At 56.5% G+C, this 138,016-nt stretch overlaps 2 protein-coding genes and 3 long non-coding RNA genes across 23 annotated transcripts; all 5 read left to right on the top strand.

Annotated features, from left to right (window-relative positions):
- Positions 1 to 17,638: 17,638 nt before the first annotated feature.
- LOC110360632 (uncharacterized) lies at positions 17,639 to 21,417 on the top strand. Its single transcript, XR_010472654.1, has 4 exons — positions 17,639 to 17,797; positions 18,300 to 18,371; positions 18,999 to 19,239; positions 19,973 to 21,417. It is a non-coding gene; the product is annotated as an uncharacterized LOC110360632 (long non-coding RNA).
- A 5,063-nt stretch (positions 21,418 to 26,480) lies between these two features.
- Positions 26,481 to 38,188, top strand: LOC110360603 (uncharacterized). Of its 5 annotated transcripts, XR_010472652.1 has the most exons (5): positions 26,481 to 32,538; positions 33,991 to 34,210; positions 36,714 to 36,809; positions 36,995 to 37,637; positions 37,893 to 38,188. It is a non-coding gene; the product is annotated as an uncharacterized LOC110360603 (long non-coding RNA). The 5 variants fall into 5 exon arrangements; XR_010472650.1 differs by having other exon boundaries at positions 36,714 to 37,637; XR_010472653.1 differs by lacking the exons at positions 26,481 to 32,538; positions 33,991 to 34,210 and having other exon boundaries at positions 35,001 to 36,809; positions 36,995 to 37,040; positions 37,316 to 37,637.
- A 2,406-nt stretch (positions 38,189 to 40,594) lies between these two features.
- Positions 40,595 to 46,572, top strand: LOC135579495 (uncharacterized). Of its 2 annotated transcripts, XR_010472648.1 has the most exons (3): positions 40,595 to 41,211; positions 42,345 to 42,430; positions 42,642 to 46,572. It is a non-coding gene; the product is annotated as an uncharacterized LOC135579495 (long non-coding RNA). The 2 variants fall into 2 exon arrangements; XR_010472647.1 differs by having other exon boundaries at positions 40,595 to 42,430.
- Positions 46,573 to 47,389: 817 nt separating this feature from the next.
- On the top strand, positions 47,390 to 115,921 carry LOC135579494 (collagen alpha-2(I) chain-like). 8 transcript variants are annotated; one of them, XR_010472642.1, is made up of 9 exons: positions 47,392 to 47,589; positions 49,753 to 61,403; positions 61,710 to 69,550; positions 71,803 to 78,733; positions 79,532 to 80,833; positions 84,404 to 84,581; positions 84,888 to 84,999; positions 106,783 to 111,698; positions 112,323 to 115,921. XR_010472642.1 is itself a non-coding variant. In XM_065062989.1 (4 exons), exon 4 carries the CDS (start codon positions 70,621 to 70,623, stop codon positions 71,749 to 71,751), a length of 1,131 nt encoding a protein of 376 aa, XP_064919061.1. In that variant the 5' UTR covers positions 47,390 to 47,589; positions 49,753 to 61,403; positions 61,710 to 69,550; positions 69,966 to 70,620; the 3' UTR covers positions 71,752 to 71,796. The 8 variants fall into 8 exon arrangements, 2 of the variants coding, with proteins under 2 accessions (XP_064919061.1, XP_064919062.1); XR_010472643.1 differs by lacking the exon at positions 47,392 to 47,589 and having other exon boundaries at positions 55,008 to 61,403; positions 106,863 to 111,698; XR_010472641.1 differs by lacking the exon at positions 47,392 to 47,589 and having other exon boundaries at positions 55,008 to 61,403.
- On the top strand, positions 88,382 to 100,321 carry LOC135579493 (uncharacterized). 7 transcript variants are annotated; one of them, XM_065062982.1, is made up of 16 exons: positions 88,382 to 88,558; positions 92,316 to 94,700; positions 94,885 to 95,127; positions 95,832 to 96,453; positions 96,590 to 96,684; positions 96,813 to 96,904; positions 97,038 to 97,176; positions 97,341 to 97,532; positions 97,770 to 97,901; positions 98,103 to 98,180; positions 98,465 to 98,629; positions 98,783 to 98,904; positions 99,220 to 99,285; positions 99,396 to 99,534; positions 99,685 to 99,823; positions 100,108 to 100,321. In XM_065062982.1, exons 2-16 carry the CDS (start codon positions 94,326 to 94,328, stop codon positions 100,230 to 100,232), a joined length of 2,724 nt encoding a protein of 907 aa, XP_064919054.1. In that variant the 5' UTR covers positions 88,382 to 88,558; positions 92,316 to 94,325; the 3' UTR covers positions 100,233 to 100,321. The 7 variants fall into 7 exon arrangements, with proteins under 7 accessions (XP_064919054.1, XP_064919053.1, XP_064919055.1 ...); XM_065062981.1 differs by lacking the exon at positions 88,382 to 88,558 and adding an exon at positions 91,591 to 91,746; XM_065062983.1 differs by lacking the exon at positions 88,382 to 88,558 and adding an exon at positions 91,610 to 91,746 and having other exon boundaries at positions 97,344 to 97,532.
- Positions 115,922 to 138,016: the final 22,095 nt, after the last annotated feature.

The raw sequence follows: 138,016 nt of genomic DNA, 5'->3' as shown, positions 1-138,016 counted from the left end.
GTCTGCAGGGTTTGCGGGGCCCAGCCCGCGGCCGCGCGGCCCGCTGTGCCCGAGCAGGACACCCGCCAGCGACGGACGGGTCACCGCGGGCAGGACGGCTGCGCGCTGCCCAGCGCGTAACGGCTGCGGCACGGCTGCAATCCTGCTCTCTATAGGTACACACAGAAGTAAATACACACAGTATTTGTTTGGGTATGTGTGTACGTTTTTCCAGTATATGCTAAGCTACAGGAATCCAAATAAGTCACATACAGAAACATATCCTGTATCTGATATATTTTGTATAACACTAAATGTGATGATGCGAATGAGGGCAAGGAAATAGTTTCAAATGTAAAGAACCATGAAGTAAACATAAGGTTGTAAATATGTGTCTCCCATTTGTCACTGTGCAGAAGTCCTGAAGAAGTGATCGTGGGCCATTCACAATGGCATCGTCACTAAGCGAAGTTCTAGTTCTGACGGGCATAGGGAGTGCACACACTGACACCAGTTTTAATCAAGTTAAAATTCAGTCATTTCACTTGGTATTATTTCATTAGAAGAGCTGTGCTGTGAAAAATAATTTTCTTTAATTAACATTTTGCTCAATTAATTATTTCTCTCAGAGGAGATCTGAACTTTATTAAATTTTTTGAAAGCAAGAAAACACATCTCAGTATGCATATTGCATTAATTCAACACAAGCCATAAGCTTCCATTTCAATAATGGTTGTCATTTGTATTGATCTTTGCAAACTTCTCAAATCAATAATCTTTCCCAGAGGTTAAATTTTGCCTAAAGACAGAGACCACATGAAGAGAAATGTCATGTTTCAGCCTCCTGGAATGTCTTGCAAGCATAAAATGAGACATGAAACAGAGGCAGAGAAGCAGCAATGCTGTGTTTGCCTGGAGGAACAGAATTCTGTTGATTTTATTAGCTGTGCAGATACTGTAAAACTCCAGCTCTCCATTTAAGCTAGCCTGGCCCACTTGGCAGCTGGAGCCTCCTCTGGACCCTTCAGCCCCTGTTCCGCTGGAACATCTATTTCCCCCCCACCAGACATCGTTCAGAAAGCCATCCATCCATCCGTCCATCCATCCGTCCATCCATCCATCCGTCACCTCTTCACGGCAGGCTGGGTGTCCCTCTGTGCTGAAAGCTGGGTGGGAGGGTGACAGCCCCAGTGGGTCCTGGAGCAGAGCCCTGCCAGGTGTGCCCTGTCCCCGTGTCACCGCAGCAGAGCCCTGCCAGGTGTGCCCTGTCCCCGTGTCACTGCAGCAGAGCCCTGCCAGGTGTGCCCTGTCCCCGTGTCACCGCAGCAGAGCCCTGCCAGGTGTGCCCTGTCCCCGTGTCACTGCAGCAGAGCCCTGCCAGCTGCCCCCTGTCCCCGTGTCACCGCAGCAGAGCCCTGCCAGGTGTGCCCTGTCCCCGTGTCACTGCAGCAGAGCCCTGCCAGCTGCCCCCTGTCCCCGTGTCACCGCAGCAGAGCCCTGCCAGGTGCGCCCTGTCCCTGTGTCACCGCAGCAGAGCCCTGCCAGCTGCCCCCTGTCCCCGTGTCACCGCAGCAGAGCCCTGCCAGCCGTGCCCTGTCCCCCTGTCACCGCAGCAGAGCCCTGCCAGCCGTGCCCTGTCCCCGTGTCACCGCAGCAGAGCCCTGCCAGCCGTGCCCTGTCCCCCTGTCACCGCAGCAGAGCCCTGCCAGCCGTGCCCTGTCCCCCTGTCACTGCAGCAGAGCCCTGCCAGCCGTGCCCTGTCCCCCTGTCACTGCAGCAGAGCCCTGCCAGCCGTGCCCTGTCCCCGTGTCACTGCAGCAGAGCCCTGCCAGGTGTGCCCTGTCCCCGTGTCACCGCAGCAGAGCCCTGCCAGCCGTGCCCTGTCCCCGTGTCACCGCAGCAGAGCCCTGCCAGGTGTGCCCTGTCCCCGTGTCACTGCAGCAGAGCCCTGCCAGCCGTGCCCTGTCCCCGTGTCACTGCAGCAGAGCCCTGCCAGGTGTGCCCTGTCCCCGTGTCACCGCAGCAGAGCCCTGCCAGCCGTGCCCTGTCCCCGTGTCACTGCAGCAGAGCCCTGCCAGGTGTGCCCTGTCCCCGTGTCACTGCAGCAGAGCCCTGCCAGCCGTGCCCTGTCCCCGTGTCACCGCAGCAGAGCCCTGCCAGCCGTGCCCTGTCCCCGTGTCACTGCAGCAGAGCCCTGCCAGCCGTGCCCTGTCCCCGTGTCACTGCAGCAGAGCCCTGCCAGCCGTGCCCTGTCCCCGTGTCACTGCAGCAGAGCCCTGCCAGCCGTGCCCTGTCCCCGTGTCACCGCAGCAGAGCCCTGCCAGGTGTGCCCTGTCCCCGTGTCACCGCAGCAGAGCCCTGCCAGGTGTGCCCTGTCCCCGTGTCACTGCAGCAGAGCCCTGACAGGTGTGCCCTGTCCCCGTGTCACTGCAGCAGAGCCCTGCCAGCCGTGCCCTGTCCCCGTGTCACTGCAGCAGAGCCCTGCCAGGTGTGCCCTGTCCCCGTGTCACCGCAGCAGAGCCCTGCCAGCCGTGCCCTGTCCCCGTGTCACCGCAGCAGAGCCCTGCCAGCCGTGCCCTGTCCCCGTGTCACTGCAGCAGAGCCCTGCCAGGTGTGCCCTGTCCCCCTGTCACCGCAGCAGAGCCCTGCCAGCCGTGCCCTGTCCCCCTGTCACCGCAGCAGAGCCCTGCCAGCTGCGCCCTGTCCCCGTGTCACCGCAGCAGAGCCCTGCCAGCCGCCCCCTGTTCCCCACCTTGCCGGGCTGGGAACTCACCAGCTCCCTCCAAGAAACCCCAGCTATCCAACAGAGGCATTTAGAGGGATTAGTATTCACATAAAGTACCTCTGAAGTCACTACACTCCATAATTATGCTTGAATCCAGTAGCAACAATATTAGAACGATAATTAAGTTCCAAGACTTGTGCGAGCTCCAGACAAAACCAGAGCTTCTTACGAAGGGCGGCTGGTGGAGTCGCCAGCACCGAGGAGCCGAAGTTACACCCGCAGCAGTGCAAATGTGCTGCTTAACAGACATTAAATCACATTTTTACTTTGGTTTCTTTTGCAACATTGTAGTATAAACTGTAATTTTTATATCTATTCTATACCTTTTTCTTTCTGTCATTGAATTTAAAAAAATCACAGAAATGCTACCTTACTAAGTTACTTAAAATTACTCTATGTTTATACCCTAATGAAGTCTGGTAAGCATCCTACAGGATTCAAAACCATAATTTCAAAGTAGATAACTAGATACAAAATACCTTTTAAACAATAATTAGCCGCTGACCAGATGTTCCAGTAGTCATGGTTTTCTCTTGGTGAGTTCCTCAGTGCAGGTTGGATGCTTCCAAGGACTGTCTCCATATAGTACCTGAGAGTCTGGGACAGGAGCAACCCAAAGGAAACATCCCAGGCATTGCACACCAGGGCGTTAGACCACTCTAAGCTTGAAAGTACATGGGGCGAGCAGGCTCCCATCTTCCCTCGCTCTCAGCAGCTGGCACAGCAGCATGGCGAGCGCGAGGGACAGCTCTCCCGAGGGACACAAAACCTGCCCGTTCGGAGCCCGTCAGCTGGCACGGGTGGCACCGCTCCAGTGGAGCTGGTTTCCAGGCATCCACCCCGTAAACGCACAAATGTTTTAGAGGAGAGGAGATAGATGGATGTGTGACATTCCATTCCAGACACTTACCTGAAAAAGCCTCAAACAAGGATGAGATAAGACTCTCAACTCGCAGGAATTGTTCTCACCTTTGCAGCAACAAACCACAGGTATGACATCTGTGGCGCAGGAGTGCGATCCTGCCTTTTATTTTAAAGCAGAAACAGAGAAGTCTCAGAGGGGAGCCTCAAGGACTATTAGAAGTTAATTGTTTTCTGTTCTTTTCTGATAATGGCAAATGGGTAGAAAAATATATTCCACATAAAACCTCAGATAAGAAAACCTTCTGTTACAGTACACATGCCCATAATTTTCTTGGAGAACAATCTGGAATTTGTATGCTTTTCTTTAATTGAGTCGTAAGAGTGTTTCATATATGGATGCTTTATCTGTTTCACATTCTGTTCTTCTCAAATATATATGTGAGAATAAAAATAAGGTGCTCCACGGAGTCTGAAAGAGTAAGAATTGTACAGTGCCCTGCAGAGATAACTCGTTATCCTCATCAACTGTTATCTAAATGGAGGGCAATAAATATTAATCTTTTTTCAGGGGGCCACACACTGCACAATTTTTACAACAGTTGCGAGACTGATCTGATTCAGTGACACCATTATTAATGAGAGTAGGACATAGCAGCAAATGTGTCTCTCGTTGGTCCTCTGACAGTGCTATCTCACAACTGTTGTCAGATCACACGACGGAGGCATGTTCCCCAGAGATGATTTTTTCAGCAAGAAACAAAATGAAATGAAAAATGGGATATCATCATTATGGGCTCTGAGCTGGAGAACAGGTACAGACGAGCCACAGCGCTGCTGAAGGCCCCGCGAGACGAGCTGTCAGAGGCGACCCAGCCCGTCCCGTGCTCCGTGCGCAGGGATGCAGGAGCTCTGCTGGGATGTGTCGCTGCCCAAGCTGCACGGGGCGTGCGCAGCTCCCGGAGTGCTTGCGCGATCACAGAGCTGCGTCCCACAGGCCCAGGGAAGGGCTGAACTGGGTGTTTCTCAGTCCCCAAGGTCAGCGTTGCGGTCACCGTGTCGCCTGCCCCGCGGTACCCAGCTGCCTGTGGGGAAGGCTGGCGCGGGCGCCGTGCCCCGCGTTGCTCATGCGGTTCCTGCCCCAGCCTTGCGGAGCCCACCAGCACATCGTGCCTCCTGGGGCTGCTCACCCGACCTCCCTGCTGGCCGCCTGCCGCCTGCCCAGCACTGGCATGGACGTTTCCTTGATCCACACCCAGGGTGTGTGAGAGGGGTTGGTCACCGTGGCCTTGCTCATTCCAGTTAACTTTGTGTTCAGGAACCAGGGCTGTGCTGGGTCAAACGGGGGGAAGAAGGAGAGCAGGGTCCTCACTGATTTTGGTGGCATTTCCAGATCAGCACTGCAACATCTGACTGATGCCAGTGACAAGCTACTCCAAACAAGACTATGGAAAGTTTTGGTGACACAACAGGGAACTGTGACAGGAAGCAGAGCAGAATTTAGACTTTTCCTCCTTCTTCTCTAACCCTCTGGGTTTTTCTGTTCAGTCTTAACTACAAGTGCAAATTAACCATTGAGAACGGAGGGAAGTATTAGGAATGCAGAGCACTCCCTAAGCTATGGTATAAGCAGAAGTCATATACAAAAGCACACCTTTAACCTGAGAAAGCAGGTTCACAGTCAGGTCCCTGGAATTTGATGGGATGGCTTTTGCTGAACATTCATTAATTTAATGCTACCGTATATCTGAACTTCACCCGGGTGCATCCCTTTCTGCACCCCAAGGCTTTGTCCTTGTGAGTCGTACCGTGCTGAGATGTTCTGGTAGCCGGTGCTGGGTCCAGAGCAGCGCCAGCTCGTGGCCGGGTGCCCAGTAAAGCGCCTCGTGCTCCGTGCCTGTGAGCCGTGCCTGGCTGCCAGGGCTGGTGTCACTCCCTGGGACACGGCACGGCGCAGCCTGTGTGCAGGGCAGGCCACGCGTGCACAGCAGCTCACACACACCTCCAGCTGGTCCTCAGGGCTCGAGACAGAGAGTAATGGAGTGATGCAGGGAGGGAGAACGTGCATTTGCAATGGCTGTGTGGCATCAGTTTGAATACAGACTTCTGCCATCTGCATTTTCCTTCTAATGACCTCTAAAGCACACCTAACTCCTCCTTAGGGGAAACATACAAAACACCAGAGTGCAAACAGCCCTGCAGCCTGTACGCAGAACAACTCCTCTGGTCCCTGTCTGGTTATACTCTTCACGGAGTATTTCTCCAAGCCAAGCATCTGCCCACTTTGTCCAGGCCACTAGTACACATTTTTGTAATCTTTGTTTAATTTGGGGTTTGGGTATAGACAAATGATGCATTCTCAGTAGGTGATAGTTTCAATTAAATGCACAAGAAAGCCTGTGCAATGCAGAGCCCTAGGGTGGGAGTCCCGGTGTTCTGATGGTCGCTCGTGACCAAGCCCTGGGCATTGCCCCGTGGTGTGCAGTGCGCACACAGCCAGGATTGCACCAAACCTGGGCAGGCCATGTTGGGAAGGAAGAGTGAATAAAAACATGTGGCCATCAGAATATTGCACAATTTGTCTTAAGTGAACAGATGGCTTCTAGAAAAGATGTTCATCCGTCGGTGCTTTTTACCCATGATTTCTCCAGAAGAGTGGAGGACTGACTGCTGTGAGCACAGTCCCATGAGGTTCTGCACCTTCTGCTTCTTCTGCTTCTTCTGCTGCAGGAGCATCAGGTCGGATGCTGCTGTTGTTCCTGGGGCTCTCCTGGCCCCTGAAAATGTCCCTTCCCCACCACTGTCTCCATGACCTTCATGGATGGGTCATCAAACGCTCTGGCAGGGCCAAGTGAGAGGCTTTCTTCTGTTCTATTATTTGTGGTTCATATATCTAGTATTTGTTCTGAAAGTCTCTGCTTACATACACATAGTATATTTGATATATAAACCCACATAAATACCCCTGGCGTATAATGAGGCAGTGAAATTAATACAGACTGTGTGCTTAGTCCTGCTGAATCATATTTAATCAAAACTCCAATTTTACTGGTGACAAGGAAGAAATCTTTATTGATGGAGATATAAAATATGAAAAACTGCTTCTCATAAGGAGGCATTAAAAACTAATTCATAGAAAAAAATAACTTAGGAAATGCATTGCAATAAGAAAAGGGGGAGAGGAGACAGAGACAGAGAGAAAAGGAGAGAGAAAGAGAGAGAGTGCCAGAGGTGGAAACGTGCATAGATTTACAATGTACTGCAGAAAAAACATTCTCCGCTCCCTCTGCAGAGCCAAGTTGTACAGTGTTTGCTCCTGAAGCAGGTCTTCAGTGGTGAGGAGAGCTGAATGGGCAAGTCACAATGAGTAATTCATTCAGTGTCCTGCGTGCCTCTCTGTTGACCGGCTGTTTGCAGCCCGGCGGTGCCCTTGGCCCGGGCTGGGCAGAGCCGCGTGGGGACGGGAGCGCCCGGCGTGCCAGGCGGGGTGCGGGCAGCCCTGGCACACCCAGGTGCCGTACGGTCCTGTGGAGCTTGTTTAGTTGCATTGTTATCGCTCCAGCAGGAGACACACGACAGCTCAGGCCATCACTTCCCAGCCCGGTGACTGCTGTCATCTCCTGTACGGCTGTGCCGGGGAGGGTGTTTCACAGGAACGCAAAGGAGCTGGGAACACTCCAGTGTAACTGAATTACCTCCACGCCCACTGCAACACCATCTGGTGCTTGGGAGAAGATTCGGGGGCTGGGAAAGCCTCAGGCAAATGCTGTGGACAGAAAATTATCATCGGAAATAACTTGCTGTGCTGAAAGTGGGGTTGTGCAGTGGCATCACAAAGTGTAATGTTTCACCAGGCAGACAGGTGCCGATTTTCCACCTGAAGGCAGCTAACAACATCACTCCGAAATTTCATTGGCACCCATTTTCATTATCTGTTCCCTTCTCTCTACTGAAGGGTTTTGACTTTGCAGGCACAGGGCAGCAGTGGCGCTCAGCTGGGAACTGAACATAACGAAACGGGGAGATGGAGGGGAAGGGTCAGCGCAGAGCTGTGCAAAACATACAGAGCTGAGACGATGGTGAGAGAGGCAGTTTGATTATCCCTGCAGTCTGACTTCGGAGAGCTGGCAGCAGCCAGCCCTGGTGCACACGCTCGCTCAAGGGCCTCGTCCCCATCAGCCCCACGGCTGCCGAGGTCGGGCGCCGCGACACTGGGGCTGCAGTGGGACCGCTGTGCCAGAGCACCCAGCTCTTTCCTCCACAGCCCAGTGCTTGAGCTGGGATGGACTGGAGAAGAACAGCGAGGGCAGGGGGCCTCTGAGCCCCCGTCACCTCCTGCGCCCCACAAGCTCAGACCCGGGCCAGGCGAGCTGTGGCAGCCAAGCTGCAGCGGTGTCCCTGCTGTCCGGCCGCTTGGGCAGGCGGGAATTCTGGTAACCCTGTGCACGAGCAGGCAAGGGAGTCCTTGCGGTGTCGGGAGAGGGGACCAGGTCTGGCCGAGGCTGTCTGGAAGGCAACGCCAGCAAGCCTCTAGAGTTGTTCAGGATCTAAATGAGGTTGCAGCCAATTACCGACTGCATGGCGGAGACCTTGGTGCTGCAGAATGGCTGGATGTTCTTTGCGTCAAGATTTCCCTAAACCCTTCATATTTAAGAGGGATTCTTTACAATGCGAAGCTGCAGAAAGCAAATACCTTAATTGGAGACCGACACATCAAGCAACAGCCGAGTTTGAGTTTGATAGCATAAGGAGCTGAGAATTTACTTGGTGAAGATAAAGGAATACACACAGTAAAACTGCATTTGTGTGTGGTTATTGTAATACGTGGAGTTATACAGGAAGGCAGCAATAAGGACACTGTTGTACAATAAGAAAAGAAACAGACTATATCCAGATGAAGACATGGCAGAAACTGGCTTTAGGGCAAATGGATAAACAAAGAGAGACCTGAATGGATTTGCAGGAAGGTTATAGTCAAAGGAACTGTTGATGACTGTTAAAGACCGCGCTGATTTTCGGGGTTCTTGTGGCTCTTAGAGATAAGAACTGCTGCTGAGCACATCAGACTGGCAGAAATAAGAGAAAACAAACAACAAAAAGCACTTTGAAGGTTTCTAACTAATATTTTTAAAATTATTTTTAACTTTCTTTTCAGTAGCTCAAATTTGGAAAGACGTGTGTGTTTCACACAGCACGCTGAGAGCCGGCGGGCCCGGCGCTGTCCCCCAGGCTGCACCCCCAGGCTGCACCCCCAGGCTGCACCCCCAGGCTGCACTGGCCGCCCGCCGCAGCTCAGAGCCCGTGTGGAAAACCAGGCACAAATAATAGCGCTTCTTGCCCTTCTTAACCCTCCGTCCTCACCTGGGCGTGTCTAAGTGGCAAAAGCCTGAATTTGACATCTCAGCTTTGGGGTCGGGATTTTTTCAGGGCAGTAATTTCCAGAGCAATAAAAAACCCTCATTGTCTTAAGAAAAACAAGTCTGAGTCTATGTTAATACTACACGCTTTATGTGTAATCATTTTTACCTGTCTCCCTGATTAAAAAAAAAAAAAAAGGATTTATCTGAAAATCCTGAAGGCACTAAAAGCTCTTGTGACTAGGGATGCTGAGCACTCTGGTCAGTGAGATAAATGAACCTAGTCAGGATACATAAAACACCAGGATGATGTTATTAGATTAATATTCAGGGAATGCATAGGAGAAAGCAGGCTTCTGCTTAGTATTCTTTTTTATTGTTATTTTTCCTTTTCTAATTTCCCTGCCATCAGACCCAAACAGAGATATTTGCCAGTGTCTTCCTGCAATTTTATCTTAAAAATGAATGGTGCTTTACTTTGGAGGCAATAAAATGTCATGGGATATTGTACGTTGCATATTGGTTGGGGGTGCCTACATGCATTGTAATCAAGGAAACAAACAGAAAGCCCACAAACCCCCTGATTTATTTTGTCTGGTTTCTCCCCATGCCCTTGGACTCAGGGAAATACAGTCCTGGAAACGGTGACTTTCTGGAGAAGACATTCAGCCACTGTCTGCCTGGAATTGTTTCAGCAACTCTTCTTGGTTTTACTTCCATTTTATATGATGCATTTCAGAAGTCGTATTTTTATGTCTTCTCAGAAATCTAGTTCTCCTGCAATAGAAAATCTTTCACGAAACCATTTGTTTCAGCCAGCTGTTTTATTATCCGTTCCCATCCATTTTTTTCTCTTTATACAAATGGAAGCAATAAGTTAAATAAAAACTGTAAAGCTGACAAACACCAGCCATCCTGGCGCATATTAAGAGCATCACAACAGCTTATTTTTTACAATGAGTGCTGAGGCAATGGAGAGTAAATTTAAGCCAGCGGGTGGGCAAAGCGCTCCTGCGCGTTCCCCCGTCGGAGCCGGGCGCCGTCAGCGGCGCGGTGCCCACCTCCCTTCACCAGACGGGAACCGCAGGTGCTTCTCTGGGCTGACGCTCTGGCCACAGCCGCCGTCCGAGGGGACTCAAACACCACGTTCCCTGCACAGACAGCGACCACCCTCCCGGAGCCTCCACATCCCAACGGCTGTCCTTGCCGCGCCACCGAGAACCACGCAGGGCACCCTGCGGCCTCCGGAAACTGTCACCGGTGCCTGCGGGGTCCCGGTTCTCTGCACAGCCAGCCCGACGCCCTTGTTCACCCTGAAATACCCACATCTTCCTTGCTTCTAATGGGGTTTGGGTTGGTTGGCTACGGTTTGTTAACTCGCGAGAATGATACGTATTTTAACCGCCACGGCTGTGAGTGGGTTACAGGAATCGTCCCTCCGTGAACCTGAGAAGCCAAAGATCACAGAGCTGGTGAAGAGCTGGTGGGAGAGCGGGCTGGCAGCAGCTCCGAAATGCAAACACATTTATACACCAGGGATGTTTTGCTGTAACTCAAAGCAGACAGAGAGGGGCTGCGTCCTGGCTTTGTGTAAAGCTGTATCTCCTACGAAATCAAGTCATGTTCTCGATTTTTTCCATCAGTATATTGGGTCACAACAAAAATTATTGAAAGGAAAGCAGAGTTTGACTAACTGAGGGAGAGATAAGCCATGGCTTTTAAATCTGTTCAGACCAGAGAACAGTAGATGAAATCTACTTTAAACTGATGTATTAAAGCCCAGTGAAAGCCCTTATACCTCCATCAAGATGTGCTTATACTAACAACATGGATTCAGAACAAAAGGCTAATAGTCTCCAGCTGTTTATAGTTGCTTCTGAGCATATCTTTCAAATGAAAACAACTGCTCAAACAAACCTTGAGGAGAAACCAAGTGAACAGCTGAATGAATAATTAATGACACCACACTGAGTATTACAGGTCTTCTGAATAGAGTAGCTTGTTCTTGGAGCCCATGAATTTGTGCTTCTAATGTGAGTAACTATATTCCTGCAACTAGAGCTAATACTAAATGTATTTGTGCATGTGTTAGTACATTTTCCTTCCAGCTTCTTTTAACTACTGTGTTTATATGACAGCTTTCATGCTAGGATACAAAGCAGGGAAGTTACTCGGTCCTGTTCATGGGACCATGGAGCACCGGGTGTGACAGAGAGTGATGCAAAGGTAAAAAGATTTTGTCCTTCTTTTGCAGAGAAAATATTTCTGTCTCGTTACTAGATGATTATTCATCTTTTCAGCATGAAAGATGTGGTCATGCAAAGACTGCTCTTGTCTTAAATACATTTCTGTCAAAGTTTCCAAACAGCCTGGTCTGAGTGAATGATGCTCCTTCCTTTCCAAGTACCACAGGAGTGCTGAAATGTGATTTATTATTCTGTCTTTGGGGGCTGAGGAGACAGTAACACACGCTCCTGTGTTACAAGAGATCACACACTAATTAACAGCATTATACATTTACAAACCAATTATCATATTTACACAGGACAAGTGCATCCTACATTTAATTATATTTTGAGGTCTCACTTGAGTAAGCCTGTGATTGAAGCAAAGCCCAGTGCACCTTATTAGCATTTTGCAACTATAAGTCAAGACATTTGACCAAGTGTGCTTTGCAGCTTCCTTTTCCAGCGCTGTCTATAATGCCAGGAGGATTAAGTCCTGGCCCATGTAGCAAAGGGAGGACTCGCCCTGACTCAGTAAATACTTCTCATTCCCCGGGACAAGCTCCCCCGGCCTCCTCAGTGCTGCTGGAAACCCCGTCGGGCTGGCCTGGGACAGGTGACAGCGCCAGCTGTGCCCTCCACAGGACACAGAACACAAACACCGGGTGCCATAAAACTGCTCATTTCAAAATAGCAGCTGTTTGTTAAAAGCGTGGTCTCTCTCTTGTGCCTGACAGCTATACATAGGTAGGAGGAAAATGAAAGAAATGATTAACCTTAACTTTCTTTAACTCTGAGGCTGATGACACTGTTCTCATTGATTAATGAATAGAAGAGCTGAGTAGACAGATGTTATTTGCATTATATTTTCACCTCTCAAGACTCACAGCATCTCTCAAAGCAGAAGTGTGTATGTCATGCATTACTGCAAGGGCCTGTTTGGAACAGACGTTGCTATAAACCAAGGGTGAAGATGCTTCTGCTTGGGCCAGTTGTAATGTGTGCCCCGTATTCCCTCAGTATCATTCTTCATGGACGTATCTTTATTTAGCTTAATCAAATAATTCCATTCATACCTAATTAGAAATTCACAAAAAAATAACTTTTTCAGATCATGGGCTGGTCAGCATAAGTGGAGACAGATGTTCTATGGGTAGTCCTTGATAAATGAGTACTAAAAAGTGCACCTGACTGTGTGGAACAAGAAGTGGGGAGCTGTGCTTCAGTGCTGTCTGTCATGCCTGAAAGCACTCTCTCGGCCCGTATGTTTGTCATAGTGTCAATATTAAGGATTTACAAAATCACATGCATAACCGCAGTGGGAAGTGGTTCTGCTGCCTTAGGTCAGCACACCTCTGTTCGCATCAGGGGCGTCTTTGCTTTTATAACATCTGTTGTGTGGAAGGAAAATGTCACTTCTCAGTGCACGGGGGACCGGGTGTGTAAGTTCCCTGTGCCAGGTGGGGTGAGCGCCAACCCAACCTCCCGGCGCGGGCGCCGCTGCCGCCGCGGCCTCCCAGCCGCTCCTCATCCTCACACCTGTCCGACCAAGACACACCGCGGTGTCAGCCTCTGCTTCCGGCTCCTCTCATCAACACGCCAGGCCGAAATACTGTCCCTTCCCATACAGGTGGTGTTCTGCCTGTGTAAACTCCACAGCCATGTTCACTTCCCAGCTACAAGGGATACAGATGAAAAATTATTTTTAAAAGTCTTTTAAAACAGCCATAAATGAGTAACTCAAGTAATAGTGTCATGGGGCAGCCAGGTGCACACATCGTTTGGAAAATTCATGGCTACCTCAGAACAGAAAATCATAATGTTTGGCTCTGAAATTAACAACATTTTCTTCTCCTGCGACTCCTTTTACTGAAATATATTCCATTACAATTTTGGCAATTCCTGGATAAGGAATGAAGCAACACTAATTTTCTCTAAGGCAGACTGTATATTTTAAAAGCTCTATAAACATGAGTTTTCCAAAGCACAGTCATTGTTCCTGTAGGCATTAATGTTGCAAACCAAGTAATAAGACTTCAAGCACTAATCAAAAAATTCAGAATTGCAAGTTGATAACAAACAACCTGAAGCCCAAATAGCTCTTAGCACTAAAAATAAATCCAGGCTTGTCTGGGATCTCCATGGAGCTTTGTACTTCCCACAGCATAAATATTCTTCCATTTCAGCTTTCAAATTAGTTGCTTCGACATCTGTGGCTGGACCGTCCCTGGTGGAGGGAGCTAATGGGTTTGCAGAGCTCCTGGATGGTGAGGTCTGGTGACTCCTGCAGAGCAAACGCTGCTTCCAAAAGCCAGACAGTAAGTTTTCCAATTTATTCCTATAAAGTGTTTTTAATTGAATTCACTGAAAAAATATAAGTAGAAGAGCAGAACATGAAAAATACAGCTTGTTTAAAGCCTGGTCCAGCCTGGCCCTGAGCACTCCAGGGATGGGGCATCCACAGCTTCTCTGGGCAGCCTGTGCCAGGGCCTCAACCCCTCATGGGGAAGAGTTCCTTCCTTATACCTAACCTAAATCTCCCCTCTTCCAGCTTAAAAACACCACCCCTTGTCCTGTCACTACATGCCCTTGTGAAAAGTCCCTCTCCAGCTTTCCTGTGGGTCCCTTTAGGCCAGGCCCTGCTGAGCCAGCACTGAGCCCTTGCTCCTCTCAGCAGACCTTCCTGGAGCGTGCCACGTCTGACGTCCCATGACATCTCTCGTTAAGCTCTTTCTTTCGGCAAGTTGAAGGGGTGTTAGAGCTATGGAGCTAACTTTTCTAACAGGGAGCTTTGGTCCAGAGCCTGGGAAAAGGTTACAGAGTTGAATCAGAAGTATTCGAGAGAGTGAAAGAGTCTCCGGACTGCCTCACCCCCAGGGAGAACCCTGCCGGCAGCCCAGCTCGGTCCCGGCCCCGGGCACAGCCGTGGGCCGCGCTCTGGCCCCAAACCTCGGTTCTTGAAAAGCACTTTTGCCGGAATTTCCCGAAGAACAAAACTTCTACTTGTAGCTGTATTTTAATTTACTAAGAGACATCAGCTATTCTCTTGTAAGAGTTTTTTTGCTCTGTGATTGAATCCCAAGAAACAACAGCTGAGCTGGGGGTTTTTCAGATAGGAATGAGACAGTCTCTCTCTTTCCCCTTGACACCTCTTTCCCCTTGACACCTCTTTCCCCTAATAATTGACACCTTAGTAATTTAATAATCAACACCCTAATAATTTGACACTTTTGCCTTTCCACACTACTGCCCTAATAATCATGCCATGCCACAACGATGAGTAAAAATACCATATAGTTTCATTAAAATAAGATCTAACCAATTATTCTCTGCCTCTTGCCTTGCCATTGTCTTTTGAACTGCACTTCAACAGTTCCTCCAAGTATACTGAATGATCTGCAAGAACATGGCTTGTCACAAGCTGCGCAGTGCTCTTCTCACCTGGGCAGCAGACTGTGCTACTCTAATGTTCACCGACAAGCCAAAATGCATCCTGGCAAAAAACACCATTCTTTCCTTCATAAACAAAAGCAGGGATCCCTAAAGGCATAGACGTTCTCTGAAACGCCTATTTAAACTAACCTGTAGACAGGATTACTTTCCTCTAGTTTTAGGCAGTAGAATGTTTAAAGGCATGTGGTCTAAACACCTGACCGCCTGACCCGGGACAGGGCACCCGTAAGGAAGGTGTCTGTGCCCAGCGCCCTGCCACTGTCCCAGGCTGTCACACGTGCCTGCCGTGCTGGATGTGTCCAGAGCCCTCCGAGCTCCCTGTCCCTGCTGCTGACAGACAGACCCCGGAGGGGCTGGGAAGCCGTGTCCTTCCCTCGACCTGCCTTCAGCATCAAGACCTCTCTTCTGAAATGCCACAAACGGCCATCCGCTGTTCCTGTGGGGCCCAAACCGGAGCCCACAGCGTGGTCAGGACGAGTTGGGTCCCACGGCTTGCCTGGCATCTCTGCAGCCGAGGTCTGACGCTGAATGCAGCGCCTGGTCCTGCCGGAGGCTCTGCTGGACACAGGGACACCCCGGCAACCTGCACCTCGCTCTGCACGTTCGGCATCGCTGGCGTGTGCCCTGGGAGTGACCTGCAGCTGCACCTCGTGGGGATGCAGGCGGGGTCACTCAGCAGCTCATTCGACATGTTCGCACATCATCTTGGATCTGCTGTCTTGCACAGCTCAGCACGCAGCAAGGAAAGCATCTGGCCCCAGAGCAACAGTTCAGAAGCAAGGACAAGATCGGCTGCGATTGAGTGACTTACATTGTTATTTTCCAGTTCAGTTCAGTACCAGAAAAGTCGTTCAGATTTCTGTTTTCATTCCAGCTGGGATCAATATGATGAAACTGAAACAAATTAGAAAATATGCACAACTAAAGTGGGAAGGAATTTATTCATGACACTGACAAAACAGAATTATAAGAAACACTTAAGGAGAATTTTCAAATCTATTTTATTCCCCTTCTTTATGTGAAAGTCAAGGAATTTGAGATACCAGTTTGAATTCAATTGGAGTCAACTCACATGCAGGAAATGTTCTTTGGCTTTGCTCAAGTGCAGAAAGTTAATGAATCCAAGTCCATAGTTACATATAATAGTATTAGGTACATAGCAAAATAATCTTAGACCAGTAACCCTTAACCATTTATCAGTTAAAACACTGCGTGAAGCAAATCAATAGCTATCATCAAGTGTATAAGCTACTATCTCTTGCAGTGTTCACCCATCTCTGTTGTGCTGCTGACAGGATGCTCAGGGCTCCCTCCCCGCTGCTCCCGCGTGGTACCAGCGCTGTACCCGCAGACACCAGCTCCGCTTTTCTATGGTCTTTGTACTGCTCACTGTACTTAATTCCACTGTCCGGTTGGGTTCACTTTTCCCAGCAGTGGCTCCAGATTCACTCTGAGTCTTGGATGTAGTTTTACTTAGCTCTCTGAGCAAAAGCTATAGGTTTTAACCACTTCAGGTATTTTGCCCATTAGAAAAAACATTTTATTCCACTTCTCACTGTTTCTACTCAGCTCAGGTCAATACTTCCCTTTGGTTAACTACAGAACTTCGTATTGGATTTCTCATTTCACTTTGTCAAAGAATCACGTAGTATGACAAGTTAAAAACGTTTTCATTTGTGATTTTGTTCTCCTTAGCCCTGTTCCAGCTATCCACAAATTTTCAGTAGGCTTTCTGAGGAAGCATTTTATTGTTGACAGTGGTTTTGTTCATCTACATATCTTTTATTTTATTGATTGTACTGATAACTTTAGCTTCTGTGGTCTTCTGCAATACCACCACATGAGATTTGGACTCTTTTGTGCAACTCCATTGTTATCATTAGTCTACTTTTCCGGTCCCCTGGACAAACTTCAGTTTGTGTCAGGGAACTATAAACACAGAAAAGTGTGATTTTCTCAAAGAAAAGCGGTAGGTGCCTATGGATATTGGTAGGAGTCTCTCTCCAGTGCCCAGGTAGTACCATCCAAAACCGCTGATTTCCAGGAAATGCACCAGAGCTGTTGTTTTACTGTCTCGGGGGAGATGCACGCCCAGGCACACCCGGCCGTGCAGAACGCGTCCTCGTGCCCCGCGCTCCGCACAGCGATCAGAGCAGCGGGTCTGTGGAGCGACCCCCGCTGCCGCAGCCCCGCGTCTGGCGCACGGAGGACAACGTGGGGGCTGCCCCATGGGCACCGGTGAAACACCCACACTGGAACCCCGGGGCAGAGCTGAGAAAAGTGCGGCAGAGAGTTCCACAAACAAAGTAAATTACCTGCCAGGAAGGAAATCCCTCAACAGCAGATATTTCAAATACATAAAATAGGAAAAAAAAACAAAAGAAATGGTAAATGTGTTGCTTTTGAACATAACTGCATTCACATGCATAATCAGGCTGAAGAGACATCAGACTAGACACTCTGCTTTATGGTATCTCTATTTCTTTCCTGCCATAGATATAAAGATTTCACAGCTCTTTTCAGCAGAGGAAATGTGAGCTGGATGCTCTCAGTAATTCAATTGCTTGCTCATATAATCACATTGTAAAGGTAACAGTAATGCTGTACAGGGAGGGGAAAAAAAAGACCAGCTTCTTCCACTCTCCTATTCAAAGTGTAAATGTCATGCTTTTTATGCATGAAAATCAATGAAGGAATGAATCTTGCATATTTTTTAGGAGATAATTCATACGTGCATCAGGAATGACACACTTCTATCAGCAGAAGCGTGTTACACGACTTGAAGCAGGCGCTGCAGGGATTTCCATTGATACCAGAGCCCAGAGCCCACTGAGCGGTGACGCGACGCAGCTGTGAGAGCACACGGGGCTGCGGGCGCGGGGCGCTGAGCCCGCCCCGCCGCGTCCCCGCGTCCCCAGCCCGCCCCGCCGCGTCCCCGCGTCCCCAGCCCGCCCCGCCGCGTCCCCGCGGCACCAGCCGCTGCCCGCCGGGGCCGCGCTGAGAGACGCGCCAACAGGGCGCTCTGCGGAGACGCGTGCAGCCGTGGGAACACGCGAGCCCACGAGTCATTCCAGAGTCTGATTTACTAGAGACAGTGCTCATTCTGCTAAACTTCTGCGTGCTGCAAAACCGCTTTGGTACCGCATGTGCCTTATTTTGCACAATTTCTGTACTGTCTGAGATGAGGAACCTCCCTTGCTTTCCCATACATTCTCACAGCGCTCAGGGAACAGGTGGTCTGTGCTACAGCAGATTGTAACAGCAGTAGTGCCTGTTATAATCAGGAGGGCAGCTCTGTTTCTCTTCTTCAGTTAGCCCTGTGGAAGATGACAGTCAGGTCTATGTGTGATTTCCTAAATTTTAGCCAGATTTTAAAAGACTGTTCTAAGAAACACTGAGAAAGAAACCTGTGGATTTATCTCATTCTGTTCGCTGTTTTTCTGGTGTACAAAATAGAAAAGAGATGAGAGCAAATAGGAAGCTATTTGAATTCAAGGTTCAGAAGATATATGTGAAAACTTGGAGCCTCTGAGAACAGCTCTGGCTCTTTGGTTTAACTCTGCACTCTGCACATACTCTTCGACAAGGAGAACTATCCTTTATTGGTTGTCACAATGCATTTTTTCTTCTTCTTGCAAGTGGCAGATCAATGCTGGAGGCTTAGAAACAAGAGGAGAGTGTCACCAGGAAACAAATATCTCCAAGGAAAAGGTGAGTGGTGCAATTTCAAATTCAGAGTACATCTTCGAGCACTTGGTACTGAAGGTTTTTGTTGGCTGGTGGTTTTGGTTTTTCTGATTTTTGAACTCTTTGAACTGTATTCTACTTGACTGGATTGCAATAGTGTATTGGCTCTCAAAATGAGCAATGTATGAGAAGGGAATATATTGGTATTAAAGTCTTATTCAGAAAACTTGTGGGTAGTGAATGGTTTCCTGGAAAAGTGAGTTATAAGTATGAACGGAGTATCCAAAAGTAAAAGTGTGTTCACTTTTAACTTGCCTTTTATGTTGTTATTCATATGACATCCATCCTTGACCTTTAAACAGGCTTTTTGTGACAGCACTATTTCACATCTAAGTCCTTGACAAGTATAAATGCCTAAGAGAGCAGTCAGATTAATAGTTTGCATTGCATATACGTAAGAAAAGATGGTAAGTCACAGGGTCTTATTTTCTATCACTGTGAATATCAAGAGCTGCTAATTATAAGCAGTTTAGGAATCCCATCGGTTGTGTTAATTTTAGTACATAGGCTCGTGGGTTTGGAAGTTCGAATCTGAGTTAGCTTGTTTGTCTTTCACTATGCAACAGTATTATTCTCACCAAACATTTTCAGTCAGTTAATCAAGGAAAAGCAACCACGTTGTTGTTTGTTTGGAGAGGAATCCATGAAATTCCTTGACCACCACTGTTCTTGATGGTTCCCTGAACAAACTGTGGCCTGTGTCCTCACTCTGACCCTCCCCCTCACGTGGTGCTGGGGGAGCAGTGCCCATCGCCAGCAGAACTGCTCCTGCTCTCCTTGGTGCCCTGTGACCTGCCACGCGTCGGTGGGACAACAAACAGCCCTTCTCTAGGTACGTGGTTGGAAAATTCAGTGGAGTCCTACTCTTATATACATATATATTTATAAATTAATACATCATTTCTGTATCCAGATATGATTTGCAAACTGCACTTTCCACACTCACATATCCAGGCTTTGTTCTTGATGCTTGTAAGATAAGACACAATGATAACTAATTGCTTTATGATGAAAAAGGACAGAGGACCCTGACTTCTTCCATCTGCAGGCGTGCCTTTGGCTCGTGGTTCTGCACGTGGGCTCCATACTTGTGAGCAGATACCTCTTTCACAAAAGCTGAACTAGACCAAAGAAACGCGGGAGGACAGGCGCGTGACAGCCACGGATGTACCAGAGGTTTCAATGTCTTTGTCATGCTGCCGGGGCAGAGGGCTGGAACTTCTCCTACCAGCCCCGCCAGAGCTGATGCTGCCTCCTCTTCCTCATCTTCTGGGCAAGTGGGATGTGCCTGCACCTCCCCAGATAGTCCTGTGGTCCAGACTGGCAGCGGGTGACGCTGTGTTGACTGCCGGGGTTTTGGGTTCTCTGGGGCTCACCTCTCTGGAGCGTGTACGGGTGGAAATCGAGGCCCTGAGAGCTCTGTACTAGCAGAAATGTGCATATCTGCAGATTTTAGTTGCCTCCAAACTAAAGTGACAACATAGATGATGTTGCACGGAGCTTCACCACGGCTGGATGGTGGTTTATCTCAGTACATGACACTTAGAGCTGATCTTCCTCTGCAGTTAGAGCACGCACCAGGACGGCAGAGGCCAGAATCACCCTGCGGAGTCACTGCTCTTCCACGCGCTTCACCTGCTGCGGAAGGACAGACGGCTGTTCTCCTGCCACAGCGCGGGGGCTGCCCCGGGACGTGCTCAGCAAGACCGGCCGCCCTGCAGCTCGTGGGACTCACAGGCAAGCGCAGCACGGTGAGGTGGCGGGTTGACGTCGCGGGTGGCAGGGCACATGCTGGGGCACATGCTGGAAACCCCACACGGCATTGCTGCGGGGTCAGGGCTCCTCCTGGCAGCACTGATGCCCCCCCACTCTGCTTTGTCAGCATCGCGGATCGGGGGTTATGGACAGAGAAGTAGGAAGTAGAAAGTGAGTTTCGAACAACTCCTGTAAGTTGTTGTGAAAGCCAACTGAATTCTCATTGTCACGGGAAGATCGGGAGTACCAGTACTAGTGCCATCCATTGTTTTCTTCCTGTCCTCTGGGAACTTACCCTTTTTGTGTCTCTGTTCTGCTGTTAAGTCATTATGCCAGCACTTCTCTGCACTCTTAGAGCTATTTTAATTAACTTCAAAAAATCTGTACCCAAAATGTGCTTTAATAATACCTGAACGTAATATGATTTTTTTTCCCCTGGCAAAAAAATAAGGTATATTTTCACAATGTTAGACCCCATTCTCTTGCCACATACCAAGGCCAACACAAAACCCAGCATCCCTTTCTCAGTAGCTGCCTGTCCTGGTACAATAGACATTACCTGGTTGACTGTCTCCTCCTCCCCTCACCCATAATGAAATTTCTGGAGGACAGAAACATATTGACAAACAATATGTTGGTAATAGTGATGTTCACCTGGAGTGCTGGCCAGATTCACAGTACTCCAGTTCCCTGACCACCACGTCCCAAACCGTGACAGTAGGAATGGTCCATCTGTGAGACACTGGATGGAAACCTGGAGTCACTTCAGAGCCTTTTGGACGCCAGACCCACCCAGGAGTGATTAGTCAGTAACCGCAGGCACCGCCAGGCTCGATGGCAGAGCACCCTTCTCCAAGGACAGATAGCTTCAAAAGCGTGGTGGCCACCAGCAGCTCCCAGCAGGTAGAAGAGACACAGCAGATGGCAGAGGAAAGAGGCTGGACCCTGCTCCTGTTAATAACCCATCCTCCTCGACATCACAGTGCATCGAGCGAGATTAATCCAAACTGCATTATCTCCTGGAATTCATATTCCTCCGATAGAAGTGATGATGGAATCAGTTGCCTGGCTGAGCTGAACATTATTTATCTGCACTTGATCTTTCCAAGGCCACTGACAGATAGATAGATGGAAAAACGTTTATTCTCTCTGTGGTTTGTGTCATTTTCATGTAATGTCATCTGATCCCCCAGATGTCTCTCACATTTAAATGAGATTTATGCAAGAGTAGAATAAAGCTGATGAAAATCACAAACTTTGCAGAAGTAATTTGTGTTTGCCAGTTCCACAAACCTCACCCACACTGTTATCTTTCACCAGTAATATTGTTCCCTGACACCTGGATTATGCTGCGTTGTCCATTCCGTGTTTGTCAGGACTGGATTGTTGATATACTTCCAGCATCCATACACACAAACTAACATGCCCTGTCAAAACACTCGGTCTCACTCAAATGACAGCTGCTCCTTTAATCAGTCCCAGGTTAAGTGGATGATGATGTGATTGAAATTCATTAATAAAGCATGTGGAAGAGGATGTCTCTGTGGCACAGAAAGGGATCTGTCTGCTGTGGTGCCTGCTGCGGTGACAGAGGGTCCCAGGAGAGCGCACGTGCTGGGCAGACCCTGCAGGTGAGCGCTGGTGGGTGCGGGAGCTGCTGTCCCCTTGCTCCTGGTGCTCCTGCCCGGCACACCGGCCTTGGTGGCCCTGCCGTGCTGGCGGCTGGGCTGCCTGCCTTGGAAAGCAGTGCTGGAGCTCCCCGGCACGCCCAGGGCGAGTCCGTGTGAACCCGGCCCCTCTGCACAAATCCAGCACAGGGAGATGCGCTCAAGGGGCTCTGGAGGCGCAGCTGCCGTTGTGCTAGCCCTGTCACAGGAGGCTGGGCTGTCCACAGGCCATTTAAGCCTCTGTGCAGGGTTAGGTAAGTCAAGACTGCTCCCAGCCTGGGAAAACAGCCCTGCTCATGGCAAAAATCACTCCCCATGAAATGGGGCGTACGGTCAGCCTCTGGGTGGGATGCGGGATAGGAGCACGGGGTGCAGGGACGCTCCCCGTCTGAGTTTGCAGCTCTAAGCCAGATGTTTTTTCTCCTCATCCTATAACGCCTTCATGCTGTGGCCAGGGAGTCTCTGTGCATGCTGAACCCCTGAGCGTTTCTCCCTTTCAGATGCGGTACCTGACTGTCTCATGGCCCCAGCATGGCTGTGAAAGTCCAGAAGTTTTGCCTCATTACAGTTTTTGAAATAAGGCACTGAAAACAAGCAAACATTGTACGCTTTGGTCAGCTGGAGAAAATAGGAATCTAAAAAGTGTTACTGCCATTTGTGACATGAAAGGAGGATTATTAGAAGATATTGAAATGTACTGCCTCAAAAAAATGTCAACCTCTTTAGATTATTTTTTTGAAAATATGCCATATTCAGCTAATTTATAGTGTCTAAAAATAGCCTTCCTAGTAGCCAAAACGTGGTAGGGTATGTGCCCGCAGTGGAAATGCGATAAACCTCCAAAGTCACGCAGGTTCTTTTCCCAGCACGTTGCCAACAACCGCCACGGGTGCCGGGGAGTGTCCTGCACCGACGCGGTGAGCTGGCACCCGCCGCCACGGCTGCCCACAGCAGTCTGTCGCTGCAGGAGGAGGCGGCGTGTCGCTTTGTCCCTCGCTTGCTAATGTGAGCCGACTGCCGGCAAAAGCCGTGAGCCAAAGCATTTTGCCTGACCGAGCCTGTTAGAAATGGAGTTTTGACAGTCCAGTGGTGGGGTCAGGCCAATAGTCTGACGCTGGCAACACATTTGCGCTCCCTGCCGGGCAGTGGTATCTTTGAGGCTGCAGGCAAAGCGGCTGGCAGAGTGTCCCCCCGCAAAGGGACGTGGCACGTCCTGCATCTCGGCGTGTGCCAGACACCGAGGCCACCACCACGCGTTGCCTGGGTAGGAATGTTTCACGCGGTTTCTCGGATCAGCAGCCTCGACACAGACAGACAGCACCTGTCCTGCTGTCTGATCACAGTGCAAGCTATGGAGCACGGGTACCCAGACTGACTGGGTCTTTTAAGGCACTCGGCTTTTGGTAAATCAAAGCAGAAAGGGTGACAGTAACCATTTCCTGAAAATGGTCCTTTGCAGACTTCTCAAATGGATATTTGGAAACAGACACCCAAAAGAAGGGTTCCCAATATTTCTGGGCATTAAAGCAAGTTAGGAGGAGATTTCTCAGGTGGAAAAGACACGCTTTTAAAGAGAGCTTGAATGGAGATCATTCGGCACCTGGGATGCCCTCGGAACGCTCCCACACCAAGGCAGGCTTGGTGCCCCACCTGGCCGGGTCTCCGGTGGTAAATTGCAAAGGGCACACACTTCCTCCACGTTCCTCAAATATTCTCTATCTGAAACCAGAGTATTATGATTCCTGATTTTTTTTCTGTTCTCTGCAGGCTGAGGGTGGCCTGGCAAAACCCAATGCTTGGTTAGATTGTTGTTGCAGAGGGAGTGCGTGTGTACACACCTGTGTGTATGTACATGCATCCACATGTGCGCACACAGCAGTGATACTAACATAATCAGTGAAAATTGCCCAATTTCTCATGCTCGGGAGTAAATTAAGGTGTTTCCCAAATCTGAATGTGGTGATGCTGTGTGGTTTAGGCTGCCATGGTCTGTATGTTTGTGGACACACCTTGACTACGAAGTGTGGTGGAATAGTGGGGGCAAACAAGGAAGATATGAACAGATAGATGTGGAATTTGAAATGTTCAAACTGCCATTTATGGAAAAAGTGACCAGTAGCTCCCGAACCTTAATTGTGAGCAATCAGTTCCATTATGCAGGTTTTGTCAGTTCTGTGCTCTGTGAAGCAGGTGTTACCATTTATGTGTTAAAAATATCTACCTCAATGTTGCTTAACTCAGTTGTTTTCCGTATTTCAGTCTCATCCTGCTTTTCAGGATGAAGGTGAAGAGAACGATGAGAAATCTAGGGTGGCTCTAGAGGCCATCTGTGGCAGAATGCAACCCCCCCTCTCTCCCCGTGCCTCCTTCAGTATGGAAGGAGTGGGCACATCTCCCTCTCTCTCTGCTACTCGAGGCCAACAGCTTCTTTTGTTTGCCCCAGAGCCCCCTGGCCAGGGCCATTAGGAGAAGGGAGTGCCGAGGCGCCAGTGAGCCGCTGGGCACCTGCGGCCAGTGTGGGGAATGTTTGGAGGCTCCAGGGGAACCCACAGCCAGGGTGAGGGTGCAGAGAAGCTTCTGGAATGCCTACAGTCAGATCTGATCAGCCAGTGTAAAAACGGGACTCTCGTTGAGACTCCGCCCGTCGTCGCGGGTCTCCGGGAGCACGAGCGCGGTGCTGCCGCCGAGAGCCGCCCCGGGATGGGGACTGCGCCTGCCTCGCCGCCGCGGTGTGAGTCAAACTCCTCGCGGGATTGCGAGTGTATTTATACTTCCCGTGCACATTTGCACGTGTAACTTTCCATGCTCAATATGAGCATGTGTAAAATTAACCCTCACATAATCGCGGGTGTATTTTCCTTCCGTGCACATTTGCACGTGTACGTTCCGTGCACATTTGCACGTGTAACTTTCCGTGCTCAATACGAGCACGTGTATAAAATATTTCCTCACACAATCACGAGTGTATTTTCCTCCCGTGCTTCCACATAAGCACGTGTAGTATTCCGTGCACATTTGCACGTGTAAGTAAATTAACTCTCGCAGGATTGCGAGTGTATTATAAATTCACCCTCGCAGAATCGCGAGTGCACACTTTCCGTACTCACTACGAGTACGTGTATGTCTTTAAAAATAACCCCACACCGTGCTCAGGCAAGCGTGTGCTCCTCGGGGACTCAGGACTGGCTCCAGCATTGTTTTGGTGAAGCCACGTGCATGCGCTCTGTGGACCGCCTGTTGTATTAGTTGATGCCCCTTCTTAATTTTCCTCAACTGATATCCGAATCCGTATTTAAGTCACTTTTAGAGTGCTAAAACCCTGTTTCTCACCGGTTTAATAAAAGTTGTTCTGGACCGTGTTGTCCCTTAAACTAATCTCAGGGTGCATCCGTGACACCATCTGCACACATCCAGGTTCATGAAATGTTAGCCAAAACACAAATGCTGTTACCAGAGCTTCACACCTCTGACTTGTTAACTGGTTTGTTAACTAATTTTTCCTCGGGGTCAAAAAGAGGAATCACTGTAGCATTTACTAGTATCAAAGCAACTGATTAAAAATATTTTCCCTATTAAAGATGACATTTAATTAGCTTAGCTCTGGTGAGCCTGCAATGCCTGAAAAAGAAATCCCTCGAAAGGCTGTATAAAGCCTCTTCATTAATGCTTTTCTGTGACTTCATAATATGTATCTGTAACTATCCTATATTACTTGAGTAGCAGTTATGTCAAAATGACACTTATTGAGATGACAGTATAACTGTAATGTAAAAGTGCCAATATAACTGTTCCAATAAGTCAAATAATATATTTAGCTTGTTAAAAAATACCCCGTCTTATCCCTATTTTATTAAACCAGGAAGACGCAATGCCGCCCGTGAAGGCTGTAACGTGTGAATCCCGAGAGAGCCAAACAGGAGCTGTTTGCCCCAGCGCAGGCCCAGGTTTGCTGCCAGAGCCCCCGGGAACGCGCGCTGCCGGGGAGGGGGCGCGGGGACGTGCCACCCACGCTGCCGGGGAGGGGGCGCGGGGACGTGCCACCCACGCTGCCGGGGAGGGGGCGCGGGGACGTGCCACCCACGCTGCCGGGGAGGGGGCGCGGGGACACCGCAGCCGCGCTGCCGGGGAGGGGACGAGGTGACGTGTCACCCGCGCTGCGCTGGCGGGGAGGGGACGCGGGGACGCTGCTGCCGCGCTGGCGGGGAGGGGACGCGGGGACGTGTCACCCGCGCTGGCGGGGAGGGGACGCGGAGCCCCTGCAGCCGCGCTGGCGGGGAGGGGACGCGGGGACGTGTCACCCGCGCTGGCGGGGAGGGGACGCGGAGCCCCTGCTGCCGCGCTGGCGGGGAGGGGACGCGGGGACGTGTCACCCGCGCTGGCGGGGAGGGGACGCGGGGACGTGTCACCCGCGCTGGCGGGGAGGGGACGCGGAGCCCCTGCAGCCGCGCTGCCGGGGAGGGGACGCGGGGACGTGTCACCCGCGCTGGCGGGGAGGGGACGCGGGGACGCTGCCGCCGCGCCGGCGGGGAGGGGACGCGGAGCCCCTGCAGCCGCGCTGGCGGGGAGGGGACGCGGGGACGTGTCACCCACGCTGCCGGGGAGGGGACGCGGGGGCGCTGCCGCCGCGCCGGCGGGGAGGGGCGCCCCGGGGAAGGGGCCGCTGCTCAGCGCTGTCTGGACAGAGCCAGGGGGGCGGCGCTGGCTGTTACCTCGACCGTGATCAGTAACTCCCTCAGACATTCCGCAGTGATTTCAGTGGAAAAACAAAGGCACTTGGCAAAATCAGCGGGGGTGAAATTTCTTGTTCCATTTCACACAGCTCTGAGGAACAGCACCTTCGACACTTAGAGGTGCTTCTTGAATTCTAGCTCACATCCACACATTCTGCAAGTCCTTCTGATCAGCTGAAAGCGACAGACTGCAAACTGCCACTTGTGCATGAATGAGCCAGTATAACTGTTTTAATGGACCTAGTCATACATTCACTTTTCTTAAGTAAAAAGTGACAGAACAAGAGGAAAGAGCCTCAAGTTCTGCCAGGGGAGGCGTAGACTGGATATTTGGAGAAATTTCTTCACCCAAAAAGGTTGTCAAGTGTTGGAACAGGCTGCCCAGGGCAGTGGAGTCCCCATCCCTGGGGGTTGAAAAGGCCTGTAGGCAATGGCTCGTAGGGACATGGGCTAGTGGTGGACTTGACAGTGTTGGGTTAAAGGTTGGACTTGATGATCTTAATGGTCTTCTCCAAACTAAATTATTTCGTGATTCTATGATTTTACTCTTAAAAACATGCTGTTTCATAACTGCAAGCCTGTGGTCTGCAGGGCTGAACAGTAGGTAACAGATCAGACTAGTTCAAAATCCCCCAGATGTGTGGAAGAACACAACTACAGCCTATCTAACAGTCACCTGCAACCAAACAGCTGGGGAGGAAAAAAAAGTAAAGAAGATACCAAAATACGGATTTGCTTGCACACCAAAATAAGAGACATTTTTTGTTCCTTTATAGGGAAGCAAATACCTCTGAGATCAGAAATGGGCTCTTAGGCTAAAATACAGAACAGTAAGGCAGTCTGGAAAAACCAACCAGCCAGAGAGAAAAAAGCTGTGAACACACAGGAACCAAACCTCGCAGCTTTGGCAACAGCCGAAAACCGTTCAGGGAACATTTCCTTGGTTATCCTCAGCTCTCCCTGCTGCACGTTCCGCTGCCTCTGGGCAGGTGCGGGTCTTATCAATAACCTTCTGGGAACAAAAGGGACCTCTGAAATAAATGTGCAAGCTTTTGTGGTACTTTTTGCATTTTCCCACTGGTAGCACTTGTTTTATTCTATGCGGTTGAGGACAGTCAGACTTTTTGCTATTTCATCACTTTTATTACTTTTAATTTTTCATTTGAAGTTCCTTTGCTTCTGACTGTAAGTCAGTCATCCTGAATACTGGGGATGGATGTGGAAAACCATCAGCGTTAGTTGAAAATGCAACCAGGGGAGGTTGTATCTATAGAGCTTTATCTCTGTATTCAGGCAGAAGGCTGTTGGTGTCATCGTACAGTAAATTGCAGTACATTTTAGTGATTTTCATCCAAAAATTTAAAATATTCTAAGCCAATAAATAAGGAAAAGATTATACTATTTTTTATACTCTTCTTACATGTGTATTTTCCTAATTCATTGAACAATTTGGAATCTTTAGAGTTGTTTGCCAGGCCCACTGAATTCCCTTTCCACCATTACATTTAACAGTCTTCTCAGTGGTTTCCATATATCAATACTGCAAACGTGTGGCATAGAGAAGGCTACGGAATTAATAGCACATGAAATTCTGTCACTTGCAGTGCTGCAAATGTTAAGTAGTGCCACTGAAATTGCATTTTAAGCAGTTTGAGATTAATGCAATTTGTTGTAAATGTCCTGTATTTTAAATGTTATGTAAAATGTGTTTTCCAGGCATGCAGAGAAGCAAGGCTGGGAATAGAGGCTGCTTTACTAGGCTATTGCTAGTTAGATTATGCAGAAGGATTGCGTTTTTCTTTCCTTTACAGCAAAAATACCTTTGAATGTACAAGATTTCTATAGATGACTCTTAATCAAAAAAATACACACACATACATTGTACACGGAGGATATATTTCTTATATATGTAAGGGAAAATATACATTATATATAATATATATTATATATTATACAATATTACATAAATATGTAATATATACATGTAGTGTTCATTTTATATGCATGTAAATATATATAATGAATATTTTGCTTTTTGCATATCATTAAGATCAGGAAATCTCCTCATGTTCCTTTCTGTTTCTCTCTCTCTTCCTCTCTCTGTTTCAGTATCTATCTCAATATCTATCTCTTCCTTTAACTTTCTAATTTTAAATTATCTACAGCATATAAAAATTAGAGACAGAGATAGAAGGGGGTGTGAGGAAGAGTCCTGATCTATTTTTCTTAATAGGACATAAATACTTGATAGCCTAGAAAGTACATGAAAACCCCACACTTACCAGACCTGTTACTTTGTCAATACGTACCTGAAGGCATCACAAGCTAAAACTCTGCAGTGTAACAACGAGCAGAAAATAGGACGATGCTCATTGGAGCAGAATAGACATGCGTGTGAGCATAGCGGCTGTGACAATTTGGAAAATTTAACCCTAGAGATTCCATGACAGGGTTTTCTGTAATTTGATTTCTGTGGCTATTTTTCTAAGGAGAAAATACTCAGCTTGGTTTATTCAGTTACTTTTACAAAAGTTTTGTGGCTTCCTATTTTTGAGGGGTAAACTTGCCTTTTGATGAAATGAATGATGAGTTAATGTATCTTCTGCAGGAACACGGCTGGCTGTAATTTTGCTTGGCTGAATCAACACCCGGCCAGACCCAGGTGAATGCCCAAATCCGTTTCAGGAATCCGCCCTTTTCACATGCCGTGGTGTTGGCCACCGGAGCTGCTGGCAGGACGCGCTGTGCCTGCGCTGCCCGGCGCGGCGGGCGCGGGGACGAGTCTGGGGGTGGCAGGTGCCTCCGGAACCCCGTCCCCGGCGGTGGGGACACAACCCGCCCGCACGAGCGAGCTCAGAAATGAATCTACACGTTTCCTTAACTGGGTCAGGCGCGTTTTATCTAATGACTTTGCGCAGTGTTCACTAGCATGACAGTAGACGGTCAAGTGAGTTGCTTTCCATGGCTGAGGCCAAACCACAGTGAAGCTCCTGAGAAACCAGCACCCTGCAGGTGACTTGGGGTGGTGGTTGCCGGGAGCCAGGGGAGCTGTGACAGGCCCACAGCCTTAGTCTCCGTCAGGAAGCGGATGTGGTGTGGGTCTGACCCAGGGCCCTGCGGGGCGGCAGCCCCAGCGCGGTGCTCCTGTGCGCTCAGCGCCCGGCAGGCGGGCGGGGGCGGGGGCAGGCCGGACAGCGCCCTCGGTGGCCCTGTCCCGAGGCACCAGCTCCTCGCGCCCCTGCAGCGGAGCGGGGCGCGGGCGTCGCGCTGTCCCCGCCGCAGCGCACGCTGCCGCAGCGCGGCCCGCTCGCCTTCCCGCGCTGCGCTGAGCCAGCCGTGGCGCCGCGGTGGGATGTTTGACTGCGCAGAGCTGTCAGTGTTCGTTAACTAAGTACCTAGATGTCCCCAAAAGGTGGGTCATATTGGGAGAATAAACATGTTTGAAATACTAATAGCTACCAGCTAGGAAGCCATTAAAAGCTAATTAGAGGAGAGGATCAAAACTACCTATTTTTAATAATAATTACTGTCATGCAAAACAGTGAAAGGGGTGCTTCTGCATTGATACAATCACAAATTGCTTTTCGGAGCTTAAATATTCTAGCAGTTAATTTGTCCAAAGGCACACTGCAAGGACACAGGGGTTTTCAGAAAACACATTCCAGTCATGTTTCTTAAACCAGGCAGTGGTAACACTTGCTTTAAGGGAAGTTAGCAACCCAAATTAATTATCCAAAATTAACACCAGCCTTTAGGACAGATATTATCTCCTCAGCATTCATTGTCACAGCTCCAGACTAAAAGAGGAAATGAAATAAGGAGGTATTAGCAGGATAACTAAAAACTGAGCAAAGAAAAGAGATGTGCATTGATCTTTCTTACATGAGTTTCTTTTCTCTGTTGGAGTGAAATTTTTTCACTTACAGATAATCAGCGTGAATTCCATATAAGTGGCACTGAATTTTACACGCTGCCTTACTAGCGTGGGCAGAGGAGAAACAGCTGCCATGCGGATAGCTCAGTAGAGACATTTCTGATAATTCGGCACTGTTGGTGATGGCTTTGTAGGTGTATCACATGCAATATTGCCCTTTCACACACCTCCATTTGGCACTCGAACTGACCTCAACAGAAAAACTGCCGCAGGTCGGGAGCCGTCCCCGTGACAGCGCTGACGCAGCCTGTGGGCTCGGGGAGGCCCAGGGCGCCCTGTGTCCAGCACAGACACAGCCTGAGCTCTCACAGGTGTCACTGCTGGCACCGTGTGCCCCCGTTCGCAGCGTTTCAGGGCCCAGACCCTCCCCAAGGGATGGCTTGGGCTGCACTGGCTCTGCCCGCGCCGCGTCCCCAGCCGAGGATCTGACCCGTGTCCTCCAACAGCCTCTGCCAGCATCGCCACGCAGATACCCACCATCAATTTCTAATGAATTGCCATATAAAACCTTTCACAGCAGGAAAACTGACATTACCATGCAAACAACGAGTTCGAAACAATGAAAGTACAATCAAATATTTGTGTAATGACCTAAAACAGAACAATATGATAATTTGTAACACAATAAACTACAGATAAAGATAAGTGAATAACGCACCAAATTATGGATCTGTTAATTTTGAAAGAGCTGTTACTATACAGCCCCACACTGCTACAAGGAATTGGGTCCTGTCTGTTTTTATCTCATGAGCTATCTTTTCATGGGAAATTGAATTTTAAAGTGATTGTACAGAAGGCTAAAATTGGGAGACGAGTTTCTAAAAAAAGTCTCTGGTGACATGGTGTCTCTCTCCTCCGTGTACTTGTCTGCTGGTCCAAGCTGGATTTTCTGGACTTAGTTCCTGTTTGCTGTGACTTCAAGATTTCTTGCATGTAGCCCTCAAAAATGTTTGCTGCATCTAATCCTTGTGTTGTGAGACAATCACGATTTCAATGTATGGTTAGTTACCCTCAGACATGTAGCATGGGTTTTGTTTTCCCCTTAGAAGCTTTATGAGATGTATCTTTTGGCATGTGGTTTGTGTAGAAAAGCCCCGCGCCCCAGGACTTTCCACACCAGTGCACGCGTGGTGCATCCCGAGCGTGGCTTCCCCAGCCGCATCTCATCCACAGACTTTTATAAAGCGTCTGCACAGCAAAACACTGACTGCAAACAGGGTAAAAATGTTTGATGGGGCTTTTTATGCTGAAAGTCCAGACACAACCAACTCGCGTTGCTTTCACAGAAAGTTTCTTCCTACAGTGCATTGGGCAAAAGAGAAAGTTTAAACACTTCCAACTTCCACCTGTCCCTAAAAAGCAAATGGCTTAGCTGAAGTAATTGTATGAAAACATAAACAGTTACAGTCCCTCAAGAAGCCCTTAAATATGGCATGTTGAGTCAGTAATTTGCATGTGGCTGCTTGTTTAATAACAAACTGTCTCCTGAGAGGTAATTTAATCTTTTACACCTAATTAGTCGTTCTGGGAATAATACTAGACGTTGCAAGTAGGTATGAGTCATGACACAAATGTCTTTGAAATTTAGGATTAAACATGGCAATGAACAAAACTTTAAATGTGTTTTTTAACTTCGGGAGCTTCGTATGGTTTAGTAAAAGATTAATTTTTTTACTTCAAAATTAAAGTCTTTAGTAGTGTTTCTATTAGGCAGCATTATTTAAAAATCTGAATTAAACTCAAGAGTGGGATCCATCTACAGGATGTTGCATCTGTCAATTATTGCAATATTGAAAATATAAAAGGAGATCTACATTTAGATGTACATTACTGACTATACAGGGACTAGACTTTTATTTCTACTTTATTTTGTTATTATTAGCAGCACGGCTCCAAGCCGACTGAGACTGACCCTGCTCACGAGGGCCGGCGGGGCGTGCGCGCAGGCCCTGCGCCACCAGCGTCCCTGCACTCTCCCACACACGTCAACAGCGTCATGGCACCCGTGGTCCTGAGTCCAGAATCTCCCACGTGATTCAGACGAGGTAAACCTGATAACCGCTTTTAGCCCAGGCCGAGACCAAGGTCATTTGATCTGGTTTTTTGGGAACGGTGCAGACAGCCCCTTCGTCTCGCAGAGGGCGCATCTGGGCCGTGTCCTGCGCACGGGCCAGCCCGCGCCGCCCTCGCACCCCGCTGGGCCCAGCAGGCAGGCTCTGCTGAGCTCGGACTGAGCTCTGCTGAGCTCGGACTGAGCTCTGTTCAGCACAGGGGCAGGCGGGGTGCCAGCCCGGCTCCGCCGCGCCGCTCGAGGAGTGCGGCCTCCTCCCTGCTTTACTGTGCGGTACAAGAACCTAAAAGGAAGGGGTTCTGCAGACAGGATTCCGCTGGACCTAGAGTCACGGGTGGTATTTGGCAAAATAACATGGTGTCTCGCCAGACTGTTTGTCAGTCTCTTTCCCTGGGTCAGTTATTTTCGGTGATAAGCTGTCAAAGGAGAAAATAAGGTAGATTATGTTTCTCATTCACTTATTTCAGCCATGCAGAACCTACCTGTCTCACTGGCTTTATTGTGACGTTACCCTGTGAGAGCTCCTCCTTTTTTAGAGGAGTGCTCTGAATGTCTGTGGGTCCCAGGCTGTGCCTGGTGCAGATGGAGGGGAGCACCCCTGCCCAGCCGGGCGCCGCTGGGCTCCAGCTCTGCCTAGTGGGGCTGCTGCAGGCAAACAGACAAACATTTTATTGTTTAATAAAGTAGCAGGAGAAGAGCTGGATAGCCTTCTTTTATCACGTTGGGTTTAGTAGCTATTGATTTCCGCCACATGTTTGTTTGCTTCTGCTTCCCAGAGGCAAAGTGCATGGTGACTTGAGGAATTTGCAAAGGGAAAGATATGACAAAAGTATCAACTACTGTAATCCACACTCTTCAGGCAGCTAGAAAAGTCCTTAAGGTACCACAGGAAGATTACTATTGATAAAGAAATAGCTGACAGCTGGGGACAGCTGCTGTGATTTTCTGTCATTTCCTAACTGACGTCACTGGGACTATTTGCATGAACTGAGTTTCCCGGTTTCCTTTCCAGAATGAATGATAGCAGTAATAGTAATAACAGCAACAACGGTTTTTGCCATGGAGTAATCTGATTTTTCTAATGTGGACATGAATCAGAATACTGCCAGAAGACCTCCAGTTTAGGTGTAAGGAAGTTTATATGTAATAATAGCTCAAAGGTGAGACCATATTTCTAAAGTGAAGGGCGAGACTGTGCCTTGCCAGCATTCTGCAAAGAGTAACTGAGAGCAAAGCACTGCAGGGCACGTGGGTCTGGGGAGGCACCTGGATGAGCTGGCAGCCAGAGACACATCTGGCCAGCTGTGTGTGTGAGATGTGTGTGCGTGAAATGGGGTGTAGGTGTGTGTGAGATGGGGTGAGATGATGTGTAGCACTAAACCAAACACTAAACCAAAAGCAATAATCACCAATTTTTGTCTTGTAGAAAAGTGCCAAAACTCCTCAAAATTAGATATTTTTGGAAAAGAAAAAAAAATTATTATGATGGACAAGAAAACCATACTGCCCACCCCTCCCCTCCCAGTTGGAGCAAATACGGAGTGAAACGCCAGCAGTTGCAGGGGCATTGCCGGGGATGATCCGGTGTGGGTTCTCTGTCGTGGGTCGGTTCTTCAGAGCGGATTCTCCGTTGCGGGTTGTCCCAGGTGAGCCCTCTGCTGCGGGTGGTCCCGGGTGGACCCCCCGGTGCAGGTCACCCCCGCACACGTCCCATCCCCCCCGTGCACCTTTCTACTTGCACAGCCTTCCTCGGCTCTTTGCCCCTCCCCAAACGGTTTCTCTCCAAACGTGTTCTGCGTGGGTTTTTTTTTCCCCGTGAGACGCCCCCCCAGCCTTTGCCATCCGCTCTCGTGTGCCCACTCCCTCCTCTCTCCCCTCCAGCCCCCCCATTCCGCGCTGCCCGCCGCATAGCCCCTCTGCCTGCGGACCCCCGGGGCGCCTGCACCCCCCCAGGCTGCTCATTGTCTCCCCAGCCACTCGCTGCTCTGCAGCCCAGCCCCACGGCAGCTGTTTTCCCTGGGAATTCGTGGGCTGCAAGTGTCCTCGTTTCGGTGCAGCTCGCTGCCGCCCGCCCGGCCCGGCCCGGGCGCCGCGGGCTCCGTGCGGCGCTGCCGCTGGGGAAGGGGCCGCCGCCGCGCGCCCGAACGGGACCCGCAGCGCCAGCGCCGCCCGGGGTCGTTGCTGCTGCCGCCCCGTGGCCGCAGCCGGTACTGCAGCCCGGGGGGAGCCGGCTCTGGCCCCCGGGAGTGGCATCATCGCTGTTGCTAAAAAGCCCTTTTTATGTTACGAAAGGCAATTAAATAAACCCTCAGGCTCCCCTCTCTTTTTTTTTTTTTTTTTTTCGGGGGGGCGGTGAACATTGAGGGATTTAGGTGGGGGAGAAGCATCCTGCTCAGCTTTGTTTTGGGGAGAAAAAGCATCTTTTCAGAGAGAGGGAAGTTATGAAATGGAAGAAATGAAATGATCAAATTTTATCCCAACAAATTGGGATAAAAAGAGGGAAAAAGGCTGGTCGGGAAGGGAACTAGGCAGGCTGGTAACACAGATTGCTGCCCTCCCCTGCCTCGAAGGATTTCAGTTAAATCCGTGTGGGTTTAGGGATTGTTTCAGAGCGGTTTCCTCTGCAACTCCACTGCTGATGCTAAAAACACAAAATATTTTGATTTTCGTTTAAAAGGGGAAAAGTCCAAAGAAAAAAGGGGGAGTGGGTTTTTTTCAGCGCTTTTGCCTCAAGGCAGTGGAACGGAGCCCTTTTATTAAGCAATTCCTCCCCAGTTTGGGGGTTTCTAACCTGTGGGCACTGTTTTGAGGCGGAAAATCCCCATTTCCCAGTGCGCTGGGGAAAATGCCCCACACGGGACAAACCTCCAGAAGACCGGGGGATTAGAAGCCCCGACAAACCCCGCCCCGGCTTTGCGCTAGAGCTGTATTTTGAGACAAAATGTGCCCAGATTGGTGTCTCTTCGGTATACCAAGCTGGCGATTTAAAAAAGAGCCTTTTGAGCCCGTAGTTACAAACGGCCGCGACGACTTCCCGCAGAACTGCAAACCCGCCTCCGGCTCCGCCCACCGCCAAGCAGGGCAGGTTGAGTGGCCACGCCCCCTCCCGCGAGCCGCGGGCTTCACTCAGGTCCGCTCGCAGGAGGGTCCGGGGGCGGGGTGGGGGAAGGAGCAGCCAATGGGGCGGCGCGGTGGAGCGGAAAGCAGCCAGATGAGGGCGCGCCGCCCCCCGCTGTCTGCAGCCGCGTCTCTCTGAGCTGCGTGTGTCTCGGTGGTACCGGGCATTAAGGGAATGAGGGGGCGGGCGGACCAAGGGGCTAAGGGCGGGAGGCTGCGGAGCGCTCGCTACGGCCGGCTCCCGGTGGTCTGGCGGCAGGCGGCTCAGGGCAGCCCCCGGGGCCGGCGGAGGAGCAGGAGGCGACAGCCGGCCGGGGGCAGCTGCCGGGTGCGTCCCCAGCTCGCCGGAGCTCTCCCTGAGCCTCCTCCCGCGGCCCGCTCGCCCCGTGCAGCCGCTCCCGAGCCCCATGGCGAAGGCGGCAAGCCGGCCTGTAGTCTAAAAGTAGCCAGCCTCCAGCAGAGGTTATCAGCTTGAGTGTATTGCAAAAATGAGATATTCTTACTGTTTTTTTGTCAGAGGCAGCGCTACACAGTTGTGTGACAGTGCATTTTGAAGCAGTGAGAGCACTGGTGTGTGTTTGATACTGAGTATACAGGTCAGCTATGGAAACTGTGGAGTTATCTTGTACCATTTTACATGCTGTGTCTCAACAGGTGCACTAGCACTGAAACAGGGTGTAGATTGTCACTGACAAACACTTGCCTGAGACTTTTGAAGTTGCCTGAGGAACTTGTATTCCCAGGGATTTTGATACCACATATATGTAACATTAACCTGCCATCATTGCCTAATGGTAGTCCTGCTTTTTAACTTTTTATTTATAGCTAAAATCTTAACTGTATCAATGCATTTCTCATTATCCTAATTCAGAGGACTCTGTTTTGACGTATTAATAGTGAAGTCAATTCAAAGGATTCAACCCATTCAGTCTGTACAGATTATGGTTTTCTGCATTACAATTTCTAGGAACAGTTTTCATGAAACCCACACTTGCTTAAATATTCTGCTTTCAAAACTGATGTGTTTTACAGACTGTAGAACACGGAGATGATGCTACCAACTGCTGCTGGAAACATATGACATGTAGTGGAAGCTGAAGTAACTCTGCAGTAGCAGTTTGGACTCTAGTAAGTGGGGATGTATATTAAATTTTGCACTGATTTTTGTAAAAAGGGCAAATGGGTAAGGATAATCAGCATCTGGGGTTAAGCTTCGGGATGTAGGATGGAACGAAGGAAACATTGCTAACTTGTTGCAAATTTCTGCAGATAACTGCAACTTTCAAACCACTTTCTCTCTGCCTTGTTTCTAGTTTAACTTTGCAAGAACTCTTCAGGCACATATGGAAGATATTGAAAGTAGGTGCTTCCCCCCGTCCCCTCCCCTCCCATTGGATCAGCTCAAATTAGTACAATCCTCCATGCCAAGGTTCATAATACTGAACTTAATCACTGAAAATATGATTTTGCTCAGCAGTGCTTTTTCCATTATCAGTAGCATTATTGCAAGAGGGAGTTCTTTGTAATTCTCCATGATTAATTGCCCAACATTATTAGAGTTGGACCACAGAAGTGTTTTCTCCAAGTAATAACAAGATTCCTGACTAGTAACGGTTTGGTTATTTTCGTTCTAGCGGTGTGAAGTTTCGCAGTTGGTGGTGACCTTCAGCTTGTAGCCTTTTACATGACTCCTAGTAGAGAAGAAACATTCGAAGTCGAGTTTAACTGCACTGTAATTATCCTGCTTCTCTTGCCGCTTCCTCTTCTCCCCTTTGTTTGTGTGTTTTTTCCCTTTTCTGCCCCCTTTGGTTTTTTCTTGTATCCACACACACTTCTTGGTTTATCACTTGGTCGGACTGATCACTTCAGGAACGCAGTTCTGGCAAAGGACCAGCCTGCTCGTCACCTGATGGTTTCCTCAGTGTGCTCGAATTCAAAAATAAGTGCTGATTTCTGGTACGTGTATCCTGACTCTAAGTCTTATTTCTGAGTGTGATGAACAGGCAGTAGAAGGGTAGTTGATCTACCTTCTTTTTCCTCTAATGTGCATGTGAATGTCAGCATTCAAAGTTTGTATATGAATTTTCAGTGCACAGGATGTATTTGGGGTACAATAACGAATGTTGTGTGTGTGTAAGGTTAAGTTCAAGGAGCAGATGATTATTTCAGTAATTTAATCTATATTTGATTCAGGCTTTATCTAACTTGCAGGTGAGAAATACTGAGGTTTAGATTTATTGAAGATGCTGTTTTATTTACATTTCTCTCTGAAGAACTGAAGAAGTGAGGAGACAGACCTTGCTGCTTTCTGTGTTCAGAGACGGAACGTTACTCGAGTGGAAATACTTTCTTGACCGCAGGGTTTGCTTAAGAGGACAGATTAAACTCCTGTTACAGACAAGCTAACGCTTTGCAAACCTATTGGAGATGTCTGTATTGACTTTATTTAGTTGACAAGTGTGTATTTGTATTTTAATTCACCTTGCAACAATAAAATCCTATGCATATGTGGGCTTTATGTTCCTTTTGCATACGTTGAAAGAATGAGGATAAAGAGAGGAGCTGCTTCCAAGTAGGCCTGACTTTACTGCATTAAGCAACATATATATAAGAATTTAAGAGTCTTTCTGTTATTTAGACTGCTGAACCTTTCTAGATATTTTAGCATCCGAATTGTTAACTTTGTGAGCTGTTTCTTTCCCGTGTGTTGGGTGCTGCTGTCATGGACTGAATATACTCTCCTCTGACTACTGTTGGAATTAGCTGCTGTAAACACTACATAGAAGTTGAATCCCTGGCGTAATTAAGTTTTCTTCCTTTTATGTTGAGGAAGAACAGCAGGAGGACTCTGCACTTTGTATTATTGAGTTTTGATTTGAAAATGCTATATTTTTCAGACATGAGATGCATTTCAAAATAAATTACACAAGGTTTGGACAAGTATTACAGTGTGCTATTTAACATTATAAAATTATTTTTGTTTCTTCCACTGATCTTAAAGTGCTCTAATTTCGGAGATATTTGTCAAGGCTGCCGATGATACAGTTTCTGAGGATGATTCTGAAGGCTGATGCCGGCAGAACTTTGATACTGCAAGAGACAAGTGGAATTGCTGCAGAAATGCTGAACTGGCAAGAACAACATTAAAACACATTTGTTGTTTTCTTCTCCTTAGTAAAAAGTGCATTGATATTACTGTAGTATCTGAAGCATTGTCGAATTCAAAATCAACTGCTGCACAGCGGAACTCAGCGGACTTGAGAACCGCTCAGCTGTGTGAGGATCAGACACGTACAAAGCAGCTTTGCTTTTTAAATTATGAGGATGATGCGCTTTGTTTTGGAAGACATCAGATTTGGGATGTTAAGGAAGCTGTAACTCCCTTGGTGTTTCCTTCTCCCCGCAGTGGCATTTCTGGTTCTGTCTGCAGAGTTGTGCTCCTCTCCCACTCCAGGTGCTGATCGTGGGGTCAGCGTGAGGGGGGGCAGGGAGGGCGGGGGGGGCCGTGGGCTTCAATAAGTTTTGTTTGGGGTTTTTTAAACGCCTCTGTCGACACGTTGTATAAAAACTGATTGCTGCAGTGCTAACAGAACAGAAGGATGAGCAACAGACTGCAGAAACTGTTTGGGTTTTGGTTTATTGAAAAATTATTATTTAACTCAGAAGACCACCGCAAGATCTTATTGCTTTTTAATACTTAGTGATAGCTTTTTAATGTACTGGTTTGGAACCCTGAGATTATATTTGATATTAAGTGGCTGTTCCATAGTGGAATATTGCATTTCAGCATTCCTGGCAGATCTGCAACTTGATAAAGACCTCAGGCTGTTTAGTTTAATCAGACTTTTGTAGATCCCACCTTCACTGTTCAAAGCACCGGCTGTCAATGTGTTTTCTAGCGTTGTCACTTCTTTCTGAACAAAGATGACAGAGGTAGCAGCTCTACTGGTATCATCTGTTTTATTTAAAGATGGATATTTACAGGAACTTTAACTTGAAAGCTCAGAAAGCTGTGGTCGGTGGTATATCTTTGTAATGTTTGTAGATTCTTCTGCAGTTATTCTTATGCCAACGAGCACGGAACGTTTGTGAGTGTGACCTGCTGTGCAGTTAGAAGGAAGAAAGAGCTGCAGCAGCAGGAAGGCTGCGGCCGTGTACGCCGGGGGTGCAAACGGCACGAAACGGGCTGCAGCGGCGGAGCCCTCGGTCCCGGGCCATCCCGGGCAGGCGCAGCCCGAGCGCTCCCGGCCCCGCTGCCGCTGACCCGCCGGGGCCGGGGCCGCGCTGCGGGCGGACAGCGCCGCTCTGCGCCGCCGGCGGCTCCGGGCCGGGAGGGGGGGCGGGACCCGGTGGCGGACGCGGACGGGATTGGCTCCTGCGCGGGATGGGCGGGGCCACGCTGCAGAAGCGCGCGGGCCGAGGAGCGCGTGCCGCCGGTGCGGCGGCGGGAGCAGCGCGGCCGGCGGTGAGCGAGGGGCGGGCGGACAGCGGGGAGACTGGACGGGGCCGCCCCGGTCCCGGCTGAGGGGGGAGGCTGCAGGGGGAGGGACGGGCTGGGTTCGGCAGGAGGAAGGCGAGGGGCAGCCAGCCGCAAGAGCGCGGCCCCGGGCCGGGCCGGGCAAGGGGCGAGGGGGAAACACGCGGGCGGCTGTGAGGGAAGGGAGCCCCGGGCTGAGCGCTGCGCGGGGCTCGGGCGGGGCCGTGGGGCGGAGCGGGGAGCCCGTGGTGCCGCAGGGCAGAGGGAGGAAAGCGAGCGGGAGGGGGCAGCGCCGGGTCGGGAGCGGCGCGGGCGGGGCCGGGGCCGCCGTGGGGGCGCCAGGGGTGGGGGGGCCCTGCCGTGGGGAGGGGCCGGGAACGGGGGGAGCGGCGGAGGAGCCTGAGGGCGGGACGGCGCGGAAGGAGCTTGGGCGGGAAAGGCTGAGGGAGCTCAGGGAGGAGATGGCGTCGGGGAGGCTGCAGTGGGCGATGCTGGGGACGGGATGGCACTCAGGTGTGGTTTCAAAGGGAAATGCTGAGGTACCTTGAGGAATGGACGCTGGGCTGGGAACTATGAACACGTCAGATTGCTTCAGAGAGTGTTCATGACAGAAATTTGTGCAGTGAAGGATTCCAGCAAAGAGAGGGAGAAGAGCCAAACTTAGATCAGGCCTCCTAGGATGCTTGCAGGTTTGGGGACAGGGCTGACGAGGTTGTTAATCTGGTCCTAACGTTTTCTTTCTCTCCCTCTCTTGCAGCACCTGACTGAATGGAGGAGCAAGTGGACGGGAAGCTCCTGCGCCACACACAGATCACATTTATTACTCTCGCCCTCAGAGACCCGGAGATCCAAACCGTTCGCATGGTGCCTTGAAGCAGCCTGTGCTCATGCGCTTCTCCAGGGGGAAGGCGGAATGGCAGTGACTGGCCACGTTGAGCCACAGGGTGCACACTCTGCAGCTGTCAAGCCCAGCTCTGCGTCAGCTCACACCTGCGGTTTTGCACTGCACACGCAAATTTGAGTTGTCGCTGGTTGTCGCAGCGTTTGGCTTTGGTGAGGACAGCGTGTGTTTGTCAGCAGTTGGTGTAGGTGGAATCTTGAGGAGAAAGCGATATTTCCGTGCCAGAACTGGTTGGTGTTTGCATGGTATTGTGGCGGTTGTTCCCGCAGGCGATCAGTGCTGGAGTGTTATTGCAGGAAAGGGGATTTTGGAGCTTGTCTGTGAGATGCACCAGAGGCAGCAGCTGAAAGCGAAAGGCTGAGATTTGGAGGGTTTGTGGGTGGTTTTGGGCGGTTGTCAGCTGAAGAGTTGGCTGATTGCAGGTGAGGTGTAGGGCAGAGGGTGAAGCTGACTTTGCCTGGGCGGCACAACTGGCTGGGTGTGCAGAGCTGGGGAGAGCGGGCTGCTGCGGGTGACCCTAAAGCTGGAGAACCGGCCGGCAGCTCCAGAGGCTCCCGCTGCCGGGCAGGGCCGTGCAGGCCAGTGCCGTGGGGCACAGCGACGTGACCTCCGCAAGGACCAAAGAGCAGGTGAGGGCCGTGGGCATTTGTACTGAGCTGTGACATCCCTGACCCGTGACATTGGGGTCCAGCAAGTACCAAAGAGCAGGTGAGGACTGTGGGCATTTGTACTGAGCTGTGACATCTCTGACCCGTGACATTGGGGTCCAGCAAGTACCAAAGAGCAGGTGAGGACCGTGGGCATTTGTACTGAGCTGTGACATCTCTGACCCGTGACATTGGGGTCCAGCAAGTACCAAAGAGCAGGTGAGGACCGTGGGCATTTGTACTGAGCTGTGACATCTCTAACCCGTGACATTGGGGTCCAGCAAGTACCAAAGAGCAGGTGAGGACTGTGGGCGTTTGTACTGAGCTGTGACATCTCTAACCTGTGACACTGGGGTCCAGCAAGGACCAAAGAACAGGTGAGGGCCGTGGGCATTTGTACTGAGCTGTGACATCTCTAACCCGTGACATTGGGGTCCAGCAAGTACCAAAGAGCAGGTGAGGACTGTGGGCGTTTGTACTGAGCTGTGACATCTCTAAGGCGTGTGCGAGGGGCTGGGGCCAAGGCAAGGTGGGCGCGCTGTGGGGTGTGGGGGGGTGTCAGCCCCCAGACTTGTCCCCTGTCTGACTGTAGTGCCCGTGGGCTGGTGTAGCTCAGTCCTTCGTGTGTTTCTCTTCAGGTGGAGCAGCGTGCGAAGGAAAAAGGAAGCAGAGGAAGACGGTGAGCCTGCGAGGAAGAGTGTAGCGAGTCGGGCATGGACTCACGGTAAGGTGCCGTGAGAGACATTAATTACAAACTCAGGTTTGCGTTTATACTCGCTATGAAGCTCGCTCAAGCATTTGCTGATTAGCTAGGTTAGACATTACATAAGCGATGTATTTTGTGTTCCCACCAAAGTTGCTGCCAGTAACACATCTTTTGTCTATCATAATCTGTCCCTGCTGCTGTAGCTCAGTCCTCTGTGTGTTTCTCTTAGGGGAGCAGCGTGCAAAGGAAAAGCGAGGAAGGAGGCAGAGTGATGGATACAGAGGGTTGGATCGCACCTGCCGGTCAGGAGGGATCAGGGAAGAAGACACCGGTGGTGGAACCGCAGGTCAGGAGAGCTCAAGGAGGGAGAAAGGTGACTGTGGCCATATGGGTTTTTCTAGCTCACACACCAATGAAAACAGTTTGGATAATAAAAGAAATGTATGCAAAACCGATAAGTAAAGGCAGAGAGTGTTTATATGCTATGTATGGGATAGACCTGAAGGTGTATTTATTCCTACAACAAAGGAGAATTCGCAATGGTAATTAACTGAGGATGTGAATTTCCAGATTGCATTGGCAACATACGTGGGGAACATATCAGTTTATTACCCTCAACATAAAGTGTGGGCTGAAACTGGTAATTTACCGTTGTGCAGCAAACGCTGCTGTCAGCAACGACTAGTAAGCGACAAGACTGTAATTACTGATGGCTCTGGTTGCTCACGTGAAGTTGTAATGACGTGGCTGAACTCAGATACCCAGTGCTGCAAACACAAGGTAGAGAAAGAGACCAAGGGTCCAACAAGTTCTGGAGCTGACAGCTGTTGGGATCGCTGTGAGGTGTTCTGTGACAAACCTTGGAATGTTGGAACTGGCTCGTATTATGCAGCTGGCGTACTTAACCACCTGGAAGCTTCTTTTCTTAAGGAAGAGGACAATCCTCTTTCGATGGCTGAATTGAGAATGCTATGGTTTCTAATAAATCACAGACATCATGGTTTTTATGCAATGCACACCCGCTCTCGCACGGCCCTTCCAGGACCTCTTGCGGAAGGCAATAGGAGGGCCGATGCACAAGCTGTGCTGCTCACTGTGCCTGAAGCCTTGCAGCAAGCTAAATGATCACATGAATCCTTTCACCAGAGTGCAAAGGCGTTAAAACGACAATTTCAAATGACAGTGGATCAGGCCAGGAGCGTTCTTATGTCCTGCCCTGATTGCCAGCAGTCGGCACCCGTGCCGTGCACAGAGGGTGTGAATGCAGGAGGGATTGCTGCCAGTGAAGTACGGCCAGCTGGGGTAACGCGTTGTTCTGAATGGGGTAAATACGTACGTGTTTCTGTACGCGCTCATTCCGGATTTCTCGTTGCTGCTGCACGCTGGTGAAAGAGCACGAGACGTCTGTGACGTTGGTTGACATGTTCACTGTTTGAGGAGTTCCACGATATGTAAAACCAGAGGAAAGCAGAACGCACGCTGGATTAGAGGAGCGATCCCCGAGTGCCCAGCGCGCTGTAATAGAAGTGCCTGCTGTTTAACACTTTCAAAACAGTGATAGCGAGTCTGTTTGCCGACTTTCCGGTATCATGTTCTGGCGACGAGGATGGGATGATCTGCCTGACCTGCCGTGGTCCCCAGGGTCTCTGGGACCTTGTGCCGGCACCGGGGAGTTCCCGGAAGGGACCACGGATCCTGGGACCAGCTCGGACGCGGGTGAAGCCCCATCAGTGAGATGAGGCGCTTTCACTGTCTGGTTGGGCTGGCACGCTGCCTGCGCGAGACGTGGGCGACACGGCGCGTGGGGTCTGCGCGTTCGCGTCTGCGTGTTTGGGTAAACCGGGGAACTTCAAAAGAAATAAAAAATTAAAGAGGAAAATGAGAAAACTATAAATAAAAGAAAAAACGAGGGAACAGTAATTTGGTAAAGGTACCTGTAGTGATTTTGCTGTTTTTGCCTTAGCGATTGTAGGATTGTGTCTTCAGTGAAATGTTGTTGTTGTTACTTGTGTCTTGGGTGATTTTATAGTCCAGTACTTACAGTTCTCCAATTGTCTGTTACTGTGATTGTGAAACAGGTGGTGGTACAATCGACAGGAGGGATTTGGAAGAAATTCCCCCCGGTTGTATTTTGTGACATTGGAAAAGGATCGTTTGACTCGCTGGGGAACAGCAACCAGGGGAATCTGATTGAATATTGTAATTAATGGTGGCCACTGTAAATAATATTAACATGCTGCACAGGTCTAGGTGGGTATACTTTGAGATGTGTAGTATAGTACCGCACTACATGTAATATATAATAAGATGTATATTTTAAATCACATATTGCTTATTACATAATGTGTATTACACAATACATAATGTTACATATGCATTGTATTTATCCCCGTCAGATCCATTTGCTTTGAAAAAGGATAATCAGAAGTTGAAACCAGTAAAAGGTTTGTTGAAGAGCAGCTATTGGTGTAGAGTACACAGAGCACACGGGATCAGAACTGTCCCTCGGTCGGTCCAGGGTGGCATCCTGATGTCCTTACATCGGGGACAGGCTGCATTGGTATGGACAGTGCATTTCATACGGGATTAGACACGCTGTGCCTAAAGCTGTAAATACGCCAAAACCTTCTGAGATTAAACAGGATCGTGAGGAGTCTCCCACTGAGTTCTTACACCGTCTTAAACCGACAGCTCAGAAATATATTAATATAGGTCCTGACTTGGAGAACAGAGAAATAGAATTCTTAGTTGACTGGGTGCTCATTATTCAGTGTTAAACACTGTGCAGGGAATATTAAGTAGCGATTCTGTAACAGTTATGGGTGCCACAAAAACTGCAAAACACGGCCCTTTAACCCGCTGCTTAGAATGTTTGTGTGTGGAGCGTGGTACTTATTGATTGTGTGCCGTGTGTCTTCTCTTGTGCACAACGAATGGTTGACAGAAGCTTTAGTGGTGCAGTGGCTGTGCAGTTACACGCTGCTGTGGCTGCAGTTGTTGAACAAAGAAGGGGAGATGTGGCCGGGTTGTGACATCAGTTGTGAGAAACTGCAAGAGTCACAGCGTGAGAACAAGCGCTGGTGGAACAACACAAGCAGCAAAGACTGTGTGGGACATGAACTGTCAGGGACAGAGGGATTGATACGGGATTGGGACATCAGGGACAGGGATTGATACGGGATCGGTACATCAGGGACAGGGATTGATACGGGATTGGTACATCGGGAACAGAGGGATTGATACGGGATCGGTACATCAGGGACAGGGATTGATACGGGATTGGGACATCAGGGACAGGGATTGATATGGGATCGGTACATCAGGGACAGGGATTGATACGGGATCGGTACATCAGGGACAGAGGGATTGATACGGGATTGGGACATCAGGGACAGGGATTGATACGGGATTGGGACATCAGGGACAGGGATTGATATGGGATCGGTACATCAGGGACAGAGGGATTGATACGGGATTGGTACATCGGGAACAGAGGGATTGATACGGGATTGGTACATCAGGGACAGAGGGATTGATACGGGATTGGTACATCAGGGACAGAGGGATTGATACGGGATTGGTACATCAGGGACAGGGGGATTGATACGGGATTGGTACATCGGGAACAGAGGGATTGATACGGGATCGGTACATCAGGGACAGAGGGATTGATACGGGATCGGTACATCGGGAACAGAGGGATTGATACGGGATTGGTACATCAGGGACAGGGATTGATATGGGATCGGTACATCAGGGACAGAGGGATTGATACGGGATTGGTACATCGGGAACAGAGGGATTGATACGGGATTGGTACATCAGGGACAAAGGGATTGATAAACAGGGACAGGGGTTGATACGGGATTGGTACATGAGGGACAGAGGTTCGTGATGTTTCAAATGCAAACCTGAGTTTGTATTAAATGTCTCTTCGCATCTCAAAGAGTGTCTGTGCCTCACTTGCTACACCCCTTTATCTGTTTCCCAAATTGCGATTTAAACTGTATTTACCATTGTAAAAATAAAGCTTTCCCCCCTTAATTTTTGTCACATATTGTAATTAGAATTAATAGAGATATTGAAGCCCGTCCTAGCTGAACTGGAGAAAAGACAGCAGCCATGTGTATTTTTAAATAAAGATTAAATCAAGTCTGCTAGCTCGTTATCTTTAAGCGTTTTACTGTGGTCACGTCCCTCCCCAGGTTTTGTGTCTGTCGTATCAAGGTCTGACACCCACGGCCACAGGGATGAACCACCACGGGCACAGCACCAGGAACCCGCCTGTGCTGTGCTGTGCGGTCCGTTTCCCAGGGAGCCCGCGGGGTGTCCCCACAGCCGCAGACACAGGTGACCCGGCTGGGTGGTGCCCGCAGAGCACAGTTTGTGTGACCCGACCCGCTGGGCTGCCTGGGAAAGCCGGGGACAAAGGGCCGGGCCGGGGCAGCGGGAGGTTGGTTCCAGCTCACGGAGCAGCTCGCAGCGGCTGCGGAAACAGCCCCGAGCCGGGACGTGCCCCCGGCCGTGTGCTCCCGCCCCACCGCGCGGGTGTCCTGGCTCTGGGCATCGTGGCGCAGGATCGTTTGAGAACCGTTCCTGACCGTGGGTGAGGGCTGGGACTGCCCCGTAACTGCCCAGAGCCGAGTTGTTGCTGCAGACAAGACACGGGCACAGGCACAGGCAATATATTTTACTAGACCAGAAGACATCTTGAGGAAAAACAATACTTTATAAATGTCGGGGTTTTATCTGTTATCAGTGTGTCTGCCGTGTGCGCGGCTCCGGGAAAGCGCGTTCAGGGAGCTCCGGCTGCCCCCGGGCCAAGAAAAGGCCCGCGCTGCGGGGCCCGGGGGGCGCTGCGTGACCGCGCCCGGTGCTGCCGCCTGGTGGCCACAGCCCGGTACTGCAGCTGGGGAGCGGCGCGCTGTGCCCGTGCCGGGGGACGAGGGGGCGCTGCCGCTGCGGGCGGGGTCGTGCCGGTCAGAAAGGGGCGGAGGCGGACATACGAACCGCCGGGAGACAAAGAGGCCCCGGCTCTCCCGGGGCAGCCCCGCTGCGAAAAGAACGGGCGAGGCGGCAACAGGAGGCGGCGGCGTCTCCTCGGCCCCGAGCACAGGGGAGAGAAACCTGCCGGACGGAGCTCCTTCGGGCTCTGTCTGTTCACAATGAATTTATGGGTAGGTGACCAGCCGCCCCCCTTTTCCGCGTGAAGCAGAGGAGCGCGGTTCGTTGTCGCCTTTTAAACGCGGCGGCGGCGGCAAGCCGCGCGGCCGGAGGGCGCGGGGTGGGGGGGGGGGGGTCCCGGCAGGGCGGCGAGCCGGCGGGTGAGGATGCAGAGCGGGCCAATCAGATGGCGCGGGAGGGCTGGAGGGCTGGAGGAGCGGAGCGCTGGTTGGCTGCCTAGGCACGTCAGTTGCCTTTCTGTCTGCCAATCAGATTGCCGGGGGGGCGGGCGTCGAGGGCTGGGTACTGCGCATGCCCCAAAGAGCGAGCGCTGATAGGCGGAGAGATGCTGATTGGCGTGCCGCCCGCAGCCAATGATGTTGCCGAAGGGGCGGGCGTTGCGGCGTCCCTAGTGCGCATGCCCCAGCCGCGATCGCTGATAGGCGGCGAGAGAGGTGATTGACGTGTCCCGGGGAGCCAACCGGGATGCGGCAAGGGGCGGGTGCTGCGGTCTCCCTAGTGCGCATGCCCAAACCGCGAGCGCTGATAGGCGGCGAGAGAGGTGATTGACGTGTCCCGGGGAGCCAACCGGGATGCGGCAAGGGGCGGGCGCTGCGGTCTCCCTAGTGCGCATGCCCAAACCGCGAGCGCTGATAGGCGGCGAGAGAGGTGATTGACGTGTCCCAAGGAGCCAACCGGAAAGCGGCAAGGGGCGGGAGCTGCGGTCTCCCTACTGCGCATGCCCCAGCCGCGATCGCTGATAGGCGGCGAGAGGGCTGATTGACGTGTCCCGGGGAGCCAACCGGGATGCGGCAAGGGGCGGGAGCTGCGGTCTCCCTACTGCGCATGCCCCAGCCGCGATCGCTGATAGGCGGCGAGAGGGCTGATTGACGTGTCCCGGGGAGCCAACCGGGATGCGGCAAGGGGCGGGAGCTGCGGTCTCCCTACTGCGCATGCCCCAGCCGCGATCGCTGATAGGCGGCGAGAGGGCTGATTGACGTGTCCCGGGGAGCCAACCGGGATGCGGCAAGGGGCGGGTGCTGCGGTCTCCCTACTGCGCATGCCCAAACCGCTAGCGCTGATAGGTCCGCGGTGTCTCGGTGCCGCGCCGTGGGGGGAGACCGGGAGCGAACGGGAACGGGGGTCGGGGCGGCTGCGGAGCGCTCGCTGCGGCCGGCGCCCGGGTATCGGGAGGCGGGCGGCTCAGGGCCGCCCTTCGTGAGGTTTCCCGGAGGCGGCAGAAGGGCGGAGGGGAAGGAGGGGACAGCCGGGGACCTCCCGCCGCGCGCGTGTCCGGGGCGCGGCGGCTGTCGGTGCCCGCGGAGCCCGGCGGGACGGCGGGGGAGCGCGAGGGGAACGGAGCGGCGAAAGAGGCGGCAGGTGAGTGCGGCAGCGGCGAGGGTGACCGTGCCGTTGGAACGGGGGGAGCGGGAGGGGGCGGCGCGGCGCGGCGCGGAGGCGTTCGGTTCCGGTTCCCCCCCCCCCCCCCCCCGCCCTTACGGCCGCGCTGGCGAAGCTGCTGGGAGGCGTGCGGTCCGGAGCCGCGTCTCCCTCCGGCGCAGCGCCCGTGCCCGGTGCGGCAGCCCCTCCGGGAGCGGCGCAGCCCCCGTCGGTCGCGGGGACGGTTACAAGCAGAGCTAAGGCGCGGTTGCGGGCGGGCTGGGTGGCGTGGCGAGCGGGGCGCCGCTCCGGCGGGAGCTCGGGGCGAGCCCCGGCGGGTTCCGTGTCCTGCGGGCGCGGCTTTCGCGCCGCGGCTCTCTCTGTGCGCTTTTTTGTTTGGTCGCGTTTGTTTTTTGGGGTTTTTTTGGCGGGATTCCCGCGAAACGCGGCACGAGCGCTCGCCCGGGGCTGCCGCGGCGGGTCTCAGTGGCGCCGTCCTGTGGGCAAAGCGCGGTACTGCAGCCGGCCGCCCCAACGCGGTGCCGCGGCGCGCCTCGGTGCTGCCGCCCTGTGGCGAAACTCGGGTACTGCAGCGCACGGCAAGGGGGGGGGCAGAGACGCCGATCGAGCCGCGGGGGTTCGCGGTCGGGTCTGTGCGTGCCGGTGTCCGTCCCCCCCCGACGGGGGTCAGGTCCCCATTGGTGTGCAAACGACATCCCTCCCTCGGGGCCTCCTTAAACGTTTAATGACGTAAATATTGCTCCTGCTAACGTTGTCGGCGCGGCTTCTTTTCTCAGTGGATCCGTCCGGCAGTCGGTGGCCCACGGTTGCTCGGCAACAGCAGAAGCGGATTGAAGGGACCGGCCGCTGGAGGATGCCGAAGCCTCCCGGGTCAGCGATGGGAGCAGCTTTGCGTGAAGCGAGGGGTACGTGAAGCCGGGCATGCGGTGCCGACCGCCCAGCAGGTAAGGGAAGCTAAAGCTTTACCTCCAGGGACTTCTGCCCAGAAAGCTGAAGCAATTGCTCTCGCGTGAGCTGTAGAGTTACGCAAAGAGAAGAAGATTAGTAGCTGCACTGCAGGTTTCTTGAAGGGTGCGGGCCCTTGAAGCCGTTTGAAAAGAATAAAGTGTATTAACGGCACAAGGGAGGCAGATTAAACGTGATGCTCCGGTTGCTGGAAGCTGTGCTGTTGCTAGGAGAGTTGCCGTCACGCGTTGCGACGGGCCTCAGAAGGGAAACGCTGCTCAGGAAACTGGCCATAAATTGGCAGGCTCCGCTGTCAAACCAGCCACCGAGAGGACCGAGACCGGTACGGAAGCCGCGTCTCTGAGCCCAGGTGGCCGTGTCCTCCAGCCAACGTCAGGGAACTGTAACAAAGAGGATAAGCAATTAATAGGAGATTAATAGCCCGATCAGAATTAGGGTCCAAAGGAGCTGTCACCGGCGACGGGAGAGCAGCGGCGCCTCGCGGCGCGAGGAGCTGATGCGCTCTGTCGAGATCGGACGAACAGGTAAGAGCGAATTTAGAAGCCCTGTGCGAGCGAGGCAATGGGAAACGTGCCTAGAAAACCGTCTTGATAGTGCACACGGGGTACAGACAAGAGCAGCCGGACGAGGGAAACGTACCAGGACGACGCTGGCAAAGGGAGTTCTCCGAGCTGCCTGGAAAAGGGGGGTGTCGATACCGGCCGGCACGAACGGCTCCCTTCTCGGGTCGGCCGGAAGCGTTGCCGTGCCGGGGGGCGGCTGCCGGCCTGCGGGCCGGGGCTGCGGCTGTTTGGGGCGCTGCCCCCGCTTTGTTTTCCTCGGGGAGCCCCCCCACGTTCGGGGGCTTGTGGGACGTGCACGTGCGAATGACACGGTGTTCCCAGCTGCTCTGTTCTCTGCCTTGTTTTTTCAGGTGCCTGTCCCTGTTTTCTCTTCCCGCTTTTGAAGAGAAGCTGCCGAGTTAGCGTACGCTGCGGTGAAGTTCTACAAGATGCGGCCCTCAGGAACCGGTTGCTGTGGGGTTGCTCGTGCGGCCAGCTTTTGGTGTCGGTTGTTCCGGCGCTCCGTCGCGGTGTAGAGCCGGCCCCGTACGTAGCGGTGAGGCGTACCGCAGTTCGGTTTGATTCTCGGATAGGCCTCGGCTCTGACTGTGCACTCGAACGCCAAAACCTACAGCGGAAGCTGCGGTGGCTTTAGCGTGCAAGGGGCGCGAGCGCCGTGAAGCCGCCCGTGTGGCCGAGCGTCCCGATCGCGGCGCTGAGCGTTAGGCGGACTTGAGCCGCGTGCCGGAATTGTTTTGTTTTGGAGAGGGCGGGATAAACTTGGAGCACAACTTGTGAGGGCGGTACGTCGTGGGCAGGTTTTAGTATTGCCTGTGGAGTGCCGCTAGAAGCGTTCGTAGTTCTTGCTTGTCTCTGTTACAAGATGAGCCGTGTCGTCCTGCGTGACGCGTAACGGGAGGACGGCGCGGTAGCGGTGCTCTGCACAAGAGCCCGTTGGGGGGTATTTTAGCTCGCGGGAAAGGGATTGGGGAACCACCTGGTGGGAATGCGAGGAGAGCAGCCCTGGCGGAATCTGAGGAGCCGAGGCCGTTGTATAAATTGGACAAGGAAGGAAAGGCTGCGGGCAAAGCGCGGTACTGCACCCGGCCGCCCCAACGCGGTGCCGCGGCGCGCCTCGGTGCTGCCGCCCTGTGGCGAAACCCGGGTACTGCAGCGCACGGCAAGGGGGGGGGGCAGATGCCGCGATTGAGAGACGGGGACGCAACTTGATGCAAGCAAAGTGTCCACTTTATTGCTCTTCACACAATTCTTTTATACTGTTACATGCATAACAACTACTATCGTGGATTATGCTGATTGGCACAACAATTAATTATCTCATACATATTACAAAGGCTGAGCTCATGATAGGTTAGTAAGAGCATGCAAATCTGTCCTAGCTCCTTGTTACTATCGTGTCCTGTGTGCTGGGCAAGCTTTACAGGCTGCTTTCTCACAGCCACAAGGTCCTGTTGCTAAACAGGACATTCCCATCTATCATCACAAGTTTCTGCTCTTTGTGCTTACATCTGCATGTTGTAACTTTTCACGGCCCTTAGTAATTTTCCATGCTAACACAACAGGTCTAGTAGCTAGAACTAGCATATTAACTATAGATATATATTTTTGCTAATATCCTATAAGCCTAGATAACCCACAGGCAGAGACGCCGATCGAGCCGCGGGGGTTCGCGGTCGGGTCTGTGCGTGCCGGTGTCCGTCCCCCCCGACGGGGGTCAGGTCCCCATTGGTGTGCAAACGACACCCCTCCCTCGATGGCTCCTTAGGAGGGTTAATCCCAGTCCTCGTTCTTTTGGCAGCGGCGGGTCTGTGACCTCGCGGGAAGCCCAGGCTGCTGCACAGAGCTCGTCGGGAGCGGGAGCCGCGGAGGCGGGGGGCCTCGACGAGCCAGAGCTGCGTCAGACGGAGGGGGGCGCGCGCGCTGCCCGGGGGCCGCGTCCGGCGGAGCCGAAGTGACCTGCGGCGGCAACGAGCGGGAGCCGCTCGGAGCTGGAGCGGCCGTTGGCCGCGCCTTCCCTGGGGAGGTGAGCGCGGGGAGCCCGGCCTCTCTCTCCCTCGGGGATTAAACCCGCGCCCGTCCGCGCCCTTCCCGGGGGCGGCGGCGAGGCGGGTTCCCCCGGCTCTCCCGGGGCGGCCCCGCTGCCGGGGGGCGCGGGCGAGGCGGCGGCAGCGCCTCCTCGGTGCCGGGGGGCGGAGGGGAGAGAGACCTGCCGGCCGGAGCCGCGGGGCGCGCGGCCCCTCGGGCAGGGCGCTCCCGGTCTCTGGGCCGCAGGCCGGGGGCGGCAGACGGGTTCGGGTGCTCTGGCGTGCTTTTTAGCCAGCGTGGCCTTCTCCGCGCCGTGAAGAAAATCCCGCGCGGTCGATTCCGCTCGCCGCTCGGGAGATGCCGCGTCTCTGGGGCCGTGGACTGGGGAAGAACGTTTGCGAGTTGGAGGGCGCTACAAGATATTCCGCGGGGAAGCCGGAGAAGAGGCAAATTGGCTGCCAGCGGAGTTGCGTTCCTTCGGTTTAGGACGTTCAGCTTGTCCTTCCAGAGAAGGAGCAGTCGTGGGTAGGGCCGAGAGAGGCTTTTAGGCGCGTGATCGGAATTGGAGCCAAATGGCACTCGACGTTGCCGCCGTGGGTCTTGGCTTTCAGTGGTTTCCCCGCGGCTGCCTGGTGTTTGGGAGCTCGGAGCGGGCGTTTTTTTTTTCCCCCAAGGAGAGGCTGTGCTTGAAACAGAACTTGCTTGAAGAAGACGGACGAGGCGGGTGAGGATGCAGAGCGGGCCAATCAGATCGCTCGGGAGGGCTGGAGGGGCGGAGCGCCGATAGGCGGGGAGCATGGCAATTGATGTGCGTAGGCAGCCAATGAGGTTGCCGGGGGGGCGGGCGTTGCGGTGTCCGTACTGCGCATGCCCAACTTGCGCAGTCCTCAGTCAGGTCCGACGCTGAGGCGGGCACCTGGGGGCGGAGCGCGGGAAGGAGCATCCAATAGGAGGACGGCGCGGCGGGGTGGAAAGCAGCCAATCAGAGCGCGCCGTCTCAATCCCGTTTGAACAGCTGCCTCCCTGGCAAACGCGTCCGTGGGGTCCCGGGGCGGGTAGCGGGAGTTAACGGGGAAACGGGGGTCGGGGCGAGGGAGGGGAGGCTGTGGAGCGCTCATTTTGGCCTCTCCGTCCCTTTTGCCTCTCTCTCCCTCTCTCTGTGTCTCCTTGTCTTGCTCCCTGTCCCTGTCTTTCTCTGGTAAGCTGACCTGCTCTTTGCCCTTCTTTTTTTGTGGAATCACAGGCTCCTTCTGCTTGGAAAAGACACGTGCAGTTTTAAATTTGGGTTTGAACTCTAGGGTTTTTTTTCCCCCATTAGCGTAAGTGGACGGCACGTTGTCCTGTGGCTCAATCCCCGTTCTGTTCCGTGGAGCCTTCAGTTTAGGATGTTCAGGTAAGACAGTTTGTCCTTCCAGAACAGGAGCAGTCACCGGTAGGACCGAGAGAGGCTTTTAAGCGCGTGATCGGAACTGAAGCCAAATGGCACTCGACGTTGCCGCTGTGGGTCTTGGCTTTCACTGGTTTCCCCGCGGCTCCCTGGTGTTGGGGAGCTCGGAGCGGGCACGTTTTTTTCCCCGAGGGGAGGCTGTGCTTAAAAAAGAACGTGTTTCCTCAGAGAAGTGCAAGTCCGCGTGCGTAAGACAGACAAAAACCCCAGCCAGCCTAGTCAAGTTCTGAGCGTGCGTCTGTCAGGCGGCTGCTTTACGTTGAGGAGCGCACGGCCGTGCAATGGTAAGGGCGAAGGGCAAGGCAAGACAGAAGGGTTTTTCCTGCTGCGGGTGACCAGCCGCCCCCCTTTTCCGCGTGAAGCAGAGGAGCGCGGTTCGTTGTCGCCTTTTAAACGCGGCGGCGGCGGCGGCAAGCCGAGCGGCCGGAGGGCGCGGGGTCGGGGGGGGGGGGTCCCGGCAGGGCGGCGAGCCGGCGGGTGAGGATGCAGAGCGGGCCAATCAGATGGCGCGGGAGGGCTGGAGGGCTGGAGGAGCGGAGCGCTGGTTGGCTGCCTAGGCACGTCAGTTGCCTTTCTGTCTGCCAATCAGATTGCCGGGGGGGCGGGCGTCGAGGGCTGGGTACTGCGCATGCCCCAAAGAGCGAGCGCTGATAGGCGGAGAGATGCTGATTGGCGTGCCGCCCGCAGCCAATGATGTTGCCGAAGGGGCGGGCGTTGCGGCGTCCCTAGTGCGCATGCCCCAGCCGCGATCGCTGATAGGCGGCGAGAGAGGTGATTGACGTGTCCCGGGGAGCCAACCGGGATGCGGCAAGGGGCGGGTGCTGCGGTCTCCCTAGTGCGCATGCCCAAACCGCGAGCGCTGATAGGCGGCGAGAGAGGTGATTGACGTGTCCCGGGGAGCCAACCGGGATGCGGCAAGGGGCGGGCGCTGCGGTCTCCCTAGTGCGCATGCCCAAACCGCGAGCGCTGATAGGCGGCGAGAGAGGTGATTGACGTGTCCCAAGGAGCCAACCGGGAAGCGGCAAGGGGCGGGAGCTGCGGTCTCCCTACTGCGCATGCCCCAGCCGCGATCGCTGATAGGCGGCGAGAGGGCTGATTGACGTGTCCCGGGGAGCCAACCGGGATGCGGCAAGGGGCGGGAGCTGCGGTCTCCCTACTGCGCATGCCCCAGCCGCGATCGCTGATAGGCGGCGAGAGGGCTGATTGACGTGTCCCGGGGAGCCAACCGGGATGCGGCAAGGGGCGGGTGCTGCGGTCTCCCTACTGCGCATGCCCAAACCGCTAGCGCTGATAGGTCCGCGGTGTCTCGGTGCCGCGCCGTGGGGGGAGACCGGGAGCGAACGGGAACGGGGGTCGGGGCGGCTGCGGAGCGCTCGCTGCGGCCGGCGCCCGGGTATCGGGAGGCGGGCGGCTCAGGGCCGCCCTTCGTGAGGTTTCCCGGAGGCGGCAGAAGGGCGGAGGGGAAGGAGGGGACAGCCGGGGACCTCCCGCCGCGCGCGTGTCCGGGGCGCGGCGGCTGTCGGTGCCCGCGGAGCCCGGCGGGACGGCGGGGGAGCGCGAGGGGAACGGAGCGGCGAAAGAGGCGGCAGGTGAGTGCGGCAGCGGCGAGGGTGACCGTGCCGTTGGAACGGGGGGAGCGGGAGGGGGCGGCGCGGCGCGGCGCGGAGGCGTTCGGTTCCGGTTTCCCCCGCCCCCCCCCGCCCTTACGGCCGCGCTGGCGAAGCTGCTGGGAGGCGTGCGGTCCGGAGCCGCGTCTCCCTCCGGCGCAGCGCCCGTGCCCGGTGCGGCAGCCCCTCCGGGAGCGGCGCAGCCCCCGTCGGTCGCGGGGACGGTTACAAGCAGAGCTAAGGCGCGGTTGCGGGCGGGCTGGGTGGCGTGGCGAGCGGGGCGCCGCTCCGGCGGGAGCTCGGGGCGAGCCCCGGCGGGTTCCGTGTCCTGCGGGCGCGGCTTTCGCGCCGCGGCTCTCTCTGTGCGCTTTTTTGTTTGGTCGCGTTTGTTTTTTGGGGTTTTTTTGGCGGGATTCCCGCGAAACGCGGCACGAGCGCTCGCCCGGGGCTGCCGCGGCGGGTCTCAGTGGCGCCGTCCTGTGGGCAAAGCGCGGTACTGCACCCGGCCGCCCCAACGCGGTGCCGCGGCGCGCCTCGGTGCTGCCGCCCTGTGGCGAAACTCGGGTACTGCAGCGCACGGCAAGGGGGGGGGCAGAGACGCCGATCGAGCCGCGGGGGTTCGCGGTCGGGTCTGTGCGTGCCGGTGTCCGTCCCCCCCCGACGGGGGTCAGGTCCCCATTGGTGTGCAAACGACATCCCTCCCTCGGGGCCTCCTTAAACGTTTAATGACGTAAATATTGCTCCTGCTAACGTTGTCGGCGCGGCTTCTTTTCTCAGTGGATCCGTCCAGCAGTCGGTGGCCCGCGGTTGCTCGGCAACAGCAGAAGCGGATTGAAGGGACCGGCCGCTGGAGGATGCCGAAGCCTCCCGGGTCAGCGATGGGAGCAGCTTTGCGTAAAGCGAGGGGTACGTGAAGCCGGGCGTGCGGTGCCGACCGCCCAGCAGGTAAGGGAAGCTAAAGCTTTACCTCCAGGGACTTCTGCCCAGAAAGCTGAAGCAATTGCTCTCGCGTGAGCTGTAGAGTTACGCAAAGAGAAGAAGATTAGTAGCTGCACTGCAGGTTTCTTGAAGGGTGCGGGCCCTTGAAGCCGTTTGAAAAGAATAAAGTGTATTAACGGCACAAGGGAGGCAGATTAAACGTGATGCTCCGGTTGCTGGAAGCTGTGCTGTTGCTAGGAGAGTTGCCGTCACGCGTTGCAACGGGCCTCAGAAGGGAAACGCTGCTCAGGAAACTGGCCATAAATTGGCAGGCGCCGCTGTCAAACCAGCCGCCGAGAGGACCGAGACCGGTACGGAAGCCGCGTCTCTGAGCCCAGGTGGCCGTGTCCTCCAGCCAACGTCAGGGAACTGTAACAAAGAGGATAAGCAATTAATAGGAGATTAATAGCCCGATCAGAATTAGGGTCCAAAGGAGCCGTCACCGGCGACGGGAGAGCAGCGGCGCCTCGCGGCGCGAGGAGCTGATGCGCTCTGTCGAGATCGGACGAACAGGTAAGAGCGAATTTAGAAGCTCTGTGCGAGCGAGGCAATGGGAAACGTGCCTAGAAAACCGTCTTGATAGTGCACACGGGGTACAGACAAGAGCAGCCGGACGAGGGAAACGTACCAGGACGACGCTGGCAAAGGGAGTTCTCCGAGCTGCCTGGAAAAGGGGGGTGTCGATACCGGCCGGCACGAACGGCTCCCTTCTCGGGTCGGCCGGAAGCGTTGCCGTGCCGGGGGGCGGCTGCCGGCCTGCGGGCCGGGGCTGCGGCTGTTTGGGGCGCCGCCCCCGCTTTGTTTTCCTCGGGGAGCCCCCCCACGCTCGGGGGCTTGTGGGACGTGCACGTGCGAATGACACGGTGTTCCCAGCTGCTCTGTTCTCTGCCTTGTTTTTTCAGGTGCCTGTCCCTGTTTTCTCTTCCCGCTTTTGAAGAGAAGCTGCCGAGTCAGCGTACGCTGCGGTGAAGTTCTACAAGATGCAGCCCTCAGGAACCGGTTGACGTGAGGGAAATGCTTTCTGACCGCCTGCGCGGTGAGGGGACGTTTTTCACCTTTTAGCTCCTTCTGCACGACAAGAGGGAGACGGAAGGTTAAGTAACACGTTGTTTAGGAGCTGAGAGCTTGGTTTGCATTTAACTAATAATTAAGAGACGTGTTGTCAGCGAGAAACTAAACGATTACAACTAACCTCATCAAATGAAGTAAAGACAGGCCAGCCAGGCGTGGTGGTGGAGTTGCTCTCTATGTGAGAGAGCAGCTACAGTGTACTAAATTCTGCCCAGGAGCGGATGAGGAGCGAGTTGAGAGTGTATGGGTCAGGATCAAGGGGCAGGCTGGCAGGGGTGACACTGCTGTGGGCGTCTGTTGCAAGCCACCAGATCAGGCCGAGGAAGCTGATGAGGCCTTCTATGGGCAGCTGAGAGCGGCCTCACGGTCACAGGCCCTGGTTGTTGTGGGGGATTTTAAGTTCCCTGGTGTTTGCTGGAAGGACCGTTCAGCCAGCCAGCCACAGTCCAGGAGGTTCCTGCCGTGCATCGGTGAGAACCGCCTCATGCAGGTGGTGGAGGAGCCGACTGGGAGAGGTGCACTGCTGGATCTCATCCTCGCTAGCAAGGAGGGTCTGGTCGAAGCAGGAAAGGTTGAGGGCTGCCTGGGCTGCAGTGACCACGAGAAGGTGGAGTTCAGCATCTTGGGTGGCAGGAACAGAACAGCAAGTAGAATTGCAGCCCTGGACTTTAGCAGGGCTAACTTTGGCCTTTTCAAGCAATTGCTGGGGGAAATCCCACGGGCAAGACTGCTTGAAGGAAAAGGGGCCCGAGATAGCTGGGTTGCATTCAGAGATTGCTTCTTCCACGCTCAGGATCAGAGCATCCCCACACGAAGGGAGTCAAGGAAGGGAGCCAGGAGGCCTGCGTGGTTGAACAGGGACCTGTTGGGTGTGCTCAAGCAGAAGAGGAGAGTTTGCAGGTCATGGAGGCAGGGGCTGGCCACTTGGGAGGAATATAGGGCTGCTGTTAGAGGATGCAGGAAGGCAGCTAGGATAGCCAAGGCCCCCTAGAATTACAGCTGGCGAGAGGGGTCAAGGACAGCAAAAAGAGCTTTTTCAAATACATAGCAGATAAAACTAACACCAGAGGCAATGTAGGCCCACTGATGAACGGGGTGGGTGCCCTGGTGGCAGAAGATACAGAGGAGGCAGAATTCCTGAATGCCTTCTTTGTCTCTGTCTACTCTGCCGGAGGCCGTCCTGGGGAGCCCTGTACCCCTGAGACCCCGGATGAAGCCAGGTCAGTGGAGGAGTTTGCTTTAGTCGATGAGGACTGGGTTAGGGAGCAATTAAATAGTCTGGACATCCATAAATCCACGGGTCCGGAGGGGATGCACCCGCGGGTGCTGAGGGAGCCGGCTGAAGTCACTGCTGGACCGCTCTCTGTCATCTTTGCCAAGTCTTGGGAAACGGGGGAGGTGCCCGAGGACTGGAGGAAAGCAAATGTCACTGCAGTCTTCAAAAAGGGCAAGAAGGAGGACCCGGGTAATTACAGACCGGTCAGCCTCTCCTCTGTCCCTGGGAAAGTAATGGAACAGCTTCGTCTGGACAACAGAGCAGTGAGGTGGGTTGCAAACTGGCTTAAGGAGAGAAGCCAGAGAGCGGTAGTCAATGGTGCGGAGTCCAGCTGGAGGCCAGTATCCAGTGCAGTGCCTCAGGGGGCAGCGCTGGGGCCAATGTTGTTCAATATATTCATTAACGATTTGGACGAGGGAATAGAGTGCACTATCGGCAAGTTTGCTGATGACACCAAGCTGGGAGGGGTGGCTGACACGCCAGAAGGCTGTGCTGCCATCCAGCGGGACCTGGACAGGCTGGAGAGTTGGGCGGGGAATAACCTGATGAAATTTGACAAGGACAAGTGTAGAGTCCTGCACCTGGGCAGGAACAACCCCAGGTTCCAGTATAGGTTGGGAAATTACATGTTAGAGAGCAGTGTAGGGGAAAGGGACCTGGGGGTCCTGGTGGACAGCAGGATGACCATGAGCCAGCCCTGTGCCCTTGTGGCCAGGAAGGCCAATGGCATCCTGGGGTGTATTAGAAGGGGGGTGGTTAGTAGGTGGAGAGAGGTCCTCCTTCCCCTCTGCTCCGCCCTGGTGAGACCGCATCTGGAATATTGTGTCCAGTTGTGGGCCCCTCAGTTCCAGAAGGACAGGGAACTGCTGGAGAGGGTCCAGCGTAGGGCAACCAAGATGATTAAGGGAGTGGAGCATCTCCCGTGTGAGGAAAGGCTGAGGGAGCTGGGGCTCTTTAGTTTGGAGAAGAGGAGACTAAGGGGGGACCTTATCAATGTTTATAAATACATAAAGGGTGAGTGCCATGAGGATGGAGCCAGGCTCTTCTCGGTGGCAAACAACGATAGGACAAGGGGTAATGGGATCAAGCTGGAACACAAGAGGTTCCGCTTAAATTTGAGAAGAAACTTCTTCTCAGTGAGGGTGGCAGAGCCTGGCCCAGGCTGCCCAGGGAGGTTGCGGAGCCTCCTTCTCTGCAGACATTCAAAACCCGCCTGGACGTGCTCCTGTGCGACCTCACCTGGGCGTTCCTGCTCCATGGGGGGATTGGACTGGATGATCTTTTGAGGTCCCTTCCCGTCCCAAACATACTGTGATACTGTGAAGAATGCGGCTTAGCAGCGCTGCTGACTCTGCCGTCCCGTTCCCTTCCCCGTTTCAGCCGGCGAGGCGGCCGGAGGACCCGCTCTGTGCGGCCGCGGGGCCCGCGGAGTCGAGGGCTCTGTCGGCGCGCCCCGGGGGTTTCTCTGGAGAGACTCCTCGTCTCGGTCGCGTCGCGGCGGGGACGGACGAGGACCTCTGGCGAGGGGTCTTTCTGCGCTGGGAGCCGGGACCGGGCACGCGCTCGCGGGGCGTCCGTAAGTCGCGGTACGGAATTTAGGCAGGATAGCGCGCACGGGCTTGCGAGCGCCTTACAGGCGTGCGGTGGTTGCTCGTGCGGCCAGCTTTTGGTGTCGGTTGTTCCGGCGCTCCGTCGCGGTGTAGAGCCGGCCCCGTACGTAGCGGTGAGGCGTACCGCAGTTCGGTTTGATTCTCGGATAGGCCTCGGCTCTGACTGTGCACTCGAACGCCAAAACCTACAGCGGAAGCTGCGGTGGCTTTAGCGTGCAAGGGGCGCGAGCGCCGTGAAGCCGCCCGTGTGGCCGAGCGTCCCGATCGCGGCGCTGAGCGTTAGACGGACTTGAGCCGCGTGCCGGAATTGTTTTGTTTTGGAGAGGGCGGGATAAACCTGGAGCACAACTTGTGAGGGCGGTACGTCGTGGGCAGGTTTTAGTATTGCCTGTGGAGTGCCGCTAGAAGCGTTCGTAGTTCTTGCTTGTCTCTGTTACAAGATGAGCCGTGTCGTCCTGCGTGACGCGTAACGGGAGGACGGCGCGGTAGCGGTGCTCTGCACAAGAGCCCGTTGGGGGGTATTTTAGCTCGCGGGAAAGGGATTGGGAACCACCTGGTGGGAATGCGAGGAGAGCAGCCCTGGCGGAATCTGAGGAGCCGAGGCCGTTGTATAAATTGGACAAGGAAGGAAAGGCTGCGGGCAAAGCGCGGTGCTGCACCCGGCCGCCCCAACGCGGAACTCTAATGTGGAATTCCTGTGTTTCAGAGGGGGAGCTGTGACCGCCCCGTGCTCAGCAGACCCCCCAGCCCGGGTGGGGGGAGCAGCGCCGGAGCGGGAGACGCGGCTCCGTCCTCCGTCCCCAGCGTGCCGGGGGGCGGCTGCCGGCCTGTGGGACGTGGCTGCGGCTGTTCGGGGCGCTGCCCCCCCATTTTTGGGCGCTCTGGTATGTACATAGGTAAATGGCGTTTTAAAGTAATGTGCTGCCCGCTGGGGCTGTTTTCCTTTTCTACCTTTTTTTTTTTGAGTGAATAAATGGGGGGACTCGGGGGGTGACGATGACGTTACTGGAGGAGCAGGCCAGTGAGAGATGGGGGCATTCAGCCCCAAAACGCCTGAACAGTCATGGGTGGGGTGTTTAGTGGTGCTGTGGGGAGGAGAAATTTCTCCCTGTCCGTTGCAGAGAAAACAGAACAATCCCACATCAAAGCTGTCCTAGAGAAGTACTTGCTGTTTGTCATTCCGGTTCTAGAGCAGCCCGATGTGCTGTTAAAGGTTGTGGTGGTGCGGGTCAGGGATCCCCAGGCTGTGCCGAGACCGCAGGACGGCTGCTGGTGGAACAAAGTCCGGGACAGCTTCTCAGAGTAAGAACCTCTCTATTTGTTCTCCTCGGGACACATCCCTTTGCCTCTGGACCCCGCACAAGCTCACTCGCCACCTTGTTCCCTCAGAAACCCGTTTCCTCCCAGTTCCTCTGCGATTACCCTGCCTGCCTTTGGGTCCCTGCAGGCTCGTTGGTGGCATCACGGTGCCTGTTTGACCTTTTGCCCCGTTAAATTCCCCTCTTTTCTCTCTTCCCCTCAAAACTTCCCCGGTTGCTCTTGTCACACCCCAGAGGCCTCATTTTCCCCTCTTGTCTCCTCTCAGGACCCCCCATCTGTTGGCCCCTGTCGAGGGTTTAGATTGCGGGGTGACAGTAAAACCCTGGCAGATGTATTGTTAACCCCGTCTCCCCCCCACTTCCCCCTTTTGCCCCTCCCTCTCCCCGCTTCCCACTCAGGACAGGCGATCCGGAGGGAAAGAAGGACAGAGAGAAGAGAGTTGGAAAAACTGGCAATGTTTTACTAATGCTATATTAAGAGTAGAGAAAATAATACAAAACCAATCCTGAAAGTCTCAGCAACTGCAGAGCCGGCACCTGAAGTCCTGGACTGGACTCTGCAGCCAACCGGAGCTGGATTCAGTCTCTCAGCAGGCCTCAGTTTGCAGGGACGACTAGCAAGGTCCTCTCCTAATGTCACCATAAGCAGAAGGGACGAAAAGGGGCAAAGAGGACAAGATCCTCATGATCTGCCACTTGTATATGAAGTATTCATGTGAAGGGGATGTTATACACGGTTGGTCAGTTTGTTGGTCACCTGTTTCTTGTTGCTCCTCTTGCAAGATGTGAATCTGTCCTTATCAACAAGTAAGCATTCCATTGCAATGTTTATCAAAACATGTATGTGTCTGGTTCTCCAGGAAAAGGCAGCTAATATGAAGCTTTAGCTGACAGGCAAATTCATGCTGTCTGCCTATCAGATTGCCGGAGGGGCGGGCGTCGAGGGCTGGGTACTGCGTGCCGCCCGCAGCCAATGATGGTGCGGAAGAGGCGGGCGTTGCGGTGTCCCTACTGCGCATGCCCCAGTCGCGAGCGCTGATAGGCGGAGAGGGAGATGATTGACGTGTCCCGGGGAGCGAACCGGGATGCGGCAAGGGGCGGGTGCTGCAGTCTCCCTAGTGCGCATGCCCAAACCGCGAGCGCTGATAGGTCCGCGGTGTCTCGGGGCCGGGGCCGGGGGGGGAGACCGGGAGCGAACGGGAACGGGGGTCGGGGCGGCTGCGGAGCCCTCGCTGCGGCCGGCGCCCGGGCATCGGGAGGCGGGCGGCTCAGGGCCGCCCTTCGTGAGGTTTCCCGGAGGCGGCAGAAGGGCGGAGGGGAAGGAGGGGACAGCCGGGGACCTCCCGCTGCGCGCGTGTCCGGGGCGCGGCGGCTGTCGGTGCCCGCGGAGCCCGGCGGGACGGCGGGGGAGCGCGAGGGGCACGGAGCGGCGAAAGAGGCGGCAGGTGAGTGCGGCAGCGGCGAGGGTGACCGTGCCGTTGGAACGGGGGGAGCGGGAGGGGCCGGCGCGGCGCGGCGCGGAGGCGTTCGGTTCCGGTTCCCTCCCCCGCCCCCCCCGCCCTTACGGCCGCGCTGGCGAAGCTGCTGGGAGGCGTGCGGTCCGGAGCCGCGTCTCCCTCCGGCGCAGCGCCCGTGCCCGGTGCGGCAGCCCCTCCGGGAGCGGCGCAGCCCCCGTCGGTCGCGGGGACGGTTACAAGCAGAGCTAAGGCGCGGTTGCGGGCGGGCTGGGTGGCGTGGCGAGCGGGGCGCCGCTCCGGCGGGAGCTCGGGGCGAGCCCCGGCGGGTTCCGTGTCCTGCGGGCGCGGCTTTCGCGCCGCGGCTCTCTCTGTGCGCTTTTTTGTTTGGTCGCGTTTGTTTTTTGGTTTTTTTTTGGCGGGATTCCCGCGAAACGCGGCACGAGCGCTCGCCCGGGGCTGCCGCGGCGGGTCTCAGTGGCGCCGTCCTGTGGGCAAAGCGCGGTACTGCACCCGGCCGCCCCAACGCGGTGCCGCGGCGCGCCTCGGTGCTGCCGCCCTGTGGCGAAACTCGGGTACTGCAGCGCCCGGCAAGGGGGGGGGGCAGAGACGCCGATCGAGCCGCGGGGGTTCGCGGTCGGGTCTGTGCGTGCCGGTGTCCGCCCCCCCCCGACGGGGGTCAGGTCCCCATTGGTGTGCAAACGACATCCCTCCCTCGGGGCCTCCTTAAACGTTTAATGACGTAAATATTGCTCCTGCTAACGTTGTCGGCGCGGCTTCTTTTCTCAGTGGATCCGTCCGGCAGTCGGTGGCCCACGGTTGCTCGGCAACAGCAGAAGCGGATTGAAGGGACCGGCCGCTGGAGGATGCCGAAGCCTCCCGGGTCAGCGGTGGGAGCAGCTTTGCGTAAAGCGAGGGGTACGTGAAGCCGGGCGTGCGGTGCCGACCGCCCAGCAGGTAAGGGAAGCTAAAGCTTTACCTCCAGGGACTTCTGCCCAGAAAGCTGAAGCAATTGCTCTCGCGTGAGCTGTAGAGTTACGCAAAGAGAAGAAGATTAGTAGCTGCACTGATTCTAAGCAGGTTTCTTGAAGGGTGCGGGCCCTTGAAGCCGTTTGAAAAGAATAAAGTGTATTAACGGCACAAGGGAGGCAGATTAAACGTGATGCTCCGGTTGCTGGAAGCTGTGCTGTTGCTAGGAGAGTTGCCGTCACGCGTTGCAACGGGCCTCAGAAGGGAAACGCTGCTCAGGAAACTGGCCATAAATTGGCAGGCGCCGCTGTCAAACCAGCCACCGAGAGGACAGAGACCGGTACGGAAGCCGCGTCTCTGAGCCCAGGTGGCCGTGTCCTCCAGCCAACGTCAGGGAACTGTAACAAAGAGGATAAGCAATTAATAGGAGATTAATAGCCCGATCAGAATTAGGGTCCAAAGGAGCCGTCACCGGCGACGGGAGAGCAGCGGCGCCTCGCGGCGCAAGGAGCTGACGTGCTCTGTCGAGATCGGACGAACAGGTAAGAGCGAATTTAGAAGCCCTGTGCGAGCGAGGCAATGGGAAACGTGCCTAGAAAACCGTCTTGATAGTGCACACGGGGTACAGACAAGAGCAGCCGGACGAGGGAAACGTACCAGGACGACGCTGGCAAAGGGAGTTCTCCGAGCTGCCTGGAAAAGGGGGGTGTCGATACCGGCCGGCACGAACGGCTCCCTTCTCGGGTCGGCCGGAAGCGTTGCCGTGCCGGGGGGCGGCTGCCGGCCTGCGGGCCGGGGCTGCGGCTGTTTGGGGCGCCGCCCCCGCTTTGTTTTCCTCGGGGAGCCCCCCCACGCTCGGGGGCTTGTGGGACGTGCACGTGCGAATGACACGGTGTTCCCAGCTGCTCTGTTCTCTGCCTTGTTTTTTCAGGTGCCTGTCCCTGTTTTCTCTTCCCGCTTTTGAAGAGAAGCTGCCGAGTCAGCGTACGCTGCGGTGAAGTTCTACAAGATGCGGCCCTCAGGAACCGGTTGACGTGAGGGAAATGCTTTCTGACCGCCTGCGCGGTGAGGGGACGTTTTTCACCTTTTAGCTCCTTCTGCACGACAAGAGGGAGACGGAAGGTTAAGTAACACGTTGTTTAGGAGCTGAGAGCTTGGTTTGCATTTAACTAATAATTAAGAGACGTGTTGTCAGCGAGAAACTAAACGATTACAACTAACCTCATCAAATGAAGTAAAGACAGGCCAGCCAGGCGTGGTGGTGGAGTTGCTCTCTATGTGAGAGAGCAGCTACAGTGTACTAAATTCTGCCCAGGAGCGGATGAGGAGCGAGTTGAGAGTGTACGGGTCAGGATCAAGGGGCAGGCTGGCAGGGGTGACACTGCTGTGGGCGTCTGTTGCAGGCCACCAGATCAGGCTGAGGAAGCTGATGAGGCCTTCTATGGGCAGCTGAGAGCGGCCTCACGGTCACAGGCCCTGGTTGTTGTGGGGGATTTTAAGTTCCCTGCTGTTTGCTGGAAGGACCGTTCAGCCAGCCAGCCACAGTCCAGGAGGTTCCTGCCGTGCATCGGTGAGAACCGCCTCATGCAGGTGGTGGAGGAGCCGACTGGGAGAGGTGCACTGCTGGATCTCATCCTCGCTAGCAAGGAGGGTCTGGTCGAAGCAGGAAAGGTTGAGGGCTGCCTGGGCTGCAGTGACCACGAGAAGGTGGAGTTCAGCATCTTGGGTGGCAGGAACAGAACAGCAAGTAGAATTGCAGCCCTGGACTTTAGCAGGGCTAACTTTGGCCTTTTCAAGCAATTGCTGGGGGAAATCCCACGGGCAAGACTGCTTGAAGGAAAAGGGGCCCGAGATAGCTGGGTTGCATTCAGAGATTGCTTCTTCCACGCTCAGGATCAGAGCATCCCCACACGAAGGGAGTCAAGGAAGGGAGCCAGGAGGCCTGCGTGGTTGAACAGGGATCTGTTGGGTATGCTCAAGCAGAAGAGGAGAGTTTGCAGGTCATGGAGGCAGGGGCTGGCCACTTGGGAGGAATATAGGGCTGCTGTTAGAGGATGCAGGAAGGCAGCTAGGATAGCCAAGGCCCCCTAGAATTACAGCTGGCGAGAGGGGTCAAGGACAGCAAAAAGAGCTTTTTCAAATCCATAGCAGATAAAACTAACACCAGAGGCAATGTAGGCCCACTGATGAACGGGGTGGGTGCCCTGGTGGCAGAAGATACAGAGGAGGCAGAATTCCTGAATGCCTTCTTTGTCTCTGTCTACTCTGCCGGAGGCCGTCCTGGGGAGCCCTGTACCCCTGAGACCCCGGATGAAGCCCGGTCAGTGGAGGAGTTTGCTTTAGTCGATGAGGACTGGGTTAGGGAGCAATTAAATAGTCTGGACATCCATAAATCCACGGGTCCGGAGGGGATGCACCCGCGGGTGCTGAGGGAGCCGGCTGAAGTCACTGCTGGACCGCTCTCTGTCATCTTTGCCAAGTCTTGGGAAACGGGGGAGGTGCCCGAGGACTGGAGGAAAGCAAATGTCACTGCAGTCTTCAAAAAGGGCAAGAAGGAGGACCCGGGTAATTACAGACCGGTCAGCCTCTCCTCTGTCCCTGGGAAAGTAATGGAACAGCTTCGTCTGGACAACAGAGCAGTGAGGTGGGTTGCAAACTGGCTTAAGGAGAGAAGCCAGAGAGCGGTAGCCAATGGTGCGGAGTCCAGCTGGAGGCCAGTATCCAGTGCAGTGCCTCAGGGGTCAGCGCTGGGGCCAATATTATTCAATATATTCATTAACGATTTGGACGAGGGAATAGAGTGCACTATCGGCAAGTTTGCTGATGACACCAAGCTGGGAGGGGTGGCTGACACGCCAGAAGGCTGTGCTGCCATCCAGCGGGACCTGGACAGGCTGGAGAGTTGGGCGGGGAATAACCTGATGAAATTTGACAAGGACAAGTGTAGAGTCCTGCACCTGGGCAGGAACAACCCCAGGTTCCAGTATAGGTTGGGAAATTACATGTTAGAGAGCAGTGTAGGGGAAAGGGACCTGGGGGTCCTGGTGGACAGCAGGATGACCATGAGCCAGCCCTGTGCCCTTGTGGCCAGGAAGGCCAATGGCATCCTGGGGTGTATTAGAAGGGGGGTGGTTAGTAGGTGGAGAGAGGTCCTCCTTCCCCTCTGCTCCGCCCTGGTGAGACCGCATCTGGAATATTGTGTCCAGTTGTGGGCCCCTCAGTTCCAGAAGGACAGGGAACTGCTGGAGAGGGTCCAGCGTAGGGCAACCAAGATGATTAAGGGAGTGGAGCATCTCCCGTGTGAGGAAAGGCTGAGGGAGCTGGGGCTCTTTAGTTTGGAGAAGAGGAGACTAAGGGGGGACCTTATCAATGTTTATAAATACATAAAGGGTGAGTGCCATGAGGATGGAGCCAGGCTCTTCTCGGTGGCAAACAACGATAGGACAAGGGGTAATGGGATCAAGCTGGAACACAAGAGGTTCCGCTTAAATTTGAGAAGAAACTTCTTCTCAGTGAGGGTGGCAGAGCCTGGCCCAGGCTGCCCAGGGAGGTTGCGGAGCCTCCTTCTCTGCAGACATTCAAAACCCGCCTGGACGTGCTCCTGTGCGACCTCACCTGGGCGTTCCTGCTCCATGGGGGGATTGGACTGGATGATCTTTTGAGGTCCCTTCCCGTCCCAAACATACTGTGATACTGTGAAGAATGCGGCTTAGCAGCGCTGCTGACTCTGCCGTCCCGTTCCCTTCCCCGTTTCAGCCGGCGAGGCGGCCGGAGGACCCGCTCTGTGCGGCCGCGGGGCCCGCGGAGTCGAGGGCTCTGTCGGCGCGCCCCGGGGGTTTCTCTGGAGAGACTCCTCGTCTCGGTCGCGTCGCGGCGGGGACGGACGAGGACCTCTGGCGAGGGGTCTTTCTGCGCTGGGAGCCGGGACCGGGCACGCGCTCGCGGGGCGTCCGTAAGTCGCGGTACGGAATTTAGGCAGGATAGCGCGCACGGGCTTGCGAGCGCCTTACAGGCGTGCGGTGGTTGCTCGTGCGGCCAGCTTTTGGTGTCGGTTGTTCCGGCGCTCCGTCGCGGTGTAGAGCCGGCCCCGTACGTAGCGGTGAGGCGTACCGCAGTTCGGTTTGATTCTCGGATAGGCCTCGGCTCTGACTGTGCACTCGAACGCCAAAACCTACAGCGGAAGCTGCGGTGGCTTTAGCGTGCAAGGGGCGCGAGCGCCGTGAAGCCGCCCGTGTGGCCGAGCGTCCCGATCGCGGCGCTGAGCGTTAGACGGACTTGAGCCGCGTGCCGGAATTGTTTTGTTTTGGAGAGGGCGGGATAAACTTGGAGCACAACTTGTGAGGGCGGTACGTCGTGGGCAGGTTTTAGTATTGCCTGTGGAGTGCCGCTAGAAGCGTTCGTAGTTCTTGCTTGTCTCTGTTACAAGATGAGCCGTGTCGTCCTGCGTGACGCGTAACGGGAGGACGGCGCGGTAGCGGTGCTCTGCACAAGAGCCCGTTGGGGGGTATTTTAGCTCGCGGGAAAGGGATTGGGGAACCACCTGGTGGGAATGCGAGGAGAGCAGCCCTGGCGGAATCTGAGGAGCCGAGGCCGTTGTATAAATTGGACAAGGAAGGAAAGGCTGCGGGCACAGCGCGGTGCTGTACCCGGCCGCCCCAACGCGGAACTCTAATGTGGAATTCCTGTGTTTCAGAGGGGGAGCTGTGACCGCCCCGTGCTCAGCAGACCCCCCAGCCCGGGTGGGGGGAGCAGCGCCGGAGCGGGAGACGCGGCTCCGTCCTCCGTCCCCAGCGTGCCGGGGGGCGGCTGCCGGCCTGTGGGACGTGGCTGCGGCTGTTCGGGGCGCTGCCCCCCCATTTTTGGGCGCTCTGGTATGTACATAGGTAAATGGCGTTTTAAAGTAATGTGCTGCCCGCTGGGGCTGTTTTCCTTTTCTACCTTTTTTTTTTTGAGTGAATAAATGGGGGGACTCGGGGGGTGACGATGACGTTGCTGGAGGAGCAGGCCAGTGAGAGATGGGGGCTTTCAGCCCCAAAACGCCTGAACAGTCATGGGTGGGGTGTTTAGTGGTGCTGTGGGGAGGAGAAATTTCTCCCTGTCCGTTGCAGAGAAAACAGAACAATCCCACATCAAAGCTGTCCTAGAGAAGTACTTGCTGTTTGTCATTCCGGTTCTAGAGCAGCCCGATGTGCTGTTAAAGGTTGTGGTGGTGCGGGTCAGGGATCCCCAGGCTGTGCCGAGACCGCAGGACGGCTGCTGGTGGAACAAAGTCAAGGACAACTTCTCAGAGTAAGAACCTCTCTATTTGTTCTCCTCGGGACACATCCCTTTGCCTCTGGACCCCTCACAAGCTCACTCGCCACCTTGTTCCCTCAGAAACCCGTTTCCTCCCAGTTCCTCTGCGATTACCCTGCCTGCCTTTGGGTCCCTGCAGGCTCGTTGGTGGCATCACGGTGCCTGTTTGACCTTTTGCCCCGTTAAATTCCCCTCTTTTCTCTCTTCCCCTCAAAACTTCCCCAGTTGCTCTTGTCACACCCCAGAGGCCTCATTTTCCCCTCTTGTTTCCTCTCAGGACCCCCATCTGTTGGCCCCTGTCGAGGGTTTAGATTGCGGGGTGACAGTAAAACCCTGGCAGATGTATTGTTAACCCCGTCTCCCCCCCACTTCCCCCTTTTGCCCCTCCCTCTCCCCCCTTCCCACTCAGGACAGGCGATCCGGAGGGAAAGAAGGACAGAGAGAAGAGAGTTGGAAAAACTGGCAATGTTTTACTAATGCTATATTAAGAGTAGAGAAAATAATACAAAACCAATCCTGAAAGTCTCAGCAACTGCAGAGCCAGCACCTGAAGTCCTGGACTGGACTCTGCAGCCAACCGGAGCTGGATTCAGTCTCTCAGCAGGCCTCAGTTTGCAGGGACGACTAGCAAGGTCCTCTCCTAATGTCACCATAAGCAGAAGGGACGAAAAGGGGCAAAGAGGACAAGATCCTCATGATCTGCCACTTGTATATGAAGTATTCATGTGAAGGGGATGTTATACACGGTTGGTCAGTTTGTTGGTCACCTGTTTCTTGTTGCTCCTCTTGCAAGATGTGAATCTGTCCTTATCAACAAGTAAGCATTCCATTGCAATGTTTATCAAAACATGTATGTGTCTGGTTCTCCAGGAAAAGGCAGCTAATATGAAGCTTTAGCTGACAGGCAAATTCATGCTGTCTGCCTATCAGATTGCCGGAGGGGCGGGCGTCGAGGGCTGGGTACTGCGTGCCGCCCGCAGCCAATGATGGTGCGGAAGAGGCGGGCGTTGCGGTGTCCCTACTGCGCATGCCCCAGTCGCGAGCGCTGATAGGCGGAGAGGGAGATGATTGACGTGTCCCGGGGAGCGAACCGGGATGCGGCAAGGGGCGGGTGCTGCAGTCTCCCTAGTGCGCATGCCCAAACCGCGAGCGCTGATAGGTCCGCGGTGTCTCGGGGCCGGGGCCGGGGGGGGAGACCGGGAGCGAACGGGAACGGGGGTCGGGGCGGCTGCGGAGCCCTCGCTGCGGCCGGCGCCCGGGCATCGGGAGGCGGGCGGCTCAGGGCCGCCCTTCGTGAGGTTTCCCGGAGGCGGCAGAAGGGCGGAGGGGAAGGAGGGGACAGCCGGGGACCTCCCGCTGCGCGCGTGTCCGGGGCGCGGCGGCTGTCGGTGCCCGCGGAGCCCGGCGGGACGGCGGGGGAGCGCGAGGGGCACGGAGCGGCGAAAGAGGCGGCAGGTGAGTGCGGCAGCGGCGAGGGTGACCGTGCCGTTGGAACGGGGGGAGCGGGAGGGGCCGGCGCGGCGCGGCGCGGAGGCGTTCGGTTCCGGTTCCCGCCCCCCCCGCCCTTACGGCCGCGCTGGCGAAGCTGCTGGGAGGCGTGCGGTCCGGAGCCGCGTCTCCCTCCGGCGCAGCGCCCGTGCCCGGTGCGGCAGCCCCTCCGGGAGCGGCGCAGCCCCCGTCGGTCGCGGGGACGGTTACAAGCAGAGCTAAGGCGCGGTTGCGGGCGGGCTGGGTGGCGTGGCGAGCGGGGCGCCGCTCCGGCGGGAGCTCGGGGCGAGCCCCGGCGGGTTCCGTGTCCTGCGGGCGCGGCTTTCGCGCCGCGGCTCTCTCTGTGCGCTTTTTTGTTTGGTCGCGTTTGTTTTTTGGTTTTTTTTTGGCGGGATTCCCGCGAAACGCGGCACGAGCGCTCGCCCGGGGCTGCCGCGGCGGGTCTCAGTGGCGCCGTCCTGTGGGCAAAGCGCGGTACTGCACCCGGCCGCCCCAACGCGGTGCCGCGGCGCGCCTCGGTGCTGCCGCCCTGTGGCGAAACTCGGGTACTGCAGCGCCCGGCAAGGCGGGGGGCAGAGACGCCGATCGAGCCGCGGGGGTTCGCGGTCGGGTCTGTGCGTGCCGGTGTCCGCCCCCCCCCGACGGGGGTCAGGTCCCCATTGGTGTGCAAACGACATCCCTCCCTCGGGGCCTCCTTAAACGTTTAATGACGTAAATATTGCTCCTGCTAACGTTGTCGGCGCGGCTTCTTTTCTCAGTGGATCCGTCCGGCAGTCGGTGGCCCACGGTTGCTCGGCAACAGCAGAAGCGGATTGAAGGGACCGGCCGCTGGAGGATGCCGAAGCCTCCCGGGTCAGCGATGGGAGCAGCTTTGCGTAAAGCGAGGGGTACGTGAAGCCGGGCGTGCGGTGCCGACCGCCCAGCAGGTAAGGGAAGCTAAAGCTTTACCTCCAGGGACTTCTGCCCAGAAAGCTGAAGCAATTGCTCTCGCGTGAGCTGTAGAGTTACGCAAAGAGAAGAAGATTAGTAGCTGCACTGATTCTAAGCAGGTTTCTTGAAGGGTGCGGGCCCTTGAAGCCGTTTGAAAAGAATAAAGTGTATTAACGGCACAAGGGAGGCAGATTAAACGTGATGCTCCGGTTGCTGGAAGCTGTGCTGTTGCTAGGAGAGTTGCCGTCACGCGTTGCAACGGGCCTCAGAAGGGAAACGCTGCTCAGGAAACTGGCCATAAATTGGCAGGCGCCGCTGTCAAACCAGCCGCCGAGAGGACAGAGACCGGTACGGAAGCCGCGTCTCTGAGCCCAGGTGGCCGTGTCCTCCAGCCAACGTCAGGGAACTGTAACAAAGAGGATAAGCAATTAATAGGAGATTTATAGCCCGATCAGAATTAGGGTCCAAAGGAGCCGTCACCGGCGACGGGAGAGCAGCGGCGCCTCGCGGCGCAAGGAGCTGACGTGCTCTGTCGAGATCGGACGAACAGGTAAGAGCGAATTTAGAAGCCCTGTGCGAGCGAGGCAATGGGAAACGTGCCTAGAAAACCGTCTTGATAGTGCACACGGGGTACAGACAAGAGCAGCCGGACGAGGGAAACGTACCAGGACGACGCTGGCAAAGGGAGTTCTCCGAGCTGCCTGGAAAAGGGGGGTGTCGATACCGGCCGGCACGAACGGCTCCCTTCTCGGGTCGGCCGGAAGCGTTGCCGTGCCGGGGGGCGGCTGCCGGCCTGCGGGCCGGGGCTGCGGCTGTTTGGGGCGCTGCCCCCGCTTTGTTTTCCTCGGGGAGCCCCCCCACGTTCGGGGGCTTGTGGGACGTGCACGTGCGAATGACACGGTGTTCCCAGCTGCTCTGTTCTCTGCCTTGTTTTTTCAGGTGCCTGTCCCTGTTTTCTCTTCCCGCTTTTGAAGAGAAGCTGCCGAGTCAGCGTACGCTGCGGTGAAGTTCTACAAGATGCAGCCCTCAGGAACCGGTTGACGTGAGGGAAATGCTTTCTGACCGCCTGCGCGGTGAGGGGACGTTTTTCACCTTTTAGCTCCTTCTGCACGACAAGAGGGAGACGGAAGGTTAAGTAACACGTTGTTTAGGAGCTGAGAGCTTGGTTTGCATTTAACTAATAATTAAGAGACGTGTTGTCAGCGAGAAACTAAACGATTACAACTAACCTCATCAAATGAAGTAAAGACAGGCCAGCCAGGCGTGGTGGTGGAGTTGCTCTCTATGTGAGAGAGCAGCTACAGTGTACTAAATTCTGCCCAGGAGCGGATGAGGAGCGAGTTGAGAGTGTATGGGTCAGGATCAAGGGGCAGGCTGGCAGGGGTGACACTGCTGTGGGCGTCTGTTGCAGGCCACCAGATCAGGCTGAGGAAGCTGATGAGGCCTTCTATGGGCAGCTGAGAGCGGCCTCACGGTCACAGGCCCTGGTTGTTGTGGGGGATTTTAAGTTCCCTGGTGTTTGCTGGAAGGACCGTTCAGCCAGCCAGCCACAGTCCAGGAGGTTCCTGCCGTGCATCGGTGAGAACCGCCTCATGCAGGTGGTGGAGGAGCCGACTGGGAGAGGTGCACTGCTGGATCTCATCCTCGCTAGCAAGGAGGGTCTGGTCGAAGCAGGAAAGGTTGAGGGCTGCCTGGGCTGCAGTGACCACGAGAAGGTGGAGTTCAGCATCTTGGGTGGCAGGAACAGAACAGCAAGTAGAATTGCAGCCCTGGACTTTAGCAGGGCTAACTTTGGCCTTTTCAAGCAATTGCTGGGGGAAATCCCACGGGCAAGACTGCTTGAAGGAAAAGGGGCCCGAGATAGCTGGGTTGCATTCAGAGATTGCTTCTTCCACGCTCAGGATCAGAGCATCCCCACACGAAGGGAGTCAAGGAAGGGAGCCAGGAGGCCTGCGTGGTTGAACAGGGACCTGTTGGGTATGCTCAAGCAGAAGAGGAGAGTTTGCAGGTCATGGAGGCAGGGGCTGGCCACTTGGGAGGAATATAGGGCTGCTGTTAGAGGATGCAGGAAGGCAGCTAGGATAGCCAAGGCCCCCTAGAATTACAGCTGGCGAGAGGGGTCAAGGACAGCAAAAAGAGCTTTTTCAAATACATAGCAGATAAAACTAACACCAGAGGCAATGTAGGCCCACTGATGAACGGGGTGGGTGCCCTGGTGGCAGAAGATACAGAGGAGGCAGAATTCCTGAATGCCTTCTTTGTCTCTGTCTACTCTGCCGGAGGCCGTCCTGGGGAGCCCTGTACCCCTGAGACCCCGGATGAAGCCAGGTCAGTGGAGGAGTTTGCTTTAGTCGATGAGGACTGGGTTAGGGAGCAATTAAATAGTCTGGACATCCATAAATCCACGGGTCCGGATGGGATGCACCCGCGGGTGCTGAGGGAGCCGGCTGAAGTCACTGCTGGACCGCTCTCTGTCATCTTTGCCAAGTCTTGGGAAACGGGGGAGGTGCCCGAGGACTGGAGGAAAGCAAATGTCACTGCAGTCTTCAAAAAGGGCAAGAAGGAGGACCCGGGTAATTACAGACCGGTCAGCCTCAGCTCTGTCCCTGGGAAAGTAATGGAACAGCTTCGTCTGGACAACAGAGCAGTGAGGTGGGTTGCAAACTGGCTTAAGGAGAGAAGCCAGAGAGCGGTAGTCAATGGTGCGGAGTCCAGCTGGAGGCCAGTATCCAGTGCAGTGCCTCAGGGGTCAGCGCTGGGGCCAATATTATTCAATATATTCATTAACGATTTGGACGAGGGAATAGAGTGCACTATCGGCAAGTTTGCTGATGACACCAAGCTGGGAGGGGTGGCTGACACGCCAGAAGGCTGTGCTGCCATCCAGCGGGACCTGGACAGGCTGGAGAGTTGGGCGGGGAATAACCTGATGAAATTTGACAAGGGCAAGTGTAGAGTCCTGCACCTGGGCAGGAACAACCCCAGGTTCCAGTATAGGTTGGGAAATTACATATTAGAGAGCAGTGTAGGGGAAAGGGACCTGGGGGTCCTGGTGGACAACAGGATGACCATGAGCCAGCCCTGTGCCCTTGTGGCCAGGAAGGCCAATGGCATCCTGGGGTGTATTAGAAGGGGGGTGGTTAGTAGGTGGAGAGAGGTCCTCCTTCCCCTCTGCTCCGCCCTGGTGAGACCGCATCTGGAATATTGTGTCCAGTTGTGGGCCCCTCAGTTCCAGAAGGACAGGGAACTGCTGGAGAGGGTCCAGCGTAGGGCAACCAAGATGATTAAGGGAGTGGAGCATCTCCCGTGTGAGGAAAGGCTGAGGGAGCTGGGGCTCTTTAGTTTGGAGAAGAGGAGACTAAGGGGGGACCTTATCAATGTTTATAAATACATAAAGGGTGAGTGCCATGAGGATGGAGCCAGGCTCTTCTCGGTGGCAAACAACGATAGGACAAGGGGTAATGGGATCAAGCTGGAACACAAGAGGTTCCGCTTAAATTTGAGAAGAAACTTCTTCTCAGTGAGGGTGGCAGAGCCTGGCCCAGGCTGCCCAGGGAGGTTGCGGAGCCTCCTTCTCTGCAGACATTCAAAACCCGCCTGGACGTGCTCCTGTGCGACCTCACCTGGGCGTTCCTGCTCCATGGGGGGATTGGACTGGATGATCTTTTGAGGTCCCTTCCCGTCCCAAACATACTGTGATACTGTGAAGAATGCGGCTTAGCAGCGCTGCTGACTCTGCCGTCCCGTTCCCTTCCCCGTTTCAGCCGGCGAGGCGGCCGGAGGACCCGCTCTGTGCGGCCGCGGGGCCCGCGGAGTCGAGGGCTCTGTCGGCGCGCCCCGGGGGTTTCTCTGGAGAGACTCCTCGTCTCGGTCGCGTCGCGGCGGGGACGGACGAGGACCTCTGGCGAGGGGTCTTTCTGCGCTGGGAGCCGGGACCGGGCACGCGCTCGCGGGGCGTCCGTAAGTCGCGGTACGGAATTTAGGCAGGATAGCGCGCACGGGCTTGCGAGCGCCTTACAGGCGTGCGGTGGTTGCTCGTGCGGCCAGCTTTTGGTGTCGGTTGTTCCGGCGCTCCGTCGCGGTGTAGAGCCGGCCCCGTACGTAGCGGTGAGGCGTACCGCAGTTCGGTTTGATTCTCGGATAGGCCTCGGCTCTGACTGTGCACTCGAACGCCAAAACCTACAGCGGAAGCTGCGGTGGCTTTAGCGTGCAAGGGGCGCGAGCGCCGTGAAGCCGCCCGTGTGGCCGAGCGTCCCGATCGCGGCGCTGAGCGTTAGACGGACTTGAGCCGCGTGCCGGAATTGTTTTGTTTTGGAGAGGGCGGGATAAACCTGGAGCACAACTTGTGAGGGCGGTACGTCGTGGGCAGGTTTTAGTATTGCCTGTGGAGTGCCGCTAGAAGCGTTCGTAGTTCTTGCTTGTCTCTGTTACAAGGTGAGCCGTGTCGTCCTGCGTGACGCGTAACGGGAGGACGGCGCGGTAGCGGTGCTCTGCACAAGAGCCCGTTGGGGGGTATTTTAGCTGGCGGGAAAGAGATTGGGGAACCACCTGGTGGTAATGCGAGGAGAGCAGCCCTGGCGGAATCTGAGGAGCCGAGGCCGTTGTATAAATTGGACAAGGAAGGAAAGGCTGCGGGCACAGCGCGGTGCTGCACCCGGCCGCCCCAACGCGGAACTCTAATGTGGAATTCCTGTGTTTCAGAGGGGGAGCTGTGACCGCCCCGTGCTCAGCAGACCCCCCAGCCCGGGTGGGGGGAGCAGCGCCGGAGCGGGAGACGCGGCTCCGTCCTCCGTCCCCAGCGTGCCGGGGGGCGGCTGCCGGCCTGTGGGACGTGGCTGCGGCTGTTCGGGGCGCTGCCCCCCCATTTTTGGGCGCTCTGGTATGTACATAGGTAAATGGCGTTTTAAAGTAATGTGCTGCCCGCTGGGGCTGTTTTCCTTTTCTACCTTTTTTTTTTTGAGTGAATAAATGGGGGGACTCGGGGGGTGACGATGACGTTGCTGGAGGAGCAGGCCAGTGAGAGATGGGGGCTTTCAGCCCCAAAACGCCTGAACAGTCATGGGTGGGGTGTTTAGTGGTGCTGTGGGGAGGAGAAATTTCTCCCTGTCCGTTGCAGAGAAAACAGAACAATCCCACATCAAAGCTGTCCTAGAGAAGTACTTGCTGTTTGTCATTCCGGTTCTAGAGCAGCCCGATGTGCTGTTAAAGGTTGTGGTGGTGCGGGTCAGGGATCCCCAGGCTGTGCCGAGACCGCAGGACGGCTGCTGGTGGAACAAAGTCCGGGACAGCTTCTCAGAGTAAGAACCTCTCTATTTGTTCTCCTCGGGACACATCCCTTTGCCTCTGGACCCCTCACAAGCTCACTCGCCACCTTGTTCCCTCAGAAACCCGTTTCCTCCCAGTTCCTCTGCGATTACCCTGCCTGCCTTTGGGTCCCTGCAGGCTCGTTGGTGGCATCACGGTGCCTGTTTGACCTTTTGCCCCGTTAAATTCCCCTCTTTTCTCTCTTCCCCTCAAAACTTCCCCGGTTGCTCTTGTCACACCCCAGAGGCCTCATTTTCCCCTCTTGTCTCCTCTCAGGACCCCCCATCTGTTGGCCCCTGTCGAGGGTTTAGATTGCGGGGTGACAGTAAAACCCTGGCAGATGTATTGTTAACCCCGTCTCCCCCCCACTTCCCCCTTTTGCCCCTCCCTCTCCCCCCTTCCCACTCAGGACAGGCGATCCGGAGGGAAAGAAGGACAGAGAGAAGAGAGTTGGAAAAACTGGCAATGTTTTACTAATGCTATATTAAGAGTAGAGAAAATAATACAAAACCAATCCTGAAAGTCTCAGCAACTGCAGAGCCGGCACCTGAAGTCCTGGACTGGACTCTGCAGCCAACCGGAGCTGGATTCAGTCTCTCAGCAGGCCTCAGTTTGCAGGGACGACTAGCAAGGTCCTCTCCTAATGTCACCATAAGCAGAAGGGACGAAAAGGGGCAAAGAGGACAAGATCCTCATGATCTGCCACTTGTATATGAAGTATTCATGTGAAGGGGATGTTATACACAGTTGGTCAGTTTGTTGGTCACCTGTTTCTTGTTGCTCCTCTTGCAAGATGTGAATCTGTCCTTATCAACAAGTAAGCATTCCATTGCAGTGTTTATCAAAACATGTATGTGTCTGGTTCTCCAGGAAAAGGCAGCTAATATGAAGCTTCAGCTGACAGGCAAATTCATGCTGTCTGCCTATCAGATTGCCGGAGGGGCGGGCGTCGAGGGCTGGGTACTGCGTGCCGCCCGCAGCCAATGATGGTGCGGAAGAGGCGGGCGTTGCGGTGTCCCTACTGCGCATGCCCCAGTCGCGAGCGCTGATAGGCGGAGAGGGAGATGATTGACGTGTCCCGGGGAGCGAACCGGGATGCGGCAAGGGGCGGGTGCTGCAGTCTCCCTAGTGCGCATGCCCAAACCGCGAGCGCTGATAGGTCCGCGGTGTCTCGGGGCCGGGGCCGGGGGGGGAGACCGGGAGCGAACGGGAACGGGGGTCGGGGCGGCTGCGGAGCCCTCGCTGCGGCCGGCGCCCGGGCATCGGGAGGCGGGCGGCTCAGGGCCGCCCTTCGTGAGGTTTCCCGGAGGCGGCAGAAGGGCGGAGGGGAAGGAGGGGACAGCCGGGGACCTCCCGCTGCGCGCGTGTCCGGGGCGCGGCGGCTGTCGGTGCCCGCGGAGCCCGGCGGGACGGCGGGGGAGCGCGAGGGGAACGGAGCGGCGAAAGAGGCGGCAGGTGAGTGCGGCAGCGGCGAGGGTGACCGTGCCGTTGGAACGGGGGGAGCGGGAGGGGCCGGCGCGGCGCGGCGCGGAGGCGTTCGGTTCCGGTTCCCTCCCCCGCCCCCCCCCGCCCTTACGGCCGCGCTGGCGAAGCTGCTGGGAGGCGTGCGGTCCGGAGCCGCGTCTCCCTCCGGCGCAGCGCCCGTGCCCGGTGCGGCAGCCCCTCCGGGAGCGGCGCAGCCCCCGTCGGTCGCGGGGACGGTTACAAGCAGAGCTAAGGCGCGGTTGCGGGCGGGCTGGGTGGCGTGGCGAGCGGGGCGCCGCTCCGGCGGGAGCTCGGGGCGAGCCCCGGCGGGTTCCGTGTCCTGCGGGCGCGGCTTTCGCGCCGCGGCTCTCTCTGTGCGCTTTTTTGTTTGGTCGCGTTTGTTTTTTGGTTTTTTTTTGGCGGGATTCCCGCGAAACGCGGCACGAGCGCTCGCCCGGGGCTGCCGCGGCGGGTCTCAGTGGCGCCGTCCTGTGGGCAAAGCGCGGTACTGCACCCGGCCGCCCCAACGCGGTGCCGCGGCGCGCCTCGGTGCTGCCGCCCTGTGGCGAAACTCGGGTACTGCAGCGCCCGGCAAGGGGGGGGGCAGAGACGCCGATCGAGCCGCGGGGGTTCGCGGTCGGGTCTGTGCGTGCCGGTGTCCGCCCCCCCCCGACGGGGGTCAGGTCCCCATTGGTGTGCAAACGACATCCCTCCCTCGGGGCCTCCTTAAACGTTTAATGACGTAAATATTGCTCCTGCTAACGTTGTCGGCGCGGCTTCTTTTCTCAGTGGATCCGTCCGGCAGTCGGTGGCCCACGGTTGCTCGGCAACAGCAGAAGCGGATTGAAGGGACCGGCCGCTGGAGGATGCCGAAGCCTCCCGGGTCAGCGATGGGAGCAGCTTTGCGTAAAGCGAGGGGTACGTGAAGCCGGGCGTGCGGTGCCGACCGCCCAGCAGGTAAGGGAAGCTAAAGCTTTACCTCCAGGGACTTCTGCCCAGAAAGCTGAAGCAATTGCTCTCGCGTGAGCTGTAGAGTTACGCAAAGAGAAGAAGATTAGTAGCTGCACTGATTCTAAGCAGGTTTCTTGAAGGGTGCGGGCCCTTGAAGCCGTTTGAAAAGAATAAAGTGTATTAACGGCACAAGGGAGGCAGATTAAACGTGATGCTCCGGTTGCTGGAAGCTGTGCTGTTGCTAGGAGAGTTGCCGTCACGCGTTGCAACGGGCCTCAGAAGGGAAACGCTGCTCAGGAAACTGGCCATAAATTGGCAGGCGCCGCTGTCAAACCAGCCACCGAGAGGACCGAGACCGGTACGGAAGCCGCGTCTCTGAGCCCAGGTGGCCGTGTCCTCCAGCCAACGTCAGGGAACTGTAACAAAGAGGATAAGCAATTAATAGGAGATTTATAGCCCGATCAGAATTAGGGTCCAAAGGAGCCGTCACCGGCGACGGGAGAGCAGCGGCGCCTCGCGGCGCGAGGAGCTGATGCGCTCTGTCGAGATCGGACGAACAGGTAAGAGCGAATTTAGAAGCTCTGTGCGAACGAGGCAGTGGGAAACGTGCCTAGAAAACCGTCTTGATAGTGCACACGGGGTACAGACAAGAGCAGCCGGACGAGGGAAACGTACCAGGACGACGCTGGCAAAGGGAGTTCTCCGAGCTGCCTGGAAAAGGGGGGTGTCGATACCGGCCGGCACGAACGGCTCCCTTCTCGGGTCGGCCGGAAGCGTTGCCGTGCCGGGGGGCGGCTGCCGGCCTGCGGGCCGGGGCTGCGGCTGTTTGGGGCGCTGCCCCCGCTTTGTTTTCCTCGGGGAGCCCCCCCACGTTCGGGGGCTTGTGGGACGTGCACGTGCGAATGACACGGTGTTCCCAGCTGCTCTGTTCTCTGCCTTGTTTTTTCAGGTGCCTGTCCCTGTTTTCTCTTCCCGCTTTTGAAGAGAAGCTGCCGAGTCAGCGTACGCTGCGGTGAAGTTCTACAAGATGCGGCCCTCAGGAACCGGTTGACGTGAGGGAAATGCTTTCTGACCGCCTGCGCGGTGAGGGGACGTTTTTCACCTTTTAGCTCCTTCTGCACGACAAGAGGGAGACGGAAGGTTAAGTAACACGTTGTTTAGGAGCTGAGAGCTTAGTTTGTATTTAACTAATAATTAAGAGACGTGTTGTCAGCGAGAAACTAAACGATTACAACTAACCTCATCAAATGAAGTAAAGACAGGCCAGCCAGGCGTGGTGGTGGAGTTGCTCTCTATGTGAGAGAGCAGCTACAGTGTACTAAATTCTGCCCAGGAGCGGATGAGGAGCGAGTTGAGAGTGTATGGGTCAGGATCAAGGGACAGGCTGGCAGGGGTGACACTGCTGTGGGCGTCTGTTGCAGGCCACCAGATCAGGCTGAGGAAGCTGATGAGGCCTTCTATGGGCAGCTGAGAGCGGCCTCACAGTCACAGGCCCTGGTTGTTGTGGGGGATTTTAAGTTCCCTGGTGTTTGCTGGAAGGACCGTTCAGCCAGCCAGCCACAGTCCAGGAGGTTCCTGCCGTGCATCGGTGAGAACCGCCTCATGCAGGTGGTGGAGGAGCCGACTGGGAGAGGTGCACTGCTGGATCTCATCCTCGCTAGCAAGGAGGGTCTGGTCGAAGCAGGAAAGGTTGAGGGCTGCCTGGGCTGCAGTGACCACGAGAAGGTGGAGTTCAGCATCTTGGGTGGCAGGAACAGAATAGCAAGTAGAATTGCAACCCTGGACTTTAGCAGGGCTAACTTTGGCCTTTTCAAGCAATTGCTGGGGGAAATCCCACGGGCAAGACTGCTTGAAGGAAAAGGGGCCCGAGATAGCTGGATTGCATTCAGAGATTGCTTCTTCCACGCTCAGGATCAGAGCATTCCCACACGAAGGGAGTCAAGGAAGGGAGCCAGGAGGCCTGCGTGGTTGAACAGGGATCTGTTGGGTATGCTCAAGCAGAAGAGGAGAGTTTGCAGGTCATGGAGGCAGGGGCTGGCCACTTGGGAGGAATATAAGGCTGCTGTTAGAGGATGCAGGAAGGCAGCTAGGATAGCCAAGGCCCCCTAGAATTACAGCTGGCGAGAGGGGTCAAGGACAGCAAAAAGAGCTTTTTCAAATCCATAGCAGATAAAACTAACACCAGAGGCAATGTAGGCCCACTGATGAACGGGGTGGGTGCCCTGGTGGCAGAAGATACAGAGGAGGCAGAATTCCTGAATGCCTTCTTTGTCTCAGTCTACTCTGCCGGAGGCCGTCCTGGGGAGCCCTGTACCCCTGAGACCCCGGATGAAGCCCGGTCAGTGGAGGAGTTTGCTTTAGTCGATGAGGACTGGGTTAGGGAGCAGTTAAATAGTCTGGACATCCATAAATCCACGGGTCCGGATGGGATGCACCCGCGGGTGCTGAGGGAGCCGGCTGAAGTCACTGCTGGACCGCTCTCCGTCATCTTTGCCAAGTCTTGGGAAACGGGGGAGGTGCCCGAGGACTGGAGGAAAGCGAATGTCACTGCAGTCTTCAAAAAGGGCAAGAAGGAGGACCCGGGTAATTACAGACCGGTCAGCCTCACCTCTGTCCCTGGGAAAGTAATGGAACAGCTTCGTCTGGACAACAGAGCAGTGAGGTGGGTTGCAAACTGGCTTAAGGAGAGAAGCCAGAGAGCGGTAGTCAATGGTGCGGAGTCCAGCTGGAGGCCAGTATCCAGTGCAGTGCCTCAGGGGGCAGCGCTGGGGCCAATGTTATTCAATATATTCATTAACGATTTGGACGAGGGAATAGAGTGCACTATCGGCAAGTTTGCTGATGACACCAAGCTGGGAGGGGTGGCTGACACGCCAGAAGGCTGTGCTGCCATCCAGCGGGACCTGGACAGGCTGGAGAGTTGGGCGGGGAATAACCTGATGAAATTTGACAAGGGCAAGTGTAGAGTCCTGCACCTGGGCAGGAACAACCCCAGGTTCCAGTATAGGTTGGGAAATTACATATTAGAGAGCAGTGTAGGGGAAAGGGACCTGGGGGTCCTGGTGGACAACAGGATGACCATGAGCCAGCCCTGTGCCCTTGTGGCCAGGAAGGCCAATGGCATCCTGGGGTGTATTAGAAGGGGGGTGGCTAGTAGATGGAGAGAGGTTCTCCTTCCCCTCTGCTCCGCCCTGGTGAGACCGCATCTGGAATATTGTGTCCAGTTCTGGGCCCCTCAGTTCCAGCAGGACAGGGAACTGCTGGAGAGGGTCCAGTGTAGGGCAACGAAGATGATTAAGGGAGTGGAGCATCTCCCGTGTGAGGAAAGGCTGAGGGAGCTGGGTCACTTTAGTTTGGAGAAGAGGAGACTAAGGGGGGACCTTATCAATGTTTATAAATATATAAAGGGTGAGTGCCATGAGGATGGAGCCAGGCTCTTCTCGGTGGCAAACAACGATAGGACAAGGGGTAATGGGATCAAGCTGGAACACAAGAGGTTCCGCTTAAATTTGAGAAGAAACTTCTTCTCAGTGAGGGTGGCAGAGCCTGGAACAGGCTGCCCAGGGGGTTGTGGAGTCTCTTTCTCTGGAGACATTCAAAACCCACCTGGACGTGCTCCTGTGCGACCTCACCTGGGCGTTCCTGCTCCACGGGGGGATTGGACTGGATGATCTTTTGAGGTCCCTTCCCGTCCCAAACATACTGTGATACTGTGAAGAGTGCGGCTTAGCAGCGCTGCTGACTCTGCCGTCCCGTTCCCTTCCCCGTTTCAGCCGGCGAGGCGGCCGGAGGACCCGCTCTGTGCGGCCGCGGGGCCCGCGGAGTCGAGGGCTCTGTCGGCGCGCCCCGGGGGTTTCTCTGGAGAGACTCCTCGTCTCGGTCGCGTCGCGGCGGGGACGGACGAGGACCTCTGGCGAGGGGTCTTTCTGCGCTGGGAGCCGGGACCGGGCACGCGCTCGCGGGGCGTCCGTAAGTCGCGGTACGGAATTTAGGCAGGATAGCGCGCACGGGCTTGCGAGCGCCTTACAGGCGTGCGGTGGTTGCTCGTGCGGCCAGCTTTTGGTGTCGGTTGTTCCGGCGCTCCGTCGCGGTGTAGAGCCGGCCCCGTACGTAGCGGTGAGGCGTCCCGCAGTTCGGTTTGATTCTCGGATAGGCCTCGGCTCTGACTGTGCACTCGAACGCCAAAACCTACAGCGGAAGCTGCGGTGGCTTTAGCGTGCAAGGGGCGCGAGCGCCGTGAAGCCGCCCGTGTGGCCGAGCGTCCCGATCGCGGCGCTGAGCGTTAGACGGACTTGAGCCGCGTGCCGGAATTGTTTTGTTTTGGAGAGGGCGGGATAAACCTGGAGCACAACTTGTGAGGGCGGTACGTCGTGGGCAGGTTTTAGTATTGCCTGTGGAGTGCCGCTAGAAGCGTTCGTAGTTCTTGCTTGTCTCTGTTACAAGATGAGCCGTGTCGTCCTGCGTGACGCGTAACGGGAGGACGGCGCGGTAGCGGTGCTCTGCACAAGAGCCCGTTGGGGGGTATTTTAGCTGGCGGGAAAGGGATTGGGGAACCACCTGGTGGGAATGCGAGGAGAGCAGCCCTGGCGGAATCTGAGGAGCCGAGGCCGTTGTATAAATTGGACAAGGAAGGAAAGGCTGCGGGCACAGCGCGGTGCTGCACCCGGCCGCCCCAACGCGGAACTCTAATGTGGAATTCCTGTGTTTCAGAGGGGGAGCTGTGACCGCCCCGTGCTCAGCAGACCCCCCAGCCCGGGTGTGGGGAGCAGCGCCGGAGCGGGAGACGCGGCTCCGTCCTCCGTCCCCAGCGTGCCGGGGGGCGGCTGCCGGTCTGTGGGACGTGGCTGCGGCTGTTCGGGGCGCTGCCCCCCCATGTTTGGGCGCTCTGGTATGTACATAGGTAAATGGCGTTTTAAAGTAACGTGCTGCCCGCTGGGGCTGTTTTCCTTTTCTACCTTTTTTTTTTTGAGTGAATAAATGGGGGGACTCGGGGGGTGACGATGACGTTGCTGGAGGAGCAGGCCGGTGAGAGATGGGGGCTTTCAGCCCCAAAACGCCTGAACAATCATGGGTGGGGTGTTTAGTGGTACTGTGGGGAGGAGAAATTTCTCCCTGTCCGTTGCAGAGAAAACAGAACAATCCCACATCAAAGCTGTCCTAGAGAAGTACTTGCTGTTTGTCATTCCGGTTCTAGAGCAGCCCGATGTGCTGTTAAAGGTTGTGGTGGTGCGGGTCAGGGATCCCCAGGCTGTGCCGAGACCGCAGGACGGCTGCTGGTGGAACAAAGTCAAGGACAGCTTCTCAGAGTAAGAACCTCTCTATTTGTTCTCCTCGGGACACATCCCTTTGCCTCTGGACCCCTCACAAGCTCACTCGCCACCTTGTTCCCTCAGAAACCCGTTTCCTCCCCGTTCCTCTGCGATTACCCTGCCTGCCTTTGGGTCCCTGCAGGCTCGTTGGTGGCATCACGGTGCCTGTTTGACCTTTTGCCCCATTAAATTCCCCTCTTTTCTCTCTTCCCCTCAAAACTTCCCCAGTTGCTCTTGACACACCCCAGAGGCCTCATTTTCCCCTCTTGTCTCCTCTCAGGACCCCCCATCTGTTGGCCCCTGTCGAGGGTTTAGATTGCGGGGTGACAGTAAAACCCTGGCAGATGTATTGTTAACCCCGTCTCCCCCCCACTTCCCCCTTTTGCCCCTCCCTCTCCCCGCTTCCCACTCAGGACAGGCGATCCGGAGGGAAAGAAGGACAGAGAGAAGAGAGTTGGAAAAACTGGCAATGTTTTACTAATGCTATATTAAGGGTAGAGAAAATAATACAAAACCAATCCTGAAAGTCTCAGCAACTGCAGAGCCGGCACCTGAAGTCCTGGACTGGACTCTGCAGCCAACCGGAGCTGGATTCAGTCTCTCAGTAGGCCTCAGTTTGCAGGGACGACTAGCAAGGTCCTCTCCTAATGTCACCATAAGCAGAAGGGACGAAAAGGGGCAAAGAGGACAAGATCCTCATGATCTGCCACTTCTATATGAAGTATTCATGTGAAGGGGATGTTATACACGGTTGGTCAGTTTGTTGGTCACCTGTTTCTTGTTGCTCCTCTTGCAAGATGTGAATCTGTCCTTATCAACAAGTAAGCATTCCATTGCAATGTTTATCAAAACATGTATGTGTCTGGTTCTCCAGGAAAAGGCAGCTAATATGAAGCTTCAGCTGACAGGCAAATTCATGCTGTCTGCCTATCAGATTGCCGGAGGGGCGGGCGTCGAGGGCTGGGTACTGCGTGCCGCCCGCAGCCAATGATGGTGCGGAAGAGGCGGGCGTTGCGGTGTCCCTACTGCGCATGCCCCAGTCGCGAGCGCTGATAGGCGGAGAGGGAGATGATTGACGTGTCCCGGGGAGCGAACCGGGATGCGGCAAGGGGCGGGTGCTGCGGTCTCCCTAGTGCGCATGCCCAAACCGCTAGCGCTGATAGGTCCGCGGTGTCTCGGTGCCGCGCCGTGGGGGGAGACCGGGAGCGAACGGGAACGGGGGTCGGGGCGGCTGCGGAGCGCTCGCTGCGGCCGGCTCCCGGGTATCGGGAGGCGGGCGGCTCAGGGCCGCCCTTCGTGAGGTTTCTCGGAGGCGGCAGAAGGGCGGAGGGGAAGGAGGGGACAGCCGGGGACCTCCCGCTGCGCGCGTGTCCGGGGTGCGGCGGCTGTCGGTGCCCGCGGAGCCCGGCGGGACGGCGGGGGAGCGCGAGGGGAACGGAGCGGCGAAAGAGGCGGCAGGTGAGTGCGGCAGCGGCGAGGGTGACCGTGCCGTTGGAACGGGGGGAGCGGGAGGGGCCGGCGCGGCGCGGCGCGGAGGCGTTCGGTTCCGGTTCCCCCCCCCCCCCCCCCGCCCTTACGGCCGCGCTGGCGAAGCTGCTGGGAGGCGTGCGGTCCGGAGCCGCGTCTCCCTCCGGCGCAGCGCCCGTGCCCGGTGCGGCAGCCCCTCCGGGAGCGGCGCAGCCCCCGTCGGTCGCGGGGACGGTTACAAGCAGAGCTAAGGCGCGGTTGCGGGCGGGCTGGGTGGCGTGGCGAGCGGGGCGCCGCTTCGGCGGGAGCTCGGGGCGAGCCCCGGCGGGTTCCGTGTCCTGCGGGCGCGGCTTTTGCGCCGCGGCTCTCTCTGTGCGCTTTTTTGTTTGGTCGCGTTTGTTTTTTGGGTTTTTTTTGGCGGGATTCCCGCGAAACGCGGCACGAGCGCTCGCCCGGGGCTGCCGCGGCGGGTCTCAGTGGCGCCGTCCTGTGGGCAAAGCGCGGTACTGCACCCGGCCGCCCCAACGCGGTGCCGCGGCGCGCCTCGGTGCTGCCGCCCTGTGGCGAAACTCGGGTACTGCAGCGCACGGCAAGGGGGGGGGGCAGAGACGCCGATCGAGCCGCGGGGGTTCGCGGTCGGGTCTGCGCGTGCCGGTGTCCGTCCCCCCCGACGGGGGTCAGGTCCCCATTGGTGTGCAAACGACATCCCTCCCTCGGTGCCTCCTTAAACGTTTAATGACGTAAATATTGCTCCTGCTAACGTTGTCGGCGCGGCTTCTTTCCTCAGTGGATCCGTCTGGCAGTCGGTGGCCCACGGTTGCTCGGCAACAGCAGAAGCGGATTGAAGGGACCGGCCGCTGGAGGATGCCGAAGCCTCCCGGGTCAGCGGTGGGAGCAGCTTTGCGTAAAGCGAGGGGTACGTGAAGCCGGGCGTGCGGTGCCGACCGCCCAGCAGGTAAGGGAAGCTAAAGCTTTACCTCCAGGGACTTCTGCCCAGAAAGCTGAAGCAATTGCTCTCGCGTGAGCTGTAGAGTTACGCAAAGAGAAGAAGATTAGTAGCTGCACTGATTCTAAGCAGGTTTCTTGAAGGGTGCGGGCCCTTGAAGCCGTTTGAAAAGAATAAAGTGTATTAACGGCACAAGGGAGGCAGATTAAACGTGATGCTCCGGTTGCTGGAAGCTGTGCTGTTGCTAGGAGAGTTGCCGTCACGCGTTGCAACGGGCCTCAGAAGGGAAACGCTGCTCAGGAAACTGGCAATAAATTGGCAGGCGCCGCTGTAAAACCAGCCGCCGAAAGGACAGAGACCGGTACGGAAGCCGCGTCTCTGAGCCCAGGTGGCCGTGTCCTCCAGCCAACGTCAGGAAACTGTAACAAAGAGGATAAGCAATTAATAGGAGATTAATAGCCCGATCAGAATTAGGGTCCAAAGGAGCCGTCACCGGCGACGGGAGAGCAGCGGCGCCTCGCGGCGCGAGGAGCTGACGCGCTCTGTCGAGATCGGACGAACAGGTAAGAGCGAATTTAGAAGCCCTGTGCGAACGAGGCAATGGGAAACGTGCCTAGAAAACCATCTTGATGGTGCACGCGGGGTACAGACAAGAGCAGCCGGACGAGGGAAACGTACCAGGACAACCCTGGCAAAGGGAGTTCTCCGAGCTGCCTGGAAAAGGGGGGTGTCGATACCGGCCGGCACGAACGGCTCCCTTCTCGGGTCGGCCGGAAGCGTTGCCGTGCCGGGGGGCGGCTGCCGGCCTGCGGGCCGGGGCTGCGGCTGTTTGGGGCGCTGCCCCCGCTTTGTTTTCCTCGGGGAGCCCCCCCACGTTCGGGGGCTTGTGGGACGTGCACGTGCGAATGACACGGTGTTCCCAGCTGCTCTGTTCTCTGCCTTGTTTTTTCAGACGCCTGTCCCTGTTTTCTCTTCCCGCTTTTGAAGAGAAGCTGCCGAGTCAGCGTACGCTGCGGTGAAGTTCTACAAGATGCGGCCCTCAGGAACCGGTTGACGTGAGGGAAATGCTTTCTGACCGCCTGCGCGGTGAGGGGACGTTTTTCACCTTTTAGCTCCTTCTGCACGACAAGAGGGAGACGGAAGGTTAAGTAACACGTTGTTTAGGAGCTGAGAGCTTAGTTTGTATTTAACTAATAATTAAGAGACGTGTTGTCAGCGAGAAACTAAACGATTACAACTAACCTCATCAAATGAAGTAAAGACAGGCCAGCCAGGCGTGGTGGTGGAGTTGCTCTCTATGTGAGAGAGCAGCTACAGTGTACTAAATTCTGCCCAGGAGCGGATGAGGAGCGAGTTGAGAGTGTATGGGTCAGGATCAAGGGGCAGGCTGGCAGGGGTGACACTGCTGTGGGCGTCTGTTGCAAGCCACCAGATCAGGCTGAGGAAGCTGATGAGGCCTTCTATGGGCAGCTGAGAGCGGCCTCACGGTCACAGGCCCTGGTTGTTGTGGGGGATTTTAAGTTCCCTGGTGTTTGCTGGAAGGACCGTTCAGCCAGCCAGCCACAGTCCAGGAGGTTCCTGCCGTGCATCGGTGAGAACCGCCTCATGCAGGTGGTGGAGGAGCCGACTGGGAGAGGTGCACTGCTGGATCTCATCCTCGCTAGCAAGGAGGGTCTGGTCGAAGCAGGAAAGGTTGAGGGCTGCCTGGGCTGCAGTGACCACGAGAAGGTGGAGTTCAGCATCTTGGGTGGCAGGAACAGAACAGCAAGTAGAATTGCAGCCCTGGACTTTAGCAGGGCTAACTTTGGCCTTTTCAAGCAATTGCTGGGGGAAATCCCACGGGCAAGACTGCTTGAAGGAAAAGGGGCCCGAGATAGCTGGGTTGCATTCAGAGATTGCTTCTTCCACGCTCAGGATCAGAGCATCCCCACACGAAGGGAGTCAAGGAAGGGAGCCAGGAGGCCTGCGTGGTTGAACAGGGATCTGTTGGGTGTGCTCAAGCAGAAGAGGAGAGTTTGCAGGTCATGGAGGCAGGGGCTGGTCACTTGGGAGGAATATAAGGCTGCTGTTAGAGGATGCAGGAAGGCAGCTAGGATAGCCAAGGCCCCTAGAATTACAGCTGGCGAGAGGGGTCAAGGACAGCAAAAAGAACTTTTTCAAATACATAGCAGATAAAACTAACACCAGAGGCAATGTAGGCCCACTGATGAACGGGGTGGGTGCCCTGGTGGCAGAAGATACAGAGGAGGCAGAATTCCTGAATGCCTTCTTTGTCTCTGTCTGCTCTGCCGGAGGCCGTCCTGGGGAGCCCTGTACCCCTGAGACCCCGGATGAAGCCCGGTCAGTGGAGGAGTTTGCTTTAGTCGATGAGGACTGGGTTAGGGAGCAATTAAATAGTCTGGACATCCATAAATCCACGGGTCCGGAGGGGATGCACCCGCGGGTGCTGAGGGAGCCGGCTGAAGTCACTGCTGGACCGCTCTCCGTCATCTTTGCCAAGTCTTGGGAAACGGGGGAGGTGCCCGAGGACTGGAGGAAAGCAAATGTCACTGCAGTCTTCAAAAAGGGCAAGAAGGAGGACCCGGGTAATTACAGACCGGTCAGCCTCACCTCTGTCCCTGGGAAAGTAATGGAACAGCTTCGTCTAGACAATAGAGCAGTGAGGTGGGTTGCAAACTGGCTTAAGGAGAGAAGCCAGAGAGCGGTAGTCAATGGTGCGGAGTCCAGCTGGAGGCCAGTATCCAGTGCAGTGCCTCAGGGGACAGCGCTGGGGCCAATGTTATTCAGTATATTCATTAACGATTTGGACGAGGGAATAGAGTGCACTATCGGCAAGTTTGCTGATGACACCAAGCTGGGAGGGGTGGCTGACACGCCAGAAGGCTGTGCTGCCATCAGAGACCTGGACAGGCTGGAGAGTTGGGCGGGGAATAACCTGATGAAATTTGACAAGGGCAAGTGTAGAGTCCTGCACCTGGGCAGGAACAACCCCAGGTTCCAGTATAGGTTGGGAAATTACATATTAGAGAGCAGTGTAGGGGAAAGGGACCTGGGGGTCCTGGTGGACAACAGGATGACCATGAGCCAGCCCTGTGCCCTTGTGGCCAGGAAGGCCAATGGTACCTGGGGTGTATTAGAAGGGGGGTGGCTAGTAGATCGAGAGAGGTTCTCCTTCCCCTCTGCTCCGCCCTGGTGAGACCACATCTGGAATATTGTGTCCAGTTGTGGCCCCTCAGTTCCAGAAGGACAGGGAACTGCTGGAGAGGGTCCAGCGTAGGGCAACCAAGATGATTAAGGGAGTGGAGCACCTCCCTTATGAAGAAAGGCTGAGGGAGCTGGGTCTCTTTAGTTTGGAGAAGAGGAGACTAAGGGGGGACCTCATTAATGTTTATAAATATATAAAGGGTGAGTGCCATGAGGATGGAGCCAGGCTCTTCTCGGTGGCAAACAATGATAGGACAAAGGGTAATGGGAGCCGGAGGAGGGGATTGCTTTGGGGGCTTCATCAGGGGTCTGGGACATGCAGAGGCAGGGGGCCCAGCGGCTGTGTGCCCCCAATCCAGGGTGCCCCCATAGCCATGACCTGGGTGCCGACAGCTGCCTCTGGCCATTGATTTCTTCGTTATTTGCGTCCCCTTCGCTCTCCCGCCACGCTGCAGCGATGCTGGTGGGAGGGGGCGTTAAGAAACCCCCCCCACCCAGCACCCACCCCTGTGCTGCTGCTCCTTCTCTCTAGATTTATATATATTAAATATATATTTTTAAAAAATGAGGGGAGAAAAGACCATCTAGAGGCTCTCAAGGGCCAGTGCCCTCCCCAGCAGTGTGTGCCCCCCACCCTAGAAATAATACCTAGAAAATTGTTCCAGTGCGATTCTCAGGGGAGCCCCCGCTCCCAACACCCTGGCCCGGGACCCCCCTGACCCCCCCACCTCCGCCAACCCAGTCTGGTCTCTGGCTGTCCATGGTGGCCGTGGCTTTCTGGGGGGCAGGGGGTGGTGGAGGCCGTGGGCGGTGGGTGAGGAGGGGGCAGCCAGGCGGGCTGGGGGTTGTGGGTGAGGAAGCCCAGTAGGGACTGAAGCTCCCGGGGGCACAGGCCATGGAGGTGATGGGGCTGATGCTGCTCTGTGGCTCTCGGGGGTTCGCAGCTTGGAGAACGTGGCCAGAGCGTCGGGGAAGTTGGGTGACGTGGCCGGTGTGTTGCTGGGGGTGCACATCTGCGGGGGTGTCAGATCGGCCATGGATGGTTTTTGGAGTCCCAACCTGCCAACTCCCCATCACTGAAGATCTGGCTGCATCCCGCACCAGGGGATGCTCGAAGCCGAGCTCTGGTGGGTATTGGGGTACCCAGCGCTGCAGGGTCTGGGTGGCACCCCCAGAACGTGGGGGCTGCCTGGGGAGGATCTCCAGCCCAGGCAGGGCCAGCTCGGGCTGCGAAGAACAGTTTGGACCATCCAGGGTGCTTAGAGCGCTGGGGTGCAGCGGGTTTGGGGAGGGGACACTGCTCTGATGCCAGCTGCCCCGGGCAGGGATGAGGTGATGCAATGAGGACCAGCACGATGGGTGGGGAGAGTTTTGGGGTCCCACAGGACCCTCTTCACCCGGCTCCCTGTCCCCTGCTCCACTTCGCACCCCATTAGGACACAGAAAGTCAGGCAGGGCCCCCGGGACACGAGGCGCTGGCCGGGCCCCTCGCGGTTCCCGGCACGGCCCCTGCTTTCTGCGCACTGAGCTGAATTTAGTGCCCTCCCCACCTCCCCCCCGGACAGACCCGGCCCTTTTTGAGGCCAGTCTTGCCAAAAACCCCAGGAGCTCACGATGAAAATGAGAAGTTAAATGATTCCTCACAACACCATTCAACACAAGAACCGAGAGGTTTTTGACACCTGCTTCCTTGTAGGTGTCCTACTGAGCACTAGCACAAAGCCAAGAGCGTTGCTCAGCAGCACCAACCGCGTCTGCCAGGAATTAATCTTCAACATGAACCAGGGGCAGCAGAAGGCAATCACCAGCACCACAGACAGCAAAGGAGAAGTCTGCAAGATCCCGTAAGGCTGGAATAGACTGTTGGCATCTGCTCTCCACGGCAAAAGTGGAGGAGAGCGTAGAGGGAAAAGAAATGAAAGTCATTGACAGTGAAAAATGCGTGGCGAAACACAGGAGGTTCTGACACAAGAAGACCCTCCCAGGAGCAAGCCATGACTTCTGGAGCCAGCATCTCTGGCCCGGGATGAACGCTTGCCCATTGCCGTGCGGCCACTTGGGGTGCAAAACTGGGGTTTGAGAGGGGCTGTTGCCCCCCGGTGTCTTGCTCTGCCTGGAGATGTCTCTGCAGAGGTCCCTGGACAGGACGCCTCTTCCTCAGTCAGCGCTGGCAAAGGCCGTCTGGGGACACGCTCCGTCCTCTGGAACTCTTCCTTGTGTGACTCGCAGCTCACGTGTGACAGCGCTGCTCCAAACTTGGCCATCTCCAAGGACCGGCTTTCTTTGGGATGTGGGGTTCACTCTCAGAGGAATCATGGCAGCCCTGCTTTCTGTGTTGGGGTCTCCCTTTCAGCTATGGAGCAGCTTCAGTTCGCAGTGCAAAAGGATCTTGCAATGGCTGTGTAGCTAGCAGCAGCGTTTCTGAAGCATCAGAGGAGATGTCAGAGCCATGAGGCTGAGGGACGGGACTCCCAGCACAAGATTGCCCGTGTTTCAAAAGGGAGGCAGCCGTGCCAGCTGGAGAACCTCTCTCGCAGCTCCATCCCCAGCAAAGAGCTGTCTCTAGAGCAGTTCGTGCTGCTTACAGGCAAGATCAGCCTTTGCATTTGAACCACCTTCTTGCAGAGGTGACAGGAAACATCCTCTGGTTTATGTCGTTCCAGCTGCAAAGGCCAGAGCAGTGTTCTTGAGGGAGCAAGCGATGAGCACATTTCCTGGTCAGCAGCCGCTGGCTCGTGCCAACGGTCAAGAGAGGCAGAAGAAATCCCTTCAGAACAGCTCCCTGTCAAAAGACACCCTTCTGCTTGATGAACCGCAGGGAAAGGCATCCTAAACCAGGCACTTTGACCTTGTTTTCAGCCCAGGTTCCCAGTGCTGGTGCACTCGTGAGCCAGTCGCTGCACATCTGCCGCCAAGGGGAATCGCCTCCGAGGCCAACTGTGCCATGGGGAAAGGAAAGGGTGAGACGTCGGGAGAGTTTCATTTAGTGCACAACACGGATAAAGCCATTCTTTCTGCAATTAAAACTGAGGGTATTTAATTGAGTGAAATGAGATTTCATTCCCCATGACCTGTCTGATTGTACTTTGAATCTGGGCACGGGCTGCAGTGACCTGCCACAACATTTGAGGTGTCACCAGCTGCATTGTAGGTGGTAAAGTGGGAAAGGCAGGAGGGAGCCTCAGCATCTCCCATCCCGTGGGTGACTTCATCACAAAGGACCAGGGCGGCGCCCGCTGGCTCCTGGGGCGGCTGTTGCCAGGCAACAGAGACACTATATTGTCCCCTGTCACCTGTGCCCCTCGCCCATTTGGTCACTGGCCGTGGTGGGATCACTTGCCGTGGTGGGATCACTGTGGTGGTGGACTCATTTTGGCAGTTGGATCGCTTTCGTGGTGGGATCGCTATTGGTGGTTGCACCACTTTTGGTGGTAGGATCGCTACTGGTGGTTGAACCACTTCTGGTGGTTGAACTGCTGTTGGTGGTTTTATCACTTTCGGAACTTGGATCTGTTTGGCGACTGGATCACTTTCATCACTTGGATTGCTTTTGGCACTTGGATCTGTTTGGTGACTGGATCACTTTCTGTGGCAAGAAGGAGGAGGAGAAAGGCTGCTGGCTGCCCATCCCTCCAACATCATCTCCGGACAGAAGAGCTCCCGTCTTCCCACATCCAGTTCAGTGTTTTCGGGCAGAGCAGCAGCGATGGCCACACGTGGACTGCTGGAGATGCTGAACGCCGCCATGGGGACACCCCATTTGGGGGTTGTCGACTTGGTGGCACTGCACAAATTGCTTGAGGCCATCATCGGGCAGCTGGGCCAGCAGGAGCTGTCTGTCCTGGAGCCAGAGCAGAGCCCGACCCCTGGCCTGGCAAAGGATCAGGACAGCAAGGCCCAGCCTGGCCAGGAGAAGGAGGAGGACGGAGCCCTGGGCACAGGGCAGCACCTCTGGAAACCAAAGCAGCAGCTGGATGAGAAGGACACGCTGGAGGGGACCGGGAGCAACTCCAAGGTCTCCTCCGTGGCCAAGGAGGCCATGCCAAAAACAACGGAAGAGGAGAAGAGAGATGTCCCCAAGGTAGATGCTCTTGCTGGTCCCTGGGTGCTCCCCCACGAGACGCCCCCTCCTCCGGGCTCCGCGCTGCCGTCGTGCCGCCCTCAGCCCAAGGGCTGGGTTAAGCCCGAGCTCCCGCAGCAGAGCACAGCGGGGCCCAGGTCCCCAGGGACCCTCCCCTGGGCTCACCCCCCACCCGCTCTCCCAGAAAAGGGCTTCGCTCCAGGACCTGTGGGAGGAGATCAGCAAGTTTAAGGAGGCGCAGTCCAGCCTGGAACAGGACGTGCGGGAGATGAAGGAGGCCATGCAGGAGGCGCATTCTGGCCTGGAACAGGACATCCAGGAGGTGAAGGAGGCACATGTCGGCCTGGCAGAGGACATGCATGCCCTGCAGGAGGCGCATTCCGGCCTGGCGGAGGACATCCAGGAGATCCAGGAGACGCTTGGCCTGGTGAGCATCCCCTGGTGCCCCGGGAGGGAGCTGGGCCCTCGTCCCTCCCCACTCCTGCTGCCCTGTCACACTGTGCCCCTGCCCCACGGCCATCGGTGTCACCAGCGTGAAGGGCAGCAGGAGGGAAGATGGGAAGGGTGTCCCAGGAGTTGCTAAGGCACTTTTGAACTAGAGAGCCCTCAAAACAGAACCGTGGGAGGGGCAGGAGGGGAGATAAAGTTCTGCCCATGCAATTCAGCCGCGGTCCCCAGGCACAGCCCTGCCCAGTGTCCCTCTGCCTCGTGCCCCAGTTCACTCGGGGATACTCTTTAAATCCCGCTCCCACATCTGAGCGGGTGTCCCTCTCCTCGCCCAGCTCCAGGGGAAGCCCCGGGACGCTGCCGGGCTGCGCAGGGACAGGAGGCGGCTGCGTCCCCCGCTCCCTCGGGGACACCAGCCCTCCTGCCTCAGGGCACAGCCTGTGGGCTGGGGTGCTGGGCAGTGATGCTGGGGGTTCCATCCCTGGGGATCCCATCCCTCTGGTTCCATGGCCGGGCTGACCCCGTGATCACTTTGCATTTGGGCTCTCGTTTTCAACACGAGTCTGGCCATGCAAGATGGTGGTTTGGGGACGGGGACTGGGGACATGGCGGGGGGTTCTGGGGTCTGTCCTCTAGGCTGCCCAGCTGCCAGTAAACCTGCTGCCTTTTGCCTCTTCTTCCCAGGAGGGTGGTGGGGGCCAGTCTGCCCCCGCTGAGCCCACCCAGGTGGCCATGGACAGCCAGGCCAGGAGGAGCTCAGCACTGGAGCCAAAGGGACGTGGGACACAGCCTGGGATGGAGACCGGCAAGGGGACTGCAGGGTCTGGCTCCCCGGGGATGCAAGCAGGGATACAGGGGCAACCAGCGACCCCTGTGAAGTTGTCAGGCGCTCCCTCCATTCACAAGAGGTCTATTGGTGCCAACGCCACCACCCCGGGGATGCAGCCAGGATCCCCGGGCACCCAGGCCAGCACCTCCCTGGGGACACAACCAGGGGCCCCTGATGCCCAGGCCAGCACCGCGGGGATGCAGGCAGGATCCCCTGGGATCCACACCACCACCCCTGGGGTGCAGCCTGGGTCCTCCAGCTCCAAAGCCACCATCCCAGGGGATGCCCAAGAGCCGGCCAAGCCCTGGGGCTCCACCAGCACCTCAAGCTACGAGTCGGAGATGCGGGAGGTGCTGTCACAGGTTGGGCAGCTCGGCCAGCTCTGCGCTGGTCTGAAGGAACAGGTGGAGCAGCTTAAATCTACAAAAGCAGAAAGCACAGATCTTGAGGACGTGCGCCGGCTCTTCCCAAAGGGAGGTGAGAGCACGGGGGGGCTGGCGGGGTTGTTTGGTGTGGGGACACCCTGGGTCAGGGGCTCGTCATGCTCAGAGCCTGGCCCCACGGGTGAGACCCCCTCACCGACAGCACATCCCCTTGCACCATGTCCCTCTAGGCCGGCAGAGCATCACCAGCATCCTGGCCGACCTCAGGTGCCAGGTGTCCTTCCTGCAGGACATGGCCAGGGCCCTCCACGGGGAGAAGGAGAAGGTGAGCCGGCAGCAGTTCCCGAGGGGCTGTGGGGACAGCAGTTTGGGCAGGGAGGGGGCAGCTGAAGGCTCCCCGTGCCAAAATGACACAGGGGGCTGTGCCCTCACCCCCCCCACTGCCGTTCCCAGATCAGCAAGGTGGAGGATGCTCCCAGAAAGACGAGGGGGTCTGGAGCCGGTAGGAAAGCAGACGGCAGTGGCCAGATGACCCAACAGCCACGGTAAAAGGATGGGAGAGGGTTTCCTACCTGCAGGGCTGTGAGGGAGCCTGGGGTCTGGGAACATCCCAGTTTGGGGGCCGAGGGACACCCCCACGAAGGCTAAGCCTGCCCCTGCCCCTGTCTCGCTGTCCAGGCCCAAGGGACAGAAGGTCAAGGCAGAGCGCAAGGAGCTGGGGAAGCAGCAGGAGCCAACCCAGGCCGAGCTGGAGCAGTTTGCGGCCAAGTACGTGAATAAGTTGGTGATGGAGACAGCGCAGCAGCTGCAGGCAGAGGTGAGGCCCGGGGGCAGCGCTCCCAGCCCCCGCTGGCTCGGGGGGGGTCCTGGCGGGGTCCCGGCCACGTCCCCTGGCTGGACGGGGCCATGGAGCCTCCACGGCACCTGGGCTTGTGGGCGGCATCCAGCCCGGCTCAGAGCTGATTCCTCCTCCCCTGCCAGCAGGTGGACGAGCCGAGGACGACGGCGCAGAGCGGGGGACACGAACACGCAGGGTGCCACGTCTGCAGCCCGGACACCAGGGTGCTGCTGGGGAAGCTCCTTCAGCGCTGCGAGAAGCTCGAGGAGCAGGTGGAGTCCCTGGTCCAGAAGGCGGGCAGCAAGGTGGAGAGTCATCCGAAGTGGAGGAGACAGGTAAGGAGATGCGGTGTAGGGGGCTTGAGCTGCCAGGACCCCTCAGACATTTCAACATGGGGGAGCCCCTCGCTGCCCCCCTAATTGGCTTGTGAGAGTCAGCAGCACGGAAGGGAACTAAAGCCTTGGAGCAAATGTCCTGCTTGCACTGAGGGCCCGTGGCCACCAGCCAAAATACCCTGGGTCTGTCCCCGCGGGGCAGCCACCCCCTTGCTCAGCACCGCCTTGTCCTCTTAGTCCCTGCAGCAGGACGAGCAACTCAAGTGCCTCCAGGCCAGCATCATGCAGCTACAAAAGGACTATGAGAAGTTGAGCTCGGCCCTTGCAAACCTCCAGCAGGATCGTCAGCAGAAGCAGAATGACATCAAGGTGGGTGGCTGTAACCCGCAGGAGAGCCCAGGCTGGGACCCCAAGGGGTCTGTCCCCCTGCCACCCTGCTCGCAGCCCTGCACAGCTTCCCCATGCCTTTCCTGGAGGTTTCTGATGGGGTGGGGAGGCAGGGGGTGCTCGGCTGGCCGGGGGCAGCTCCGACCCTGCCGTGGCATCACGGGCTGCTGTCTGCCTTGGAAGGCTCTGTCCCAGGCCCTGGGGAGGCTGGAGAAGAAGCAAGCAGACAAGGAGGAGATGCTGGTGCTGGGAATCGATGAGGTACGGGCTCGAGGGGCCCTGGTGCCAGCCAAGGGTGTCCCAGGCAGGGTGACAAACACCCCTTGTCCCTTGGGTGCTGGCTGGCAGAACCAGCCAGGGGGAGGGAGGATTTCTAGCCCGGCTGCGGGTCCCTTGCCAGGTCCCTCTGTGGCCCCGAGTCCCTTCGGCTGGTGGGACCAACGCCACGGGGGTGATGGGGTGAACAGGACCACGTAGCCACTTCTCCCTCTCCCGTTGTCCCTGCATCCTGTCCCCTCCGCTCTCCTGCCTTTCCCCGTTGCTAGAAAGCAGACAAAGCCGCCCTGGCTGACAAAGTCAGTCGCAGCCAGCTTGAGGCGTGCGAGGAGCGGCTGACCAAGATGATGGACGAGGTGACGAGCCAGGTGACGGGCCAGGAGAAGGGCTGGCACCAGTTCCAGCGAGAGCTGCAGAGACAGATGGACTGCAAGGTGAGGGCTCGTCCCCTCCACGCAGCACTGGCACCTTGGGGGCCTGGCAGCCTAAGGCAGCATTCTTGCGAGGGTCCCCCCTCCCGGCTGTGCCCCAGGGAACCGCCATGTCCCATGCTGGGGTAGCTGGCTGAGGGTGTCACCCGTCCACAGCTGGACCGCCGGGAGCTGGGGGCGTTCCGGCAGCAGCAGGAGGAGCGGTGGAAGAGCCTCAGCGGGCAGCTCCAGGAGAAGGCGCTGCAGGCAGAGCGTGACGATGCCGCTGGGATTAGGAAGTGAGTGCGATGGGGACAGTGGTGGCTTTGGCAGTGCTGGCCCTGTTCCTGCTGGCTGTCCCGGCTCGTGCCGGTGTGGTACCTGGCGTGGGAGCCACGTGGGCAGCGCCCCTGGGGATGCTGAGCAAGTGGCTGTGCCTTGTGCTCCTGCCAGCTGCAGCTTCGCAGCGATAGAGGCGGCACAATGAGGGGGCACGTGCGGGAGGAGCCCTCCTCAACCAGTCTTGGGGGGTGGGTGCAGAGGCGTTTTGTGGCAGGTGTGCAGGTGGGGCTGTGCCCCCCAGGAGCTCCCCAGCCCTTTTCTCCCCCCTCCAGGCAGCTGCTGCCCGGTTTCCATTGCCTGTCCTGCGACCGGCCCCTCAACATGCTGGCACCTGGACCGTGAGTAACTGCCCCCTGAACATGGAGCACCCCCCGACCCCTCCTGGCGTCGAGTGACACACGGGGTGCCACCTGCCGGGCACTGAGCACCCCCATGTCCTGTCCCACAGGGAGCGGACGGGCGAGTGTAGATACCCCACTGTTCCGCGGAGCTGCGGGGGCCCACACACCGTCACGCCCCCGCGCTTCCAGCCCAAACCGCCCAGCACCCCACGGCCATCCAAACCCAGTGCCCGCAGCCCCAACAAGGTAGGGATGACAGAGGTGGGGAGGGGGATCTGAGCCTGCGGGGGGATCCATCCGTGCCTCAGTTTCCCCGGGGAGAGCTGGCTGGGGGAGGGTTGCTGGGGGATGCGGAACGGGGCCCCGTGTTTGGGTCACACGCTCTCCCCTTCCCAGAAGGACGCGATGCAGCTGTCGGGCCAGGACGGCACTGATGGGAACCAGCAGGACGAGCAGCTCTCCATGATGGGGGGCTCTGAGCTGCCCACAATGCCAAGGGCCACCCCAGACACCCCGACCTCCAGGAACCGGCCAAGTATGGCCCTGTCAGGGCACCGGGGGGCAGAGGACACCCCGCTGTCTGGGGGGACGGGTCTGTGCCCACAGCTGGGCGGGGTGGGAGGGGGGTCTGGGCTCTGGGCTGGGCTGTGGGGGCAGCACTGGCTGCTGGGGCAGCCGGTCCTCGTGGTGGAGCTGGAGGGAGCTGGGGGCACATGGGGGGTGGTGCTGGGCAGTGTGGGACAAGAGCCTGTGTGCTTCAGGGTGGGGGCAGGACCCTGTTGGTGGGTGTCTGTGGCTGACCCTGCCCCTCGCCCCCAGGCACCCGCTCCTCGCTGAGATCAGCCGTGCTGCAGCACCTACCAGTCTCGTCTCCCAGACGCTTCACCCTGGCACCGCAGCTGCTGCCGCCCATCCCGCCCCCCCGCCGTGAACCAACCCCCTGACAGCCGGGCAGGACGGGGTCCCGGCCCCGGTCCCACCGCCCCGGGCACTGAGCAGGCAGCGGCTGCAATAAATGGCGATGGGAAACCAAGCACCGGTGTGGTCTGAGAGGAGTCCCTGGGGCAGGATGGCAGAAAGCCCCGCTGTGTTTGCTTTTTCAGGAGAAAAATAAGTGCTAAAAAGGCGCTTTGGGGGTGCCCAGGTGGATCCAGTTGGTATCCAGGCCCCCCCAGAAGGAGCACGGGGAGCAAACCAGTGGGCACCAGGGCAGAGCCAGCAGAGGCCCATCCTGCCCCCGGGTGGGGCTGAGGTGTCCATGGGCTTCAGAAACACCCCTGGGACTAACTGGGGGGACGGGGTGAGGGGGGAACCAGGGGGCTGTGCAAGAAGCCGGGCTGGCTGTCGGCAGCTGGAGGAGGGGAGCGCTTTGCGCTTTGCTCTGGGTCAGGGGATCCAGAACTGGGGGGACGCAGCAGCTTCGTGCCCCGCCCCGGGGTGCCCACGGCCGCCGTGTCGCAGAGGTATTGTTAACCCCGTCTCCCCCCCACTTCCCCCTTTTGCCCCTCCCTCTCCCCCCTTCCCACTCAGGACAGGCGATCCGGAGGGAAAGAAGGACACAGAGAAGAGAGTTGGAAAAACTGGCAATGTTTTACTAATGCTATATTAAGAGTAGAGAAAATAATACAAAACCAATCCTGAAAGTCTCAGCAACTGCAGAGCCAGCACCTGAAGTCCTGGACTGGACTCTGCAGCCAACCGGAGCTGGATTCAGTCTCTCAGCAGGCCTCAGTTTGCAGGGACGACTAGCAAGGTCCTCTCCTAATGTCACCATAAGCAGAAGGGACGAAAAGGGGCAAAGAGGACAAGATCCTCATGATCTGCCACTTCTATATGAAGTATTCATGTGAAGGGGATATTATACACGGTTGGTCAGTTTGTTGGTCACCTGTTTCTTGTTGCTCCTCTTGCAAGATGTGAATCTGTCCTTATCAACAAGTAAGCATTCCATTGCAATGTTTATCAAAACATGTATGTGTCTGGTTCTCCAGGAAAAGGCAGCTAATATGAAGCTTCAGCTGACAGGCAAATTCATGCTGTCTGCCTATCAGATTGCCGGAGGGGCGGGCGTCGAGGGCTGGGTACTGCGTGCCGCCCGCAGCCAATGATGGTGCGGAAGAGGCGGGCGTTGCGGTGTCCCTACTGCGCATGCCCCAGTCGCGAGCGCTGATAGGCGGAGAGGGAGATGATTGACGTGTCCCGGGGAGCCAACCGGGATGCGGCAAGGGGCGGGTGCTGCAGTCTCCCTAGTGCGCATGCCCAAACCGCGAGCGCTGATAGGTCCACGGTGTCTCGGGGCCGGGGCCGGGGGGGGGAGACCGGGAGCGAACGGGAACGGGGGTCGGGGCGGCTGCGGAGCGCTCGCTGCGGCCGGCGCCCGGGCATCGGGAGGCGGGCGGCTCAGGGCCGCCCTTCGTGAGGTTCCCCGGAGGCGGCAGGAGGGCGGAGGGGAAGGAGGCGACAGCCGGGGACCTCCCGCTGCGCGCGTGTCCGGGGCGCGGCGGCTGTCGGTGCCCGCGGAGCCCGGCGGGACGGCGGGGGAGCGCGAGGGGAACGGAGCGGCGAAAGAGGCGGCAGGTGAGTGCGGCAGCGGCGAGGGTGACCGTGCCGTTGGAACGGGGGGAGCGGGAGGGGGCGGCGCGGCGCGGCGCGGTGGCGTTCGGTTCCGGTTCCCCCCCCCCCCCGCCGCCCTTACGGCCGCGCTGGCGAAGCTGCTGGGAGGCGTGCGGTCCGGAGCCGCGTCTCCCTCCGGCGCAGCGCCCGTGCCCGGTGCGGCAGCCCCTCCGGGAGCGGCGCAGCCCCCGTCGGTCGCGGGGACGGTTACAAGCAGAGCTAAGGCGCGGTTGCGGGCGGGCTGGGTGGCGTGGCGAGCGGGGCGCCGCTCCGGCGGGAGCTCGGGGCGAGCCCCGGCGGGTTCCGTGTCCTGCGGGCGCGGCTCTCGCGCCGCGGCTCTCTCTGTGCGCTTTTTTGTTTGGTCGCGTTTGTTTTTTGGGTTTTTTTTGGCGGGATTCCCGCCAAACGCGGCACGACCGCTCGCCCGGGGCTGCCGCGGCGGGTCTCAGTGGCGCCGTCCTGCGGGCAAAGCGCGGTACTGCACCCGGCCGCCCCAACGCGGTGCCGCGGCGCGCCTCGGTGCTGCCGCCCTGTGGCGAAACCCGGGTACTGCAGCGCACGGCAAGGGGGGGGGGCAGAGACGCCGATCGAGCCGCGGGGGTTCGCGGTCGGGTCTGTGCGTGCCGGTGTCCGTCCCCCCCGACGGGGGTCAGGTCCCCATTTGTGTGAAAACGACATCCCTCCCTCGGTGCCTCCTTAAACGTTTAACGATGTAAATATTGCTCCTGCTAACGTTGTCGGCGCGGCTTCTTTCCTCAGTGGATCCGTCTGGCAGTCGGTGGCCCGCGGTTGCTCGGCAACAGCAGAAGCGGATTGAAGGGACCGGCCGCTGGAGGATGCCGAAGCCTCCCGGGTCAGCGGTGGGAGCAGCTTTGCGTAAAGCGAGGGGTACGTGAAGCCGGGCGTGCGGTGCCGACCGCCCAGCAGGTAAGGGAAGCTAAAGCTTTACCTCCAGGGACTTCTGCCCAGAAAGCTGAAGCAATTGCTCTCGCGTGAGCTGTAGAGTTACGCAAAGAGAAGAAGATTAGTGGCTGCACTGATTCTAAGCAGGTTTCTTGAAGGGTGCGGGCCCTTGAAGCCGTTTGAAAAGAATAAAGTGTATTAACGGCACAAGGGAGGCAGATTAAACGTGATGCTCCGGTTGCTGGAAGCTGTGCTGTTGCTAGGAGAGTTGCCGTCACGCGTTGCAACGGGCCTCAGAAGGGAAACGCTGCTCAGAAAACTGGCAATAAATTGGCAGGCGCCGCTGTAAAACCAGCCACCGAAAGGACAGAGACTGGTACGGAAGCCGCGTCTCTGAGCCCAGGTGGCCGTGTCCTCCAGCCAACGTCAGGGAACTGTAACAAAGAGGATAAGCAATTAGTAGGAGATTTATAGCCCGATCAGAATTAGGGTCCAAAGGAGCCGTCACCGGCGACGGGAGAGCAGCGGCGCGTCGCGGCGCGAGGAGCTGACGCGCTCTGTCGAGATCGGACGAACAGGTAAGAGCGAATTTAGAAGCTCTGTGCGAACGAGGCAATGGGAAACGTGCCTAGAAAACCATCTTGATGGTGCACGCGGGGTACAGACAAGAGCAGCCGGACGAGGGAAACGTACCAGGACGACGCTGGCAAAGGGAGTTCTCCGAGCTGCCTGGAAAAGGGGGGTGTCGATACCGGCCGGCACGAACGGCTCCCTTCTCGGGTCGGCCGGAAGCGTTGCCGTGCCGGGGGGCGGCTGCCGGCCTGCGGGCCGGGGCTGCGGCTGTTTGGGGCGCTGCCCCCGCTTTGTTTTCCTCGGGGAGCCCCCCCACGCTCGGGGGCTTGTGGGACGTGCACGTGCGAATGACACGGTGTTCCCAGCTGCTCTGTTCTCTGCCTTGTTTTTTCAGGTGCCTGTCCCTGTTTTCTCTTCCCGCTTTTGAAGAGAAGCTGCCGAGTCAGCGTACGCTGCGGTGAAGTTCTACAAGATGCGGCCCTCAGGAACCGGTTGACGTGAGGGAAATGCTTTCTGACCGCCTGCGCGGTGAGGGGACGTTTTTCACCTTTTAGCTCCTTCTGCACGACAAGAGGGAGACGGAAGGTTAAGTAACACGTTGTTTAGGAGCTGAGAGCTTAGTTTGTATTTAACTAATAATTAAGAGACGTGTTGTCAGCGAAAAACTAAACGATTACAACTAACCTCATCAAATGGAAGTCGAGAATGCGGCTTAGCAGCGCTGCTGACTCTGCCGTCCCGTTCCCTTCCCCGTTTCAGCCGGCGAGGCGGCCGGAGGACCCGCTCTGTGCGGCCGCGGGGCCCGCGGAGTCGAGGGCTCTGTCGGCGCGCCCCGGGGGTTTCTCTGGAGAGACTCCTCGTCTCGGTCGCGTCGCGGCGGGGACGGACGAGGACCTCTGGCGAGGGGTCTTTCTGCGCTGGGAGCCGGGACCGGGCACGCGCTCGCGGGGCGTCCGTAAGTCGCGGTACGGAATTTAGGCAGGATAGCGCGCACGGGCTTGCGAGCGCCTTACAGGCGTGCGGTGGTTGCTCGTGCGGCCAGCTTTTGGTGTCGGTTGTTCCGGCGCTCCGTCGCGGTGTAGAGCCGGCCCCGTACGTAGCGGTGAGGCGTCCCGCAGTTCGGTTTGATTCTCGGATAGGCCTCGGCTCTGACTGTGCACTCGAACGCCAAAACCTACAGCGGAAGCTGCGGTGGCTTTAGCGTGCAAGGGGCGCGAGCGCCGTGAAGCCGCCCGTGTGGCCGAGCGTCCCGATCGCGGCGCTGAGCGTTAGACGGACTTGAGCCGCGTGCCGGAATTGTTTTGTTTTGGAGAGGGCGGGATAAACCTGGAGCACAACTTGTGAGGGCGGTACGTCGTGGGCAGGTTTTAGTATTGCCTGTGGAGTGCCGCTAGAAGCGTTCGTAGTTCTTGCTTGTCTCTGTTACAAGGTGAGCCGTGTCGTCCTGCGTGACGCGTAACGGGAGGACGGCGCGGTAGCGGTGCTCTGCACAAGAGCCCGTTGGGCGGTATTTTAGCTGGCGGGAAAGGGATTGGGGAACCACCTGGTGGGAATGCGAGGAGAGCAGCCCTGGCGGAATCTGAGGAGGCGAGGCCGTTGTATAAATTGGACAAGGAAGGAAAGGCTGCGGGCAAAGCGCGGTGCTGCACCCGGCCGCCCCAACGCGGAACTCTAATGTGGAATTCCTGTGTTTCAGAGGGGGAGCTGTGACCGCCCCGTGCTCAGCAGACCCCCCAGCCCGGGTGGGGGGAGCAGCGCCGGAGCGGGAGACGCGGCTCCGTCCTCCGTCCCCAGCGTGCCGGGGGGCGGCTGCCGGCCTGTGGGACGTGGCTGCGGCTGTTCGGGGCGCTGCCCCCCCATGTTTGGGCGCTCTGGTATGTACATAGGTAAATGGCGTTTTAAAGTAATGTGCTGCCCGCTGGGGCTGTTTTCCTTTTCTACCTTTTTTTTTTTGAGTGAATAAATGGGGGGACTCGGGGGGTGACGATGATGTTGCTGGAGGAGCAGGCCGGTGAGAGATGGGGCTTTCAGCCCCAAAACGCCTGAACAATCATGGGTGGGGTGTTTAGTGGTACTGTGGGGAGGAGAAGTGTCTCCCTGTCCGTTGCAGAGAAAACAGAACAATCCCACATCAAAGCTGTCCTAGAGAAGTAATTGCTGTTTGTCATTCCGGTTCTAGAGCAGCCCGATGTGCTGTTAAAGGTTGTGGTGGTGCGGGTCAGGGATCCCCAGGCTGTGCCGAGACCGCAGGACGGCTGCTGGTGGAACAAAGTCAAGGACAACTTCTCAGAGTAAGAACCTCTCTATTTGTTCTCCTCGGGACACATCCCTTTGCCTCTGGACCCCTCACAAGCTCACTCGCCACCTTGTTCCCTCAGAAACCCGTTTCCTCCCAGTTCCTCTGCGATTGCCCTGCCTGCCTTTGGGTCCCTGCAGGCTCGTTGGTGGCATCACGGTGCCTGTTTGACCTTTTGCCCCATTAAATTCCCCTCTTTTCTCTCTTCCCCTCAAAACTTCCCCATTGGCTCTTGTCACATCCCAGAGGCCTCATTTTCCCCTCTTGTCTCCTCTCAGGACCCCCCATCTGTTGGCCCCTGTCGAGGGTTTAGATTGCGGGGTGACAGTAAAACCCTGGCAGATGTATTGTTAACCCCGTCTCCCCCCCACTTCCCCCTTTTGCCCCTCCCTCTCCCCGCTTCCCACTCAGGACAGGCGATCCGGAGGGAAAGAAGGACAGAGAGAAGAGAGTTGGAAAAACTGGCAATGTTTTACTAATGCTATATTAAGAGTAGAGAAAATAATACAAAACCAATCCTGAAAGTCTCAGCAACTGCAGAGCCAGCACCTGAAGTCCTGGACTGGACTCTGCAGCCAACCGGAGCTGGATTCAGTCTCTCAGTAGGCCTCAGTTTGCAGGGACGACTAGCAAGGTCCTCTCCTAATGTCACCATAAGCAGAAGGGACGAAAAGGGGCAAAGAGGACAAGATCCTCATGATCTGCCACTTCTATATGAAGTATTCATGTGAAGGGGATGTTATACACGGTTGGTCAGTTTGTTGGTCACCTGTTTCTTGTTGCTCCTCTTGCAAGATGTGAATCTGTCCTTATCAACAAGTAAGCATTCCATTGCATTGTTTACCAAAACATGTATGTGTCTGGTTCTCCAGGAAAAGGCAGCTAATATGAAGCTTTAGCTGACAGGCAAATTCACTGAAAGAGAAACTTGTTTTTTAATGAAACCAGGACAGCCCCCACCCCAATCCCCTCAGGACTCCTCTGATTCCCATCTGCTCCTCTCAGGACAGCTGAGCTTGTCTTTTGGGGCCCCTGAGAGCCCCCATTTACCTTCTTTTACCTACCTTTGTTGTTGTTCCCAGCCTATCCTGGTGTTTTCCATCCTTCAGGACTTACTTATTACTGTTGTGAGAGTCCGAGAGAAAAGGAGGAGTGTCTGTGACTTACAACTGTCGTTGTTGATCTACAGTGTTTTAGAGACGGATTCTTGCAGGATCTATTTCTGGTTCGTCCTTCACTCCTCCCCAGACCGCAGCGCTGGTCCGAGTTCCCCAGCACACGTGTGTGTGTCCAGCCGGGTACGCTGGGGGAGCGCGTCAGGGCGGGCAGACGGCTGAATGGACGCGCTGTCAGCGACTGCGGAACGAGCTGGGGCTGCTTTGACCGTGTCCAGCCTTGTGCGTGTGGTTTGTTTTCACTTGCAGGCTGAAACAGCAGTTTCCTTAATTAAAAACACCCCAACATGTCCCCCGGCCCCCAACAAAAATAACGCCAAAAATGCCACTGAAAGAAACACAGGGAGTTTTTAAAAAATTTCCTTTAGCTTTCTCCCCCCTCCACCCCTACCCTGCTGCGTTCAGTGCAGTGAATGACCGTGAGGAGATGGCTGTGGATCTGGCTGTTGAAGGGTGTGTGAAGGAGAAGGAGGTGTGTGTAGAGCAGGATTGGTGGTGGAGGTGAGTGCAGCTGGTTCGGGTGTGGGGCTGTAAATTCTTTTTGGAGGCTTCCTAGTTTCTGGTGTCACCTGCGGGGTGAAGTGTGACTCTGTGCAGGTTTGAAAGGTGCCACGTGCAGAGCTCCCTCATTTGCCACCAGATCTCCCAATCACAGAGACAGCGTCGCTGTGCAGCTGCTAAGGACAGCGCGTCTCGTGCAGAAGAGCATCCTTTGTGCTCCGTGTGCGTGTTCCTCCTTTGAAATGAAGTTGGGCCGCCCGGTGTTCCACGTTACGTGTGGTACCTGCTGGGCTGAGTCTCCTCCCCGCGCTCCGGTCGGTTCCGTCGCGCTGCCGCAGCCCCGGCAGCACCGCGGCGTTCGCTGGACGCGTTGTTGGCGGAGCCGGCACCGACAATCTTGACACGTCGAGGCGCTGCGGTGGGTTTGCCTGGGAATTCCAAGGTAATTCCAAGGCAGACAGTAATAATCCCCAATTTATGTAGTAAAATTTAAAAGAGTGGAATATTAATGCTGGAGCACTAATTGGAAGTAATACCTGTAGAGAAAAAAACCTCTAGTTTATATCTACAATAAAAAATAATGTGTGCTAGTAAATCCGCCTGGTAGTAATGTAATGATAAAAATGTTAAAGTGTAAATAGATGAAATTATATAGGCATGAGCAAGAAGTAAATTTAATTTCAGCTATTACTTGGTGAACCAGGCAGCAGTTGTTCCCAATCTGAATGCTAGTTTAAAAAACACATTGTTTGGAATTCCTTTTAAATGATAAAGGCAGAAAACTAATGTGGAGTCATTGGTAGCTTCATTTGAACAACCGTTATGAAATAAACCGCAGACACGAATGACTGCATAGGAAACAAAGTGAGGAAGCTTTAGATTTTAAACAGCATTGGAAAGTGATCGGGAGTGTTTAGTATTTAAATTATAACAGAGCCACGAGATGGGAGGCAACAAAGCTCAGAACCAAACAGAGTCAAAACGTTACATTTCTTTTTTAAAGAGAAGTATAAAGGAACCACGAAGTAGTGGCTGTTTATAAACAGAGGTATTAAAAAGTTCCCAGGCAGTAATGATTCCCAACAGAACACTAAAAGATATTTAGATGTAAAATAATATTAGAAAACCGTTATGACAGTCTGAATTTAACCACAGCTTTTTTGGGGTTGTGCAAAAACATGACCGCTATTAATTACCTCTGAGTTAAAATAAAAAGACATCAAACTAGATGTGATTAACAACAGCTAATTTTAATTTTTCAGTGTGCTATCCAGTCCGGCTTCTCCCTCCAAGGGCGTGGTCTGAGAAAGCCACACCCCCAACTCCCCCCCGTCCAAGCTCCGCCCCTGCCAGTCTGTGCCCTCCCCGAGGCGCGTGTCCCTTACAGACCCCTCCCAGCAGCATAATGCATCGAAGCCCCGCCCGCGGCTCCACCCCTAAACTCAGCCCCTGCTAAACCACGCCCCCTCAGAGCACGTGCTGTACTGAGCCCACCCTACTCTCGGCTCCACCCCTCCCTAAGCTACGCCCCCTTTGGGCGTGTCCTTCTCCGTACCCCAAGCGGCTCCTCCTATGGGGGTGTGACACACGGAGGCCCCACCCCCTGCCCAGTTCCCCCAGGTGGGCCTCCCAATGGGCGTGTCCTCCCAGTCCACGCCCCTCAGCACGGATCCCACCCCCGTGGGTGGGGCTACACCCAGCTGCGCGCGCGGCCCCCCCACCCATGCGTGACCCTAAGTAACCCCATGGCAGCCCTATGGCTGCCCCACAGGTACCGCTACAGCAGCCCTGCTCCTGCCCCGCAAGAGCTCCAGACACGCCTCTGCAGAGCCCCCACAGCAGCCACTTCAGTGCCCCACAGCTATCACCGCAGCCGCCCCATCCCGCCCCACGGCCGCCGCTGCGGGACCCCTGGAGCCCCCGGCCCCACACCCGCCCCGCAGCCCCACAGCGCGCGGTCTCGCGGCCGCGGTGCCGGTGAAGCCACGTGCTGGCCGCGGCCGGAGGAGCCGCCGGTTTTCCCCCCCCCACACCCCGATCGCTGCTGCCGCGGCCGGAGGAGCCGCCGGTTTCCCCCCCCACATCCCCCGATCGCTGCTGCCGCGGCCGGAGGAGCCGCTGGTTTCCCCCCCTCACACCCCCCGATCGCTGCTGCTGCCGCGGCCGGAGGAGCCACCGGTTTTGCCCCAACATCCCCCGATCGCTGCTGCTGCCGCGGCCGGAGGAGCCGCCGGTTTCCCCCCCACATCCCCCGATCGCTGCTGCTGCCGCGGCCGGAGGAGCCGCCGGTTTCCCCCCCACACACCCCCCCGATCGCTGCTGCTGCCGCGGCCGGAGGAGCCGCCGGTTTTCCGCCCAGCCCCGACTCTCCTCCTTCCTCCTCAATCGCCGCTGCATGCCGCCACGATGTCTTCTCTTCCGCCATCTTGTTTCCCCCTTCTGCGCTCATTCGCTATTTTATACCGAGGGAGGGAGGAGGCGCTCGCTGATTGGCTGACAGTGTCAGCCTCGGAAGTCGTCCATTGGCTCATCCCCACGAGGGGTTCTCCGAGGGGGTGGGAGAAAGGCGCTGATTGGTCACCGTGTCGCTGAGGGGAGGAAGGCACTGATTGGTCACTTTCCGCCGAAGTTCGCCCTCCCAGTAACAGGCGCTGATTCGCTAGCGCCCCTGAGGTAGAAAAGGCGCTGATTGGTCGGCGTTTTCTCGCCGACGTTAGCCCACAGCAACGAAGCGCTGATTGGGCAGCGCGGCTGACGAGGCGGCTCGGCCATTGGCAGGAGGGCGGGCGGGGGGCGGGACCGGGCGGGACAACGAGGTAATAAATGGGGCGGCGCAGAACGCGCGCAGGACCAGAAAGGCGGAGGCGGCAGCGCCAGCGCGAGCTCATCGGCCCCCCCCCCCCCCCCCCGCCCCCCCGCGGCGGGAAACCCGAGAACGGCAGGAACGGCGGCCGGAATCAGTTAACGGGGCGGGTCAGGGCGGTAATTATCGTGCGGGTGTTAATTGGGGCTCGGCGGGTTAATGAGTGACCGGCGGGCTGGGGTGTATGTGGGGGTTTTGATCGGAACTGGGGTTTTAAAGCCGCGGGTTTGTGGGGGGGGGGGGGGGGGGGGGGGGGCGGGGGCGATTAAGGCTCCCGGAGCCGCTTTAGCGGCTTAAATCGTTGTGTTGAACGCGGGAGGAGCCGGTTCGGGGCTTTTCTCAGCAATCGGGGCTGGTTTGGGTCCAATTCGGCTTTTAAAAGATGTTTTTACGTAATTTTTGGGTGCCGATTTGTGCCAGAAGGCGCCTTTGAAATCTGTTTATTGAGGGTTTATCAGGAGAATTAAAGCTTAAAGCTCGGGGAGATTTGGGGCTTTTCCCCGGATTTTGAGTCCAAATCGGTTTTTTTAGAGCCCTTATTTATTTAAATTGTTATGTTTAAAGGGTTTATTTGAGGTTTTATTTGGAACATTTTGGGCGGGTTTGAGGCTCCTAAGATTTAATTGTTGGTTTATTATTTGATTTATTATTTCACTGCGGTTCGGGGCTCCTGAAGACGCTGAGTTGTTTCAATTATTTAGCGCTGTGAGGAGCCGTTTTGGGGCCGTTGGGGTCTAAATCGGCTTTTTAAAAGGTTTATTTAACGCGTTTAAAGTTTGAGGGGCCGATTTGCGACTTTAAAGCTTTTTGAATCTACTTATTGATAAGAATTTATACAATAGATTAATATTCAAAGCCCGGGGGGAGATTTGGGGCTGTTTCCCAGGATTGCGAGTCCAAATGCGTTTTTTTCTGTTAACCGCTTATTAATTTAAATTATTATATTTAAACGGGGCTTTTTGAGGTTTTATGAGGGTTTTTTTGAGCATTTTGGGCGGTTCTGAGGCTCCTAAAGCCGCTTAATTGTTTAAATTATTAATTGTTAAAATAATGTAAGTAGTTGTTGAAATAAGTGTGTAAGTTATTGTATTTAAAGCCGGGAGGGGCATTTCGTTGCTTTTTGGGGGGTTTTAGGGCTGAATTCACTTCATTGAACGTGTCTAGAGCTGGGGGTCCCAGATCTGGTGCTGATTTGGCCCCAAAAAAAGCTTTAAAAATCTATTTATTTATATAATTTACTGAATTAATATTTAAGCGGGAACATGTTCGGCTTTTTTAACCCGCCGCCATTTTGTCTCCCCCGTCCCGCTCTCCCTCACGCTGAGGGGGCCGAGGAGACGCTCGCTGATTGGCCGGTGCCGTCTGGCGGGAAAGCCTCCCCCGGCTCAGCCCCGCTCGGCTGTCTCCGAGGGAGAGAAAGGCGCTGATTGGTCGCTGCCTCTGAGGAGAGAAAGGCGCTGATTGGTCGCCGCCTCCCTAAACCCACGTAATTGTTTACATTCCATTTTAAAATTTATTTCTATATTTTAATTTAATTTAACTTATTTTTAATTTAATTTAAATTTAAATTATTAAAGTTAATTTTAATTTAATAGTAAATATATAGACTAAATCAGTATAGCAATATGCTACTATAAACGATATGATGAATAGTAGAAATATATAATATATAATCTGATATAATTAACTGATCAACTAATACTCATTGATATTATGTAATGAAATTTATAATTAATATATAATGGCATAATGATATCTATAATATACTATTGTAATGATATTCATTAAATATTAATATATATTATATATATTATGTATAATTACTATGTAATGTATCTAATCTATTTTTACATATATATCTTATTATATAAAGCTGTGAGGGACCATATTTGGGCAGGATTTTGAGATTTTTAAGGCTGTTTGGTCTCAAATTCAGTTTACTTCATTTTGGGGCTGTTTTTAGGATAATTTGTGCTCAAAGAAGCTTTCAAGATCCATTTTTTTGGCAGTTAATTTGCTCACTCGGTTAATGTTGAAGCGGGGGGATTTGGGGCTGTTTCCCAGGACTGTGACACAAATAACGGCCCTTTCCTTCCCTTTCCCACTGCAGCTCCTGCGCAGAGAACAGCGAAGGCAGCCTGGCCACGCCCCCTCCGGCTGACCGCGCCCCCCCCTCCGGCTGACCGCGCGTGCCCCCCCCGCAACTCGGCTGACCGCGTGCCCCCCCCAACTCCGGCTGACTGTGCCCCCCCGCCCCCCCCGGCTGACCGCGTGCCCCCCCCACTGCACTCCTGCTGACTGTGCGCCCCCCCCACCTCCTCCGGCTGGCCACATCTCCACTGCACACCATGGCGGGGATGGGGCGGGGGGGGATCACAAGGGTCTATGGGGCGGTGTGGGGGTCAGGGCGGCTGTGGGGTCAATGGGGTTGTTGTGGGGTGAAACACCCCTGAAGAGGCTGAACCCCCTACAGGTGAGTGACCCACACAGTGCCCCACAGTGCCCCATAGCACCTCCATTCTGCCCTACGGATCCACAACACTGCCCCACAGCACCCTATAGCTCCTGCTTGCTATCCCACAGCACCCCATGGCTTCTCCACTCTGCCCCATATGTCTACAGCAGTGCCACAGAGTACCTCATATGTCTTCCACTCTGCCCCATGGGTGCAGAGTGCTGCCCTACAGCACCCTATAGCTCCTGTACTCTGCCCCACAGATCCACAGTGCTGTCCCACAGCACCCTATAGCTCATTTGGCCTATAGACCCACTGTACTGCCCTACAATGCCCCATGGCTCCTACACTCTGCCCCATAGACCCACAACACTGCCTCACAACACCCCATTGCTCCTGCACTCTGCCCCATGGATGCCCAGTACTGCCCCACAGCACCATATAGGTCCTGTACTCTGCCCCATATATCCACAGGAGTGCCCTGCAGCACCCCATGGCTCCTGCACTCTGCCCCATGGATGCCCAGTACTGCCCAACAGCACCATATAGGTCCTGTACTCTGCCCCATACATCCACAGGAGTGCCCCCCAGCACCCTATGGCTCCTGCATTCTGACCCATGGATGCCCAGTACTGCCCCACAGCACCATATAGGTCCTGTACTCTGCCCCATACATCCACAGGAGTGCCCCCCAGCACCCCATGGCTCCTGCACTCTGCCCCATGGATGCCCAGTACTGCCCCACAGCACCGTATAGCTCCTCTACTCTGCCCCATACATCCACAGGAGTGCCCCCCAGCACCCCATAGTGACTCTACTCTTCCCCATAGACCCACAGTGCTGCCGCACAGGACTCTACTCTGCCCCTTAGACCCAGAGAGCTGCCCCACAGCAGCCTGTAGGTGCTGTGTTCTGCCCCATTGGTGCAAAGTGCTGCCCCACAGTGCCCCACACCTCTGTCCACCTGACCACCCTTCCCTCCTGACTGCGCCTGCACTGCCCACTATGGGTGGGTCACAAGGGTCTATGGGGCGGTGTGGGGGTCAGGGGGGCTGTGGGGTCAATGGGGTTGTTGTGGGGTGAAACACCCCTGAAGAGGCTGAACCCCCTACAGGTGAGTGACCCACACAGTGCCCCACAGTGCCCCATAGCACCTCCATTCTGCCCTACGGATCCACAACACTGCCCCACAGCACCCTATAGCTCCTGCTTGCTATCCCACAGCACCCCATGGCTTCTCCACTCTGCCCCATATGTCTACAGCAGTGCCACAGAGTACCTCATATGTCTTCCACTCTGCCCCATGGGTGCAGAGTGCTGCCCTACAGCACCCTATAGCTCCTGTACTCTGCCCCACAGATCCACAGTGCTGTCCCATAGCACCCTATAGCTCATCTGGCCTATAGACCCACTGTACTGTCCTACAATGCCCCATGGCTCCTACACTCTGCCCCATAGACCCACAACACTGCCTCACAACACCCCATTGCTCCTGCACTCTGCCCCATGGATGCCCAGTACTGCCCCACAGCACCATATAGGTCCTGTACTCTGCCCCATATATCCACAGGAGTGCCCTGCAGCACCCCATGGCTCCTGCACTCTGCCCCATGGATGCCCAGTACTGCCCAACAGCACCATATAGGTCCTGTACTCTGCCCCATACATCCACAGGAGTGCCCCCCAGCACCCTATGGCTCCTGCATTCTGACCCATGGATGCCCAGTACTGCCCCACAGCACCATATAGGTCCTGTACTCTGCCCCATACATCCACAGGAGTGCCCCCCAGCACCCCATGGCTCCTGCACTCTGCCCCATGGATGCCCAGTACTGCCCCACAGCACCGTATAGCTCCTCTACTCTGCCCCATACATCCACAGGAGTGCCCCCCAGCACCCCATAGTGACTCTACTCTTCCCCATAGACCCACAGTGCTGCCGCACAGGACTCTACTCTGCCCCTTAGACCCAGAGAGCTGCCCCACAGCAGCCTGTAGGTGCTGTGTTCTGCCCCATTGGTGCAAAGTGCTGCCCCACAGCGCCCCACACCTCTGTCCACCTGACCACCCTTCCCTCCTGACTGCGCCTGCACTGCCCACTATGGGTGGGTCACAAGGGTCTATGGGGTGGTGTGGGGGTCAGGGCGGCTGTGGGGTCAATGGGGTTGTTGTGGTGTGAAACACCCCTGAAGAGGCTGAACCCCCTACAGGTGAGTGACCCACACAGAGACCCACAGCAGCCCATAGCCCCTCTGCCCTATAGAGTCACTGCACCCCATAGCTGCTTTTACTCTGCCCCATAAATGGACAGCAGTGCTCCACAGCACCCTAAGTCTCCACTGTGCCCCATAGACACACAGTGCTGTCCCACAGCACCCCATATCTTGTTCACTCTGCCCTATAGACCCACAGTGTAACCCTACAGCACCCCATAGTTCCTCTGCCCTATAGATCAACAGCACTGTCCCACAAAACACCATAGCTTCTTCCCACTAGCCCATAGGCCAGCAATTCTGCCCTACAGCGCACTAGCTCCTGCACCCTATCCCATAGACCCACAGCAGTGCCCCACAGATCCAGTCTGCCCTATACAGCCACAGCACTGCTCTGCAGCACCATATACTTCCAGCACTCTGGCCCATTGATATGTAGCACCCCACAGCTGCTGCATTCCACCCATAGATCGAGATTCCTGGGTCCCCTCACCCCACCAGCTGTCCTGGGTTGCGATGCTGCACGGGGCCCTGTGCACAACAAAATGAGGACAGCATGGCTGCTGGGCGCCACCCTGCTTGGAATCCAAGATGGCTGGGGGGGAGGGCTGGCAGCCATGCTGGCACTGCCGGAGGGGCTGTTGGTCTGCGCCGTGCTCAGGCGGCAGCTCCCGGCTGTATCGGCTGCTCCTGTGGCCCTGCACCCTGCCCATGGGAACAAGGTGGCTGCCCTGATGGGCGTGGCCATCTCGGCTGCTGTGTCCCTGCTGGTGGGTGGGGCCATGACTGTCATGGCTGCCAAGCCTGTGCTGGAAGGGTGGGGCTGAGGTGGGCGGTGCCTGCCTAGGGTGGCCATTTTGGGGTGGGGCCCAAGGTGGGTGGTGGGGCCTGTGACTCTGTTTGCCCCTGACGGCCATCTTGGAAAAGGGCAGCACTGTGCCGCTGCCATCCTGACGTTGCTCCCCCAGGGCCATGTTGGGGGATTTTTAACCTGGTTTTGGGGCCAATTCTCACCCAATAAAATTAAATAATGTAAAAAAACCTTAAGCATTTGGTTTCTTCCATTTCCAGTGAAGGATTTGGGGGTGGGGTTTAGGGTTGAGGGTGGGGCTGAAGGTGTGGGCAGGGCCACTGTCAACCCCACCTCCCTCCCAAGCTCTCCCCAATGTGCCTTCCCAAAGGGGTGTACCCTAATCAGGCCCCACCCCCTTTCCAAGCACCTCACCCTCCCAGCTGGGCTCCTCCCCCTTGACCCACACTTCCACCCCCATTGGTGGGCTCCCTGCAGGGGGTGTGGCCTACAGACCTACAACTCCTTCCCCTCCGCTGCTGAGCCATGTACCCGACAGGGCATGACAGGGGCAGACAAAGCTCAAGAAAGACCAACAGAGCCAGGCAGGGCCTGAGAGAGCTTGAGAAAGTCCGACAGGGCCTGACAGGGCCCGAGAGAGTTTGACGGATCCTCACAGAGCCTGACAAAGCTTGGCAGAGCCCAACAGGACCTGTCAGGGCCTGACAAATCTTGTCAGTTCCCGATAGAGCCTCAATGTGTATGACAGAGCCCTGGGGGTCTCAACAGAGCCTGAGAAATCTTGACAGGGCTCAGCAGACCCCAACAGGTCTCGACAGAGCCCTACAGAGCCCATCAAAGCCTGACACAGCCTGACAGACCCAAGAGGTCTCGACAGGGCCCTACAGAGCCCATCAAAGCCTGACAGAGCCTGACAGACCCAAGAGGTCTCACAGGGCCCTACAGAGCCCATCAAAGCCTGACACAGCCTGACAGACCCAACAGGTCTCGACAGGGCCCTACAGAGCCCATCAAAGCCTGACACAGCCTGACAGACCCAAGAGGTCTCACAGGGCTTCACAAAAACCAACAGTGTCTGACAGAGCCCGACAGGAGTGCAGGTGCTGTCACTTCCAGTGAGGGTCCAGGTGATTTGATAAGGGTGGTGGGTGGGGCCTGGGGTGATTGACCCCTCCCCTTTCCCAGGGGATTGTGGGAAGGGGTGGGCGGGGCTCAGGGTATTTGAGCCCCAGTCCCCAGGTGGGGAGCTCATTCTGCTGCTGGGCTGCTTGGGTGCTGGTTCTCTGCTGCTCCTTTAGCAGTCGGCAGCTTTTGAGCTGTTTAAGCTACACGGGCAGATGTGTTTGGAGAAGTGGAGATGTCTGCTTGAGGTAGGACCTTCAGGAGCAGAGAAGTTTCAATTGCAGCTGTAGTTGAAAGTATGTTTGTAACTTTTTTTCTTCTATTGAATCAATGCCTGGTACTTTGCGTTTTCCCTAAATTCCTGATTGCAATGAAGATGGGGTGTTAATTCTTGGTTTGTATTGGTATGTAACAAGTTGCTGATATAATCTCTCCTCCTAGGATGCTCAGGTTATCTACCAGGGGTTAGGATGAGCATCTCGTATCTGTAGGTGGAGTTTTAGCATTTCTGAAGGAAGCAGCAGGACCATAAGGCAGAGTGTCTTTCAAGCTACGGGGCGGCTCATGGCCTCCCTGATCACCCACAGAACAGTGTGTTGTCCACAGACCCTTTGCAGTGTGCGGTGGACCCTGGTAGATCATTCAAATGTAACTCCCAGAACTCCATCAAGGCGAGGAATAGCGAGGGAACTAGTACGGACAACCATGATCTGAGTGCTCATTATTGTGTATGTGTTTTTGTATTGTGGGTGATGAAGGGGAAAGTGGCAACTTTCTGGTATGTCCCAAGCAATACAGTTTTTTGCTTCTCGCCGTCGTAGGCGTCACCAGCGCTGAGGGTTTGTGACCGCGCCAGCGGCAGGACACGCCGACCGGACCGCCCTGGAGCTCAGCAGGAGGTGGGTGTCGCGGACGGACTCGGCGTTTGCCCCGCGGCGCCGTGTGCCGGCGTGGCTTAGCGAGCGCGTGCTTTCTCGTGCTCCTGCAGGCGCTGAAGAGGAACCCGGCGACGCGCGAAGACGGCCGTTGGCCCACGTGGCGTTTTCCTCTGCCGAAGATGGGTTCGGTCCCTCGGCCCTCTGAAAGCTAAGTGGAGGCGCGAGGGCTGGGAAGGGGCCGGGAATGGCAGGGACGGGGGGTTTAGCTCTGCTAAGGGCAAGGGCTGTCCAGGAACCGCGCCCTTGGCGCGGGTCAAGGGCCCGGGGACCTTTACCGTGCGATGCCAGCGTGTGCCGGGCAGGGCAGCTCCAGCCTGCGTCTGCGTTGTGGTGTAGTTCGGGAAGCCTGCCTTGCGCCTGTCAGCCGATCCTGGGGTCTCGTTGCGTTCGAGGGGCACGGAAGGCCTCTCGGGTGCCACCCCGGGATCTGGAACGCCGGTGCCGATCGGCGTAGCGCCGATCGGGCGCTGGTTTTCTGGTGTCGGCAGCCGAAAGCGTGGCGGGTTCTTGCCTTTGGGCCGTTTCTGGTCAGGGCTGATTGTGGCGTTGTCCTGGGCTGTGCCGGCAGCTCTAGCCATCCAGTCTCAGGGACTGGAACTTCAAGATGCTGGGAAGAAGTTCTTAGGTTTTTCATCAGCTTCTCGTTTGGTTGCGACGTCTCTGCTCGGTTGTGGCGCTGCCGCCGTCTCGTCAGGAGCCGTGACGTCGGGCTCCTTTTCCGTTTGAGGATGCAGGAGAGGCTCCTCTCCTCCCCGTAGATTATTGGTATCGATGCCCTTCTGGTCTCAGAGCGTCGTGTTCGTTGTGGAGCGTTTTTGGTGCTGTGGCCGTCGCGTGGTCTATAAGTGCCGCGATTGAGAGACGGGGACGCAGCTTGATGCAAGCAAGGTGTCCGCTTTATTGTTTGGCAAACATACATTTATATAGTCTAAGGCACACATGTTTCATGCTGATTGGCTAATCACTTTAACAGACATTAAGCTAGCTAAGGCGGGAATGTTGGTCAGGCAGTGTTCGCATGGTAACAAGATCGTTATCTCGTAGTCACAAGCTGTCCCCCTGCTCCAGGGCGCAGGCACCCCCACCGACCACAAGCTCCCCGCCTCCAAGTCGCCTCACAACTAGCGCAACACTTAACTTTATTCATACAGCAAACTAGCCTATTAACTCCAAATACAGAAAACTAACTCATCACCTCTAAATTCAGACAACCCACATCTCCCCCTTTTTGTTTTAATTAACTGACCCTCCCAAGGTCGGCGAACGACCAACTCGAGGACATCTTATTTCACTAACAGCTCCGTACTGGGGGTTTTCGTAATTTCGTTCTGATCTTGGTCCGCTCCTTGCTGCACAAGGAGAATCTTGTTCATTGAAGCAGTTATTGATTTTTGCAAGCATTGTAACACACATGGGATTACTATTAATAATGCACAAATCATTAAAAGAACAGAAACTCATTTGAATGTCTTTGGCGTATTCAATCTTAGAATATAAAATGTCTCCAGACCTTTGTGCTACAATTTTCCCCCAATCGTTAGAATAATAATCATACCGGGGAGAATATTCTGTCTCTCTACCTGTTATCAATAACACCTGAACTGTATTCCACTCAACTGTTAGGCAGTTATCACACCAGCGTCCTACTGTATGGCGATTTAGCCACTGTGATTTTCCACAATTAGCACAAATTCTACAAATCCACGGATTACATTTTTCACATTGGGGACATTTAAGCTCCCATTTGTTAACCTCTGGAACAGAGTTCATTCAATTATTGATCGGTGGTGTCTTCTATATCAGTCGCAGGATCAGGACCAGGAATGTCTTCAGGAGGCTGCTGCAGTGTCTCTCGAAAAGGTCTCACGTTTTTAGCTGGGATCCAGCGGGGACCTCTTTCTGTGGAAACACAAGCATAGCCTCTTCCCCACGTGACAAGGGGATAGGGTCCCATTATCTTACCTGTTTCGGGGTCCCGGATCAATACTGGCGGTTTAATCTTGGGTTCAAAAAGGGTGTTTGTGCTAAAATGGCGAACTACTGGAGGATTGCTGTCTAATAGGGAACAATTCAAAAAGTTAAAAACATACAAGGCTTTCTGTATTCGCTCCTCTGGCGTAGTGGCTCCTATTCCCCCTTTTTGTGTTAATAACAGGTGTTTTAAGGTTTGGTGGGAACGTTCTATTAAAGCTTGTCCTGTAGGAGAGTGAGGGATACCTGTAACGTGTGATATACCCCAAGAGGCAAAAAAGGTAGTTAAGGTTTTAGATACATATGCGGGGCCATTGTCAGTTTTAATTTGAGAGGGTACCCCTGAAGTAGCAAAAGCGCGCATTAGATGTTTTTGCACATCACGTGCTTTTTCTCCTATATGACAGGAGGCAAATAACATTCCCGAAAATGTATCAATAGAGCAATGAACAAACTTTAAACGACCAAATTCAGCAAAATGAGTGACATCTGTTTGCCAGAGTTGAAGGCTCTGTAGCCCTCTGGGGTTGACTCCTTCTGCTATAGAAGGGAAAGAGTGCCTTTGACAATCAGGACACACCGCAATGATATTATGGGCTTGTTGTATAGCGAGGTCAAATTGACGCTTAAGGCCTGCAGCGTTTTGATGAAAAAAGGAGTGGCTGAGTTTAGCTTGCGCTAATCGATGTGGTAACACCTGCACCGGTAGCGTAAGCAAATCCGCTTGTCGGTTCCCTTCTGCAATAAAACCAGGTAGAGAAGTGTGAGATCGAACGTGCATAATAAAATAAGGGTGAAGACGGGAATTTAACAGAAAGATGAGTTCTTGTAACAAATTAAACAGTGCCGTATGAGAAACATCTCGTAGCACAGAAGCCTCTGCTCGGCTAACAATTCCTGCAACATAAGCAGAATCAGTGATTATATTGAGAGGAATAGACCATTTTCGAAACACTCGAACAACTGCAGACAATTCTACTATTTGAGGAGAACCCTGTACAGTCTCTACATCTGAGTTCCACTGTTCTCGATGATCATCCCACCAAAGGATGACAGACTTGTGAGATTTGCCAGACCCATCTGTGAATACAGTGAGGGCTTGTAAAGGCTGGTCACTCCGCTTTGTAATAGGTAAAAGGTGAAAATCAACGCTTAACAGTTTGTGAGAAGGCGGATGAGAAGTGAGTTGGCCTGCATAGCCAGTTAGAGCTATGCCTAGTGCATCTGATTGTTGTTGTAACCATTGCAGGTAAACACTTGTTACCGGCATACATATAAGGATGAAGTCCGTGCCCGCCAGGGTAAGTAATCGCTGTCTGGCCCTGATGATTAAAGATGCAAACATCACATGTTGGGTAGAAATCGTCTTTGTGGCTTGGTTAGGCAGAAAAATCCATTCAATGATCAGTAAAGGGTCCGTTTTCTGGCAGTCCCATTGGAAAATAAGTGCATGAGGCTGTCGAACAGGGTTAAGGATGATTAATTGAAAAGGCAATTCTGGTTCCCATCGATGCGCTTGTCTGGAGGTAATCGCTGCCGCAGCTTTATGCAAGGAAGTTATGGCTTCAGGACTGAGAGTTCGCGGAGCGTTTAAGTCCGAGCTTCCTTTAAGCATTTCGAATAAGGGACGAAGATCCGCATTAGTGATTCCTAACAATGGTCTGACCCAATTGATTGTTCCTAACAGTTTCTGCACATCATGTAAATTTTTTACATTTGCCTGTATTTGTAAAGGTTGCGGAGCAATAGTCTGAGCCCTTATACGCCATCCTAAGTATTTCCAAGGTGGCACTTTTTGAATTTTTTCTGGTGCAATACAGAGGTCTGCTGATTTTACAGCAGCCACGACAAGGGCTACAGCTTCCTCCATGACTTCATGGTGCTGTGCTGCCACTAGGATGTCATCCATATAATGATATAACAATGCAGCAGGTACTACAGTTCTGACAGGACTAAGTATTTTTGCTACATACCATTGGCATATTGTAGGGCTATTTTTCATTCCCTGCGGTAGCACAACCCACTGGTATCTTTGCAAAGGGGCTTGCATGTTGACGCTAGGAACCGAAAAGGCAAATTTAGGAGCATCATCTGGATGCAATGGAATGTTGAAAAAACAATCTTTGAGGTCTGTGATGGTTAAATGCCAATCTCTAGGGATCATGGCGGGTGACGGAAGCCCAGGTTGCAGGGCCCCCATGTCTTCCATAGCGTCATTAATTTTTCTGAGGTCATGGAGCAAGCGCCACTTGCCAGTCAGTTTTTTAATAACAAAAACGGGCGAGTTCCAAGGACTTGTAGAGGGTACAATATGTCCCATAGATAGTTGTTCATTAACTATTTCTTGGAGGGCGTGAAGTTTTTCCAGCGGCAGGGACCATTGATCAATCCAAATAGGAGTATCTGTTTTCCAAGTTAACTTTAGGGTTTCACGCCCCTCAATGGCCCCACCTAAAAATGTGTCTGGATAGACATCCCCCACTGAGACAACACATCACGCCCCCACAAGACCATAGGTACTGGTAAGATAAACGGTTTGACTGAGGCAACTTGTCCTTCTGAATTTTGAACTTGTATTATTTCTGCGCTTCGGCGGCTAGCTCCACACCCCCCGATTCCTGCTAATGTCTGAGAGACATCAGCTAAAGGCCACCTAGAAGGCCACTTTGCTTGAGAAATAACGGTAACATCTGCACCTGTATCAATAATTCCACTTAACATAACTTGCTGACCTCTGCGAATGAGGGTGCATTGACATATAGGACGTTTTTGTGAGATGGCTTGAACCCATAAAATTAGTGGTTCTCCCGTAGATCCAAAACTTCCCTGTCTCTGTGGGAGCAATTGGTCAGGGATTGGGACATAGTCTTCCTTAGGGATCAGTATCAGTTGAGCGATACGACTTCCCTCTGGCACTGTACAAGGAGGAAACGGGGTCCAGGCCATAATTTTAATTTCTGAATTACTGTCAGGATCGATTACTCCGGGCAATACAAAAAGTACAGAGTGGTGGACGATCTTCCTAATAATAATGCTTGCGTTTGAGGGGGCAAAGGACCTGCAATTTTGGTAGGCAGTAAGTGAACAGAGGAATCAAGTAGCGTTACTGTGTAGGCGGTTGCCAGGTCCAGGCAGGCACTCCCTGCTGTTGCTGGGCGGAGACTGGAAACACTCCTGTTTCCCCCCCCGGCGTTTGTGGGGGTGCTGGTCGCGGAACTTGTGTCTGTGCGCGCCGCAGTCCCGCGCTCTGCAATCGGTTTCCCTGTATGGGGCGCCCTTGAGAGTCGTATTTAGATCGACATTGATTAGCATAGCGGCACCCTTTTTGGCACTTGGGACAAACCCCAGGTGTTTGGGGTCGTTTCCCAGCATTGGCACTAAAGCAATCTTTTTTAAGGTGTCCCGGTTTTCCACACCCATAGCAGTTTCGCTGTGGGTCGGCGCCCATCGGGCCGTGCATGGCTGCAAAAGCAGCAGCCATGGCCTCATATTTATGATCCATAGTGCCAATTCTATTACAGGCTTCCACCATTTCAATTAAGGTGGGGTTTTGATTTGGGAGAGACTTAAAGAGCTTTTTACAATAGGCGTTAGCGTTTTCCACAGCCAGTTTAAGGAGTAAAATCTCCCGAGCTTGTCCGTTATCAACTTGCCGCTCTAAGGCTTGTTTTAATCCATCTATAAACTGCATATACGGCTCACGGGGTTTCTGAGTGATACTAGTGAATGCTTTTTGGGGTCTGCCAGAGTCAGGAACTCTCAACAAGGCCCTTTTCGCTTCTTCTCTGCCTGCTTCCAAAGCCTCCCGAGGAATGTCCCTAGCTTGGGCTGCCGGGTCCGAAAACTGCCCTGTTCCTGTGAGGTGCTCTATAGTCACTGCAGCTAAGGCGGCATTAGCATGTCCTGCATAACCCAGCAAAACTGTCTGCAATCCCGTTCTCCATTGAGACTCCCACATTGTATATTGTGTTGGGATTAATAACAATCGCGCGAGAGATTTTAAATCATGTGGGGTCATGACATATGTATCGAATACAGAAGATAAAAGGCTTGCAAAATAAGGGGAAGACAACCCATGCTCGGTAACTGTACGGCGCAACTCCTTAATGACTGAAAAAGAAAGAGCTTCCCACTGAGCCTGAGCCCCCCCCCGTCCTTGGTATATAACGGGGGCTACTATAGTTCTGGCTATTTCCAACTCCCCCTCGTTTATCGCTTGGTGCTTAATCTTTCCCCAAACCTCATGAGGATCAGGGGGAAAAAGATCAGGTTCCTTTTCAGGGTCAATCGGACCTGGGTCAAAGAGATCATTCTCTGGGGGATATCCAGCAGCACAAGCTAATGGTGGCGCAGAGGGTTCCGCCCCACCAGCGATTTTAGAAGGGCAGGGGGGAGGTGACTGAGCTCCCTCCTCAGAGCCTCGCTGATTTTGCTCTTGTGCCTTTATGGTTTCAAAGATTTTTCTCCAACTGGGGAGCATATACTGCGCTTCCTCATCTCCTGAGGTGGCTGCGTCCCATAACTTTACCCCCACATTGTCCCAAAGTTCACGCGTAAAAATAGAAGAAGCAGTCACCGCGGGGATCTTAACCTGCACCCATTTAAGGATTAACTTAAGATCTTGTTCCGAAAGAGTCTTTTTCCCATGCTTCTTAAGTAGAGCTTTCATAAGCTCATAAGCATCTCTCTCAGGGAAAGACTCTTGATTCCCCATTTTGCTAGTTTCCCGCAGCTCACCTCTCGTTCCAGACAGAGGGATTGTTTGGCCGGCCGGCTTATCCTGCTTCCTTTCAGCAGGTCATTCCACGTTCTGCGGGACTCGCGACATGCCACCAGGTAGGTGGTTTTTCAATCCTCGGCGGTTTCGTCGCTGACGATCACGTCGGGGTCACCAATTTGCCGCGATTGAGAGACAGGGACGCAGCTTGATGCAAGCAAGGTGTCCGCTTTATTGTTTGGCAAACATACATTTATATAGTCTAAGGCACACATGTTTCATGCTGATTGGCTAATCACTTTAACAGACGTTAAGCTAGCTAAGGCGGGAATGTTGGTCAGGCAGTGTTCGCATGGTAACAAGATCATTATCTCGTAGTCACAAGCTGTCCCCCCGCTCCAGGGCGCAGGCACCCCCACCGACCACAAGCTCCCCGCCTCCAAGTCGCCTCACAACTAGCGCAACACTTAACTTTATTCATACAGCAAACTAGCCTATTAACTCCAAATACAGAAAACTAACTCATCAACTCTAAATTCAGACAACCCACAATAAGGTTGCAGGAGAGGCTCCTCTCCTCCCCGTAGATTATTGGGATCGATGCCCTTCTGGTCTCGGAGCGTCGTGTTCGTCGTGGAGCGTTTTTGGCGCTGTGGCCGTCGCGTGGTCTATAAGGTTCTGCGGAGCGTCTGTCGGCCCAGGTGCGCGTTTGGCTCGGAGCTGCTCTGCCCGGACGCGTAGAGGCAGGGGAGGGTGGACGGAGCTCTGGCGGTCCCCGGTTAACCTGCTGACGCGTTGAATTGCGTGGGCAGAGGCGGTGCGGTCACCTGGGATGGAGTAGCCGTGGGCAGGGGAGCGGAGGGTCCCCGCGCAGGCGTTTGAGAGCCTCCACGAGAGCTTGGGACGTTATTGCGCCACAGAAAGCAGACCTGTGGGCTGGTCAGGCTGTCGATGGGCTGCTGGGTGACTTGCAGAATCACCTGATTTCAGGAGCAGAGGGACAACTTGGCCCGGAAGAGCGCCGGAGGAGGCGAGCTGTGCGCCGTAAGCAGGTGGGTCGGTGGGTGGTGCCAGAGGGGAGCTGTGCCGTGTGGCTCTAGCTAAGCTCGGTCGTTTCTCTGTTTCCTAGGTGCGAAGCGAAGAGGAAAGCGGGCTGTGGGCAGCTCAGCTCCTCGGGCCAGGTGAGCACGGAGTGCTGGGCCGAAGCGGCAGCTCGTTTCAGGTCCCGTGTTGCTGGCGCGGGTCCGAGCGTCCTTTGGTGGTGTTTTACAGGCGGCAGCTGAGCGTCTCGGCGGTCCGCGGCGTGGCAGTCAAAAGCAAGGGCGGCCGGGTGGGCGAGCGGCCCAGGTAAGGGAGGGCGAGCTGGGACTGTCTGCGGGCAGGCTGTGTTTTCGGGCGGCGTCCGAGCGCGTGCCTCTGGTTTTGCGGGTGCCGCAGACGAGCCGGCAGGGGCGAAGCCGCACGCCGGCCGGCAGCCGAGAAGGTGAGGCGGCGGTGGGCGTTGCGGAGCCCGGTATTGCCCGGTGTCTCGCTTCATCTTTTCCTTCTCGCTTTGCAGGCCCTCTGGAGCGGGAGGAGCATTTGCGGTGAGCCGGGCTAGGGGCGAGGAGGAGCGTGGGGCCGGGGACTCGTTCCCGGCGCCACGGTTTTTTTTTGCTTCTCGCCGTCGTAGGCGTCACCAGCGCTGAGGGTTTGTGACCGCGCCAACGGCAGGACACGCCGAGCGGACCGCCCTGGAGCTCAGCAGGAGGTGGGTGTCGCGGACGGACTCGGCGTTTGCCCCGCGGCGCCGTGTGCCGGCGTGGCTTAGCGAGCGCGTGCTTTCTCGTGCTCCTGCAGGCGCTGAAGAGGAACCCGGCGACGCGGGAAGACGGCCGTTGGCGCACGTGGCGTTTTCCTCTGCCGAAGATGGGTTCGGTCCCTCGGCCCTCTGAAAGCTAAGTGGAGGCGCGAGGGCTGGGAAGGGGCCGGGAATGGCAGGGACGGGGGGTTTAGCTCTGCTAAGGGCAAGGGCCGTCCAGGAACCGCGCCCTTGGCGCGGGTCAAGGGCCCGGGGACCTTTACCGTGCGATGCCAGCGTGTGCCGGGCAGGGCAGCTCCAGCCTGCGTCTGCGTTGTGGTGTAGTTCGGGAAGCCTGCCTTGCGCCTGTCAGCCGATCCTGGGGTCTCGTTGCGTTCGAGGGGCACGGAAGGCCTCTCGGGTGCCACCCCGGGATCTGGAACGCCGGTGCCGATCGGCGTAGCGCCGATCGGGCGCTGGTTTTCTGGTGTCGGCAGCCGAAAGCGTGGCGGGTTCTTGCCTTTGGGCCATTTCTGGTCAGGGCTGATTGTGGCGTTGTCCTGGGCTGTGCCGGCAGCTCTAGCCATCCAGTCTCAGGGACTGGAACTTCAAGATGCTGGGAAGAAGTTCTTAGGTTTTTCATCAGCTTCTCGTTTGGTTGCGACGTCTCTGCTCGGTTGTGGCGCTGCCGCCGTCTCGTCAGGAGCCGTGACGTCGGGCTCCTTTTCCGTTTGAGGATGCAGGAGAGGCTCCTCTCCTCCCCGTAGATTATTGGGATCGATGCCCTTCTGGTCTCGGAGCGTCGTGTTCGTCGTGGAGCGTTTTTGGCGCTGTGGCCGTCGCGTGGTCTATAAGGTTCTGCGGAGCGTCTGTTGGCCCGGGTGCGCGTTTGGCTCGGAGCTGCTCTGCCCGGACGCGTAGAGGCAGGGGAGGGTGGACGGAGCTCTGGCGGTCCCCGGTTAACCTGCTGACGCGTTGAATTGCGTGGGCAGAGGCGGTGCGGTCATCTGGGATGGAGTAGCCGCGGGCAGGGGAGCGGAGGGTCCCCGCGCAGGCGTTTGAGAGCCTCCACGAGAGCTTGGGACGTTATTGCGCCACAGAAAGCAGACCTGTGGGCTGGTCAGGCTGTCGATGGGCTGCTGGGTGACTTGCAGAATCACCTGATTTCAGGAGCAGAGGGACAACTTGGCCCGGAAGAGCGACGGAGGAGGCGAGCTGTGCGCCGTAAGCAGGTGGGTCGGTGGGTGGTGCCAGAGGGGAGCTGTGCCGTGTGGCTCTAGCTAAGCTCGGTCGTTTCTCTGTTTCCTAGGTGCGAAGCGAAGAGGAAAGCGGGCTGTGGGCAGCTCAGCTCCTCGGGCCAGGTGAGCACGGAGTGCTGGGCCGAAGCGGCAGCTCGTTTCAGGTCCCGTGTTGCTGGCGCGGGTCCGAGCGTCCTTTGGTGGTGTTTTACAGGCGGCAGCTGAGCGTCTCGGCGGTCCGCGGCGTGGCAGTCAAAAGCAAGGGCGGCCGGGTGGGCGAGCGGCCCAGGTAAGGGAGGGCGAGCTGGGACCGTCTGCGGGCAGGCTGTGTTTTCGGGCGGCGTCCGAGCGCGTGCCTCTGGTTTTGCGGGTGCCGCAGACGAGCCGGCAGGGGCGAAGCCGCACGCCGGCCGGCAGCCGAGAAGGTGAGGCGGCGGTGGGCGTTGCGGAGCCCGGTATTGCCCGGTCTCTCGCTTCATCTTTTCCTTCTCGCTTTGCAGGCGCTTTGTGGGCCCTCTGGACCGGGAGGAGCATTTGCGGTGAGCCGGGCTAGGGGCGAGGAGGAGCGTGGGGCCGGGGACTCGTTCCCGGCGCCACGGTTTTTTTTTGCTTCTCGCCGTCGTAGGCGTCACCAGCGCTGAGGGTTTGTGACCGCGCCAGCGGCAGGACACGCCGACCGGACCGCCCTGGAGCTCAGCAGGAGGTGGGTGTCGCGGACGGACTCGGCGTTTGCCCCGCGGTGCTGTGTGCCGGCGTGGCTTAGCGAGCGCGTGCTTTCTCGTGCTCCTGCAGGCGCTGAAGAGGAACCCGGCGACACGGGAAGACGGCCGTTGGCGCACGTGGCGTTTTCCTCTGCCGAAGATGGGTTCGGTCCCTCGGCCCTCTGAAAGCTAAGTGGAGGCGCGAGGGCTGGGAAGGGGCCGGGAATGGCAGGGACGGGGGGTTTAGCTCTGCTAAGGGCAAGGGCCGTCCAGGAACCGCGCCCTTGGCGCGGGTCAAGGGCCCGGGGACCTTTACCGTGCGATGCCAGCGTGTGCCGGGCAGGGCAGCTCCAGCCTGCGTCTGCGTTGTGGTGTAGTTCGGGAAGCCTGCCTTGCGCCTGTCAGCTGATCCTGGGGTCTCGTTGCGTTTGAGGGGCCCGGAAGGCCTCTCGGGTGCCACCCCGGGATCTGGAACGCCGGTGCCGATCGGCGTAGCGCCGATCGGGCGCTGGTTTTCTGGTGTCGGCAGCCGAAAGCGTGGCGGGTTCTTGCCTTTGGGCCGTTTCTGGTCAGGGCTGATTGTGGCGTTGTCCTGGGCTGTGCCGGCAGCTCTAGCCATCCAGTCTCAGGGACTGGAACTTCAAGATGCTGGGAAGAAGTTCTTAGGTTTTTCATCAGCTTCTCGTTTGGTTGCGACGTCTCTGCTCGGTTGTGGCGCTGCCGCCGTCTCGTCAGGAGCCGTGACGTCGGGCTCCTTTTCCGTTTGAGGATGCAGGAGAGGCTCCTCTCCTCCCCGTAGATTATTGGGATCGATGCCCTTCTGGTCTCGGAGCGTCGTGTTCGTCGTGGAGCGTTTTTGGCGCTGTGGCCGTCGCGTGGTCTATAAGGTTCTGCGGAGCGTCTGTTGGCCCGGGTGCGCGTTTGGCTCGGAGCTGCTCTGCCCGGACGCGTAGAGGCAGGGGAGGGTGGACGGAGCTCTGGCGGTCCCCGGTTAACCTGCTGACGCGTTGAATTGCGTGGGCAGAGGCGGTGCGGTCATCTGGGATGGAGTAGCCGCGGGCAGGGGAGCGGAGGGTCCCCGCGCAGGCGTTTGAGAGCCTCCACGAGAGCTTGGGACGTTATTGCGCCACAGAAAGCAGACCTGTGGGCTGGTCAGGCTGTGGATGGGCTGCTGGGTGACTTGCAGAATCACCTGATTTCAGGAGCAGAGGGACAACTTGGCCCGGAAGAGCGACGGAGGAGGCGAGCTGTGCGCCGTAAGCAGGTGGGTCGGTGGGTGGTGCCAGAGGGGAGCTGTGCCGTGTGGCTCTAGCTAAGCTCGGTCGTTTCTCTGTTTCCTAGGTGCGAAGCGAAGAGGAAAGCGGGCTGTGGGCAGCTCAGCTCCTCGGGCCAGGTGAGCACGGAGTGCTGGGCCGAAGCGGCAGCTCGTTTCAGGTCCCGTGTTGCTGGCGCGGGTCCGAGCGTCCTTTGGTGGTGTTTTACAGGCGGCAGCTGAGCGTCTCGGCGGTCCGCGGCGTGGCAGTCAAAAGCAAGGGCGGCCGGGTGGGCGAGCGGCCCAGGTAAGGGAGGGCGAGCTGGGACCGTCTGCGGGCAGGCTGTGTTTTCGGGCGGCGTGCGAGCGCGTGCCTCTGGTTTTGCGGGTGCCGCAGACGAGTCGGCAGGGGCGAAGCCGCACGCCGGCCGGCAGCCGAGAAGGTGAGGCGGCGGTGGGCGTTGCGGAGCCCGGTATTGCCCGGTGTCTCGCTTCATCTTTTCCTTCTCGCTTTGCAGGCGCTTTGTGGGCCCTCTGGACCGGGAGGAGCATTTGCGGTGAGCCGGGCTAGGGGCGAGGAGGAGCGTGGGGCCGGGGACTCGTTCCCGGCGCCACGGTTTTTTTTGCTTCTCGCCGTCGTAGGCGTCACCAGCGCTGAGGGTTTGTGACCGCGCCAGCGGCAGGACACGCCGACCGGACCGCCCTGGAGCTCAGCAGGAGGTGGGTGTCGCGGACGGACTCGGCGTTTGCCCCGCGGCGCCGTGTGCCGGCGTGGCTTAGCGAGCGCGTGCTTTCTCGTGCTCCTGCAGGCGCTGAAGAGGAACCCGGCGACGCGGGAAGACGGCCGTTGGCGCACGTGGCGTTTTCCTCTGCCGAAGATGGGTTCGGTCCCTCGGCCCTCTGAAAGCTAAGTGCAGGCGCGAGGGCTGGGAAGGGGCCGGGAATGGCCGGGACGGGGGGTTTAGCTCTGCTAAGGGCAAGGGCCGTCCAGGAACCGCGCCCTTGGCGCGGGTCAAGGGCCCGGGGACCTTTACCGTGCGATGCCAGCGTGTGCCGGGCAGGGCAGCTCCAGCCTGCGTCTGCGTTGTGGTGTAGTTCGGGAAGCCTGCCTTGCGCCTGTCAGCCGATCCTGGGGTCTCGTTGCGTTCGAGGGGCACGGAAGGCCTCTCGGGTGCCACCCCGGGATCTGGAACGCCGGTGCCGATCGGCGTAGCGCCGATCGGGCGCTGGTTTTCTGGTGTCGGCAGCCGAAAGCGTGGCGGGTTCTTGCCTTTGGGCCGTTTCTGGTCAGGGCTGATTGTGGCGTTGTCCTGGGCTGTGCCGGCAGCTGTGCTCTCTAGCCATCCAGTCTCAGGGACTGGAACTTCAGGATGCTGGGAAGAAGTTCTTAGGTTTTTCATCAGCTTCTCGTTTGGTTGCGACGTCTCTGCTCGGTTGTGGTGCTGCCGCCGTCTCGTCAGGAGCCGTGACGTCGGGCTCCTTTTCCGTTTGAGGATGAAGGAGAGGCTCCTCTCCTCCCCGTAGATTATTGGGATCGATGCCCTTCTGGTCTCGGAGCGTCGTGTTCGTCGTGGAGCGTTTTTGGCGCTGTGGCCGTCGCGTGGTCTATAAGGTTCTGCGGAGCGTCTGTCGGCCCGGGTGCGCGTTTGGCTCGGAGCTGCTCTGCCCGGACGCGTAGAGGCAGGGGAGGGTGGACGGAGCTCTGGCGGTCCCCGGTTAACCTGCTGACGCGTTGAATTGCGTGGGCAGAGGCGGTGCGGTCATCTGGGATGGAGTAGCCGTGGGCAGGGGAGCGGAGGGTCCCCGCGCAGGCGTTTGAGAGCCTCCACGAGAGCTTGGGACGTTATTGCGCCACAGAAAGCAGACCTGTGGGCTGGTCAGGCTGTGGATGGGCTGCTGGGTGACTTGCAGAATCACCTGATTTCAGGAGCAGAGGGACAACTTGGCCCGGAAGAGCGACGGAGGAGGCGAGCTGTGCGCCGTAAGCAGGTGGGTCGGTGGGTGGTGCCAGAGGGGAGCTGTGCCGTGTGGCTCTAGCTAAGCTCGGTCGTTTCTCTGTTTCCTAGGTGCGAAGCGAAGAGGAAAGCGGGCTGTCGGCAGCTCAGCTCCTCGGGCCAGGTGAGCACGGAGTGCTGGGCCGAAGCGGCAGCTCGTTTCAGGTCCCGTGTTGCTGGCGCGGGTCCGAGCGTCCTTTGGTGGTGTTTTACAGGCGGCAGCTGAGCGTCTCGGTGGTCCGCGGCGTGGCAGTCAAAAGCAAGGGCGGCCGCGTGGGCGAGCTGGGACCGTCTGCGGGCAGGCTGTGTTTTCGGGCGGCGTCCGAGCGCGTGCCTCTGGTTTTGCGGGTGCCGCAGACGAGTCGGCAGGGGCGAAGCCGCACGCCGGCCTGCAGCCGAGAAGGTGAGGCGGCGGTGGGCGTTGCGGAGCCCGGTATTGCCCGGTGTCTCGCTTCATCTTTTCCTTCTCGCTTTGCAGGCGCTTTGTGGGCCCTCTGGACCGGGAGGAGCATTTGCGGTGAGCCGGGCTAGGGGCGAGGAGGAGCGTGGGGCCGGGGACTCGTTCCCGGCGCCACGGTTTTTTTTGCTTCTCGCCGTCGTAGGCGTCACCAGCGCTGAGGGTTTGTGACCGCGCCAGCGGCAGGACACGCCGACCGGACCGCCCTGGAGCTCAGCAGGAGGTGGGTGTCGCGGACGGACTCGGCGTTTGCCCCGCGGCGCCGTGTGCCGGCGTGGCTTAGCGAGCGCGTGCTTTCTCGTGCTCCTGCAGGCGCTGAAGAGGAACCCGGCGACGCGGGAAGACGGCCGTTGGCGCACGTGGCGTTTTCCTCTGCCGAAGATGGGTTCGGTCCCTCGGCCCTCTGAAAGCTAAGTGGAGGCGCGAGGGCTGGGAAGGGGCCGGGAATGGCCGGGACGGGGGGTTTAGCTCTGCTAAGGGCAAGGGCCGTCCAGGAACCGCGCCCTTGGCGCGGGTCAAGGGCCCGGGGACCTTTACCGTGCGATGCCAGCGTGTGCCGGGCAGGGCAGCTCCAGCCTGCGTCTGCGTTGTGGTGTAGTTCGGGAAGCCTGCCTTGCGCCTGTCAGCCGATCCTGGGGTCTCGTTGCGTTCGAGGGGCACGGAAGGCCTCTCGGGTGCCACCCCGGGATCTGGAACGCCGGTGCCGATCGGCGTAGCGCCGATCGGGCGCTGGTTTTCTGGTGTCGGCAGCCGAAAGCGTGGCGGGTTCTTGCCTTTGGGCCGTTTCTGGTCAGGGCTGATTGTGGCGTTGTCCTGGGCTGTGCCGGCAGCTGTGCTCTCTAGCCATCCAGTCTCAGGGACTGGAACTTCAAGATGCTGGGAAGAAGTTTTTAGGTTTTTCATCAGCTTCTCGTTTGGTTGCGACGTCTCTGCTCGGTTGTGGCGCTGCCGCCGTCTCGTCAGGAGCCGTGACGTCGGGCTCCTTTTCTGTTTGAGGATGCAGGAGAGGCTCCTCTCCTCCCCGTAGATTATTGGGATCGATGCCCTTCTGGTCTCGGAGCGTCGTGTTCGTCGTGGAGCGTTTTTGGCGCTGTGGCCGTCGCGTGGTCTATAAGGTTCTGCGGAGCGTCTGTCGGCCCGGGTGCGCGTTTGGCTCGGAGCTGCTCTGCCCGGACGCGTAGAGGCAGGGGAGGGTGGACGGAGCTCTGGCGGTCCCCGGTTAACCTGCTGACGCGTTGAATTGCGTGGGCAGGGGCGGTGCGGTCATCTGGGATGGAGTAGCCGTGGGCAGGGGAGCGGAGGGTCCCCGCGCAGGCGTTTGAGAGCCTCCACGAGAGCTTGGGACGTTATTGCGCCACAGAAAGCAGACCTGTGGGCTGGTCAGGCTGTCGATGGGCTGCTGGGTGACTTGCAGAATCACCTGATTTCAGGAGCAGAGGGACAACTTGGCCCGGAAGAGCGCCGGAGGAGGCGAGCTGTGCGCCGTAAGCAGGTGGGTCGGTGGGTGGTGCCAGAGGGGAGCTGTGCCGTGTGGCTCTAGCTAAGCTCGGTCGTTTCTCTGTTTCCTAGGTGCGAAGCGAAGAGGAAAGCGGGCTGTGGGCAGCTCAGCTCCTCGGGCCAGGTGAGCACGGAGTGCTGGGCCGAAGCGGCAGCTCGTTTCAGGTCCCGTGTTGCTGGCGCGGGTCCGAGCGTCCTTTGGTGGTGTTTTACAGGCGGCAGCTGAGCGTCTCGGCGGTCCGCGGCGTGGCAGTCAAAAGCAAGGGCGGCCGGGTGGGCGAGCGGCCCAGGTAAGGGAGGGCGAGCTGGGACCGTCTGCGGGCAGGCTGTGTTTTCGGGCGGCGTGCGAGCGCGTGCCTCTGGTTTTGCGGGTGCCGCAGACGAGTCGGCAGGGGCGAAGCCGCACGCCGGCCGGCAGCCGAGAAGGTGAGGCGGCGGTGGGCGTTGCGGAGCCTGGTATTGCCCGGTGTCTCGCTTCATCTTTTCCTTCTCGCTTTGCAGGCGCTTTGTGGGCCCTCTGGACCGGGAGGAGCATTTGCGGTGAGCCGGGCTAGGGGCGAGGAGGAGCGTGGGGCCGGGGACTCGTTCCCGGCGCCACGGTTTTTTTTGCTTCTCGCCGTCGTAGGCGTCACCAGCGCTGAGGGTTTGTGACCGCGCCAGCGGCAGGACACGCCGAGCGGACCGCCCTGGAGCTCAGCAGGAGGTGGGTGTCGCGGACGGACTCGGCGTTTGCCCCGCGGCGCCGTGTGCCGGCGTGGCTTAGCGAGCGCGTGCTTTCTCGTGCTCCTGCAGGCGCTGAAGAGGAACCCGGCGACACGGGAAGACGGCCGTTGGCGCACGTGGCGTTTTCCTCTGCCGAAGATGGGTTCGGTCCCTCGGCCCTCTGAAAGCTAAGTGGAGGCGCGAGGGCTGGGAAGGGGCCGGGAATGGCCGGGACGGGGGGTTTAGCTCTGCTAAGGGCAAGGGCCGTCCAGGAACCGCGCCCTTGGCGCGGGTCAAGGGCCCGGGGACCTTTACCGTGCGATGCCAGCGTGTGCCGGGCAGGGCAGCTCCAGCCTGCGTCTGCGTTGTGGTGTAGTTCGGGAAGCCTGCCTTGCGCCTGTCAGCCGATCCTGGGGTCTCGTTGCGTTCGAGGGGCACGGAAGGCCTCTCGGGTGCCACCCCGGGATCTGGAACGCCGGTGCCGATCGGCGTAGCGCCGATCGGGCGCTGGTTTTCTGGTGTCGGCAGCCGAAAGCGTGGCGGGTTCTTGCCTTTGGGCCGTTTCTGGTCAGGGCTGATTGTGGCGTTGTCCTGGGCTGTGCCGGCAGCTGTGCTCTCTAGCCATCCAGTCTCAGGGACTGGAACTTCAGGATGCTGGGAAGAAGTTCTTAGGTTTTTCATCAGCTTCTCGTTTGGTTGCGACGTCTCTGCTCGGTTGTGCCGCTGCCGCCGTCTTGTCAGGAGCCGTGACGTCGGGCTCCTTTTCCGTTTGAGGATGAAGGAGAGGCTCCTCTCCTCCCCGTAGATTATTGGGATCGATGCCCTTCTGGTCTCGGAGCGTCGTGTTCGTCGTGGAGCGTTTTTGGCGCTGTGGCCGTCGCGTGGTCTATAAGGTTCTGCGGAGCGTCTGTCGGCCCGGGTGCGCGTTTGGCTCGGAGCTGCTCTGCCCGGACGCGTAGAGGCAGGGGAGGGTGGACGGAGCTCTGGCGGTCCCCGGTTAACCTGCTGACGCGTTGAATTGCGTGGGCAGAGGCGGTGCGGTCATCTGGGATGGAGTAGCCGTGGGCAGGGGAGCGGAGGGTCCCCGCGCAGGCGTTTGAGAGCCTCCACGAGAGCTTGGGACGTTATTGCGCCACAGAAAGCAGACCTGTGGGCTGGTCAGGCTGTGGATGGGCTGCTGGGTGACTTGCAGAATCACCTGATTTCAGGAGCAGAGGGACAACTTGGCCCGGAAGAGCGACGGAGGAGGCGAGCTGTGCGCCGTAAGCAGGTGGGTCGGTGGGTGGTGCCAGAGGGGAGCTGTGCCGTGTGGCTCTAGCTAAGCTCGGTCGTTTCTCTGTTTCCTAGGTGCGAAGCGAAGAGGAAAGCGGGCTGTCGGCAGCTCAGCTCCTCGGGCCAGGTGAGCACGGAGTGCTGGGCCGAAGCGGCAGCTCGTTTCAGGTCCCGTGTTGCTGGCGCGGGTCCGAGCGTCCTTTGGTGGTGTTTTACAGGCGGCAGCTGAGCGTCTCGGCGGTCCGCGGCGTGGCAGTCAAAAGCAAGGGCGGCCGGGTGGGCGAGCGGCCCAGGTAAGGGAGGGCGAGCTGGGACCGTCTGCGGGCAGGCTGTGTTTTCGGGCGGCGTCCGAGCGCGTGCCTCTGGTTTTGCGGGTGCCGCAGACGAGCCGGCAGGGGCGAAGCCGCACGCCGGCCGGCAGCCGAGAAGGTGAGGCGGCGGTGGGCGTTGCGGAGCCTGGTATTGCCCGGTGTCTCGCTTCATCTTTTCCTTCTCGCTTTGCAGGCGCTTTGTGGGCCCTCTGGACCGGGAGGAGCATTTGCGGTGAGCCGGGCTAGGGGCGAGGAGGAGCGTGGGGCCGGGGACTCGTTCCCGGCGCCACGGTTTTTTTTGCTTCTCGCCGTCGTAGGCGTCACCAGCGCTGAGGGTTTGTGACCGCGCCAGCGGCAGGACACGCCGACCGGACCGCCCTGGAGCTCAGCAGGAGGTGGGTGTCGCGGACGGACTCGGCGTTTGCCCCGCGGCGCCGTGTGCCGGCGTGGCTTAGCGAGCGCGTGCTTTCTCGTGCTCCTGCAGGCGCTGAAGAGGAACCCGGCGACGCGGGAAGACGGCCGTTGGCGCACGTGGCGTTTTCCTCTGCCGAAGATGGGTTCGGTCCCTCGGCCCTCTGAAAGCTAAGTGCAGGCGCGAGGGCTGGGAAGGGGCCGGGAATGGCAGGGACGGGGGGTTTAGCTCTGCTAAGGGCAAGGGCCGTCCAGGAACCGCGCCCTTGGCGCGGGTCAAGGGCCCGGGGACCTTTACCGTGCGATGCCAGCGTGTGCCGGGCAGGGCAGCTCCAGCCTGCGTCTGCGTTGTGGTGTAGTTCGGGAAGCCTGCCTTGCGCCTGTCAGCCGATCCTGGGGTCTCGTTGCGTTCGAGGGGCACGGAAGGCCTCTCGGGTGCCACCCCGGGATCTGGAACGCCGGTGCCGATCGGCGTAGCGCCGATCGGGCGCTGGTTTTCTGGTGTCGGCAGCCGAAAGCGTGGCGGGTTCTTGCCTTTCGGCCGTTTCTGGTCAGGGCTGATTGTGGCGTTGTCCTGGGCTGTGCCGGCAGCTGTGCTCTCTAGCCATCCAGTCTCAGGGACTGGAACTTCAAGATGCTGGGAAGAAGTTCTTAGGTTTTTCATCAGCTTCTCGTTTGGTTGCGACGTCTCTGCTCGGTTGTGGCGCTGCCGCAGTCTCGTCAGGAGCCGTGACGTCGGGCTCCTTTTCCGTTTGAGGATGCAGGAGAGGCTCCTCTCCTCCCCGTAGATTATTGGGATCGATGCCCTTCTGGTCTCGGAGCGTCGTGTTCGTCGTGGAGCGTTTTTGGCGCTGTGGCCGTCGCGTGGTCTATAAGGTTCTGCGGAGCGTCTGTCGGCCCGGGTGCGCGTTTGGCTCGGAGCTGCTCTGCCCGGACGCGTAGAGGCAGGGGAGGGTGGACGGAGCTCTGGCGGTCCCCGGTTAACCTGCTGACGCGTTGAATTGCGTGGGCAGAGGCGGCGCGGTCATCTGGGATGGAGTGGCCGTGGGCAGGGGAGCGGAGGGTCCCCGCGCAGGTGTTTGAGAGCCTCCACGAGAGCTTGGGACGTTATTGCGCCACAGAAAGCAGACCTGTGGGCTGGTCAGGCTGTGGATGGGCTGCTGGGTGACTTGCAGAATCACCTGATTTCAGGAGCAGAGGGACAACTTGGCCCGGAAGAGCGACGGAGGAGGCGAGCTGTGCGCCGTAAGCAGGTGGGTCGGTGGGTGGTGCCAGAGGGGAGCTGTGCCGTGTGGCTCTAGCTAAGCTCGGTCGTTTCTCTGTTTCCTAGGTGCGAAGCGAAGAGGAAAGCGGGCTGTCGGCAGCTCAGCTCCTCGGGCCAGGTGAGCACGGAGTGCTGGGCCGAAGCGGCAGCTCGTTTCAGGTCCCGTGTTGCTGGCGCGGGTCCGAGCGTCCTTTGGTGGTGTTTTACAGGCGGCAGCTGAGCGTCTCGGTGGTCCGCGGCGTGGCAGTCAAAAGCAAGGGCGGCCGCGTGGGCGAGCTGGGACCGTCTGCGGGCAGGCTGTGTTTTCGGGCGGCGTCCGAGCGCGTGCCTCTGGTTTTGCGGGTGCCGCAGACGAGCCGGCAGGGGCGAAGCCGCACGCCGGCCGGCAGCCGAGAAGGTGAGGCGGCGGTGGGCGTTGCGGAGCCTGGTATTGCCCGGTGTCTCGCTTCATCTTTTCCTTCTCGCTTTGCAGGCGCTTTGTGGGCCCTCTGGACCGGGAGGAGCATTTGCGGTGAGCCGGGCTAGGGGCGAGGAGGAGCGTGGGGCCGGGGACTCGTTCCCGGCGCCACGGTTTTTTTTGCTTCTCGCCGTCGTAGGCGTCACCAGCGCTGAGGGTTTGTGACCGCGCCAGCGGCAGGACACGCCGACCGGACCGCCCTGGAGCTCAGCAGGAGGTGGGTGTCGCGGACGGACTCGGC

This window comes from Columba livia, chromosome 5 (genome assembly GCF_036013475.1).
Source record: "Columba livia isolate bColLiv1 breed racing homer chromosome 5, bColLiv1.pat.W.v2, whole genome shotgun sequence".
In the NCBI taxonomy this organism is placed as follows: domain Eukaryota; kingdom Metazoa; phylum Chordata; class Aves; order Columbiformes; family Columbidae; genus Columba; species Columba livia.
Note: the sequence above shows the minus strand (reverse complement) of the source record. Positions and strands in the feature narration are given on the sequence as shown.

What these genes read in the sequence shown, in the direction of transcription:
- LOC135579494 (XM_065062989.1), top strand. Translation starts at nt 70,621, where the DNA reads ATGATTGACGTGTCCCGGGGAGCGAACCGGGATGCGGCAAGGGGCGGG.
- LOC135579493 (XM_065062982.1), top strand. Translation starts at nt 94,326, where the DNA reads ATGGCCACACGTGGACTGCTGGAGATGCTGAACGCCGCCATGGGGACA. An exon ending in CCGGCTCTTCCCAAAGGGAG is followed by an intron (nt 96,454 to 96,589) that starts GTGAGAGCACGG and finishes ATGTCCCTCTAG; the next exon opens with GCCGGCAGAGCATCACCAGC. An exon ending in GACCTCCAGGAACCGGCCAA is followed by an intron (nt 99,824 to 100,107) that starts GTATGGCCCTGT and finishes CCTCGCCCCCAG; the next exon opens with GCACCCGCTCCTCGCTGAGA.